Source organism: Dama dama, chromosome 20 (genome assembly GCF_033118175.1).
Source record: "Dama dama isolate Ldn47 chromosome 20, ASM3311817v1, whole genome shotgun sequence".
Taxonomy (NCBI): Eukaryota; Metazoa; Chordata; class Mammalia; order Artiodactyla; family Cervidae; genus Dama; species Dama dama.
The window spans coordinates 77,663,769-77,807,246 of NC_083700.1; the positions used below are offsets into that span (position 1 = coordinate 77,663,769).

Consider the following 143,478-nt stretch of genomic DNA (forward strand, 5'->3'; position numbering starts at 1 on the left):
ACTGTGAAATCTTATGTCAACAATCAAGTAAGTATCCAAACACTGATAGAGCCACATTAAAAAGAAACAAGAACAACTTGAAGAGGATCCTACTTGCCAAATTTGGGACAATTTGAACATGAGAAAATAATTGTTAGAGCTAAAAATGTGGCTAGCAAGACATGAGGTTACAGGATCAGTATACAAAAATCAATTTCATATCTGTACTAGCAATAAACAATATGAAAATGAAATTAAGAAAAAAATTCCACTTACAATAACATCAAAAGAATATAATACTTAGCAATAGTATTTTCTAAAAACCATAGCAAAACATATATACACCAAAAACTACAAAACTTGACTGAGATAAATTGGAGAAGAATTAAATAAATAGAAAGGCATCACATAATCATAGGCAGGAAGACTTAATATTGTTAAAATGGCAGAAGTGAAGAAGTGAAGTCATTCAGTCATGTCCGACTCTTTGCAACCCCATGGACTGTAGCCTGCCAGGCTCCTCCATCCATGGGATTTTCCAGGCAAGAATACTGGAGTGGGTTGCCATTTCCTTATCCAGGGGATCTTCCCAACCCAGGGTTTGAGCCCGGGTGTCCTGCGGGTAGGCAGATGCTTTTACCGTCTGAGCCACCAGGGAAGTCCGTTAAAATGGCAATACACCTGAAATTGACCAACAGATTAAATGTAATCTCTAGCAAAAGAAAACCCCAGCTGTCATTTCTTGCAAAAATTGACCAGTTGACCCTAAAATTCGTATTGAAATTAAAGTCACCCTGGAAAGGTCCTTTCTCGAAAGAGAAGATCAAAGTTGGAGACTTGTGTTTTCTATTTCAAAATGTACTACAAGACAGTGTAATCAAGATGATAGTGATGGCATAAGGAGAGATACACAGATCAATAGGAGAGAATTGAGAATCCAGGAATAAAACCATTAATCTATTTTTAGTTGATTTTAACAAAAGTACCAAGACAATTCAATTAAGTAAGAATAGCCATTCTAACAAAAGTTGCTGCACAATACATATCCACATGCAAAAGAATTGTTGGAGCCCCACCTTATGCCATACACAAAACTTAACTCAAAATAGACCAAAGACCTAAAAAGGATTACAAAATTCTTAGAAGAAAGCATAGGGGTAAATCTCTGTGACTGTCAGTCAGTCAATAGAGTCGCTCAGTCATGTCTGACTCTTTGTGACCCCATGAATCGCAGCACGCCATGCCTCCCTGTCCATCACAAACTCCCAGAGTCTACCCAAACCCATGTCCATCAAGTCAGTGATGCCATCCAGCCATCTCATCCTCTGTCATCCCCTTCTCCTCCTGCCCCCAATCCCTCCCAGCATCAGGGTCTTTTCAAATGAGTCAACTCTTCACATCAGGTGGCCAAAGTATTGGAGTTTCAGCTTCACCATCAGTCCTTCCAATGAACATCCAGGACTGATCTCCTTTAGGATGGACTGGTTGGATCTCCTTGCAGTCCAAGGGACTCTCAAGAGTCTTCTCCAACACCACAGTTCAAAAGCATCAATTTTTCAGCACTCAGCTTTCTTCACAGTCCAACTCTCACATCCATACACGACCAGTGGAAAAACCATAGCCTTGACTAGACAGACCTTTGTTGGCAAAGTAATGTCTCTGCTTTTTAATATGCTATCTAGGTTGGTCATAACTTTCCTCCCAAGGAGTAAGTGTCTTTTAATTTCATGGCTGCAATCACCATCCACAGTGATTTTGGAGCCCCCGAAAAATAAAATCTGACACTGTTTCTACTGTCTCCCCATCTATTTCCCATGAGGTGATGGGACCAGATGCCATGATCTTAGTTTTCTGAATGTTAAGCTTTAAGCCAACTATTTCACTCTCCTCTTTCACTTTCATCAAGAGGCTTTTCAGTTCCTCTTCACTCTCTGCCATAAGGGTGGTGTCATCTGCATATCTGAGGTTATTGATATTTCTCCCAGCAACCTTGATTCCAGTTTGTGCTTCTTCCAGCCCAGCGTTTCTCATGATGTACATTTATGATTAAAACCCTTCAAAGAATGGGCATAGAAGGAACCTACCTCAGCATAGTAAAAGGCATATATGATAAGCCTATGGCAAACACTATTCTCAATGGTGAAAAACTGAAAGTATTCCCCCTAAGATCAGAAACAAGACAAGGGTATCCACTTTCACCACTACTATTAAACATAGTTTTGGAAATCCTATCTACAGAAATCAGAGAAGAAAAAGAAATAAAATGAATACAGATTGGAAAAGAAGTAAAGCTCTCACTGTTTGCATATGACATGATACTGTACATAGAAAACCCTAAAGATAGTATCAGAAAATTACTAGAGCTAATCAGTGAATTTAGCAAAGTTGCAGGATACAGAATCAATACACAGAAATCACTTGCATTTCTGTATACTAACAATGAAAAATCAGAAAGAGAAATTAAGGAATCAATCCCATTCACCATTGCAAACAAAAAGAATTAAATATCTAGGAATAAACTTACCTAAAGAGACAAAAGAACTGTACACAAAAATTACAAGACACTAATGAAAGAAACCAAAGATGACATAAACAGATGGAGAGATATTCCATGTTCCTGGGTATGAGGAATCAATATTGTGAAAATGAAAATGCAATCCATAGATTCAATGCAATCCCTATCAAATTACCAATGGTAATTTTCACAGAACTGGAACAAAAAATTTCACAATTCATATGGAAACATAAAAGACCCCGAATAGCCAAAACAGTCTTGAGAAAGAAGAATGGAGCTGGAAGAATCAGGCTTCTTGACTTCAGATTATACTACAAAGCTACAGGCATCAAAACAGTATGGTTCTGGCACAAAAACAGAAATATAGACCAATGAAACAAGATAGAAAGACCAGGAATAAATCCATGCACCTGTAGCTACCTTAATTTTGACAAAAGAGGCAGGAATATACAATGAGGCAAAGACAGCCTCTTCAATAAATGGTGCTGGGAAAATAGGACTGCTACAAGTAAAAGAATGAAATTAGAACACTTCCTAACACCATACACAAAGATAAACTCAAAATGGATTAAAGACCTAAATGTAAGACCAGAAACTATAAAACTCTTATGAGGAAAACATAGGCAGAACACTCGATGACATAAATGAAAGCAAGATCTGCTATGACCCACCACCTAGAGTAATGGAAATAAAAACAAAAGTAAACAAGTGGGACCTGATTAAACTTAAAAGCTTTTGCACAGCAAAGGAAACTAAAAGCAAGGTGAAAAGACAACCCTCAGAATGGGAGAAAATAATAGCAAATGAAACAACTGACAGAGGATTAATTTCTAAAACATACAAGCAGATCATACAACTCAATGCCAGAAAAATAAACAACCCAATCAAAAAGTGGGAAAAAGATCTGAACAGACATTTCTCCAAAGAAGACATACAGATGGCTAACAAACCCATGAAAAGATGCTCAACATCAGTATTCAGTTCAGTTCAGTCGCTCAGTCGTGTCCAACTCTTTGCAACCCTATGAATCGCAGCACGCCAGACCTCCCTGTCCATCACCAACTCCCGGAGTTTACTCAAACTCATGTCTATCGAGTCGGTGATACCATCCAACCATCTCATCCTCTGCCGTCCCCTTCTCCTCCTGCCCCCAATCCCTCCCAGCATCAGGGTCTTTTCCAATGAGTCATCTGTTTGCATGAGGTGGCCAAAGTACTGGAGTTTCAGCTTCAGCATCATTCTTATTCACTTTCTGCCATAAGGGTGGTGTCATCTGCATATCTGAGGTTATTGATATTTCTCCCGGCAATCTTGATTCCAGCTTGTGCTTCTTCCAGCCCAGCGTTTCTCATGATGTACTCTGCATATAAGTTAATATTAGAGCAATGCAAATCAAAACCACAATGAGATATCACCTCACACCAGTCAGAATGGCCATCATCAAAAAGTCTACAAAAAAGATGGAGATGGTACAGAGAAACAAACATTCTTGCACTGTTGGTGGGAGTGTAAATTGATACAGCCACTATGAAAGATGGTATGGAGATTCCTTAAAAAACTAGGAATAAACCACCATATGACCCAACAATCCCATTCCTAGACATATACCCTGAGGAAACCAAAATTGAAAAAGACACATGTATCCCATTGTTCACTGCAGCATTATTTACAATACCTAGAACATGGAAGCAACCAAGAAGTCCATTGGCAGATGAGTGGATAAAGAAGTTGTGCTACATATACACAATGGAATATTACTCAGCCATAAAAGGAATGCATGTGAGTCAGTTCTGATGAGGTGGGTGAACCTACAACCTATTATACAGAGTGAAGTGAATCAGGAAGAGAAAGATAAATATCGTATTCTAATGCACATATACAGAATCTAGAAAAATGGTACTGAAGAATTTCTTTACAGGGTAGCAATGCAGAAACAGACACAGAGAATAGACTTATGGACATGGGGAAGTGGGAGGAGAGGGTGAGATGTATGGAAAGAGTAACATGGAAACTTACATTACCATATCTAAAATAGATAGCCAACGGGAATTTTCTGTATGGCTCAGGAAACTCAAACAGAGGCTCTGTATCAACCTAGAGGGGTGGGATGGGAGGGAGACAGGAGGGAGGTTCGTATACCTATGGCTGATTCATAGGTTTGACAGAAAACAACAAAATTCTGTAAAGCAATTATCGTTCAATAAAAATAAATTTTAAAAAATACACAATAGCAAGTGTTGGCAAGAGCATGAAGAAATTGGAACCCAATGGAACGCATTGCTGGTGAGAATGTAAAATTCTCACCTTGGAAAACAGTTTGGCCATTCCTTAAAAAGTTAAACATAGGGTTACCATATGCCCCAGGAACTTAATTCTTAAGTATTAATATATAACCAAGTGAATTGAAAACATCCATCCACACAAAAACTTACACACAAGTGTTCATTGCAGCATCATTCTTTATAACCAAAAGATGGAAACTACCCAAGTGATGAATGAACAAAATGTGGTACATCCTATATTAAAAGAATATTTTCCCCCACAAAAAAAGAATTAAGCACTGATCATGCTACAATATGGATGAACCTTAAAAAAACAAAGCTAAATGAAAAATCCAGGCATAAAAGGCCTCTTACACGGTTCCACTTACAATGAATGCCCAGAATAGTCAAATTCATAGACAGAAAAGAGATGAGTGGTTACCAGGGGCTGGGGAGAGGAAGGAATTAAGAAATCAATAAATACTCAAAAGAGTAAATATATTAAAAAAAATTTTTTTAATGTACCAACTCAGTAATTAATATTTTTTCCAACTATATAAAAGTTAAAAGAATACTACTCCTGATGCCTTTCACCCAGAGTCAACAACTATACCCTTTTTTTCTTTTTTGCCACATTTGCTTAATAACTGAAAATGAGCTTGGCTAAATGTACAATCCTTGGTTCACACTTTGTTTCCTTGAAAATATGACTCAATTGTTGGTTTGATTTGTATACTGAATCACTTGGTCTTTTTGACTTAAAGTTTAGAGGAGTTTTTCTGGACATATAAGAATATGTTTTAGGCTTTTCTGGTGCCTCAGTGCTAAAGAATCTGCCCATTAACGCAGGACACACAGGTTTGATCCCTGATCCTGGAAGATCCCACATGCTGAGGAGTAATTAAGCCCATGAGCCACAACTACTGAGACTGCTCTAGAGCCCGAGCTCCGCAATGAGAGAAGCCACTGCGGTGAGAAGCCTGAGGACCACAGCTAGAGAGCAGCCCCCAACTCACCGCAACTACAGAAAAGTCCCTGCAGCCATGAAGACCCAGCACAACCAAAAGCATAAAGAATATTACTTGGCGAGCCAAGATGGCGGAGGAGTAGGACGGGGAGACCACTTTCTCTCCTACAAATTCATCAAAAGAATAACTGAACGCAGAGCAAACTTCGCAAAACAACTTCTGATCGCTAGCTGAGGTCATCAGGCGCCCAGAAAAGCAGCCCATTGTCTTCGAAAGGAGGTAGGACAAAATATAAAAGACAAAAAGTGAGACAAAAGAGCTAAGGACGGAGATCCGTCCAAGGAAGGGAGTCTCAGGCGGCATTGCTTGGGGTAGGGTCCGGGCCTAAGTGCCCTGAGGACAATCGGAGGGAGCTTCTGTGAGTTGCCCACTTGAACTGTGGGAGACCTAAAGAGAGTGAGTAAATTAACCGGTCCGAACACACTGCCGGCCGTTCGCAGAACAAAGAGACCAAGAAAGTCCAGAGAAGAGCTCGCAGGCTGCGGACCGGCCCAGCCCCGCCGGAGGCAGGAGGCAGGGGGGAGGGGAAGGTCGCGGCAAGACACAAGGCGCAGGCACCCGACCGGCGCGGGCGGGGACTGGGGCTGGGGACGCGGAGGGCAGAAGGCGCGCGCACCCGACTGGCGCCAGCGGAAACTGGGACTGGGTCCGCGGAAGGGAGTGGGTGCGCCACACCTGGGGAGAGTGCGCCCATCAAGCCCCTGGCTGCCTGGACCGCTCTGACGGGGAAGGCACAGAGAGCAGGCGCAGCTTTTTGCTCCGTGCTTTTGTCGAACACCTAAGGGCTGGAACCTCTCGCAGTGCGGGGCGCGCTCCATATGGAACAGCCGGGAGCCTGAGCAGCGCAGACGGAGAAAGCAGCGCCAGCCCCTCCCGGCAGCGCAAGCCTGTCCCCGCAGAGCGACGGAACTAGCTACCTGAATAAGAGTCCACCTCCGCCCGCCTGTGTCAGGGCGGAAATGAGGCTCTGAAGAGACTGGCAAACAGAAGCCAAATAAACAAAGGGAACCGCTTCAGAAGGGACTGGTGCAACAGATTAAAATCCCTGAAGAAAACACTGACTACACCGGAAGGGGACTGTAGATATCGAGAAGTGTAAGCTGGAACGAGGAGCTATCTGAAACTGAGCCGAACCCACACTGACCGCAACAGCTCCAGAGAAATTCCTCGATATATTTTTACTTTTTTTCTTTTTTTAGTATGAAAAAAAAAATTCTTTTTTTTAATTTTTTCTCTTTTATTTTCCTTTAAAATTCCCTATTACTCCCCCATTACTCCTTAACTTTCATTTTCATAGATTTTTACGATTTCTTTAATTAGGGAAAAAAATTTTTTTTTCTCTTTCTTTTTTTTTTTTTTCCCTTCTTTTTTCTTCTTTCCTTTTTCTCTTCTATTTTCTATTTTTCTTTTTCTCTTGTTTCTTTTAAAGTCCTCTAGTACTCCTCTACTACTCCTTAATTTTCATTTTCAATACACTATAACCTTACAAAAAAAAAAGAAGAGAAGCCCTATTTTTAAACGAAATTCAGTTTCCATTTTTATTCAGGAGTATGTTGATTATTCTCTCCCAAACTTGACTCTCCGTTTTCTACCTCAGAACACCCCTATTTCCTCCTTTCCCCTTCTCTTCCCAATCCAATTCTGTGAATCTTTGTGGGTGTCTGGGCTACGGAGAACACTCTGGGAAAAGACAGCTGCGTAGATCTGTCTCTCTCCTCTTGAGTCCCCCTTTTTCTCCTCCTGCTCATCTCTATCTCCCTCCTCCCTCTCCTCTTCTTCATGTAACTCTGTGAACCTCTCTGGGTGTCCCTAACGGGGGAGAATCTTTTCACCATTAACCTAGAAGTTTTATTATCAGTGCTGTATAGTTGGAGAAGTCCTGAGACTACAGGAAGAATAAAACTGAAATCCAGAGGAAGGAGACTTAAGCCCAAAACCTGAGAACACCAGAAAACTCCTGACTACATGGAACTTTAAGTAATATGTGACCGTCCAAAAGCCTCCATACCTACACTGAAACCAACCACCACCCAAGAGCCAATAAGTTTTAGAGCAAGACATACCACGCAAATTCTCCAGCAACGCAGGAACATAGCCCTGAACGTCAACATACAGGATGCCCAAGGTCACACCTAACACATAGACCCATCTCAAAACTCATTACTGGGCACTCCATTGCTCTCCAAAGAGAAGAAATCAAGTTCCACGCACCAGAACACTGACGCAAGCTTCCCTAACCAGGAAACCTTGACAAGCCAATCGTCTAACCCCACCCACTGGGTGAATCCTCCACAATAAAAAGGAACCACAGACCTCCAGAATACAGAAAGCCCACTCCAGACACAGCAATCTAAACAAGATGAAAAGGCAAAGAAATACCCAACAGGTAAAGGAACATGAAAAATGCCCACCAAGTCAAACAAAAGAGGAGGAGATAGGGAATCTACCTGAAAAAGAATTTAGAATAATGATAATAAAAATGATCCAAAGTCTTGAAAACAAAATGGAGTTACAGATAAATAGCCTGGAGACAAAGATTGAAAAGATGCAAGAAATGTTTAATAAAGACCTAGAAGAAATAAAAAAGAGTCAATTAAAAATGAATAATGCAATGAATGAGATCAAAAACACTTTGGAGGGAACCAAGAGTAGAATAACGGAGGCAGAAGATAGGATAAGTGAGGTAGAAGATAAAATGGTGGAAATAAATGAAGCAGAGAGGAAAAAAGAAAAAAGGATCAAAAGAAATGAGGACAACCTCAGGGACCTCTGGGACAATGTGAAACGCCCCAACATTCGAATCATAGGAGTCCCAGAAGAAGAAGACAAAAAGAAAGGCCATGAGAAAATACTCGAGGAGATAATAGCTGAAAACTTCTCGAAAATTGGGAAGGAAATAGCCACCCAAGTCCAAGAAACCCAGAGAGTCCCAAACAGGATAAACCCAAGGCGAAACACCCCAAGACACTATTAATCAAATTAACAAAGATCAAACACAAAGAACAAATATTAAAAGCAGCAAGGGAGAAACAACAAATAACACACAAAGGGATTCCCATAAGGATAACAGCTGATCTATCAATAGAAACCCTCCAGGCCAGAAGGGAATGGCAGGACGTACTGAAAGTAATGAAAGAGAATAACCTACAACCTAGATTACTGTATCCAGCAAGGATCTCATTCAGATATGAAGGAGAATTCAAAAGCTTTACAGATAAGCAAAAGCTGAGAGAATTCAGCACCACCAAACCAGCTCTTCAACAAATGCTAAAGGATCTTCTCTAGACAGGAAATGCAGAAAGGTTGTATAAACGTGAACCCAAAACAACAAAGTAAATGGCAACAGGACCACACCTATCAATAATTACCTTAAATGTAAATGGGATGAATGCCCCAACCAAAAGACAAAGATTGGCTGAATGGATACAAAAACAAGACCCCTATATATGCTGTCTACAAGAGACCCACCTCAAAACAAGAGACACATACAGACTAAAAGTGAAGGGCTGGAAAAAAATATTTCACGCAAACGGAGACCAAAAGAAAGCAGGAGTCGCAATACTCATATCAGATAAAATAGACTTTCAAATAAAGGATGTGAAAAGAGACAAAGAAGGACACTACATAATGATCAAAGGATCAATCCAAGAAGAAGATATAACAATTATAAATATATATGCTCCCAACATAGGAGCACCACAATATGTATGGCAAACGCTAACGAGTATGAAAGAGGAAATTAATAGTAACACAATAATAGTGGGAGACTTTAATACCCCACTCACAACTATGGATAGATCAACTAAACAGAAAATTAACAAGGAAACACAAACCTTAAATGACACAATGGACCAGCTAGACCTAATTGATATCTATAGGACATTTCACCCCAAAACAATCAACTTCACCTTTTTCTCAAGTGCACACGGAACCTTCTCCAGAATAGATCACATCCCGGGCCATAAATCTGGTCTTGGAAAATTAAAAAAAATTGAAATCATTCCAGTCATCTTTTCTGACCATAGTGCAGTAAGATTAGATCTCAATTACAGGAAAAAAATTGTTAAAAATTCAAACATATAGAGGCTAAATAACACGCTTCTGAATAACCAACAAATCATAGAAGAAATCAAAAAAGAAATCAAAATATGTATAGAAATGAATGAAAATGAAAACACAACAACCCAAAACCTATGGGACACTGTAAAAGCAGTGCTGAGGGGAAGGTTCATAGCATTACAGGCTTACATCAAGAAACAGGAAAAAAACCAATTAAATAACCTAACTCTACACCTAAAGCAATTAGAGAAGGAAGAAATGAAGAACCCCAGGGTTAGCAGAAAGAAAGAAATCTTAAAAATCAGGGCAGAAATAAATGCAATAGAAACTAAAGAGACCATAGCAAAAATCAACAAAGCTAAAAGCTGGTTTTTTGAAAAAATAAATAAAATTGACAAACCATTAGCAAGACTCATTAAGAAACAAAGAGAGAACCAAATTAACAAAATTAGAAATGAAAATGGAGAGATCACAACAGACAACACTGAAATACAAAGGATCATAAGAGACTACTACCAGCAGCTCTATGCCAATAAAATGGACAACTTGGATGAAATGGACAAATTCTTAGAAAAGTATAACTTTCCAAAACTGAACCAGGAAGAAATGGAAGAGCTTAACAGACCCATCACAAGCAAGGAAATCGAAACTGTAATCAAAAATCTTCCAGCAAGCAAAAGCCCAGGACCAGATGGCTTCACAGCTGAATTCTACCAAAAATTTAGAAAAGAGCTAACACCTATCTTACTCAAACTCTTCCAGAAAATTGCAGATGAAGGTAAGCTTCCAAACTCATTCTATGAGGCCACCATCACCCTAATTCCAAAACCAGACAAAGATGCCACAAAAAAGGAAAACTACAGACCAATATCACTGATGAACATAGATGCAAAAATCCTTAACAAAATTCTAGCAAACAGAATCCAACAACATATTAAAAAAATCATACACCATGACCAAGTGGGCTTTATCCCAGGAATGCAAGGATTCTTTAATATCTGCAAATCAATCAGCGTAATACACCACATTAACAAATTGAAAGATAAAAACCATATGATTATCTCAATAGATGCAGAGAAAGCCTTTGACAAAATCACCCATTTATGATTAAAACTCTCCAGAAAGCAGGAATAGAAGGAACATACCTCAACATAATAAAAGCTATATATGACAAACCCACAGCAAGCATCACCCTCAATGGTGAAAAATTGAAAGCATTTCCCCTGAAATCAGGAACAAGAAAAGGGTGCCCACTCTCACCACTACTATTCAACATAGTGTTGGAAGTTTTGGCCACAGCAATCAGAGCAGAAAAAGAAGTAAAAGGAATACAGATAGGAAAAGAAGAAGTGAAACTCTCACTGTTTGCAGATGACATGATCCTCTACATAGAAAACCCTAAAGACTCTTCCAGAAAATTACTAGAGCTAATCAATGAGTATAGTAAAGTTGCAGGATATAAAATTAACACACAAAAGTCCCTTGCATTCCTATATACTAACAATGAAAAAACAGAAAGAGAAATTAAGGAAACAATACCATTCACCATTGCAACAAAAAGAATAAAATACTTAGGAGTATATCTACCTAAAGAAACAAAAGACCTATACATAGAAAACTATAAAACACTGATGAAAGAAATCAAAGAGGACACATACAGATGGAGAAACATACCGTGTTCATGGATTGGAAGAATCAATATTGTCAAAATGGCTATTCTACCCAAAGCAATCTATAGATTCAATGCAATCCCTATCAAGCTACCAACGATATTTTTCACAGAACTAGACCAAAGAATTTCACAATTTGTATGGAAATACAAAAAACCTCGAATAGCCAAAATAATCTTGAGAAAGAAGAATGGAACTGGAGGAATCAACCTGCCTGACTTCAGACTCTACTACAAAGCCACAATCATCAAGACAGTATGGTACTGGCACAAAGACAGAAATATAGATCAATGGAACAGAATAGAAAGCCCAGAGACAAATCCACGAACCTATGGACACCTTATCTTTGACAAAGGAGGCAAGGATATACAATGGAAAAAAGACAACCTCTTTAACAAGTGGTGCTGGGAAAACTGGTCAACCACTTGTAAAAGAATGAAACTAGAACACTTTCTAACACCATACACAAAAATAAACTCAAAATGGATTAAAGATCTAAATGTAAGACCAGAAACTATAAAACTCCTAGAGGAGAACATAGGCAAAACACTCTCCGACATAAATCACAGCAAGATCCTCTATGACCCACCTCCCAGAATATTGGAAATAAAAGCAAAACTAAACAAATGGGACCTAATGAAACTTAAAAGCTTTTGCACTACAAACAAAACTAAAAGTAAGGTGAAAAGACAGTCCTCAGATTGGGAGAAAATAATAGCAAATGAAGAAACAGACAAAGGATTAATCTCAAAAATATACAAGCAACTCCTGCAGCTCAATCCAAAAAAATAAATGACCCAATCAAAAAATGGGCCAAAGAACTAAACAGACATTTCTCCAAAGAAGACTTACAGATGGCTAACAAACACATGAAAAGATGCTCAACATCACTCATTATTAGAGAAATGCAAATCAAAACCACAATGAGGTACACGTCAGTCAGGATGGCTGCTATCCAAAAGTCTACAAGCAATAAATGCTGGAGAGGGTGTGGAGAAAAGGGAACCCTCTTACACTGTTGGTGGGAATGCAAACTAGTACAGCCACTATGGAAAACAGTGTGGAGATTTCTTAAAAAACTGAAAATAGACCTGCCATATGACCCAGCAATCCCACTTCTGGGCATACACACTGAGGAAACCAGATCTGAAAGAGACACGTGCACCCCAATGTTCATCGCAGCACTGTTTATAATAGCCAGGACATGGAAGCAACCTAGATGCCCATCAGCAGATGAATGGATAAGGAAGCTGTGGTACATATACACCATGGAATATTACTCAGCTGTTAAAAAGAATTCATTTGAACCAGTCCTAATGAGGTGGATGAAACTGGAGCCCATTATACAGAGTGAAGTAAGCCAGAAAGATAAAGAACATTACAGCATACTAACACATATATATGGAATTTAGAAAGATGGTAACGATAACCCTATATGCAAAACAGAAAAAGAGACACAGAAGTACAGAACAGACTTTTGAACTCTGTGGGAGAAGGTGAGGGTGGGATGTTTGAAAAGAACAGCATGTATACTATCTATGGTGAAACAGATCACCAGCCCAGGAGGGATGCATGAGACAAGTGCTCAGGCCTGGTGCACTGGGAAGACCCAGAGGAATCGGGTGGAGAGGGAGGTGGGAGGGGGGATCGGGATGGAGAATACGTGTAAATCTATGGCTGATTCATATCAACGTATGACAAAACCCACTGAAATGTTGTGAAGTAATTAGCCTCCAACTAATTAAAAAAAAAAAAGAATATATCTTAACACTGACTATTCTGAGTCAATGTTCAAAATTCCACAGTGTAACTTTCAATATACAGTATCCTTTTCAATATATAGATTCAGGGTTTATGTATTTACTGATAAGTTTTTATTGCATTACAGCTTTAAATGTTGGCTTTGATTTATGCTTTTTCTTCTTTACAGACTCAGTTATAGGTATACTAGATCTTCTTTGTCAGACTTCTATAACTATTTTTTTTTTCTGAGTTTCATACTTTTTGTTATTTTGTTTCATTGTCATGGAAATTTTCATCTCACTTTTCCACATCTCCTTTGTATACTTTGATGAATCTATTCCTTTTTGTGCATCTTGTAATTTAGTCCTAATTTTGGAGATGGGGGTCATTTCATTCACTTTCTGTGTTCAGTCAATTCTTATTTCACACCTTTTTGCTTTGTGCCCTCTTCTCGTCTGCATTTATGGATTACTGATTTGTGATGCTTTTTCATATCTTTTATGGCTTGTCTAACGATATTTGATTCAGGTTAGAGTGTTGTGCTACAGCTTTTTCTGCTTTTAGGTTGGGCCTTGAATGCTTTCATCAGCTGAAGAATTTTGATTCTCAATTGACTTCCTTTTGAAACTAACTTTCTGTGGATATTGGCTGCTTTCACCTGTTCATATTCAAGACATTTAGATTTTCAAGACTTTTGGGTTTTCCTGGACCAGATGGTTCCATGGATGGGGTTGAAGGATTTGCGTGACTTCCTAGTTTCTTAGTTCAAGACTGCCCTCTTCAGTTGGTACAGTGAAATACAGTTTCTTTAATGACTAGCCTTTTGGAGGATAGAGGAGGAGGATTAGGGAGAGTTTAGTATGGAGAAGGCAATGGCATCCCACTCCAGTACTCTTGCCTGGAAAACCCCATGGACGGAGGAGCCTGGTGGGCTGCAGTCCATGGGGTCGCTAAGAGTCAGACACGACTGAGCGACTTCACTTTCACTTTTCACTTTCATGCATTGGAGAAGGAAATGGCAACCCACTCCAGTGTTCTCGCCTGGAGAATCCCAGGGGTGGAGGAGCCTGGTGGGCTGCCGTCTATGGCGTCGCAGAGTCGGCCACGACTGAAGCGACCTAGCAGCAGCAGCAGCAGTATGATTAGATTTAATGAAACTCTCATTTCTCTAGAAATTGTCGTTTCTACCAACTTCTTTATTTTTCCTATTTGTTACTATATCTCCAAGAGATGTCTCCTCCTAAGTCCCTTGTTTTCTCCCAGAAGCTGCACCTCTACATACATGTTTATTAGACTCTTTCTTCCCCCATTAGTGAGAGCTCTAATCCAGAATGGCTCTTCTCAGTATTTTTCCACTTAGTGTTGGGACTCTCTAAATGTCACTGCACTCTCCTTTTTCCAATTAATCCCAGCCTCCATTTTCAAATGGGCTTCATATGCAGTGCTCTTAGAGATATTTCTCCAGTCAAATACAATAAGAGTTTGTTTTCTGGTTATGTGGTAGATAGAACTGTGTTATGTAGTGAGTTAATTGTGATTTATTTGCTTTCCTTGATCTGTATAGTTTGGGGAAGATACATAGAAAGGGTAAGACTTAGGCAACTGTTATCTTCAAAGAGTCCTCACCATCTAACTTCAATTGATAAATGCCAACATGCATAAACTTTTAGGTAATGTCTTCCTACATGCATGCATGCAAAGTCACTTTGGTCATGCCCAACTCTGCAACCCTGTGGACACTACCCTGCCAGGTTCCTCTGTCCATGGGATTCTCCAGGTAAGAATACTGGAGAGGATTGCCATGCCTCCTCCAGGCGATCTTCCCAAACCAAAGATTGAACCTGCGTCTCTTATGTCTCCTGCATTGAAGGCAGGTTCTTTACCATTAGCGCCACCTGGGAAGCCCAAGGTTTTCATATGAGCACTAAAGAATTGAGTCATTTTATTGGCTTAATATGAGCTTCCCTGGTGGCTCAGACAGTGAAGAATCCACCTGCAATGCAAGACACATGGGTTCGATCCCTGGGTTGGGAAGATCCCCTGGAGGAGGGCATGGCAACCCACTTCAGTATTCTTGCCTGGAGATTCCCGGTTGACAGAGGTACCTGGCAGGCTACATACAGTCCACGGGGTCGCAGAGTCAGACACAACTGAGCGACTAAGCACAGCACACTGGCTTAATACGGGGGGTACATAACAGTTTAATACAGATAAAATACAGATGATTCATTCAGGTCTTTAACCTGAATTTAAAGAATTTAAGGAATGCTAGCCTGCACCCACTTCTCCCCTACTGCTGGACCCAGGGTGGTTGATATAACACAGTCAGTGGATCGAGGATGGTCGGTGTATTTGGGCCATTACTGTGAAGAGAGTGACTGATCAGTCTTGACTAATCTGGACACAGAGTAGTATCCCTGATTCTTCCTTGACAGGAAATCACTTTCTCAGGGTTGCATACTTAGAATGGGGGGTGCAAGATGGCAACTCCTGATGGGATGGAAGATTTAATCCCTCCATGGGAGCTCTTTCTGCCTTGTAAAGGGACTGATGCGAGGATCCTGGCTGGGAGAAAAGCTGGCCACAGGAAAGACTCAACACTGCTCAGGTCCTAGTCACCTCCAAGTGGCAAGGCTCTCCACCCAGACTCTTGCAAGTCCTGCCCAAGGCCAAAGGAGCCCCGACTGCAGGGCCCTTAACTGGTTATGTGGTAGATATAATTGTGTTATGTAGTGAGTTAATTGTGATTTTATTTGCTTTCCTTATCTGTATAGTTTGGGGAAGATATAGAGAAAGGGTAAGACTTAGGCAACTGTCATCTTCAGAGTTCTCACCATCTAATTTCAATTGATAAATGCCAACATGTATAAATTTTTAGGTAATAAATTTTCAGGTCCCTCTGGATCTTTGACTAGTGAGAGTCAGAATGAGGAAGAACAGCTGAATAATCATACGTGAGCACTGGAGTTGAAGTCTTCCTTTCTCTAACCCTGAGGTTCATCATCTATAACTGGTGTACAATGTTTGGTCCACTGTGTGACTCCAGAGTATATCTACAATAACTGTAATCTTCTGTTACACGTGCATATATGTACACACACATAATATTTACATATACATGTACGTGTGTGTGTGTGTGCTTGCCTGGTGACTCAATAGGAAAGAATCCACCTGTCAATGCAGGGGTCAGGGATTCAGTCCTGGGTTGGGAAGATCCCCTGGAGTAGGAATGGCAACCCACTCCAGTATTCTTGCCTGGAAAATCCCATGGACAGAGGAGCCTGGCAGGCTACAGTACGTGGGGTCACAAATGAGTTGGACACAACTGAATGACTACATAATACATATATTTATATGCACATATAAAATATGCACATAAATAAAATACATATACAACATATCTAGTTTAGGTAGGTTCCCTCAAGTATGGGCATGTTTTTCATTTAATTATTAGTTGCTTACATATTCACTGGCTGAAATGAATATGGGGAAAATTCAACCAAATTGAACTCTGGGGGGAAAAAAACCTCAAGTTATTTAAACAGGTAGTGTTCTCTGATAAATCAGAATTCTATATAAATAAGCTTTTATTTGGTCATCAAAATTAGAAATCCTCTCCTTAAGCCCTTTGCCCTTGTATACCCTACCCCCTTACTTCATGGCCATCCAGCCACTAAGACCCTCTTTTCTACCTCCTGTGTTCTTCTCATCCAGAAGTCCCACATCAGCTTAAACAGATATGCTCTTCGGCCTGTGCAGTGTTTTTAAAAAGTTTAAATTGCCAACATTTAAAAATAAGATTTCACAGTGGCTCCCATTTCAGATAAATATAATACAACCACCCTTTTGTTGAACTCTACTATCACATCTTAGTTCAGACCTGTAGTACAATTACATCATGCAAATAGGATGAGTCTCTTCTCAGCATAAACTCAGCTGTGAATTTTGAGACCAGGTCAATACAACTTCCCAACTCAAGTTGGCCTTATCTTTATCGCTCCAGTCCTGCCTCACACAGTTCTGACATCCATCTGGCATATGTTCAGTTCAGTTCTGTCACTCAGTCATGTCCGACTCTTCGCGACCCCACGGACTGCAGTATGCCAGGCCTCCACGTCCATCGCCAACTCCCAGAGTTTACTCAAACTCATGTCCATTGAGTCAGTGATACCATCCAACCATCTCATCCTCTATCATCCCCTTCTCCTCCTGCCTTCAATCTTTCCCAGCATCAGGGTCTTTTCCAATGAGTCAGCTCTTCGCATCAGGTGGCCAAAGTATTGGAGTTTCAGCTTCAACATCAATCCTTCCAATGAATACACAGGACTGATCTCCTTTAGGATGGACTGGTTGGATCTCCTTGCAGTCCAAGGGACTCTCAAGAGTCTTCTCCAACACCGCAGTTCAAAAGCATCAATTCTTCAGTGCTCAGCTTTCTTTATAGTCCAGCTCTCACATCCATACATGACTACTGGAAAAACCATAGCCTTGACTAGATGGAACTTTGTTGGCAAAGGAATGTCTCTGCCTCTTTACTTTAGGATTCAGGTAAAAGAAAAGCCCCATAAAGCTTGCAAGTTTCAATGCAGATGGAGAGATAGGTACCCATCCTCTGGTCCTAAGGCTTCTACTCAGAAGCAACGCCTTCATTTCTGCTCACCTCCAGTGGTTAAAGCACATTATATACCCAAGCGTTAAGCCAATGGGGCCAAGATATAAAATCCTCCTAAAAAGTGAATGGTTTGAACTTTAAAACAATGTCACACATTGCCATTAGGTCCAGTTCACATTTCAGGGACACGGAAGCCTAGAGAATTAAGTTGCTGCGTCAGCTGGCATCTGACTTCAGCTAACTGGAAAGTCCCTGCAGGAGATAGGAGAGGTTGGGAGAAGCCAGGGCATGTGCCCCCGTCCCTGTCACAGGAAGATTCTCCTTCAAAGGCTCTGTTTCCTCTACACCTCAAGCTCCCACCAGAGAGGTCTGCTGGAGCTATTGCTTCTGGGTAAGCCTGGAAGGCATGACCTTAGAGTCAGGCACTCTGATCCAGTCTCCTTACCTGTAGGATGGGATCTACTTACATCATCCAGTTGCTTCAAAAATAAAGAATGTCCATGGAAATAGGTAAAGAATAAAGTGCTGGAAAATAAAGGAGTTTGAAGGTAAACAAAGTGAGGCAACAAATTATAGCAGAAAATGAGAGGGGGGGGGTCATAAATCTTGGATTTGTGGTCTCGCTCTGCCACCCAACTATCACGTTATCCAGGGAACACTGTATTCTCGGTTTTCCCCATCTTCAAAGTGGAGAAAACACTGTTGATAATGGGAAGGTTGCAGAGTGGCATAAATGAGAGTATTTGTGAAGGTGTGTACTGCCAAGTATAAAAGGCTATATAGAAATGTTAAATGAATTCACTAGTTGTAAGCAGAAAAAACTTTATTTCTATCAAATTAAAAAGTATGAGTCAATCTTCAAGCCAGATAAAATCATCAATAACACAATTAACAGAGCATGTACAGATTAGACTACAGGCTTAGATACTTTGAATTAAGCACATACACCAAAATCAGGAGGACTGATAACTTCCACACTGAGGAAAAGCAGACTCATTGTAAACACACGACTTCTGGGAAAATGGAGCTGACATTTCACAGAAGAGTAAACCAGAGGCGAGTTGTCATTAGGTTAGAGAACTGATTTGAGCTTGAGAAGAATCACAGTGAAATGCCATTGTAATGCAACAATTTCCCGAGATCTACTCATCTCAAGAATATATAAAAATCAGTAGTACAAATTCTCATAAAACTAGGAAAGCCCTCTGTGCCCTGACACCTTGGAGCTGACACAAAGATTGAGTTTTCATTTTTCTTCCCTTTATTCTCTAAATTAAACACAAAACTTTGTTTTTATTTAGCACATTTCTGTCTCAAGAGAAAGGTTTTATGAAATGAAATTAGACACACATCAACCCCAGTGAGAATCTTCAAGGTACAATGCTCTTTTGACATGTGTTTAAACAGGAAATCTTTTATTTCAAGAATGACACTGTGCTTTATAGAATAGCCTAATTATCGCCAAAGAAGGAATGAATATATCCACCACTCCCCCACCCTCCGCCGCCAAAACACACACCACCTCTCTTTCTCTCTCTCTCTCCCACACACACACACCAATTTAGGGAATTTCCTGAATCATACAGATAATGACATTTATTTTGGCAAGAATCGTGCAATTTGTTAAAAGAAAGATAAGGTATGGCATTTATCAGCAACTGTAATTATATCTCAACAGACGCAGGAAGCAAATTTTCCTCACAGTTGAAATACGGCTTCACGGTTCCCCCATCATCTGTGTCTTGCACACTTTGCATCTGGAAACCAGACTGGATCAGTTATATAAGGAAAGGAACCTTATGACCAGACCACATTCCCACATGAAAAGGTGTTTGTTACTGGGTTCCTCTTCTGAAACACCAAACAGACGAGGGAGTTACTGAAAATGGAGGGGAATAGAATGCAACTCATACTATAGACATGACTCTGTCTTACAAATTGCCTTTCTGGCAAAATTACTGCAGCAAGAAAAGATATTGTCTACTAAGTGAAAAGCAATACATGAAATCCATCAGGTAGATATGAATGCCTCCCGAGATCCCGTGACCCAGCAGAGGACAGATGAAACACCGTCCTCTGTATACACAGTGTGCGGCTACCACCAGGACCCACTGATGCCCATTTCCGGTCTCAGCACTAGGGCCAAAAGCAAAGATTCCACGTGGGAGCAAATACATTGTTTTACCTATTCATGAGAATAGGGAGCTCAAACTAGAAAAACACAAAAAAAGCCTTTTTGAATTTCCTGATTAATTCCTATACTTATAGGAAAAGGTTAAGTAAACAGGAGCATTTCAGTTTTAAAATAGAAGGAGGCAAGATAATTGAGATAATACTATTACATAGGCTAATTGTTGAGGATTTAATTAGATAATGGATGGAGTGCACATAGCACCAATAAACAGTGACTACCAAGCCCTTCTGATACCTGAACATACCTGGAAATTTGCTGTCTTTATGACTTAAGCAAAGACTTCTCCCTCCACCCCCTGTCCCACACACACACCACAAGCAGGTGGTTAAAACTTCTTTAAACAAATAACCAAAATCAGATATTTAACTCAGTTTCCAGTGATTTAAAAAGTATAAAAACTCTATTTATGGGTTTACATAGGCATCTTTCTATCAGAATTTATCAACAACCTATAGGGCTTCCCTGGCAGTCCAGTGGTTAAGACTCCACACTTCCACTTCAGAGGGCACAGGTTCGATTCCTGGTTGGGTAAGTTCTGCATGCTTCATGGTGTGGCCAGAAAAGAAAAAAACTCAACCTAGAAATGGCAGGAGAGGCCACAGCATCACCTGTCTCCCAGGAATCCTCCATTGCCTGTGCCTATTCTTACCTTTTCCCCTTCCCTACCAAAGAGAGGGGCACACCCTGGATGAAGCTGGAGCTCACGTGAGCTGAGCTATTGGAAGGTACTGAGAGTCACCCTGGAGAAGGCAGGTGAGATGGGAAGCCATTTCTGCCAGAATTGTAAGTGATGAGCAGCGCCACCACATCAGAGGGCAGGCAAAGATGTGGATTTGGCATTCAGGACCATGTTAATGTGCAACGTCACACAGGGAGGATGATATTAAAGTCGAGGATGACCCTGGATTAGGAGCCCAATCACCATTCGTTCACCGGCTAGCACTGCAGGAAAGATCAGTTACTATGGGGGCCACGTCTGGGGGTAGAGGCAAGGGAGTCATTTGTTCTGATGTCAGGGAAACAAAGTATTGAGTAGTGTCTGGAGGGCTCCCAGGAATCTAGGGGAGTGTGTGAGCACCATGGCTGGGGTGGCAGAAGCACCAAGGTCCCTTCAGGGCCACAAAACCATGGACACCGAGAGAACAAGTGAGGACCATGAGCTTGCCGCTGCCACAGAGTAGCCTGGACCCAAGCCAGGCCTACTTAGACAGCCTTTCATTTTACTTATGTACAAAAGTAAGAGCCACTCAGTCATGTCCCACTCTTTGCGACCCCCATGGACTATACAATCCATGGAATTTTCCAGGCCAGAATACTGGAGTGGGTAGCAGTTCCCTTCTCCAGGGGATCTTCCCAACCCAGAGATCAAACCCAAGTCTCCTACACCGCAGGTAGATTCTTTACCAGCTGAACCACCACTTATAAGTGAGCAGTTATGGATGATCAAGGGCTCAGACTCTCCTCTGGCAGCTTCCTTTGCTTAAGCAAAAGGGAAAAAGGAAAAGGAACACTCTCATACAGAGGTGGATGTCACCAGAGTGAATACCGCCATTCTGGATGTGAGGCCACTTGGAAATACAAGCAAGCTCAGAGCCCTGTGTTGCTTGGGACAGGACGCAGGGAGTTACCATCTAGGAGCACAGCCAGGAAAGCTGGGTTCAAGTCTGTCTACACTGCGCATTGGCAGCAGAAGCCAGGGCAAGATGCTTTACTCTGCCGACCCTCGTTTTGTTTATAAACATGGGATCATGCCTATCTCAAAAGATGCTGGCAAGATTAAATGAGATGTTTGCAAATGTCCTAAAACTGTACACACATGACACTCAGCAGGCCTTCAATAAATGGTACCTATTATATGCTTGCTTTAGTGTTAGAGTATATGAAACACAGCAGTGCTTTCAAGTTCTAAAGCTGAAGCTGGTGGGGATAAGAGAAAGCAAAATGAATGCAGAGCTGGCTAGAATCAGAGAAGGCGGGGATACATAGGAATTTTAGAAACCACCCAAATTACTCTTTGTGCCTTGCTTTGATGGAACCTCACATGTGGCAGTAGAAGGAAAACTAAGAGATCCCTTTAATTTTATCTTGGTCAAAATATTTTCAAGAAAATTTTATTTTATTTTAGTGCAAAATCATTCAAGGAAAAGCTAGACTTTGTTGAAAACCAGAAACATTTTTTTAGGCTATCAAACATCATCAAACAAGCATCATCTTTCAAAAGCCCGTGGAAACAGCATGTGGCTTTCATTATGGTCTCACCTAGCAAAGGTGACTGCCCTCTACTGCAAGGCAACCTCAGAAATAGCACACACTAGTGAGATGCATTGAGCGACTCTGATGCTGGCTTTAAGTGTCTATTTTGCTGGAAGGGAGAACGGAGGGGAGGATGAAGGAGCAGAGTATGGAGTCAGGGATCACCGAGGCCATTTCCCATACCTCTTCCCAAAACTCCAAAGCCCATGATTACATTGGAGCATCTGCTAAACATCAACAGAAGTGAGGAAAGTTTTGAAGATTTTTCTGCTTCCAAAAAAGCACACACTTTCCTCTCCTGAATGATCCCTATAATAACCTTAACTTTCTACTTTTCCTACTTTATGGAAATTGTCTCCATGGCAAAACCACTCTAAATTGTGTAATTTTCCTCATATAAGACTTGTTTTTCTCTATGCCTGGTTCCCCTGGAAACCTGAGCTGTATCTGCATGTCTGATTTTCACCCTATCCCCATCAAAACTGGCAATCAAACACAACTCTTCTCAAAAGTCACTATCATGCACTGATGTTTCACAAATCTGAACTGGGCATTTTAACTGCATAAACCTAGAAAGTAAATAATCTTACTTCACTTGGATTCAGAGGAGGAGGAGGAAACTGGTCTGTGTTTCCACTAAGGGAACCAAAGAACATTCACATGAAGGGACAAAGCGAGAGGGACTGGCCAGAGTGGGGGCAGTGTTTGTAGAGAAGATGCATGGCTACCAAATAGAATTCACGGGTCAGTGAATGGCTGGAAATTCACTGCGACATCTTCAGAAAATAAATAATGTGTTCCAACATCACCTATGCTGAAAGGCTTTTGTTTTCTCAGCAGTATCAAGAGTTACACAGAAGTTACTCCTGGAAATAGTAAAGGACCCTCGCTGGTACAATCAAGATACATGAAGAGGAATATTTTTAAGGCAACAGGAATAAATTTCATTGTCCTTCCCAGAGGAGGGCGAGCATTAGTGGCCACCAAGTCTGGAAACCAGGCAAATCCTTAATAAATGGTTTATTGATACTATATTCTAATGAATGACAAAATAGTATGATCTATATTTCTAGACTTAATGGCCACCCTATAGAAAGCATCTTTGGAATAGAATAAAAAATTACAATTTTATCAAATCCCATAATCATAAAGCTGTCATCACGAGTCTAGGCACAGCTAGTGCAACATTTTCCTTGACCCCATAGGCTCCATTCCCTTTACCAACTATTTATAATATGCTTGGGTCACTCACAAGAGAAAAACACTGTCAGCATCAATATTTAGCAGCATTTTCAAAATATATATTTTTTGTCTTCACTATAAGCTAAACTATTCTTTCAGTCCAGTAATTCCATATGGTCTTATTTACTTCTATACATAAGACACAATCTTTCAACATTTATCGAGGTGAATATTTCCCAGTTTTTGAGAGCTTCCCAAAGACTCTTAGGGTTTTATTTTGCCACAATAAAAGAAAGGAGAGGTGTCAACTCACGAGAGTCAGACCAACAGTTTAAGTAGACCCTCCACACAGTTCAGTTCCTGGTGCATAAAGAGACCGAACATCATCCCCCAGCTCTCAGCTCTCAGACAGGAATCTGAGAGGGATAAAAGCAGGAACAATATTAATAGTCTAGGGAGGGAGAAAACAGATGTCTAATAAAAGTAGTAGAAGCCAAGTCCTTTCATTCTAGGAAGTCTGAAAAAGATTCAATGGAGTACGGATGCAGAGAAGGCATCATTCCTAACAGAAAAAAAAATGAACTGTGGACAGTCACTCAAGGCCAGAGAAGCAATCACTGAGAGCTACTGTTTCAATCCCACTGTCACCAGGAGGGCAGATGCCAGAGAACCGGGACAAAGGCAGCTATAGCCCCTGGCATTCTCAGGCCTCCTGGTGCTATGTTTCAACAGCCTTTAGGGGCTAGGGAGAACCAGGGAGCACCACCACCATGTGTGAAAAAGCTACTATGGCAACAACCTGGCTATGGAAAATCAGCTAGAGCTTGGGCGATACACCGCTTGTAATCCAGCCTGTGTTGCTTCCTTTCTTATAAAGAACTTGAGACATGTGCAGGGACATCTTAAACACATGTAGGTGGCCCCTCTTTTAGAAAGGCAGAGAAGAGCCTCATCATTAACTCATTCTATTCATTAGTTTTCATGTCTGTTCACCATTTAAACTAGAAAAGACACTGCAAGCTATCTCGGCTAGCTGCTAACTGGGACATGGCACCAATACTACACACACAATTGAATGAATGACCATATCTTCTCAGTTCTTCCACTGCGCAGGCTCAGTAGGCTTCTTTGGACTGAACAGGTGTGATCTTGTTCGAGAAAAGTGTGTAAACATAGGGCCAGATTTTGTTAGTCTCGGTTCCCGAAAATTGGTGGAGCACTCCTCGGCTCCTGAAAAACAAAGTCCGACATACAGGGCATTTTAGGTTTCCTCTTGACATGGTATCAGCGCTGATGAAGATCCTGGGTATAATATAAACATGATCTCCTGGTCTACATCACACATCACTGAGTGCCAAAACCAATGTATCAACACCCCCTGTTCGGTATAACTAAATAAAGCCCTATTCTCTGCAATTCTCACAAGCTTGCTGTCATGCCAACTTTTCTTCTCCCCTTTAAAAACATGATAACATTATAGGGACAACCCCAAATCTGCCTCAATACACAGTGAAAAGCAAATCAGTGACAAACATTGCTACTCTAAAACCCTTGTTATAGATCGTGAAACACAAGATGTATCCTAATAAATGGTCAAGAACTTCATTTCTAAAGGCTGGCTAAATTATTTGGGGGCTACAAGATCAGACAATGATTAGAGCAGAGGCTGTACACTGCTGTCCTGAATGCAGTCCATACATGGACTTTGTTTGGCATCCAAGCTATTAACAATTTTTTAGGGAATTTCCTGGGGGTCCAGTGGTTAGGACTCGGTGCTTTTACTGCCAGGGACCCAGGTTCAATCCTTGGATGAGGAAATGAGATACCACAAACTGTGCAGCATAGCCATGAAAAAAATTTTTTTAATTTTTCGCCAATATATTATAAAATATGGGATTTTCTTCTGCAGAGAAAGCCTGACTTCTGCTTCTTCTGAAAAACAGGCTCACTGGCCACACTTAGCCTGAGTGCTTCCATGGTGATAACTGGCTCGAGCAACAGAGGAGCTGTCTAATTCAACTGTCAGTCAACTGCCCAGCTTGACATGTCCCCCACCAGGTTTGACACTCATTTCCATCACCTGCCTGGCCCCTGTAAGTTATCTGAATTTGCAACCTGTAGTTTATGGCTTTAGCTTTTCTTTATTAAACTCCCTCCAGACATATCTAAGCCAAAAAGTCCCTTCTAATCTTCTATCCAAGTCATATATTTACACGTGGGAGTATCAAAATGTAAACCATTATTTCAGTCCCTTAAAAAAATGATAATGTCTAGATGCAAATTTATAATCACACAGAGATGATCAGGCTGTGGTCCTTATCAGAGTTTAAGCATAAAAATACCAGGCATTCTTTCCCATGTACACACCAGCATTTCATCTGAGAGGTATTTGGCCTTTCAGGTTTATCAAGCTTAAAGAAACACCAGCCCACGGCAACCCACTGTCCCTCCCACGAGGAGCCACACCTTTTCAGTTGGCCAAGGGGCACGGGAACACTGAAGCACACTCACTTGTACAACTCGATGACTGGCTTTGCCACATCCTTGTACTGTCTTAGTCTGGCAGCAACTGCTTCAGGCTTGTCATCCTCCTGCTGGACCAATGGTTCACCAGTGACATCATCAATCCCCTACAAATACCAGAGAAATCCTCAACAATGTCACTCTGGTCCTCTAAATATTCCTAAAACTAGCTTCTTTCTAAAGCTTGAGTTCCTAAAATGGAAAACAAATGTCTCAAAGAACCAAATGGCTTCCTTAGGAAAAACACTAATCAAAGAGAAGGTATGTCAGTCCTGTTTTTGCTACTTTCAAATTCTATCACGTAGTTCTTCTAAGATTAAACTTACTCAGGTTATTTTAGCAAATCAAATAATGACATCTAAAGTTAGAACGAAATAGGCATGAATCATATATCCAGGATAACCACGAACAAACATTCTGGCAACTGAAAAGCTGTAATTTTAGAAAATCTGATTTTTTTGTGTATTTTAACTTCCCCAGGAGCTATATCTGCATACAAAAAGCAAAATGGACACCTCAGAATTTCACCTGCCAAGTCCATGGCTATTGGACTACCAAGGCAGAGAGTCACAGGAAATCAATCTGTCAAAAGGCAAAATAGAGCAGAACTCTATTCAACTGGATAATCCAAAATTGGCTCTAAGTTCAAAATGCACTAAAATTTCAATACAGCACAAAGCCTTAAGTATACAACTTACACTTAGAACTTACTGGTGAGCCACATAATTATCATGTGTGTACGACAGGGCTGTTACCCTGATGGAACGGGAGACATGAGGGGTGGGAGAAGGAGATCCGTCACTCATTCCTCTCCTTTATCTTACTTATTGCTGCAAAGCTCAGGAATCATTTCCAGGACTTTATAGCACCCAGTACAACACTGCTTCCAGAAAGAGCAGGAGGACGCTGGGACAACAGCGGCTCTCCCAGGGGGCTTGGTCACACCAGCTGGTTGACTCGGTCCAAACGGGCACTTCCACTGCTGTCCTTGGAAACAGCATTGAACTGCAGGTGCTCCTTTAGGGCTAGCCAGGCTTTGGAAAGCAACTCAAATTCTACAAGAATCTCCACATCAGCAAGTCTACGGAGGGCCAAAATATGATGCATTTGTGTTAGATTCCAATGCCAACTCAGAACCCTCTTTTCCTCCTTTTCCATTTTTCCCCCGTACTTGTTTTTTGGGATGGAATGATGGAAGAGCTCTACAAAGGAATTCCAGAATAACGTACATTTTTAAAAGAAGACTTCAAAAGGTTAGACTTCTGCTTAACCTAAACGAAAAGGACTTATAAGAACCTAATGATGACTTAAAGAACTAGATGGCATCCATACATAACCCCTTGAAGTAGTTTTCTGTAGTTGTTACTGACTATATTCAAGTCTATCCTAGTCCATAAACATTAAACCAATAAGACACAAGAGCCACACCTTTCACACTTATATAGGAACAAGTAATACTATCTATTGGCAAATAAGAATGATCAGATTGAACTAATTCATGCCTTTACCAGGAACAGTAACTCTTTAAATGAGTTTACCAAGTTTCTTTAACCATATACCTTTACATGTACTTAACTTCATGCAGACACATAGTTATTATATTGTGAACTTCTTTTAAAGGGCAATCTTCTATGCCTTTGGCTCTCTCTCATCTCTGTACATCCTCATGCTCACTACTCAGATGACCCCACCCACTCTAACCCTATGCCTTACTCTGTCCCAACCCCAAACACTGGCAGCCCAGGTTAGATCCTTTATATCTTTATCCCTACTTTTATGAAGCTAGAGAGCACTTATAATCATGTAAACAGATATGTATAAATAAGGGTGGTCATGGTTTTACAAAAATTGAATCATTCTGCTGTTTGCGTTTGTCATTTAACAACACTCAGGGAAAAATATTACTCTAGGCCAAAGAATATAATAAGTAAAGCACTAGTCACTCAGTTGTGTCCAACACCATGGACTGTAGCCCACCAGGCTCCTCTTGTCCATGGAATTCTCCAGGCAAGAATACTAGAGTGGGTTGCCATTTCCTTCTCTGGGAAATCTTCCCAGTGAATATAGTACTAACTCAATTTTCTTTTTACTGACTACAGAATATTCCAAAATGTGATTACTGCCAAATTTATTTAGCCATCCCTAGAAATTAACAATTGTATTGTTTTCAAGTTTTATTTTCCCCACTACAAACAGCACTGAAATAAGCCTCACTGTGTACATGACCTTACATGCTAGTGCTTACATTTTCATAGACTGTACTCCCAGAAATGGGTTGAATGAAATATGTATTTAAAAATTTTAATGTACGTTGCTAGGTTGCTTCTCTAAAAGATGATTAACATTTCATATACCTAATACAGATAACAGTAACGTGTTCCCAGATCCTAACTACAGAAATAAAAGTGTTAATTTACATGCCTTCATTACAAGTGAATGATTAATTTTAAAATATTTGTTGGCTATGTATATTCGCTCTTTTTGGAATAGCCTATTCATATTGTTCCCCCACTTTTCAACTGAAATGTTTTACCTCCTTGTCAATGTGTGAAAGTACATTATATATTCTTACATGTACATGAGGTGGGTTGAAGTCCAGGTTATATACCCTTCCACTGGGAGGGTGAATCCAACGTCGGCTGAGACGATCTTTGAGTGTTTCAAATGGAATATTCAAAGTGATCACTAGATCCAGGTCACATATTCTGTCCAAGGCTTCAGCCTGAACTAATGTTCGAGGAAAACCTAAATGCCAAAACAAAATATATCAAATGCAAGACACTTCCCAATTCTAATTAGCTGTTGAATTATTTTCAGAGACAAAATAATCAAATCTGCACAAATACTACCCAGAAAGGAACTTTAAAAATCAGGAATTAAAAAAAAAAAATCAGGAATTTATATTGACTTCCATGAATTGAATACTAGAAGAAAATATGCTACTTTATAACCTAGCTTCAGCATTTGGAATATAAAAGGCTAAGGAGTCACATGATAAAAACAATAAGTACTAAAAATTAGACTAGTCCCAGCTCTGGTGTAAGCTCTGCTCTTAACTACCTGTGTGACCTTGGGCAAGTTGTAACACCTCCATTTCCTGTTCTGTTAAAGAACCCAAGGAACAAATTTATTCTTGTGTCCTTTTAGTTGTAATAGCTTGTGTGTGTGTGTGTATGCACCAAGTAGCTTCAGTTGTGTCCAACTTTTTGCAACCCTATGGACCATAGTCCACCCGACTCCTCTGTCCATGGGATTCTCTAGGCAAGAACACTGGAGTGAGTTGCCACGCCCTCCTCCAGGGGATCATTCTGACCCAGGGAATGAACCCACATCCCTTACATCCTCTGCATTGGCTGGCAGGCCCTTTACCATTAGCGCCACCTGGGAAACCCTTGTAATAGCTTGTGAGTATATTATTCTTAGGTTACCACTAAATGCATGTGCACACACACACATTTTTAAAATCCAAATCAAATAAAGTACAACCCTTCACTCAGACCTTCATTTGAGCCTGCACCTTAACAGTAAGATGGGCAAAATTACAGTCTCAAAAAGAACTGATGCTTTTGAAACCATATGGATACTGCAAAACTTATAAATTCACTCTACTTTGCTAAATGTGGGGAAATAAACTGCAGTTGAAATTTGGACTCATGGGTATTACTTTCTTTTTTGCAGTTAGCTGATCCCAAATTATATATATTTTCCCCATCCACTTTTCCCCTCGTATTTGTCATTAAGTGATGGGACCAGATGCCATGATCTTAGTGTTTTCAATGTTGAAGTTTAAGTCAGCTTTTTTACTCTCCTCTTTTACCCTCAATGACAGATTTTATTTTCTTGGGCTCCAAAATCACTGCAAATGGTGAGTGCAGCCATGAAATTAAAAGATACTTTTTCCTTGGAATAAAAGGTATGATAAACCTAGACAGTGTATTAAAAACCATAGACATCACTTTGCCAACAAAGGTCCATCTAGTCAAAGCTATAAGGTTTTTCCAGCAGTAATGTACGGATATGAGAGTTGGACTCCTCTCAACGAAGGCTGAGTGCCAAAGAATAGATGCTCTTGAATTGTGATACTAGAGAAGACTCTTGAGAGTCCCTTGGACTGCAAGGAGAATAAACCAGTTAATCCTAAAGGAAATCAACCCTGAATATTCACTGGAAGGACTGATGCTGAAACTCCAACACTTTGGCCACCTGAAATGAAGAGCTGACTTATTGCAAAAGTCCCTGGTGCTGGTTCAGACTGAAGGCAAAAGGAGAAGGGGGTGGCAGAGGATGAGATGGTTAGATAACATCATTGATTTAATGAACATGAATTTGAGCAAACTCCAGGAGCTAGTGAAGGATAGAGAAGCCTGGTGCACTGCTGTCCATGGGGTTGCAAAGGGTTGGACATGACTTAGCCACTAAACAATTCCCCCTCCAGAGATTGACCTGCTTTAAATTTCACCCAGGTTTGGCTGGGATAGAATTACACAGTAGTATCTTGTTTCTAAACAGTTTGTCAGGTTGATCTGTTGTTAAAAACCTGACTGTATCCAATATCACTTTTTAAAAAAGTCCTTTAAGTCTTAGTTAGGTAAAAGAGCCAGATGGATGAAGAACAGGAAAGAAAGTATAATAGAAGATGCAACATTCAGAAGAGAAACTTTTAAATCCCATCAAAAAGGACACCAGCCCATCTCCACCCTTTCATCATTAGAAGTAACAAGAGAACTTTGTAAAGATGGGTCTTCATGGCCCTAAAACACTTAACAATCAAAGAACTCCTTTTCCTATTATAGGAAGTCAGTTATTCAAACATGAGCGTGCCACATTCTATGTTACAATTCCCAAGTTTTATGAATGCCAAGGTGATATCAGAGTGTTTGTTCAGTTGAATATGACGAAACCCACCCAAAGTTGTATCTATGCCCTCGCTCCAGGTAACAACCTCTGCAGAAAACTCTCTCCAATGCTCCCTTCAAAGCCTTCCTTATTGCCCATCTATAAGGCCAGGCCCTTTTCTCCAAAGCCCATTCTTCCCAGGCTCCTCATCCATCATCTTTTGCATATTCCATTACCAGGAGTCTGAGCTAAGTCATGGATGAGATTCCTGATTCCTTGTCCTTGCATGTTCCCCAGCTGCAATCCACCTCACCTGTGGGCACAGCTTCACCTCTGGGCTGCCCATGACACCATTTTCCTTATCTACACTTCCCTACAGTTGACTTTGGCCACATCAGGTTGCATTCAGTATTGCTCACCTCAGGCCTCACTACCTTTGTGTCAAAGATACCTCTGCCTCGGGGCCTTTGCACTGGCTGTCCTCTGCCTAGAATGTTCTTCCTACAGATCTCTGAACATGACTGTTTATCATTTGAGATATTTGCATAAATAAAACTTCCTCAGGGAGACTTCTTACACTAGTATACTTAAAATAGCCCCACCTCCCTCTCATTATCTATCTATTCTCTTCAATTATTCTCTTACTTAGTACTATGAATAATTGCCAAGTATTCATGTTTATTTTCTATCCCTTTCTCACTCCCTCTCTGAGAAACGGGACTTTTCTGTCTTGATCACTGCTGTACCCTTTTGCTCCTAAGAAATTAACACTGATGAACAACTTAGTACAGGGCCTTGAGTTATTTCCAAAGTTTATGCCCTGATGAACTTGCTTACAGTATTTTGCCAGTTCCATGAAAAATTATCCATTACCTACATCTTACTAAACTGAACATCTGGTCTGCAGTTCAGTGTAAGCCTTGGTCACAGTAAGTACAGAAATGAGAAAAGAACATTTAGGAATTTTATAGGACTTCCACAGAGTAATTTTAAGGCTGTTGAATCTAAAATTTGGGCTTGAATTTGGTGGTTTTTTCCTTTCAATTTTTCTAGTAATTTGTTTCTATTGTATTTGGCAAGAGAAGTGTTCTGCAGTGGATTGGAAAAACAAAACTGGAGTTTCGCTACAGAGAGTTTATTCTAGGCTTTCCCTGGGGCTTCTTTTCTAATTTCTCCAGTAAAGGAAATTATCCAATGGCCCAACTTTCTTTTGTTAAATTTGATGTTGTTTATTACAGAACCTCTTAAGAGATTAAGTGGTATCTCTTTGCAAAGGGACACAGGAACAGAGAGACCCAAACCCAGGGCACATTTCAACTCTATTCTTATGACAAGGAAAGCGTAAGTTCAAGCAGAGGTGAGGACAGACTTACATTGCAGAGCACATCTCAGTTAGCGCATCGGCTATCATGAGCCTAACCCAGTGTGAACACATGCTCCCACCAGGCACAAGAGCCTTTCCAACACTAGAGATAGCATCAACAGAGACTGCTTTCCAATCCTCATTTGCTGTCCTCTTGTCATCTAGTATTCAGGCTGGCTTCAGCAGAGAAATAGGTACTTCTAAGCTTGCAGTCTAGGCTCCTGTGCCAATAGCCACCCAGCTATATCCTCTCCATCCTCCCACACTAACTCTCTGGCTAAGCATCCCCTTCACATAAAGGCACCCACCTGTTGGGAAATTATGACTGGAAGTATGTTCATGGTGCTTCTGCAATGGGAACTGAGATAAAGTGTTTTCAAAATAGAAAAAATATATATTGCCTTTAAATAAACTGCTAACTAGATTTTTTTCGACTCTCATAATTTCTGTTAAATCAGATTATGACTACCTGATATTTGAGGAAGTAAAAGATCAAATCATATCTGCCTAAGACCAAGTACAATGTGGACACCTTGGCCTTAGCCCTGGAAGGTAGCACTGCCTGGCGCACAGTGGGCAAACACTTGGGTAGTTGTCTTCTAGTTTTCTATTCAGTGAAACATACTTCTTTGATTAGTCTTCCTTATTTGTAAATAATTCCATGAAATTATGACTCTCTTGAGCTCTGTAAACTAAATATGTAGCCCTCTTTCTATTATGGAATGATTTGATAACTTTAAAATCAATTAATTAAGCAATTTCCCTTTTGATTAAGTTCAAAAACAAACCGACTTTCTGAATTGGGGTTTCATAGCATGTGAGTGTGGACTTCGCTGGTGGCTCAGACAGTAAAGAATTTGTCTGCCAATTCAGGAGACACAGGAGACACATGTTCAGTCCCTGGGTTGGGAAGATCCCCTGGAGTAGGAATGGCAACCCACTCCAGTATTCTTGCTTGGAAAATCCCATGGTCAGAGGAGCCTGGGCTGGCTACTAGTCCATGGGGTTGCAAAGAGTCAGACACAACTGAGCGAGCACACACACACCCATATATTGAAGATGTAAGCAACATTTTAATTGATGAGTATGTACAGAATTTTAGAGATCACTTAAAGACCTGAATTCTCAGTCACAGTCCCTGGGGCCTCATTTTCCAGCATCACTTAGCTACTACCCTGACAAGAAAACATTGCTCTTTATCCTTTGGGTAGAGCTCAAAAAAGCCCTAGGAAAGAAGAGGCAGCTCTAAGAAAGAGCAGTTCCCCCAACAAATAAAAACTCACATCTTGTTGGTTAAACTTTCTTTGTCTACTGAGGGTAGAAGGCAGTCTGCTCAGCTCCCCTAGAACTGTTTCTGAGTTTTTTGAGGGCCTCTGGAGGAATTGGTGGGAAATGGAATCATGTACAAAATAAGTTCGATTCATCATGAACAGATTTCAAAAACATGTTGGATAGTGCCAACCTACTGGGCTCTCACATTCAGACCCATATTTAAATTATCTTCTGAGATTTTCTAACACTTTGGGGGGTCGCTGGTTGCTCTTTGCACTCTGCCATAATTACAGCTCAGCACACACACTCCACATTCTGGTCCCCACCCAGGCACCAGGGAGCTCAACTCAGCCACAGCTGACAGCCCAGGTCACAGGTCCTGTCTGTCACTCTAGTTAGCCAAAAGAACAAATGCTCCATGGAGTAGGGGAACAGTGTTCATCTATCTATGAGATAATTAAAATATGAATATCCTTCAATCTACAGATCCTAACTTTTAAGACTTCAGGACAAGGACTTCCCTGGTGGTCCAGTGGTTAAGGATCTGCCTCCCAATGCAGTGAATACATGGTTGTTTTTGTTGTTTTATAAATTTATAATTTATATATAAACCATGTTTAATGCATAGAAAATCTGTAGCTAGTATATACAGACCCCAAAAATGACTTGAGTATTAGATGATCAAAAAACCCAACAGAAAGCACACAAAATTTCATTAAGGAAAAATGGCATTTAAGAAGTAAAATGTTATACTTTACAAATTTCCATATCCTTTGAAATATTGAAAAAGGTGATTTTTTTTTATGAATCAATTTTAAATTTCCCTGTGATAAGTGAAAAATTTAAATATATGCACTTAATACTTTGGGGAGCATTGAAAGGAAGCCTTAATATTACATGGTCCTGAGCATCTATGTGTAACAATGGCTCCATCATTCAAGTTCCTGAGATTTAGTCCAATGGCAACAATGAGAACAGTCAACATGCCTGGTTACAATTCTCTCCACCTTTAGGTCACTTTCAAACTTGAGCCTTCTCAGCCTGTTTTTCTGGGCTATGAAGGTCTGATCCCTGATCGGGGAACTAGATCCCACACACCACAGGGCAACCACCGAGCAGACGCGCTCTGGAGCCCTCACACCACAACTAAAGGGAAGCCTGCATGCCGCAACAAAAGATCCCACATGACGCAACTTAGAAGGCCCCATGCAGCCAAATACATAAATCAATGGATTGGATAAATAAATAAAAGACTTCAGTCCACAAAATAGAAAACAGTATTCTAAAAGGCAGCATGGTAGCTCCAGAATCCCTTGAATTGATTTACATCAGTGTCTCCAAGGTGGGCTGAGCAAATCCTCAAAGTAATTCATTTGTAATTCTCAGAAGAGAATGTCAGAAGAGGTGCAACGTGACCAGAACATTTCAAGCCATTTTTAAAAGGACATCATTATCCATCCATACATATTTTTTAAAAAGAAGATGAAGTCAGAGGGGTAGAATGCAGACTATCTGAAACCTGTCAAGCAAGATGTCCCTGTATCAGAACACGAGATGGTCATGTTGACTTGGGAGGTGGGGTAAATGTGGGCACTTACTTTAGAATACATTTAGTTATCATTTGATATCCACTCATCCAAATTCTCTTCTAGAAAGCCACTCTTCATATGAGATTCAACTCAGTATTTTGAATTGCTAAAATATTGGGATTTGAAAGGAAACAAAGAACAAATGTAGGGAATGTTAAACCATGATCCCTTGGAAGTCTTGTAAGAGAAAAGCTGAATCTAAATAGGAATAGTTATTCTGAACGTGAAAGTATTTCAATGCATACATAAAGTCTTTAAACACATAATTAAGTGATTTAGACTAGGCAGGCCCAAGGAGAACTTGCCACTCTAGCTATGGATATTCACTATTCTTTAAATATGCTGGCTCATGGTACCTATTAAAATTACAAGATTCCTGAGGCTGTGTTTATTCCTGAAACGCCCAGGATACAGTCCCACATGGATATGGTATTCCAGGCAGGCAGGGATTACTGACCAAGTGGACTGATGCACACTCAAGTTCTGTCAACAGGTGGCAGCATTAATAATTTTTCCACTTAGAACAACAACTGTGGTATGCTTTTATTTTTTACTAAAAGTAATCCTCAAAGACATGCTTTTAAATGACTAGCAGTATCAGGCCATTCCAAGTGAATATATTCCACTGTTGAGGAAGCCAGAAAGTTCAACAGATCAAATAAAATAAGCATCATATTTAGGCACAGAAAGCTCGCTTTCCTCCCTCTAACTACACATGAGACTGTTCTGCTGCATGGTTTCTGATCAGGAGAACGAAACACCTACCTCATGGGATCCCTGGGTGAGTGCGTCCTTAGTTACTCAGTCACTTAACTCTTTTGTGAGCTCATGGACTGTAGCCCACCAGGCTCCTCTGTCCATGGGATTCTCCAGGCAAGAATACTAGAGTAGATTGCCATTTCCTTCTCCAGGAGATCTTTCCAACCCAGGGATCTAACCCCCATCTCTTGCGTCTGCTGCATTGGCAGGTGGATTCTTCACCACTGCACCATCCAGGAAACCCAATGGGATTTCCTCATCTCAAAACCCAATGGGATTATCTCATCTCAAAACCTGACCTGGAAAAGCTGCTCTGTCCTGTTCAAACAGCCCGCCCATGCTGAAAGCAGTAATATTATGAAGTTAAATGTCTCCCAGAAGCAATCGTGTTTCATCACTGCTTACAGTGCTTCACAGGTTGTTTTTTAGACCTCCCCAAAAGATGTACTAGGTGCAGGGAGATGTCACTAAATTCCGGACTGGTAATATGTTCCCAGCAGTGCTGGCCACTGGGCCTTGACCCCAGCCCCTCTCAACCACGCCAAGAGCCTGGGGGAGGGCAGCTGGAGCAGGAGGGGTCACAGCAACAAGCCGAGGCAGCGGAGGGCTAGAGAACTAGGACATTTCTGTTTTTCTAATTTGGAGTGCATTCACTCCAGAGGAAGGGCACAGAGCCAGAATCCACCACTACATTCCCAGGCAGAAAAGAAAGCCCTCCACTTGATGGAAATAAAAGGGCACTTCTGAAGGGCAACTTCCAACATCCGCCTGGGGTCAGCAGCTTGCAAAAAGGTCAAGCAACCTCAGGGTGCCTTCCTACCTCCAGTAAGATCCGGGGCCAACATGGAGGCTTCTGACCACCCATCTCTTCCCAGTTGTGGGAAAATAAGAACCAGGTTACAGACTGTTCATTACAATTAATCACTGAAGGATTAAAGCTGAAAGCAGTCAGTTATTCTTCCACAGTTTCCCCTAACCCAGTGGGGCATTCACACCACCCACTTAGTATTAACTTAAAACTAATCACCATCAAAATCTGTTTTGTGAAGCAGTTTTCTCTCTCGTATCTTATCTGTTTACACAATATTTATTTGTATGCATATCTGAGACCTCCATATTCTATTTCAGCCAATTTGTATTAACAGATGGTGAAAAGATTAAGAAGCAGCTGTGCTCCAGATGTTGGCAAAGGGGGCTTATGCTACCTCCTATCACTGTGTGAGCTCATAGTTCCCTCTGCGCCAGGAGTGCTCGAGGGCATGCTTCCTGCTCATTGAGATCTTCCAGGGACACTTGGACTCCTGTTATACATCCTCCAGTTTTAGAAATTTGTAAGAAGTGAGTACTGCTCTCAAAGAGCTTATAGGTTAGTAGTAAATGATTTAAAAACCTAGATAGGCTATAATCATTACTGAGTGATCTACGGATAAATACAGGATACAGAAAATTTGGTTTTGAATCACAAGTTTGGATCTTGGAAATGGCTCATTGAAATTAAAGAATTCCTAGTAGGCAGGCATTCGTGGGGAAATTCCCAGATGGCATGGACATCTTCTGGCATCAGTGGAAGGATCTGTCCTGTTTAAGGACGTAGCTGACAACAACTAACTTGAAATCCCTGTTCTTAAACAAGCTATTCTAAAAGCATGAAGCCCTCTTTCCAGTAAGGGAAGATGTATATTGCACTGAGGAAGGCGCTGCATCTGCAAAACTTTTGCTTAAAGGCTCTTCTGTTTAAGAATTCTGCTTTCTCATTCTCTCAACATTAGTCTCTAGAAGAAATTAGGGAAAAATTGGTCCCATTGTGTCTCAGTCCAAACAAAAGGAATTTGTAAATTATTTCACCACAGCTCACATTTTTTGCCCCAAGCATCCCCTACACAGGCTTAGCTATAGGCTGCAGGCCAGACTTTCTATAATTGGACAGATACTTATTAACCTTTTCTACGGGCACACACAGTGGGTGGCACTGGCAGTACAACCATGAATGACACAAATATGATCTCTGCTTTCTGAGCCGTACACCTAGGGTGGGGGCATGAGGAAGTACGAAGCACCAAAATACAGATATATATCTCACATCACATGATTACAAGGTAAGAAGGAAGAGTGACGTGGATAGAGAGGGTGGGACTCGAAGAATTCACCGAGGAGGGCATTTCTGAGTAGAGATGTGAAGGCAGCGATGCACATGGATGGGGAGGGTGGGGGGCAGGGTAGTGCAGCGGGAGTGCAGGGATAGCATGCATGGAACCAAAAGGCAGAGAGATTATAGGATAGTTATGGAAAACAAGCAGATTTTTTCTCCCCTGAACAGGTATGAAGGCAAAAGGAAACACGGCAGCAAGAAAAACTTAAACAAAATACAATAAAGACACATATAGCAAAGAATATAGCATCCAATATAATAGAAAAACTGAACAGATGGACCAACAAAAAGATCTAATACCAGAATTGTGTTGTTTAGTTGCTAAGTCGTATCCAACTCTTTGCGAACCCATGGACTGTCGCCCACCAGGTTCCTCTGTCCATGAGGTTTCTCAGGCCAGAATACTGGAGTGGGTTGCCATTGCCTTCTCCAGGGGATCTTCCGGATCCAGGGATCAAACCCATGTCTCCTGTGTGGCAGGTAGATTCTTTACCGCCGAGTCACCAGGGACGCCCATTATACAGGAGAGGTTTCCAGAAAGGAAAGAACTGAACTGGAGATCAAAGGGACACACTATATATAAGAGGAAAAACAAAATCAATATTGAGAGATTCTATTTACTTAAAATATGAAGAAATAATTATTCAGAAAGTCTATACAAGAAAAGGAACCATATTCACAAAAGGGAGAAAAGTCAAACTGGCCTTGGGCTTCTACAGAGCAATAATCCAGGCCAGAAGACAATGGAACACAACTGCAAAGGACTCAAGGACCACTTGAGAATAGCACAGTCAGCTGAACCACTGAACAATAAGGAGATGTTTTCAAACATGAAAATTCACGGAATATAGCACCTCAGGGGCTGTTCTGCCAGGAGGGCAGCAGAGAAGGGAAGAGAGGGAGAGAAGAGAGGCATTCAATAAAATCCAGTAAACCACATGATGAATGGGAAAGCTGTGTTAAAAACAATGCAAATGAACTTATTTACAAAACAGAAATAGAGTCACAGATGTAGAGAACAAACTGATGGTTACCAGGCGGAGGTGTAGCACGAAAGGAATAAATTGGGAGACTGGGATTGACATATAGACACTATTATATATAAAATGGATAACTAATAACGACCTACTATATAGCACAGGGAACTCTACTCAATACTCTGTAATGACCTATGTCGGAAAAGAATTTTCCAAAGAGTGAACATGTGTATATGTATAACTGATTCACTTTGCTGCATAGCAGAAACATCTTAAATCAACTATATACGCCAACAAAACTTTTTAAAAAGTAGTTCAGCTTTATTCATATAAAAATCATATATAAGTCACTTGTTTAAAGTGTATAATTCAATAGTTTCTAGTATCTTCAGTGATATAACTAAGATTAATCAAAATAAAATAAACAGAGGAGTGGTATGGGGGGAAAAATGAATGCACAGAATTCATTAAAATTTCTTAACTGTAAGACCAAAAAATGGGAAGTTAGAGAAGTTTATAATAAATTTTCACATTAAATGCTAACAAAATTGGGAGGAAGGGAAGAGGAGACGGGAGAAAATGTAAGTATATTGTTTAAATCTGAAATGTGAGATTAAAAAAGAAAACAAAATATGTCAATCTCATCTTTTCATAATCTTAAGAGGCTTCCATGGGAATTAATATCCCTGGTGATGAAGAAGGTTCTATCTGAAATTCAGTATTAATTCCTTAGGGTTCACTTTAGCTTCAGCTATAGTTCAATTTGAGTAAAATTAAATGCCTTTTTTTAAAAAGTATGTAAAGTATGGTGTTATTCTTACAGAGTTTTACCTGCATTATGTGTGTGGAGAGGTATCTAGAATGATGGTCTGCAATTGCTAACCCTTGCTATTTCTGGCTAATGGGATTTCAGGCAAAATTTGTTGCTTTTACTTTGCATTTTTTCACATGGCCTGAATGTTTTATAGTGGTCATAAATAATTTCTACAAGAACAATATGAAAAAGGTAAAATTAAATCATCTGTGGGAATTCCCTGTTGGTCCGGTAGTTGGGACTTGGTGCTTTCACTACCGAGGGCCTGTTTGGGGAACTAAGATCCTGTAAGATGCACGGTGCAGCCCCAAGAAGAAATAATAAAATAACTGTCTGCTTTTTTCAACACCACCTGCTATTTTTAACCCTAATCAACTTGTTCATCTTTCCAAAATCTGAGTTTTCTTGTTAGTAATAGGCAAATCAACAGCTTTTTAGATTTTGTTTTGTTTTAGATTACTAGATATGGTTTAATGGAAGATGAGTGATTTTATTTACTTAGGCTTTCCCCAGGTGTACTTAATGAGGGGTAAATATGCTAATCCTTAATAGAATGACAATATTTTTGTTAATTTTCTCAACATTTTAAGTTCTAACATCTATATCAGTGTTTGCCTATGTATATTTACATTAATAATAATCAATTAAATTATCTTTACACTGAAAATAAGAACACATATCTACCACCTGACCACCTACTATGTTCCAGAACTCTACCACAAGTTTTACATTTGTTAGTCAATCCTTGCAAACCTATGCCATACATACTCCTATTGTACAGATGAGAAAAACGAATCTAGGAAAGGTAACTTTCCTTACTGAAGACCACAAAGTACTTATTCAAACCTTACTCTCAGGTCCATGCTTCTTCCACGTTCAAAGTAAGTGTACGATAATTGTTTTATTATTAATTAAACTAGCAAACTATAACTCATATGCTTTGGATGGAGTTTTATAACAAATTGTCTTAGTTCACCGAATTCCCAAGATGCCTAGTTCATAAATGAGTGAAGCAAGCTCCCCTAACATCTAAAATTAGCCTTACTTTATAGACTTTTAAGTAAGTAGCATAAACAAATGAGATAAGTACATCTGAAAGTATATGAGAAGATAGGCACAAATATAGAGAAACCATGCCTTAATATTTAAAAAGTCTGAATTTTAAAAAATTTTTAATTGGAGAATAATTACTTTCAAATTGTGGTCCTGGAGAAGACTCCTGAGAGTCCCTTGGACAGCAAGAAGATCAGACCAGTCAATCCTAAAGGAAATCAACCCTTAATATTCATTGGAAGGATTGATGCTGAAGCTCCAATACTTTGGCCACCTGATGTGAAGAGTGGACTCACTAGTAAAGACCCCGATGCTGGGAAAGACTGAAGACAAAAGGAGAAGAGGGCAGCAGAGGATGAGATGGTTGGATAGCATCACCAACTCAATGGACATGAACTTGGGCAAACTCTGAGAGATGGTGAGGGACAGGGAGGCCTGGCCTGCAGAGGTCCATGGGAGCTGGACCAACAACAACTGCTTTACAATGTTATGTTGTTTTCTGCTGTACAACAATGCGAATCAGCTATAAATATATATATATATATATATATATATATATATATATAGAGAGAGAGAGAGAGAGAGAGACAAAGAGAGAGACAAAGAGACAGAGAGAAACTCCCTTTTGAAACCCGCTCCCGAAAATTGTTTAATTTAGCTAATTTTTAAATGTTAGTTGGAAGGAAAGTTAAAAATAAATTATTCACTCTTCCAAACTCAGGTTTAAATTTTTAACTTCCTTCCAACTCATTTTTAATATTAACTTCGACACTTATTCAAGTCCTTGTTTTACCTTTCAAGAAGTGTTTAACTTTTGCCCCCACCCACTTTTACAGCCTCATCTGCTTATAATTTTTGGCTCTCAAATTATCCAACTGCTTGTAGCTTTCAGAGCACACATGTTGTTTCACACCTCTTATACCTTTTGTGCCTGATCTTCTCTGTCTACATTGTACTTTAGTCGCAACTTCAAAATTTTGTGTCCCCTCCTCCTCGAGGCCTCCCTCGCCCTCAAGAGGGCCAGTCACTTTCTCCTCTGTGCTAGCTCTCCCCTTCTACCCAGTTCACTGGTATTCTCAAGATCCTACACTATGATTATTTAAGTAGCATTTGCTCCTCCTGGACTATAAGGTCAGGAAGTAATGCTATTCCTTCCTCAGATGGATTGATGGGATATACAAGTCATGCATACTCAATTTGTTTCTTGATCTCTGAACCAAGTTTTTCTAGGATATGTTCAAATGTTTGTTTTCCATATGGTCCCTAATGCTTCCATGTTAAAATCTAGTCATTCCCTGAAAACACAAATGGAATAAACAAAGTCAGGATTGTCTACTATATTAAGATAGTTCCTCATCCTGAGGCAACAGTCAGCTCAATTAGAAGAAACACACCAGAAACAGACACAGGGACAGAATCTCAGGAGAGAATCCAACGAAATGAAGAAGAGATCCAGAGTTTTACAGTGTTTTTCAGTCAGATACTCTGAGCTCATGCAGACACTAAAGGCTCCAAACAAGGGAGGGTTGTGGAGTAAAAATCAAGTTCTTTGATTTATGGTTACCAGCGGGGAAGGGATAGCTAGGGAGTTTACAGACACATACACATTGCTATATTTAAAATAGATAACTAACAAGGTCCTACTGTATAGAGAACTCTGCTCAGTATTTTATGTAACAACTTAAATGAGAAAACTTGAAAAAGATACATGTATATGTATAACTGAATCACTTTGCTGTATACCCAAAGCTAACACAACATTGCTAACCAACTATACTCCAATATAAAATAAAAAGTTAAGAAAAAAAAAAAGAACCCAAGTTCTTACACTGTGAATTAAACCAAAGACCCTCACAAAGACTTAACACTTCAGGTTTCTCTGCAGTTTATTACTGAAATGCTAATGTCTAACAACTATATTGATTTCTGTACATATACATGTATCTTTTTCATTTTCCTATTCATTCCTATACACATGAGTATGTCAAGAAGGATGAGCCTGGTGAGATGCCAGAGATTATGACTGTTCAATCCATGCTTGGCAGGCCTGAGAACTACCACCGTGCCCGGCAGAGTTCCTTCAAGTCTGTGACTCTCCACTCTTCAGCAGTCACTCCACTGCTTCACACCTTCTTCAAGGTTAGGAGAGTATACATACTGCCTTAACAGTGATTGAAGATACAAAGAGGTTCTTTGCGGCCCCATGGACTATACAGTCCATGGAATTCTCCAGGCCAGAATACTGGAGTGGGTAGCCTTTCCCTTCTCTAGAGTATCTTCCCAACCCAGGGATTGAACCCAGATCTCTCACATTGCAGGCGATTTTCCTTTACCAGCTGAGCCACAAGGGAAGCCCAAGAACACTGGAGTGGGTAGCCTATCCCTTCTGCAGGGGATCCTCCCAACCCAGGAATCGAACTGGGGTCTCCTGCATTGTAGGTGGATTCTTTACCAAGTGAGCTATCAGGGAAGCCCAAGGACGAAACATCTGAAGGTAAATGGGTATTACCCTCTTGAACACATGTGCTCATACACATACAAGGAGAAAGACTGATTCTTTTTTCTCCAAAGAGAATGTCTTCAGTGACCTTCCCAAAAACGTACTACATGTTTTATTTTTGACATACCCTACATTCCCAAGGGCAACAGAAAAAAAAATTGCCCTTGGCATTTTCTTAAAAGATGTGATTCAGAAGATATGTGATTGTTGGCTTTTTCTCTGTAGGCATATGTTGCCCAGTGGGATGTCACACCCTTCAAAGGTCTGATTCAGAAAGAAAAATACAAAGTTGGGATAAGGTCAGAGCAAACACATACAAACACTGCACACATTCAAGTGGCTCTGACTTCGGCAAAAAAAAAAAAAAAATCCCAGAATTACCTACAGAGAGCACCCGTTAGTGTTCAGAACAAAATCAAATGGAGTATACAAATGCAACATGACTGAACAATGACTCTCCTTGTAAAGGTATCTTTATCTCCAATAAAAAGATTTAAATTATATTCCACTTACAATTCCAAAATTTAAGATTGCTTTCCATGAAACCAAACTTTGACAGCAAATACAAAATATTTCGATACCTACACCTAAAGTCACCAGCAGATAATTCTGTTACAACTTGAGAAAAATTAGGACTGAGCCTGAGAACTTGCATGCTGCTGTTTAAATGCACAGGTTTTGGCGGCCATGTTTAGAAATAGGGGAAGAGAAATCTATTACCTAACACACCTCCCGACAGGCCCCATGTCACAGCCAGCTTTTTTTTTTAATGAAGAATTTGTATTTAAGCTGGTTATTTGTAAGAGTTGGTTACTGTGCTTTAGTTACTATTTCACCTCAATATCACCTAGTAAGCAGTAAACATCTTAAAGAAAAAGGCTCTGTGGGAGAAGGCGAGGGTGGGATGTTTCGAGAGAACAGCATTGAAGCATGTATATTATCTATAGTGAAACCGATCACCAGCCCAGGTTGGATGCATGAGACAAGTGCTCAGGGCTGGTGCACTGGGAAGACCCAGAGGGATGGGGTGGAGAGGGAGGTGGGAGGGGGGATCGGGATGGGGAATACATGTAAATCCATGGCTGATTCATGTCAATGTATGACAAAACCACTACAATATTGTAAAGTAATTAGCCTCCAACTAATAAAAATAAATGAAAAAAAGAAAAAGGGAAAAAATGAAACCAGAGTTTCATAGCAAAATTAGAAGACTTACACATGACATTCTACTGGCTGAATATCTTAGAAAATATGAAAATTGTTTTTATAAAACTGCTCTCACTCATGGAACGTCTAAGGAAATTAAAGAAAGAAAAAGAAAAGAGGGAAAAAGTCACATCTGTATACACATATTAATACAAAAAAGAGTGTTTCTTATCCAACTAAAAAGCACACTGTGAAGACAGGCGGTACTGGACTGTTTTTAGCAAGTACATGGCTGACCAAGCCGCCGAGCGCTCACCAGGCCCATTCACAGCCCTGGTGTCTCCTTGGCATGGAGCCACGCTACTCGGTTTCCACCCACCGTGTGCAGGATGCCTCTCCACAGCCATATGGACCAAGATGATGAGTCATCTGTCATCCAGAATTCTTCTCCTGACCTTTCCACATTCAATCACCTTTAGCACACTCAACCAGCACGTCCTCCGCAGAGCACATGCCCTGGAACATAAGGGGTTTCAAGCTGAACATAGAGCTTAGCATTCCTGACGGTCCCCACTTTGCCAAATCCACTTTGCTCTGGATTTCTTCCAGAGCTTTAAAGGAAAATCACAACCAAAACCGTGACCAGATGGGTTTTCAAGGAGAAAGATATAAACTAAATCAGTGAGGAGACTGACGTCCTTTACTAAAAACAGGCCTATGATGTAAAAGAATTTCAGTTATTCATTCACGGAGAAGAAAAGTTATGGCAAAAGCAAAGCAGTGAAAAGATACATAAAACATTTCACAACTGAAACTGCCTTTTTAACTTCGTGTAGCTGAAGATGTTTTAAACTATTTTTGAACTTAATGCTTCACGTAATCACCAAAAAAAAAAAAATTCACGACTTACACCTCATGTACAACAAATCACAAAATCTCATATAGTACTTCCTATAATGGCAAGAATTCTTCTAAGCCCTTTACGTATATTCACTTACTTCATCCCTTCTGTAATCCCTGTTTTCCATGAGGAATAAAATGCAGAGAGCTAATTAGGTACTTTGCCCAAGGTCACTGACATTGCCGGTAAATGGCAGAGCTGGGATTGAAAGCACTGGTACTACTGGGATTAGTGGTGATTACACTAACCACCTTCCCAAAGGAGTTTAAGACACATGATCCTTTTTTAACAGTTAAGTTTACTTAAAACTATATGAGTTCATTTTATAAGGTGAGAAAACTTACAATTAAAGAATTTAAACTAGAGAAATGTAAATTACTGTTAGGTGGTGGCAAAGCTCAAGTTATCAGCCATGGAAAATACCAACATAAGAAAGAAGTAGTGGGGGGTTAATTTTTGTGAGTTAAATATTTAGAGTCTGGAGAAATTAACAGAACTGGAGAAGTACAGGTAAGGTACTAATAGCCAAGAAACTCCAAAAGCTGGGAAGGCAATCATAGAGAACCCCAGGTTTACAGCACCTAACATCAGTCAACACTCCTGTCAATTTTTCCTCATCAAGGCAATTTTTCAGGCATGGTGCCTCCTGGCCATGTCACTGTTAATGCTTAAATTCAGGCCTTCAACATCTCTTGGTCCAGTTGTGCTAACAATCTCTTCCCCAGCTTCAGGTCACCATCTCCTCCCCTACCCCAACATCTAATTGTCCTGCTGCTAACAGAATAGTCTTTCTGAAACACCAACAGATTTGATCATGTTACCCCTTTGTAAGTCTTCAGTGAGCTTCCCAGGTGGCACTAGTGGTAAAGAACCCATCTGCCAATGCAGGAGATGCAAGAGAAGTGAGTTCAATCCCTGGATTGGGAAGATCCGCTGGAGGAGGGCATGGCAACCCACTCTGGTATTCATGCCTAGAGAATCCCACGGACAGAGGAGTCTGGTGGGCTACAGTCCATGGGGTCGCAAAGAGTCAGACACGACTGAAGCAACTGAGAATGCACACACAAGACTTCAGTGGTCCATATCACCAACAATTTCCAGTTCCGCCACCTCTGTATAGAATCCATCACCCCAGGATTTCCTCTGCCTCTGTCTGCAGGCCCAGGAAAACACTAGGCTAAGTCATTCCTCTCTTACCCCGTTCACATTACCCCTTTGATGAAAAAATCACCATTCCAACCCCATTCATCAACCTGCAGGACCTCACTCTATTCATCTCTTTTACCATAAAGTTGCCAATCCCACTTTCTACCGCGAGAAGAGATAATTTTCTCCTTTGGGTCCTCAGTGTACCCACATGGGTATTGATTTCATTACACTGTCATGATTTTTTACGCACCTGATTCCCCTACTGTGATATAAGTCCCTTAATAGAGAAAGTGTCTTGCCATTTTATCAATAGCACCTAATAGTTCCTGACTCACAGTAGGAGCTTTATTCATTACTAATAAATAAACATATACTTTCCACAGACCATTATAGCCTCTCTCGGCAGAAGTTTTCAGTTCAGTCTGTTGGTTCCCTGCAGCCCCATGAGAACACAGTTCCCAATATTTTTAATGGAAGGCATTCTAGAAGGAAACTATAAGTAAGGTGAAAAGACAGCCCTCAGATTGGGAGAAAATAATAGCAAATGAAGAAACAGACAAAGGATTAATCTCAAAAATATACAAGCAACTCCTGAAGCTCAATTCCAGAAAAATAAATGACCCAATCAAAAAATGGGCCAAAGAACTAAACAGACATTTCTCCAAAGAAGACATACAGATGGCTAACAAACACATGAAAAGATGCTCAACATCACTCATTATTAGAGAAATGCAAATCAAAACCACAATGAGGTACCATTACACACCAGTCAGGATGGCTGCTATCCAAAAGTCTACAAGCAATAAATGCTGGAGAGCGTGTGGAGAAAAGGGAACCCTCTTACACTGTTGGTGGGAATGCAAACTAGTACAGCCGCTATGGAAAACAGTGTGGAGATTTCTTAAAAAACTGGAAATAGAACTGCCATATGACCCAGCAATCCCACTGCTGGGCATACACACTGAGGAAACCAGATCTGAAAGAGACACGTGCAACCCAGTGTTCATCACAGCACTGTTTATAATAGCCAGGACATGGAAGCAACCTAGATGCCCATCAGCAGATGAATGGATAAGGAAGCTGTGGTATATATACACCATGGAATACTACTCAGCCGTTAAAAAGAATTCATTTGAATCAGTCCTAATGAGATGGATGAAACTGGAGCCCATTATACAGAGTGAAGTAAGCCAGAAAGATAAAGAACATTACAGCATACTAACACATATGTATGGAATTTAGAAAGATGGTAACGATAACCCTATATGCAAAACAGAAAAAGAGACACAGAAATACAGAACAGACTTTTGAACTCTGTGGGAGAATGTGAGGGTGGGATGTTTCAAAAGAACAGCATGTATACTATCTATGGTGAAACAGATCACCAGCCCAGGTGGGATGCATGAGACAAGTGCTCGGGCCTGGTGCACTGGGAAGACCCAGAGGAATCGGGTGGAGAGGGAGGTGGGAGGGGGGATCGGGATGGGGAATACGTGTAAATCTATGGCTGATTCATATCAATGTATGACAAAACCCACTGAAATGTTGTGAAGTAATTAGCCTCCAACTAATTAAAAAAAAAAAAAAAAGAAAGAAAGATATGATCTACTCTATAGTCAACATTTCAGAACACCTCCACACTGAAGAATAGATGTTGAATAGTAGAGTTCACAAAGAATGGTCCATAGAACCAAACACACAGGTTCTCAATAGGGTAGGAGATTCCAGGGTCAAATAAATTCAGAAAATGCCTCATGATATTGCCTTCTATGAAGAGTTAAATCACACTATCATAGTAAAGTTCCATTAAAGTTCTAAGAAGTTGGTTAACTTTGGATTTACTAACTTTGAATAGGTAAGTGAACCCTACCTTGTCTCCATTTTCTCATCTATTAAATGGAAATAACAATCTCTACCTTCATATGGTCACTGTAGGGACTGGATGAGATAATAAATATCTAAAGTTCAGATCACTACTTGGCACATAGTGAGTGCTCAATAAATTCAAGCAATCTTTAGTATTTAAACTAACATTTTCTAAACTATAGTCTGTTTTCTCATCAAGCCATTACTAACACTACACACTTGATACAGAAGAACTACTCTACAACGTATTAGTCATCTTGGAGATTCACAGCTCCAGACTTTAGGAGAAATAGGCAATCTGATAGTTAAAAAGTAGGACAATTCACCCTGGCTTCTCCGTGGCTGACAAACATTAAAGTTCACATCGTCACAACTTGCTGAGGCTTTGGTTCTCCAAAGTAAGACAGGAAAGAGTACACTGGGTGAACTAAAGGAAAACTACTCTGCAATGGAAAGAAGTTTCTTATATATAAATCTCACTATCCTTTCATTCCTAGAAAGCAGTATATTCATCAAGTCTCTATTTTCACTGCCAAGGAACCTTGCTATTTAAGAGTAAGACAAATAATCCACAGTCCTTTTTCCAATTAATAAATCAAAAGATTTATACTGGGCTTGAAGAATCATCTTATTTAAGTAGATGATTCTTAATTCCATCTTCCTTAAGTACAAAACTGCAGCAGCTCATGTGTGAGCATCTGTATGCATTTTCCTAGGTAACATATCATAGGAACCACTGAGCTGTTTTTTTCAAACCATTTTTATAAAATTGAAGTATAGTTAATTTACCACACTGTTTCAAGCATAAAGTGAATCAGTTATATATATACATAATTGAATATACATATATTATTTTTCACATTCTTTTCCATTATAGGTCTAAGATATTGAATATAGTTCCCAATGCTACACAGTACATCTATGTTGTTTACCTATTTTATATATATTAATATATATGCAAGTCACATCCAAGTCTTTGTGACCCCATGGATTATAGCTCACCAGGCTCCTCTGTCCATAGCATTTCCAGGCAAGAATATTAGAGTGGGTTGCCATTTCCTTCCTACTTCAGAGGAGCTTCCTGATCCAGGGATCAAATCCATGTCTCCTGCATTTCCTGCTTTGGCAGGTGGATTATTTACCACTGAGCCACCTGGGAAGCCCATTTTATATATAATAATGTGTATATGTTAATCCTAAACTCCTACTTTATCTCCTCCCAACCGTTAGCCCCTTTGGTAACCATAAGCTTGTTTTTCTATGTCTGTGAATCTATTTCTGTTTTATAAATAAGGTTGATTTTGTATCATTTTTTAAGAGTCCATATATAAGTGATATCATATATTTGTCTGAGTTTTTTGAAAAATTAGGCCTATGTATTATTTAGATATTAAAAATCAAACAGTAGCAAAGGGTATATACAATGAAAGGTAAATCTCTCTCCCAACCCTAATCCTTATCCAGAGTCAACCACTGTTAATCAGTTTTTTATATCCTTCCGAAGACAGCTTATATATGTGTGTATAAGTACATACAGTAATATTATACCATCTCTCCATTTTTACAGAGAGAATAGTATATGATATATACTATATTGCAACTAGTTTTTTTCACTTGGCAGTTTATCTTAAAGCTCTATCTATATAAATACATAGATATAGATATTTGGTTAATAGGCATACCAAAATTTAAAGCAACCCTATGATAAGATACTTGGCTTCCCAGGTGGCGCTAGTGGTAAAGAATCCACCTGCCAATACAGGAGATACAAGAGACTCAGGTTCAATCCCTGGGTCAGGAAGATCCCCTGGAGAAGGAAATGGCAACCTACTCCAGTATTCTTGTCTGAGAAACCCCATGAACAAAGGAGCCTGGTGGGTACGGTACATGGGGCTGCAAAGAGTTGGGCGTGACTGAGGGACTGAGCACAAGATGAATACTTAGGTTGTTACCAGTGTCTTGTAACAAAGGTCAAAGCTATTGTTTTTCCAATAGTCATGTATGGATGTGACAGTTGGACCATAAAAAAAGGCTGAGCACCATAGAATTGATGCTTTTGAACTGTGGTGCTGGAGAAGACTCTTAAGAGAGTCCCTTGGACAGCAAGATCAAACCACTTAATCTTAAAGGAAATCAACCCTTTATATTCACTGGAAGGACTGATGCTGAAGTTGAAGCTCCAATACTTTTGGCCACCTGTTCGAAGAGCTGACTCATTAGAAAAGACTCTGATGTTGGGAAAGACTGAAGGCAGGAGGAGAAGGGGACGATGGAGGACGAGATGGTTGGATGGCATCACCAACTCAAAGGACATGAGTTTGAGCAAACTCCGGGAGATGGTGAAGGGCCAGGAAGCCTGGCATGCTGCAGTCCATGGGATTACGAAGAGTTGAGGGACTGAACAACAACCAGTGTCTTGCCAAGATTGCTGAAAATAAACATCCTTGAATATATATTTTTAGGCAAGAAATGAAGCAGGGAATTGCTAAACACTACTAAATTGCCCTCCAAAGGTTACCCATTTTATTCTCAAGAATACGTATTTCTTACACCCTCAATAAAAAAAGATTTTCAGATTTTCTCTTTTTTAAATCTGACAGGTAAAAAAATGATGACAAATGCTTTTAATTCATGTGGCTTATTTTGAATGAAAGAACCCCTGATTTAAGATGAGTCATACTTATGATGACTTAGTCATGGAAACAAAAAACTGGAACAATAATGGGAATTCAATTAAGGTTTGCTTCAAGTTGATGGCTTTAGGGATGGTAGTCTGCAGACAAAAGAATTAAAAGGCTTCACCACATGGGTTTTTTTAATTATGCTGCCAAATTGGAATATGTCTAAAGAAATGACTGGGGGAAAAAGGCACTTTGCAATCTCTAAGAAATTATGGAAGTGTTCAAGGAGACCATGACCCACTACTAGCAGAAGCCGGGTGGACCCCTAGATTCAACTCACCATCAAGTAGCCAGTGCTCGCCGCGCCTGTTCTCCAGCTCCGACAGCATGAGGCGTGTGATCACATGATCAGGAACCAAAAGGCCTTTCTCTATGTATTGCTTTGCCATATCACCAACTTCTATTAAAAAGACAGGAAAAAGAGACATTCAAAAAAAGCTTCTGGGAGAAAAAAAAAAATGCTTATCAACTCTCTCCTGACAGTTTTGCTTTTCCTTCCACTCCTGCCTGATGTCCTGGGGGGAAAGGTTTTTAAAGAGTAATATTTTTTAAATTGGCTTCAATAATGGTGACACTGTGTCCCAGTTGTCTGCCAAAGAATTAGAAGAGCATCTCCTGAAGATATACACAGACAGAAATAAAAATGAAAGGAAATATAAATTAGGGCAAAGAGAAAATCAGAGCAGGAAATAAAGCTGGAGTCTGGAGGGAGAGAGGCACCCAATAAAGGCCAGGAGAGGAGTGAAGTCCGCTCTGCTTGGGAGCAGTGAGCCACACGCTGGACCCAAGCCTCCCACCAGTTTCCGGTAACAAGGAAATAGGATCGACTTCACAATTCACGGTACAGGAAGACTAAAGGAAGCTGAGAGAGTCAAGCATTCCTCAGAAACCAAAGGGGAAAATTTCCACAACTCTTCTAGAAAAAGTGTTGGATGATACAAACAACAATGGGTTTCTTTCTTTTCATGAGCCTCAGTTAAGCAGATGGCACCTTGCTGACGCAGTTGTAGAAGCAACTCAGTGTTTTTAGAGGAATGCCAAGTTCAAGAAAAGACATGAATTTCTATTTTTTTCCCAAGAAAAAAAATGCTTCTATCATAATTTAAAATAACAATTTGTTATACATGGCAATTGTCAGTTGGGTTCAGGAGAACATCTGTTAAATTTCTAGGAATTGAATTTTTTTTTAATCCAGATGAAGTCCTCAGCTCTCTAGCAATCTGATAATGAACCATCAGAAACGCATTCTTGACAGGCCAATTAAGTTCTTATAAAAACACAGAGCAGAATTATATTACTGGGGGAAAAAAGGTTAAAAATCATTTTGTCCCAACCTTCTGCTTGTATTTAATAAGGTAGAGACCTTCCTTTCCCAGACTGAATCTATACTGCCAACTTCACCTTCCACACTGAAACATGGGCTGTGAAGAGTTCCCTATCAACTCGATTACTACCACTGGGCAAAGAGCCCAACGTTAGGCCCAATGATATGGATTCAGAAATGCACTGCAAGGAAAAGAACATATGAGTGGTTAAATATGAATGCGAACAAAACACATTCATTCAATAAGGATTTATTGACTGCATACTACTTAACAGGTAATAGTCTACAAATGTAGCAGTGACTGAAAGTTGCAGCTTACCAATATTTAAGCAGTATGACTTTACCTGAGAGCAACAATAAGAATCTTTAACTGGGAGTACAAACTAGCAGGTGCTGCGCTTTAAACATTTTATTTGTGTTATTTCATTGATTCTTCATAAGATCCTCACCTTCAGACAGGAGGTAAAACCTGTATTTTTTTTAGGACAGCTTTATTGAGATACAAGTCACACACCATATCATTACAAGTCACACACCGTAACATTCACCATTTTAAAGTGTGCAATTGAGTGGCTTTTAATACCTTCCCCATGTTGTGCAAGCATCACCACTACCTAATTTCAGAACATTTATATTACCCCCAGGAAGAAACCCCATACCCACTAGCGGTCACTCTCCCATTCCCTTCCTCCCTCTAGGTACTGGCAACTACTAATCTACTTTTGGTCTTTATAGTTTGCCTATACTGCACATTTCACATAAATGGAAGTATACACAGTGTAGTTTTTTTGTGTCTGGTTCCTTTACTTAGCATGTTTTCAAGGTTCATCCATGTTGTACCATATCAGTACTTCATTTCCAAGGCTGAATATTATGATTCTATTGTGTGGACATATCACATGTTGTTTATATATACATCAGTTATCAGGCATTGGGGTTGTTTTCACTTTGGGGCTATTTTGAATAATGCTGCAACACACATTCATGTGCAAGTTTCTGTGTGAATATACGCTTTCAGTTTTCTTGAGTAATACCTGTAAGAAACACGTTTACATCTGAAAAATCACTGTCAGACAGAATGCTCAGAGCAACTGAGAAGCTTACTCTGTGATGGTCAGGCCAGTCCCAGAGTCCTGTTCTCAGTCTCATCCACCAAACATTAAGGTAGAAGCAAACAACAAATATACATCTTCCAAGGTGAGAGACCAAGATGTGAACTGGTTTGAAACGTCCCATGAGAAAACGGTTAATAAGGAGAAATTATCTTGTACAGAAAAGAGAAGACCCAGAGAAGGATGTGATAACAACTGACCCATAACCTGATTCTGGACAGATGGAAACGGCATTATCTTATTTAATCCCCAGGGCTTAGAATTAGTACTACTGGGAATTGCAAATGGACAGGAAAAGTTGCCTGAGGAAATATTTGAATGGAGATTCAGAGAAGGGATATTATACAGGGATTCTGAAAACTGGATTGGGCTTAATTCATGTTTCAGGTCCCTACAGATGGAAGAGTTATGGTACTGCAGTACATTTGAATTCAGTAATTTAATGAAGAACAGTGTCCAAAATGATACCTTTAAGACCTCTGGTTATCTCCTAAATGGCTCAAAATGTACCTCCGCTGACACCTCAAACTTATGCTGTCCAAAATCACATTACTCTCCCACTCTGTTCTTGTCTTGGATGCTTCCTGCCTCATCAGTAAGAGTCCTCCCCTATCAACAGATTCCCTGGATTCAATTATCCAAAGTCAATCATGGTCTGAAAAATATTGAATGGAAAATTCCAAAAATAAGCAACTGATAAGTTTTAAATTGGGCACCGTTCTGAGCAGAATGATGACATCTCTTGCCATTCTGCTCCATCCTGCCTGGGATGCAAATCATCCTTTCATCTACAGTACCCCACCTGTTAGTCACTTAGTAGCTATCTTGGTACATACTGTTGTGCAGTGACCTTATTTCACATAATAATAACCCAAAGTACAAGAACAGTGATGCTGGCCATTCAGATGTGCCAAAGAGAAACCATAAACAGAGCTTCTTTTAAGTAAAAAGGTAAAAGTTCAACTTAAGGAGGAAAGAAAAATATTGTATGCTGAGGCTGCTAAGATACATGGTAAGAGCAAATCTATCAATGAAGTTGTGAAGAAGAAAAAGGAAATTCATGCTCAGCTTTGCTGCTGCACCTCAAACTTCAGAAGTAATGAACACAGTGCATAAGGGCTTAGTTAAGATGAAAAAAGCACTAAATCTGAGAGGCCACATTCACCTAACTTTTACTAGAGTATGTTGTTATAACTGTTCTGTCTTATTCAGTTCAGTTCAGTTGCTCAGTCGTGTCCGACTCTTTACGACTCCATGGACTGCAGCACATCAGGCTTCCCTGTCCATCACCAATTCCAGGAGCTTGCTCAAACTCATGTCCATCGAGTCGGTGATGCCATCCAATCATCTAATTGTCGTCCCCTTCTCCTCTTACCTTCAATCTTTGCCAACATCAGGATCTTTTCTAACGAGTCAGTTCTTCACATTAGGTGGCCAAAGTATTGGAGTTTCAGTTTCAGCATCAGTCCTTCCAATGAATATTTAGGACTGATTTCCTTTAGGATTGACTGGTTTGATATCTTATTACTAGTTATTGCTGTTAATCTCCTACTGTGCCTAATTTATTAATTACCATTAAATTACTTTATCAAAATTACTTTACCCTAGGTATGTATGTATGTATAGGGAAAAAACATAGTATCTATAGTGTTCAGTACTTTGGTTTCAGGCATCAAATGGGGATCCTGAAATTCATTCCCCACAGACAGGGGGGCACTACTTTACTCTCCTCAGATATCATCTAAGATTAGGCACCACTTGTCTTGATTTTCTTGATTTCTCTTGTTGTTGTTGGTTTTTTAAAAATATTTATTTATTTGGCTGTGCCAGATAGTGGGATCTAGTTCCCTGACCAGGGCTCGAACCTGGGCTCCCTGCATTGGGAGTGTGGAGTCAGTCACTGGACTACCAAGGCAGTTCCTCTCCCATTCTCCACACCTAGCTGAACACGGAAATACTTCCACGTGTCTCTCATATCCAGGACAATCGATCAAAACATAACAGCACCACAGTAACTGCTGAACAAACCAGAACAAGTTGTGGTCCTGCAGAATAGTCTGTGCCACTGTGAAGCACACTGAAGGCCGTGGACTGCCCTGGGAGTTAACAAGAGCTCGCAGCTTATCAGAAAGTGGAGGAAAAGGAAGGAAGCAGTGCGACGAACTCCACAGCCTAAGTTAGAAACCTTTATATAGTGAAGAGGAGAGAACTGATAAAGGATCCCATAGCTAAGATCAAAGCGAATCCTTTACCCATACCAATCCTTGACTGGCTACAAAACAAGAGTGCTCTTGGGTTCTTGCACATATGAGTCAATCAAAAGAATAATTAGACTACCTAAGCAGCCAATTCTCAATTCTTTGCTTACTTGACTTCTCAGCAGCATGTGACTTGACTCCTGTGCATAAATACAGAGTGACCCCTTTAAAGCCCATTATGCCCCTCCTATGACTTCCCATCTCATTGAGAGTATAAGCCAAGTCCTCCCCTTGGTCTCCAAGTTCTCTGACCCCATCTCCCACTTCTCTCTTCACTACCCATCCTAGTCCAGATGGACACAACAGTCCACAACAGTCTCCTTGCAATTTCCTGAAGATCACAAGCATGTGTCCACTGCAGGACCTCTGCATTTGGTCTTCCCTCTGCCAGGAAGACTCCCCCAGAATTTCAAAAGGTCAAGTCCTCTCAGCATTCAGGTCTCTGATTGAGTATCACCTCTGATAGGCCTCCCACCCTATCCAAACAGCACAAGAACAGACACACAAGTCCCAATCCCCCTCTACTCTCTCATCCTACTGTGCATTCTTTTCCAAAACTACAGGCTTTACATATTATATACTGATATATCAGTGAATTCACTTTCTGCCCCCCCAGACTAGAATATAATTAGCTCATTGGGAAAAATAATAATACTTTGCTCACTGCCATGTCCTGAGTGCTTACAATATGGTCTGGCATGCATAGAAGCTCCATTAAAATTTGTTGCATGAATGAATGAATACATTGAAGATTATACAGAATTCTTTTCCCCAGGCAAGAATCAATCTGACCAGCCTTAAAGTTATTACAGAACCATTACCCCAATGTCAAATATAGCCCAACCTTGCCAGGTATCAACTTTTTCAAGGAAGATATGAGATAAAGTGGGATCATCAGTACTAACTAGGTGAGATGACCACATAGGGTTTCACAGCTCAGTCTCATTTCCTCAGCATTTCAAAATATGAATAGAGAAGAGCCACGTAGGGAAGGGAAAATGAGGAGAAGGAAATACTAGGAGTCAATGTTGCAGAAGCATGGAGCTGCTTGGCATACCTGGAGGAACTTCAATTAGTAACATCTGAAAATAAGCACATCATGAGACAGAGAGCACTAGATAGGCCAGAAAAGCAGCATGGGCTTTGAAGGATTAAAGGAAACAGGTAGCTTCAGAAATGGCATTCTCACAGGTAAAAGCGATTACCAAGGGCCCAGGACAAAATGAAAATACGGAGCCTCCTGGTTCAAAAATTAAAAATTTCAAGATGGTGACAGCAGAGCATTGCACTAAGTGCAGGGCCTTTTGTCACATGACACAAGTCACGTGCCCACGGCATGTGAAATTTGGATGGGTTGGCGTGATGAAAGCAAAGGAGTCTGTGACAATAATCCCAGCACAGACAGGCCTGCAGAAGCAACATTAGATGACATTCTGGCCCTTGAGAGAGTACCTTGAGCTGACCCATCATCAACTGTGCAACTCAAGTTCAAAATAACTCTGTGGAAGGCTTCCAGAACCATCTTAATCCAATTTACTAATGAAGAGAAAGCTCTAAGGGCAGCATCCCTTCCCAAGTATTTTTGGCATCCTTGGCTCTCCCCTGGAGCGGGACAGACAACATGCCCTCTAATCTGTTACAAAATCAAACTTCCTCTGAGTTTCTCAATTCCCCTCCCCTGCCCCGTGAAAAATCAGGAAAAGCCAACAGCAGCCAGAGCAAAATGAACTTAACAACGAATTTGCATTTGAATGAAGACCTCCCTACAACAGCAATCTGAAATAAAACACTGGTCAGAAGACAGGCCCATTCCAGAAAACAGGACCTTCATCTGCCCTTGTCAGTTCCCTTGGAAGAGAAAGCAGTATCATTAAACGCTAATGCAGCATGTTTGGCTAAGACATAGACCTGAGGCAATTTCTCAAGCAGTATTTCAAAGAAAAGCTGTAGGTACACATATGCTCTCTTACAGTTTTTGCATCCTTTGTGCGTACACATGCACACGCATGCTCACTAAAATAATAAACCATAAACCACCAGGAAGCTTTTAAAAATGAACTTTATAAATGAAGGCCAACAGCTTTGCATTTTTTAAGTGACACAACAACCAAAAAAAAAAAAGAACACCTAATTATGTGTTTATGAAATTGACCATAACACTGTTAAGGGACGCACACTGAAACCAGGCCCCACAGTAACCATTTGCATGAGTCTGTTTTACGACAGGAGGTCCTGGTAAGGAACACTGAACTAATAAGCCTCCACCAACTGGAAGAGTTAGGGAAAGGTCAAAAGGAGACACCACATGTCCAGCCATCTCCCAGAATCCTTCTCTCTGGCATCCATCTTGGTTGTACAAGGCATACACCACCAGGAAGGACTCTGAGTCAGAATGACTGGCTAAAGACAACCCGGAAACTAATTATTATTCATCACCATAAACCCGAGACTGCAAGCCACGTGGCAGAGCTGTTCTCCTGGGTTCCCTTACCCTACTGCTCTCCACCCGGGTGCTCTTTCCCAATAAAATCTCTTGCTCTGTCAGCACATGTGTCTCCTTGGACAATTTGTTTCCAAGTGTTAGACAAGAGCCCAGTTTTGGGCCCTGGAAGGGGTCCCCTTTCCTGCAACAAATGGCGACTCTGGTGGGACTCTTCTTCACTGCGACTGACATCCTGACTACTTGGGGTACTCAGGGGCCAGTCTGCCTGCCAATGGACCAGACCCAGTGGCCACAACTGGGACCCTTTTGTCCCTGGTCTCCTCCTGACATGGACAACTGGCCAGAGTACCCCAACCGGTAAGGAACAAGAGACTTTACTGACCTCCCTCCCCTACCCTCTCTCTTTCCTCTCCTTAACCTTTCCTATCCTTCCTCTTTTTTCTAGTCCCCCAGTCCTGGAATCTGGTCAAAGGGCCTCAGCCTGAGCTGAGGACTGGAGACTGATCACCTCCTCTTAGCAGAGAACTCGAACTCTGGTTTGGGTCTGTCTGATTTCTGGCAGGGCTGAGTTTCAGTCCTCCATTCCCTGGAGGCCCAGGGTAAAGTCCTGTAACACCTGGGTTATCTGCAGATGGCAGGAGACGTCTTTAAGGCCACCCCTTTGGCCCGCCTCTCCTGCCTCCTCCCCCTTCTTCTTTCAACCTGGCTCCCTTTCCTCCCTTTGAAATCTTTGAAGACCTGAGATATTTTCTATCAGTATTTGGATCTGAAGTTCTGCGTCTATAGGAGGTTTTCTGAGACTGTATTCTTGTATTTAAGGGAGTGTCTGACGAGGACTGCCAGGTTTATATGTGTGTTTTAACTCTGTGTTCTGTGAGGTGATTTCTGACGGCCATTTTGCTTTGTCTGGCCACCATTTGGTTTAGGCCTGCTGCCATTTTGTTAGAACCTGATTTTCTTTCCCTGTGCCTTGAGCCCAGGGCTCTCAGGCACTTATCCAGACCATCTCTAACTCCTCAGACTGAGAAAAAAATGGGAAAAAACCTTTTAAAGTTTTATTTACTCCAACTGTTTTTTACGAACTAGAAAATTTTATATTATAATATCTAATTCATGACCAAACTTAGAAAATGAAGCTAGATCTTGTGTTGTGTCTGTCTAAATATGTCTCAGTATGTCTTTGTCTCTGGATAATATTTTTGAGATTAACTTGTAAATGAGCTCTTTTTAATTGGCTTAAAGAAAGGTAAGCACTTACAAATCAAATAAATCTAAATTAAACAATAAATTCCAAGTTCATGCGAACTGGTAAATATTTAGTATTAAATACCTGATATTAATGTTTGTTTGTTGGCCTATCTAATATAGATATGTCTTAGAATAATTAACATTAAGTAGAATGTTTTCATTGTACCTAGGTTTATTATGTTAAATATTATTGTATCTGTTACAAGTTTGTCAACAAGGAAATTGCCTCAAGTGAAGAAACTTCTAAAAAAAAAATAAATGAGACATGAGCTTTTAGATAAACTCTATTAAGAATAATTATGCTATAGGAATATCTGTTTAAAATAGTCTCTCCAGATTGGGGTAACTTGAATTTCTAAGGGTTGCACTAAACTAAGTGTTGGAAGTCTATTGAATAGTTAGGTCACTTCAAATAAAATAAGATTTTGAAACACTTACTACTAAACACTGATTTCCTTTTACAGAAAAACTAAAGAGATTGGGACTATAAATGAATGTTTGGTGCCATCCAAAAATGTTTTAAGAACTCAAGGGTTTTAAAAATTATCACTGGTATTTATGCTCAGTTCAATTCAGTCGCTTAGTCATGTCTGACTCTTTGCAACCCCATGAACCGCAGCACGCCAGGCTTCTCTGTCCATCACCAACTCCCAGAGTCTACCCAAACCCATGTCCATCGAGTCAGTGATGCCATCCAACCATCTCATCCTCTATCATCCCCTTCTCCTCCTGCCCTCAATCTTTCCCAGCATCAGGGTCTTTTCAAATGAGTCAGCTCTTCACATCAGGTGGCCAAAGTACTGGAGCTTCAGCTTCAACATCAGTCCTACCAATGAACACCCAGGACTGATCTCCTTTAGGATGGACTGGTTGGATCTCCTTGCTGTCCAAGGGACTCTCAAGAGTCTTTTCGAACACCACAGTTCAAAACCATCAATTCTTCAGCACTCAGCTTTCTTTATAGTCCAACTCTCACATCCATACATGACCATTGGAAAAACCATAGCCTTGACTAGACGGACCTTTGTTGGCAAAGTAATGTCTCTACTTTTTAATATGCTGTCTAGGCTGGTCATAACTTTCCTTCCAAGGAGTAAACATCTATTAATTTCATGGCTGTAATCACCATCTGAAGCAATCTTGGAGCCCAGAGAAATAAAGTCAGCCACTGTTTCCACTGTCTCCCCATCTATTTGCCATGAAGATACACCCATCAACACTGACTAAATCTGACCAAATGTCCTAAATCCTTTTAATTGATTTTTTTGACAAAACTTCCCTAATCGAATTCTTTTGAAGTTCCTGTGACCTTTAGCTAACTTTGTGGTGCTTCAGAGGGCCCCTGAAACATCCCAAAGAGAGATATTAAACTGAGTTTATTTGGTTGGTTAAATTACATGAAAAATATTATCAAATGAGTAATAAATTCTCTCATGTTATAATGTATGGTAAATATTACTAATATAGATATCCTAGAAATTATATGGAGCTCTTAACATTCTTATATGTCCTGGTATTCTAATGAAATACCTGATGACTTCACAAAAGTTAACAAAGGACTGAATGAACCAGTGAATATGCTTACAACTTTTATGGTTTCTTTTATGACTTCTAAGATTCAAATGGGTTTGAATCTTATGTTTTCTGGGAGTAGGAAAAAGCTTCCTCTCAAACTAATTATGACAATACTTTGGTAAAATTATACATTATAAACAAAACAATTATATTTTCTCTCTATCTGACTCCTCCAGAAATTGGAAACTCTTAGGTTTCCAGTAAGTTTATTAAATGAGTTAGGAAGGTTATCTCACTAACAGGTACAAAAATCTCAAGGAATTTTGGAGACCTTAAAAAGGGAAGAATTTACCTAAATTTGTTAGGCAAAATCTGTGATCAGTCTTTGGAGCAAGTTTCCCAGCCCTGTTTTAATTTAAAAGTTCAGTCTGAGACTTTATATATGTTTCAGCAAAATAAAGTCTATGACCAATTATGATTATAGAAATCATCAGACCAAAATTAGTGAGAACAGACCTATTTTGCAAACAAACTAGCCTTAATTTGGTTATATTTGATTTTAAAAATTGAGGGTAATTTTAGGGAGAAAAAGATGTTTCAATAAATGTTAAATCCCAGTTTGTTAATGGAGGTCTGCATCTAGTAAGACTCATTTCTTGGATAGTTCTTTGCTGTTATGTGATATTAATGTAAAATTTAATTGAATTCTTAAAGAACACCCTAAGTTTGTTTCTGAAGCTCATCTCAGTGATCTATCTTTGGATGAATATCAGATGCCTCAAGACCTGCAACCAGGACTGGAAAAAGACATAATTTAAGGGACTGTCTCCAACCTGGATGGAAGGACTTTTTTATCAGGTACTCTTAACTAGCTCATGCACAATGAAACTGAAGGGAAATTAACTCTTAGATTAATTCCCACTTCCAAAGGCCCCTACACTGGATTGGTCTATAGAGAAGACAGCTGAACTGATCTCACCTTAAAATGATGTTCAAACAGAAAAGAAACTACACTACACCAGGATGAGAAGATGACGACATCAGAGGTAGACAGCTTGCCCAAGATGCTGGACCTGATTCCTATGATCATTTATAATGTTTTCTTGATTTCTTAGACCTCTGCACATAAATCAAATGCTTTTCTATCATAGGCCTATGATCCTATGTTAGTTTCAGAAATCAAACCAATTGTTGGGTTTGTGGCCAATTACCTGTGTCTAGTTCTGGGTTATCTTGGTAAATTTCTCTACTACAAGGCTCTAACTGGTTGGCCCTGAGAAAATTTACTTTAAAAAAAAAATTATAGTCATATTCAGGTCACTGTGATATTACTAGATGGGATCCCCTCACTGGGCCAATTAATAATGCCTGCTCTGACTCTGGCCATAAATTTGAGCTTTCTTCTACTACTCAAGTTCAATCAGAGCAACAAGCAAAGTTTCAGCAAAGGAGGAAAAAAATCTCCCACAATTATGGGATGGATTTATATTGATAACACCAGGCTATGGTAATTTAGGTTTAAAGTCTCCTCTGTGTTGGAAACAATTAAATCATACTAAGGATAATCAGTCTAGTAACACTAGAAAACTGGGCTATGTGCCTTATAGACAGTGCCAATATATAATTTCCCTGGAGATAAAGATTCTACAGAGTAGACTAAGTCAGATGACCTGGGATATACTGGGCTACATCTAATGGAAGCTCTTAAGTCTTACTTGTGACTTTACTAATACTGCTGGCTATGTTATTTGTATTTCACCTGTTTTACAAAATTGCTGTTTCTTACACTGCCAAATGTGTGACTGAGGCCTCTGATAGAATAATATGTAGTTCCATATGAGATCGATGATGCTAACAGTGTAACTCTAGATATGGGAAGAGGCAACAAGAGGGAATGTTTTCCTGGACCAAGAGGCTAGTAAGACAGGTGGTCCAGAGAATTTTGGATACTGTTTTATGGCCTAGTCCAGTAACAGCACATTGAGTGGCCTGTCAACAAAATCTTTGCCAAACCTGAGAATGGACATTCTCAGCACCATGGGATAAAATGGTCATGAAATGCCCCCCTCAAAATCATGGTCAAGTTTATGAGCAAAAAGGGGCTCTGCCAACTGAAAACTGACACTTGCCATCTACGTCTACAAAGATTAAATCATGGCCACTGCAACTGATGACCTTCAACTCCCCTGAAAGAAGTTTAGGGTGAAAATCAGGAATGAGGCACTCTGTGCTCTGGGAAAAACTGGCAGAACAGGCCTTCAGATAGTTTGGATCTTTTCAGGAGAAGATTTTATGAGTTTCAATTCTTACATCTTCTCATACCTAGAGAAACACTGACGTCATTAATGGTGACATCTGCCTTGGCTATTAAGGAAAATTTTACAATTAAAAGTCAAAATAGAGTAGCTATGGTTCAGACATCCTGGAAAATAACTAGGTGATGCTATGTGTGTACTTTCAGACTAGACCTTGTATTGCCAAACACTTTTTGAGTGTTTTCTGAGTCGTGTCAGGCTTGGATGCCACCATTCTCAAAACAATGTCTGCTGGAAGTTAGTAACTGCAACCTTACTTTTTGTAAAACTAGGCAACTGGCTAACTGGCTACAAGTCTCCCAGAAGTGCCAGGTCCAGACTGGGTTTCAGGCCTATCCTTCTAAAAAGAAATGAGATTTATTTTGTCTATTAAAATTCCTCCAACTACTTCTAATTGGGTCTGTTACACCAAAATGGCAGACCAAGGGATTGAGATTTTAATCATACAAGACTCAGATCTAGAACTTGGAACTCAGTAGTATTTCCAATTCAGCGTCTATCCTCCAAGCTGAGGCAGTCCTATGCCCCATTGTGACAGGAAGTTATCACAGTCATAGTTGCCTAGTTCACTAAATTAAAACTGAGCAGAACTCTGTGGGGCTCTGGAGTACAGATCTGTTCTCTGTTCTCCATTTCTTGTCTGTAGGATATAGGCTTCATTCAGCCTCCTTGACCTTCCCTGAGTTCCAAAGGGTGGATTCAAACAATTGCTAATCAAGGCAGGGAGGGGATACAGAAACAGAGGAGGAACAATCAAATGGTGATACAGCCTCCAAAAAAGGTCCTGGTTCCTACTCAAAGAAATATGCATAACAGTTCTTCCACAGAACTGGAGCCCCCACCCAGGTGGAGGATGGTGATTTCAGACTAAACACAAGGCTCCTGGAGCACAGCTCTGTTGCCTCACCACCAACCAATTAAAAAAAAAAAAAAAAGTCACAAAACCTGCAGCCCTCACCCCAAATGTTGCCTCCTGTTTCTGGGGACCAGTGATGACCATCTGTTAGGTCTCCTGTTTGACCCCTGTCTATTTCATCTCTGAGAGGAGCCAACAGTTTCAAACTAAAGTGCTGTTATTACAAGGGTGAATACTGGTTTCAGGCAAAAAAATACCTTGACTTAGATCAGGTAGAGAGAGACTTCTGCTCTGCTAGGCAGACCTACGCCCATGCACAGCAGGAAGAAGTTATAGAAGAAAGAGACCTCCGCCCCAATTCCCAAGAAGTATCTTGAGTATGAAGTCTCTCAGGGGGCATTTATTAAGGGAAGCACACTGACTGAAACCCCCCACCCTGGCCAGGCACCTTGGTAACCATTTGCATGAGTTGTTTTACGACAGGAGGTCCTGGTAAGGAACACTGAACTAATAAGCCTCCACCAACTGGAAGAGTTAGGGAAAGGTCAAAAGGAGACACCACATGTCCAGCCATCTCCCAGAATCCTTCTCTCTGGCATCCATCTTGGTTGTACAAGGCATACACCACCAGGAAGGACTCTGAGTCAGAATGATTGACTAAAGACAACCCGGAAACTAATCCCATCACCATTAAATCTGAGAATGCAAGCCATGTGACAGAGCTGTTCTCCTGGGTTCCCCTCCCCTACTGCTCTCCACCTGGGTGCCCTTTCCCAATAAAATTTCTTGCTCTGTCAGCACATGTGTCTCCTCGGACAATTCATTTCCGAGTGTTAGACAAGAACCCAGTTTTGGGCCCTGGAAGGGGTCCCCCTTCCTGCAACAACACTGATTAAGGCCACATTTGGAAAAACTGTCTTCAGAAAGAGAAAGATTAAGTGTCAGAACACAAAATGGCATGTATTATGAAATTATGCATGTATATGCACGGACATATATCACCATCCTCAATGTTAAATGTATTATAAGAAAACAACACTCCACTCTTAAAAATAAAAAATTTGTGGCAATGCAGCTAAAAAACCTATTTCATTTAATTACTATTAAATATAAATTAAAACATACATGGCCTTGGTGACCTTGAGAAATATATTTTTTCAATTTCTGATCAAATCAGACAACAAATACATTTTCAGAATTTAATGTTATCTATTAAGTTGTATGGGGCTTCCCAGGTGGTTCAGTGGTAAAGAATCTGCCTGCCAATGCAGGAGACACAGGAGACAGAGGTTCGATTCCTGGGTCAGGAAGATCCCTGGAGCAGGAAATAGCAAACCCACTCCAATATTCTTGCCTGGAAAATTCCATGGAAAGAGGAGTCTGGTGGATTACAGTCCAGGAGGGCACAACAAGTTGAACATGACTGAGTGACTGAGCACATATACATTAAAAATTCCATGGAAAGAGGAGTCTGGTGGATTACAGTCCAGGAGGGCACAACAAGTTGAACATGACTGAGTGACTGAGCACATATACATTAGGTTATATATTTAAGATAATATCAAGTTTAAAAATTTAGGATAACACAGAACTTAGCATACCTATTAAATTAGTCAGTTCTCCAAAATTCATGCTTCCAAGATATGGAAGATTTTTTATTGGCTTCAATTCTTTCACATTAAAGTTGTTCATATTCACATAGATCATTGTATTCAGGGCAGCAAATATGGCAAATATGGCAAAACCCCCCAAAAATATGGGGGTTTTTGTGAAATAGGTTTTTTAGCTGCATTGCCACAAAACCCCCCTGCTAAAAGGGGGATTTTGGACACACATTGTGAATTATCTTAATTAAAAAGAAAATATCTTAGTCTAAATAACTAGGAGAGCTACTAAGGAAATAAGATTTCTTTAGAAAAACCATAAGAACACACATACAGGTTTGTAGTCAGCACAAAATCCATTCTATAGACACCCTAAACATTCACGACTGCCAGCTCAAACATTCCAGAGACTAAACGACTTCCAAAAACAAACAAATGCATAAAGATCCAAAATGTGAAAGTAAGAGTAGTGAGACGGGGGAGGGGGTGGTAAACACTGTTCACTAAGGGGAAATTGTAGAATATGGAATGTGGCTGGTTTTGTGGGCTTAAATACTCTCTGAGTCCACTTAATATTCACTCAGTTCATATTTATTCAGAACCTACTATGTACCAGGCTCTGTACAAACTTCAGAGGAGGCCTGTACCACAGCTTAGAACCTCAACACTGGTATCAGGTCCTAGCCCCCCAAAAGTGTTCAATAGCAAAATTTCATGGAATTTTACACTGTCAGGCAAAAAAAAAAAAAAAAAAAATTTAAATAGTTAGCAATTATCACTCTGGGCTTCCTTGGTGGCTCAGTGGTAAAGAATCTGCCTGCCAATGCAGGAGATCCAGGTTCAATCACTGGGTCAGGAAGATCCCTTGGAGAAGGAAATGGCAACCCAAACCAGTATTCTTGCCTGGGAAATTCCATGGACAGAGGAGCCTAAAGGGCTACAGTCCATGGGGTCCCAAGAGTCAGACAAAACTTAGTGACTAAACAACTACTACTACATGCCAGGTACCACACAAGCACAAGAGTTACAAATATGAGGCTACCTCAAAGAATGAGAGGCGAGGGACAGACTCATGAACAAATATAATTATTGAAAACTGTATTCTCTGAATCCACTTGGAAGGAGCATGAAAGTTGCCACTATGTCCTAACAAGTGGAAAACTGCACAGACTGAAAAATCAATAATTCTTCTTGATTCCATAAGAGAGGGGAGGACACCTGGCAAACCACTGTCCCCAAGGATGGAGAGACGGCTGGGTAAATACATGGGGCCACAGCTCAACGGGTCATAACCCACAGCCAGTGCCAGGAAGGAAAACGTGAACTGTAACTGACAAGCTGCTGAAGGCTCTATGTGGACAGAAACTCAGGGAGGGCCCCATCAAAGGGGGAAGCCCATAACATTATGAGATTTTCCTCCAGACACTCTACCCGGTTGCCACAGTAAGTATAAGAGAAAAATCCCCTCAGGCTTCTGGCAGGGTGAGGGGAAAGGGAGCCATTTAAAAATAACCAGAGCACTTGGTTCTTCTTAGCAATTCCAAGCACGTGAAGATGAAAGGGGGTGGTTTCACCAAAGCAGGATGCTACATTTAACCTTAAATCTCACCTCAGAAAATAAACAGTTTTGAACACAAGGCTCATAATTATACTAATAAAATTGCAAATTATCATCTTGCCCCATTACAAATCTCAAACCGATTTTATTTCCCCTTTACAGCTAGGCTTCAAAAGATAGGATTTAATATTCAGTAGCTTCCTCATAACACTAAGCTCCTCCACATCCCACCATCTCATGCCACTGTTTTCTACCCTACAGCTGGAGTGGTACAAACTGCATATCTGAGCAAGTCACATCGCTGTTAAAAACACACCAGGGCTTCCCTGGTGGCATAGTGGATGAGACTCCATCTGCCAATGCAGGGGACACAAGGTTCCATCACTGGTCCGGGAAGATTCCACATGCTGTGGACAGCTAAGCCAGAGTGCCTGTGCCCTAGAGCCCAGGAGCCGCAACTACTGAGCCCCCTTACCCTAGAACTCACGCTCCACAACAAGAGAAGTCAACACCATGAGAAGCCTGAGCACCTCAACGAAGAGTAGCCCTCGCTCATCGCAGGCAGACAAAAGCCCTCGCAAAGGAATGAAGACCCAGAGCAATCAAAAATAAATAAATAAAATTTTTTAAATGTGTGAAAAAAAAGCCAAAACACTTCAAAGGGATTCTACTGCAGTAGCTTTCAAGTCCCTCCAAGATCTGGCCCCTGCCTACTTCAGTGGCCTCAAAGATTTTCTCCCATCACCCACATGTGGCCATCCCACGCCATCTCTACTCTCCAGTCCCAGGTCCTTTCTCCAAAACAAGCGAGGCCCCCAGTATATGGTCCCATGGCATCCTTCCTCCCTCCTTACAGCACTCACCACATCTGCATTTTATTTCTCATGTCAGTCCTCCCCAGTATACAACAGAGGATCGTGTCTGTCTGGTACACCACTGTCTCGAGTGCCCCATGAACAGCACCTGATCCAAAGCAGATGTTTGATACACACTTGAAGACCAAGTAGCCCCTCCAACTCTTTTCAGTCCCTAGAGGATCAGGGCTAACTGCAGCTTTCATAACAGGTGTAGCTACTTCTGACAGAATCAGACAGGTGTGTAAACACTTCAACCACTAATCTGTATGCTAGATTATGAATTTACATTGGGATATACTTTCCCAGCTAGGACGCCCACATTCAGTTCAGTTGCAAAGAAATGTCAAAAAGAAACCACATGGAAGTTGTAACATGTGAAGTTCACTGACCTTGCTATTACAACTCAGTCTGTGCCAGGCATGGCTCATTTCATTACATGTCAGGGAAACAATGAAAGGACCACTGTTTGTTACAGGAGCCACAAGGACCACACTGTTTGTTATAGACCACTGATGGTTTGGTCAGGGATAAAGTTGACAACTCGGCCTACTTCAAAACAAAGTCAAGTTATAAGAATAGTCTCCTATATTTCACTGGCACGACCAAGAGATAAAAAAATTTTTTGTTGTCCTAAAATCTGCCCATTTATATAGAAGTCTAAAATAGATTAAATTACACTGTATTATTCAAAGTACTATTGAAGGACCCATGTGTGTGTGTGTTAGTCACCAAATTATGTCTGACTCTTTGCAACTCCATGGATTGTAGCCCACCAGGCTCCTCTGTCCATGAGATTTCCCAGGCAAGAATACTGGACTGGGTTGCCATTTTCTTCTCCAAGGGATCTTCCTACCCAGGGATCAAACCCTAGTCTCCCACATTTCAGGCAGATTCTTTACTGCCTAAGCCACCAGGGAAGCCCCATTGAGGGACCCTGCATCTTGTAATTGTCCTCTTGTTTTGTCATATACTTTTGCCATAGATGTATTGAGGGACCCACACAACTATGGCAAAAGTGTATTGGAAAGGAAGAGGATAATTACAAGGGGCAGGGTAGCAGCTGGGATCATAGAGAAAGAACATACAGGGGCTTCCAAGGTACTTGTGACATTTTATGCCTTAGGTTGAGTGCTAGATACATAACTGTTATCCTTTACATTATACACACCGTGCTTATCTTCTTTTTGTCTGACTGCCTATAAAGTGATGGCAAACTGGATACAGAAGACAGAGCTGGGCAAATGTCCAAAAACCAGCAAATTGCCAAGATGCTTGGCTAAATCACCAGAAACACATAACAACTCCGTGTTCTCTTCATTGTTCAAGTTAGAAAACAGTGAAAGAGACCACTGTAAAAGAGCCTGATACCTGCTTAGGGATGCCTAAAGTAGGATAAACCATTGCCCGCTCTCAGTATCATCCCTTCACAGTGATCCCTCAGGACACCATCGAGAAGGCCAACTTTATCTGTCTCTCGCTCTCCCCCACAAACACACATTACAGTTCAGTTCAGTCGCTCAGTCGTGTCCGACTCTTCACGACCCAATGAACCGCAGCACTCCAGGCCTCCCTGTCTATCACCAACTCCCGGAGTTTACCCACACTCATGTCCATTGAGTCGGCAATGCCATCCAATCATCTTATCCTCTGTTGTCCCCTTCTCCTCCTGCCCTCAATCTTTCCCAGCATCAGGGTCTTTTCCAATGAGTCAGCTCTTCACATCATGTGGCCAAAGTATTGGAGTTTCAACTTCATCCTTCCAATGAACATCCAGGACTGATCTCCTTTAGGATGGACTGGCTGGATCTCCTTGCAGTCCAAGGGATCCTCAAGAGTCTTCTCCAACACCACAGTTCAAAAGCATCAATTCTTCTGCACTCAGCCTTCTTTATAGTCCAACTCTCACATCCATACATGACCACTGAAAAAACCATAGCCTTGACTAGACGGACCTTTGTTGGCAAAGTAATGTCTCTGCTTTTAAATATGCTATCTAGGTTGGTCATAACTTTCCTTCCAAGGAGTAAATGTCTTTTAATTTCATGGCTGCAATCACCGTCTGCAGTGATTTTGGAGCCCTCAAAAATAAAGTCAGCCACTGTTTCCACTGTTTTCCCATTTATCTGCCTTGAAGTGATGGGACCGGATGCCATGATCTTAGTTTTCTGAATGTTGAGCTTTAAGCCAACTTTTTCACTCTCCTCTTTCACTTTCATCAAGAGGCTCTTTAGTTCTTCTTCACTTTCTGCCACAAGGGTGGTGTCATCTGTGTATCTGAGGTTATTGATATTTCTCCCGGCAATCTTGATTCCAGCTTGTGCTTCATTCAGCCCAGCATTTCTCATGATGTGCTCTGCATATAAGTTAAATAAGTAGGGTGACAATATACAGCCTTGATGTACTCCTTTTCCTATTTGGAACCAGTCTGTTCCATATCCAGCTTAACTGTTGCTTCCTGATCTGCATACAGATTTTTCAAGAGGCAGGTCGGGTGGTCTGGTATTCCCATCTCTTGAAGAATTTTCCAGAGTTTATTGTGATCCACACAGTCAAAGGCTTTGGCACAGTCAATAAAGCAGAAATAGATGTTTTTCTGGAACTCTTGCTTTTTCAATGATCCAGCGGATGTTGGCAATTTGATCTCTGGTTCCTCTGCCTTTTCTAATATGTTCCTATATGCCAGGTGTTGTCCTAAGCAGTTTATACATACGAACCCATTCAATCCTCATAAATATCTATGAGGTCAATGCTAGTATTTTCCCCATTTCCCAAACAAGTACACTGAAATACAGAAAGAGTAAGTAATTCTCCGAAAGTAACTCAGCTAATAATAAGTAACAGAGCCAGGAATCACACTCAAGTAGTCTCCATTTCCTTAACCACTTTACTACACTGTCTCTCAGTGTTTGAGAGCATTTCCGTGAATAATGGCACTTTGGATGTTAGAGTCCATTCTCCTGGAAGGGTGAAGGAAATCCCTAACAAAAGGGACAGGAACATACACTTCTGTCATATATGTATGCATGCTAAGTCACTTCAGTCTTGTCTGACTCTTTGAGACCCTATGGACCGTAGCCTGCCAGTTCCTCTGTCCATGGGATTCTCCAGGCAAGAGTACCAGAGTTGATTGCCATGCCCTCCTCCAGGGGATCTTCCTGACCCAGGGATTGAATCCATGCCTCTTATGTCTCCTGCTTTAGGCAGGCAGGTTCTTTACCACTAGCGGCACCTGGAAGAATGTTTGTGTGCAGTATATATATGCATTAATGGTGATAGTATGCCCTGTGGGAAATACATGTCTTCAACTAAATAAAAACTTACAGCAACTATTTCTGTGCAGCTGCTTCCTACCAAGCTCTTAAGCACCCTGCAACCCTACACCTCCAAACTCTCCACATGGCCCCTTCTCTCCTCTGATCCATGTCTATACAACTCTGAGAGGCTTTCCAAAAAAAAGAAAATATAGTTGGCACAAGTCGCTTCCTCCTCCAACACCAAGAATGCATTCCCTGGCCTACAGGATGATGTGGAAACTCCTCAGGATGGCAATCAAAATCTTTCTGATCCACCTGGAACTATTCCTCAAATCTGACCTCCCACACAGATCTTTCCCTCAAGATCTCTTCCCTCGAGCAGTCCACAGACTCAGGGAAGAAAGGGCAAGACAGGAGAGAAAGAGTGCTGACGGACATGTGCCTGAGACACACAGGGACACACAGGTGGTCACCGCCATCTGACCTTAGGTCCAAGAATACTTGCCTCCCTAGAACTGGGCTTTGAAGGGCTGACAGAGGTTGCCTGGAAGAATCACCTTTCAAGGACTTCATGTACCAGCCACCTCACAGCCATATATTTCCTACTCCCTTCAGAGGAGTAATCCTCTCTCCTGTATTCCACCAGCACCTGGGCTGAAGTTAATACATGATGTGTCTTCAGACATTAGAAAAAAGATATTGCCTTTGGAAGATGCCCATTTCTCAAAGCTGACTCAGCTGTAAGCCAGGGAACACAGCTCGCTGGACAGAACCCAAGCTGGACTGTAAGCCCACCCCCAACACTCCCCAGCCAAGTACCCGCCCACTCCCTATGCAGGGTCACAGCCTGTGCAACTACATGTGATTGCACATCTACCTACACGTCGTTCATCGTGTTCAATGGAGGCTGTTCAGAAATCCTCCACACCAGATTATAATCTCCTTGAGGCCACATATTATGGGGTTCCCAGGTGGCTCAGTAGTAAACAATCTGCCTGGCAATGCAGGAGACACAGGTTCAATCCTTGGGTTGGGAAGATACCCTAGAGAAGGAAATGGTAACCCACTCCAGTATTCTCACCAGGAAAAATGTCATGGGCAGAGGAGCCTGGAAGGTTACAGTCCATGGGATCGCAGAGTCAGACACAACTTAGTGACTTAACAACAGCAAGAGCCTAAGAGCTACCCTATCTTTAAAATCTCCATCCTTCCATTGCTAAGGTCCTACAGATTAGATGAACTTTATTATCACTACACCCACAATATCTTATATCTATTGTATTTTTCAGCAGTCCTGATAAAGTCAACGCTTTAAGGCAATTAAGGCTTAGAAAGATCTTCTTAATCACAGTAAGAATTATGTACAGAAATATTTCCTTTAAATATTATTTTTTCTAATTCTTTGGTAAGCCTTGAATAATTGAGTAAAATAAATTACTGGATTAATAAGCAAACCACTATAAACAGACACAGTGTAGTCTGTTAATGGGTCTCACGACGATTGCTTCAGTCTATTCAGGCTGGTGCAGAAAGATCATCACCACAGGTTGTCTTTGGATCCCAAACTGGAGCTCTTTACAAGAAAGGATCTGTTCCTGCAAGTGGATGCCTGCCCCTCCTGAAGCCACCTGACATTCTCCAACACCCACAAGAGGTGCATGAGTCACCTCTTAAAGATTCTGAGAGTGCAACTCCAAAATATTATCTAACAGAATAAGCGAAGAGTTTAGTGTGAAGGAAACAACTTATCATGTCCAAACTAACATGCAGGTGCTTGCTTGGAAGTCACCCCAAGTCAGAGCTTGTACTAGGCTCAGCTGTCAAAAACCTGCTGCCTCTCTGAGCTATCTCCTCTTCTGGGTGTCTATGTGTCACAAGTTAGGTTCTACCCAATGGTTTCCTGATAAATCACAAGATGTTAGGAACTGTAAACCAAGACCAAAGAAGACCAGAGGAAATTCCCTGGTGGTTCAGTGGTTAGAACTCCACACTTTCACTGCTGAGGCCTCAGGTTCAATCCCTGGTCAGGGAACCAAGATCACACAAACGACACAGCAAGGCAAAAAAAAAAAAAAAAAGAAAGGAACAGTACCAGAGATAAATGTATAACCTACTTAATGTAAAACAAGGCAACATTTTGAAACTATAAAAAGACTTTATTCTATCCACTCTTTGTTCCTTTGGACATCATCAGACTAAGCTCCCCCTAGGATCAAATTATTGACCACATCTCTCCTAACTTCACACAAAGCACTCCTGTCTTCAAAACCTTTCCTCTGCCATTTAGTCTCCAGATAAAATGTTTACCTCATCATGGGGTCATTACTGGGGCTTCCCCGGTGACTCAGCAGTAAGAATCTGCCTACAAAGTGGAAGCTGCAGGAGACATGGGTTCAATCCCTAGGTTGGGAAGATCTCCTGGAGAGGGCATGGCAACCCACTCCAGTATTCTTGCCTGAAGAATTTCACGGACAGAGAAGCCTGGCAGGCTGCAACTTAGCACGGGACAAGGTCATTATTATTACCGGTGTCTTAACCAAAGGAAATTGTGGTGAAAATTATTTGAATAAACATTTGAAAACTACTTGTGATCTATATGATCAATCACTACTCCCAAGGTTAAAAGGAGGTTAATAGCAAAAAAAATTATTTTTTCTTTTTAGATTTGAACCCAAACGTAAAGTACAAATGTTTCTCTTTACCACTAATTCTGAGGTTAAAATGAAAGAATTTATACTGTGATTTCTTTTTTTCTATTGAGTTCTAATTCACATAACATTAGTTTCTGATCTACAACATAATGACTTGATATTCGTATATATTGAAAAATGATCACCACAATAAAGCCAGTTAACATCCGTCAACATTCATAACCACAAACTTTTTTCTTATGAAGAGAACATTTAAGGTCTATTCTCATTAGTGTGTACACACATAAATATTTCTATATTCAAAATAGAAAACCAGGGACCTCCCTGGTGGTCCAGTGCTTAAGACTCTGTGCTCTCAATGCAGGGGGAATGGGTTCAATCCCTGGTTGGGTAACTAAATCCCACATGCTGGAAAACATGACCATAAAAAAAGAAGATAAAACAGAAATCCAATAAACAAATGAATTACTTTTGAGAGGGAAAAAAAAAAGATATATTTTCTTGGCAAATTTCAAATACGTAATAAAATATTATTAACTATAACCACCACACTATATGTGCATCCCAAGGGCTCTTATACTTTAGTTTGGACTTTTTGACAGGCTAAACCCCCACCTCTGGCAATCACCAATCTGTTCTCTGTATCTATGAGCTCAAGGTTTTTTTGTTTTGTTTGTTTCTGAGACTCCACATTTAAATGAGATCATTCAGTTGATTTATTACTAATATCTATATTTTTAATCAAGGAACAATATCCTTTTAAAAACATAGAACTGCCTTCATAATGAAGCAAAGAGCCAACATGATACAATGAATTACCACAAAAGTGGGAATCTGGAGTCTTGACTCTTTTAAGTTTGCCTCCAAGTCACTGCCCATGGCCTGAACACATCAATGTCCTTCACTGATTGCAGCCTCAAGTTTCCTCATTTGAGTGAGGGAGGTGAACTCTTCTTCCTCTGTAATCTCAGAGGCAGAATTTCAATTTCCTATACCTCTGTTCAGTTCATTTGCTCAGTCGTGTCCAACTCTTTGCAGCCCCAAGGACTACAGCACGCCAGGCTTCCCTGTCCATCACCAACTCCTGGAGCTTGCTCAAACTCATGTCCATCGAGGCAGTGATGCCATCCAACCATCTCATCCTCTATCGTCCCCTTCTCCTCCTGCCTTCAATCTTTCCCAGCATCAGGGTCTTTTCCAATGAGTCAATTCTTCACATCAGGTGGCCAAAGTACTGGAGCTTCAATCAGTCCTTCCAGTAAATGTTGAGAGTTGATTCCTTTAGGATTGACTGGATTGATCTCCTTGCAGTCCAAGGGACTCTCACGAGTCTTCTCCAACACCACATTTCAAAAGCATCAATTCTTTGGCACTCAGCTTTCTTTCTCTATGGTCCAAATCTCACATCCACATACATGACTACTGCAAAAACCATAGCTTTAACTAGATGGACCTCTGTCAGCAAAGTAATGTTTCTGCTTTTTAATATGTTGCCTAGGTTGGTCATAGCTTTTGTTCCAAGGAGCAAGTGTCTTTTAATTTCATGGCTGCGGTCACCATCTGCAGTGATTTTGGAGCCCAAAAAAATAAAGTCTGCCACTGTTTCCATTATTTCCCCATCTATTTGCCATGAAGTGATGGGACTGGATGCCATGATCTTCGTTTTTTGAATGCTGAGTTTTAAGCCTGCTTTTTCACCCTCCTCTTTCACTTTCATCAAGAGGCTCTTTAGTTCCTCTTCACTTTCTGCCATAAAGGTGGTGTCATCTGCATATCTGAGGTTGTTGATATTTCTCCCAGCAATCCTGATTTCAACTTGTGCTTCACGAAGCCCAGCATACCCTGGCATTTCACATGATACTCTGCATATAAGTTAAACAAACAAGGTGACAATATATAGCCTTTACATACTCCTTTCCCAATTTGGAAGCAGTCCATTGTTCCATGTCAGGTTGTAACTACTGCTTCTTGACCTGCATACAGGTTTCTCAGGAGACAGGTAAGGTCGTCTGGTATTCCCATCTCTTTAAGAATTTTCCAGTTTGCTGCGATCCACACAGTCAAAGGCTTTAGCGTAGTCAATGAAGCAGAATTAAATGTTTTTCTGGAACTCTCTTGCTTTTCTATGATCCAGCGGAAGTTGTCAATTTGATCTCTGGTTCCTCTGCCTTTTCTAAATCCAGTTTGAATATCTGGTAGTTCTGGGTTCACGTACTGTTGAAGCCTGGCTTAGAGAATTTTGAGCATTACTTGGCTAGCATGTGAGATGAGCGCAGGTATAGGTACTAATATACCTGGCTTTGGACTTGAGCTTTCAGGCTGCTTAGCACGTCTGAAACCACAGCAGGATCCTTTCACTCACCTAGACTCTACCTCTGAAGTGAGCACAGGTGAGACCAAGGAGCATCTCCCTGCCTTCACGCACCACTAAGGTGCTGACCACTATATCCATTCTAGACATGACAAGCGGGGTCTGGACCAGAACTCAGGCCTGACCCATGTGCCTGGGAATAAGGGCAAATGCTTTGTTTGGCCTGTTTGCTTTTTACCTCTCTAGCCAGACTGGATATTTACATTCACTTAGTCTAATTTTGTACCCTAGGTCCAGAAATGTGTTGGCAGTGGGTGTGTTTTCTATAATAGCCAAGATAAAAATATGCATGGACAAAAGCCACGACTTTGGGTAGGGGAGGGGCTCGTATTACTGAGAAAGAAGGTGATCGAATGTCTAAGCACAAAGAATATCCTTAAGCTTTCTCATCCCATCAGCAGATCAATTATGTGACCCCCCCCCACATACTGATTCAAAGAATACAATTACACAGTGACTTCATTTTAAGACTTTTAAATAAATCATGAAAGGAAAAAGATACTATAAATTTCATTAAGCCAAAAAAATTTTGGAATATTTTCTTGGCCCAGAATAGGAACACATGCATTTATAGACGCACCATGAACATCTGGTGAAGGACCACATGCTGCCTTACATAAGCAGCAGGAGAAAAAGCAGACTGGGATGAAGGCAACAGAATCTGGGCAAGGGAACAAATGGGAAAAGGCAAGTAATCCGTAAGGTTTGCCAAAATCAAGGCTGAGTTTTAGACCCAGAGTGTTCAGCCATCTCCTCAAGCTCAAGTGCCGCAAGTCTGCCTTGGCACCCACGATACAGGCACTTCCAGCCCCAAGGAGCAGGATCATACTTTATGATCACAAGCTCTCTAGATTTTCTCTGCCTCCCTTGTGACCTGACCAAACCCAACTACTAGCCCCATGCAGAGGACAGAGGGGATTTTCACTTTTAAAGCAAGATAAAAGGAATTCCTTCCATTGCAGAAGGCCTGGGTATGGTTCTGGCTGTGCCAGGCATCTTGTCAGCTGCCTCTCTGTGCAGGATTTTGGCTGCAGATCTGCACAAGGGAAGCTGCTGTTTCTTCCAGAGCCATCTGCTCAAACAGGATGGGTTGCTACCGCTGCCCACGGTGGGGGAGGGGGGAGGGGGGTCCTCTCTCTCTCCCTCTGCCATAGCTTTCTGGCAATACTCGGATGGAGAACTACTCCAAGAACACTGAAGATGTGCACATTCACCAGCCTCCCAGAGCTGGTAGCAGGCAGTCCTGCAAACAAAGGAAAAGAAGAGGAGGGAAACACTTTTCCTCTAGGGCTCCCAGTGGGATATATGGTCCACTGAGAAGGCCCACATGCCATCATCCTTTAACACCAGCAAGGACAACAATAATAATAATACCAGAGGGCAACCATATAAAAAACAGTACAGAGGTTCTGCAAAAAATCAAAAATAGAATCACCTGGGACTTCCCTGGGTGGTCCAGTGGTAGAGAATCCATCTGCTAATGCAGGGAACACAGGTTCGAAACCTGGTCTGAGAAGATTCTACATGCCACAGAGCAGCTAATTCCATGCTCCACAACATGAGAAGCCAACACAAGGAGAAGCCCCCACACGGCAACTATAAAGTAGCCCCTGCTTTCCCAACTAAAGAAAGCCAGTGCTCAGCAATGAAAACTCAGTGCAGCCAAAAATAAATAAATTTAAAAAAAAAAAAAGAATTACCATATGATCCAGCAATTCTACTCAGGGTATTTATCCAAAGAAAATGAAAACACCAACTTGAAAAGATTTATGTAGCCTTGCGTACACTGTGGGACTTCCCAGTTGGCTTGGTGGTAAAGAATCTGCCTGCCAATGCAGGAGACACAAGATACGCGGGTTTGATCCCTGGGTTGAGAAGATCCCCTGGAGAAGGAAATAGCAACCCACTCCCAGTATTCTTGCTTGAAAATTGCCATGGACAGAGAAGCCTGTCAGGCTACAGTCCATGGGGTTGCAAAAAAAGTAGGAGATGACTCAGCAACTAGACAACAACAACAATGTTCACTGCAGTTCAATAGCCACGGTATGGAAACAACCTAAACGTTCATCAGTAGATGAATGGATAAAGAAAATGAGTGATACACACACAGACACACACACACACGTATACAGAGAGAGAATATTACCAAGCCATTAAAAAGAATGAAATATTGGGACTTTGCTGGAGGTCCAGTGGCTAAGACATCATGCTACCAATTCAGGGGACCTGGGTTCAATCCCTGGTCAGGGAACTAGATCCCATATGCTCCAAATAAGGGTTCACATGCTGCAACTAAAGATCCTGCATGCTACAAAGAAGACAGAAGGTCCCTGCTGCAACTAACACTTGCTGCAGCCAGATAAATTTAAAAAAAACAAAAACAAAAACTAAGTTTAATCTTAAAGAAAGAGCGATTAGAGAGTGGTCAGAACTGTAGATGGTGGAGTGAAGTGCTGTGTACCCACTGAGCAGGTGATGGGAATCTAAAAGTGAAAGTCGCTCAGTCGTATCTGACTTTTTGTGACCCCATGAACTATACAGCCCATGGAATTCTCTAGGCCAGAATACTGGAGTGGGTAGCCTTTCCCTTCTCCAGCAGATTCTCCCAACCCAGGGATCAAACCAGGGTCTCCTGCATTGCAGGTGGATTCTTTACCAACTGAGCTATCAAGCACACAGGATGGGAACCTGAGTCTTCCAAATTCAACAGATAATGCTGGAGTACTGGTCAAGTGCCACAGACTGTTCCCCAGTGTCACCCATCACCCTGACTGTGACAGCGTGTCTATTCCTGAGAATAGTCACTCTCCCAGGTCACATATCACAATGACTCAGTGCTACCCACCAGGATTTGCAATTTGAAAATCTGTTTAGAACTCAGTCCGAACTTGCCCAGAAGCAGAAGTAATCAGGAGAAGAAAGCATTGGATTTCATCCTCTGACTCTAGAAGTCTTAACCTCACTAACTAATTTGAAGACGAGCTGATAAATTACCCAACAGGAAACATTAAACTTTGCCCATTAAACCAAGGGATGGCTTTCAGGCTAAGATAATTATTCCCAGAGTTGCCTCTATTTCAAGAAGAGTTCCTGGATATCTGAGGATATATATCCCCTTATAAATCAAAGTGCCATTAGTATACTAGTGATTTCAACCTCTACACTTATTCTACACTCAAGTCTCTACATCTTTTTCTGCTAGATATGCATATACATGAAATTTGAATGCTCCACCAGATACACAATTTTACACTCAATTTTAAACTTTCACACTTTTTCCACCTGCCAAATGAAAGAAGGAAAACAAAGCAGACATGTATAGTTAAGCAGCTGCCACAGCTGTTCTTTGAAAACTGGTACAAAGAAGGTGACATATACTCAAGACAAGAATTTCCCATTCCTTTTTTCTTTTTTTAACACTAAGCCAAAAAACACCTGGAGTCTCTATAAATGATCAAATTCATGCAGTAGATCCACCTTGCCATGGCAAGGCAGCATGGTCTGGTAGCAGTCAACAAAATGAAGTTATGTTTTTAATTCATTCTACTACAAGTAAACAATTGGATTCCACCTCTTGGGAATCTAAAAACAAAATGATAAAACCTGCAGGTAAATGTAAACCTCATGGAAGTCAATGACAACTGTGATGGTGATTACTAGTTTATTTAGCTTTACATATTTTATGCAACGCATCAACAACATTCAGTCTCTGCGACTTTTTTTAAGGGGGAGGTACACAGGGTCTTCATTGCTGTGCACGGGCTTTCTCTAGTTGCAGCGGGTGGCACTACTACCCGGGCTTCTCACTTCGTTGGCTTCTCTTGCAGAGCACGGGCTCAAGGGCACTCGGGCACAGCAGTTGAGGCATGTGGAATCTTCCCAGACCAGGGGTCAAACCCATGACCCCTACATAGGCAGGCAGATTCTTAACCACTGGACCACCTTTTAGGAAGGACTATGTCTCTTACTTTGTTCAGAAAGCAACACTGGATGAATCTGTAGTAGAAAGGAATGAAGGAAAGAGGGAAAGATCACTGCAACAGAGTGGTGCCCTAACAGTTGGCCTTGCCTGTGTGACAACTGGACTTTCAAGAAGAAAGCTTTAAAACATCAGATTCTGTAGCTTTTTGTTTGTGTTTTTTGCCTTTCACTGGTCACTAACTACGAAAAACATTTCCAAGACATGCTTATAATCAGGTCTGTATAACTAAAGGCAAACTGGAGAAGAACCAGAACTAAAGAAAGATTCTATGATCATAATTTAACTTCTAGAAACACCACTTCCTAATCCCCAGTGGGGTCTGGTTTCTATCACTTAGAATATCTCTCGCCAACTAACAGTAGTTCCAGCTCTGGCTCAGCCACCATCTGTGTCCATCTTTCACAATCCCCACCATCGAGGAGAAGCAATGTTGCAGTGCTATTTGGTTTGGCTAGATTCCTCTAGACATAAGCTCAGTACATGCATTTTTAATTCTCTGGCTGTGAACTTTAGCAGTATTTGAAACACGACATTTCAAAACCTAAAGTTGACCTTGATGAGATTTGGACTGGCACTCTGAGATAACCTAACAGAAACATCTATGCTGGGGAAAGAAATCCTTACATGAGGCTTTTAGAACACATTTCCTCCACAAGACTAACATCCCCGTGATAACTACAAACAACACATCTGTCTGCAACCGGGGTGAGATTAGTGAGGCACTCACTTTGGGCCAAAAATTGGAGAGGATATAAAAGAAAACAAGCTCTAGTAACCAAGATAAATAATATTTTAAAATATTATTCAATGTTTTAAAATACCAAAATTAAGGCTATGGATTTAAAAGATATTCACAACTTAAAAGTTAAGAGAATTTTTAGTATTTCAAGCCTAGGAGACAGCATCTCAAGTAACCCTGGAGAACCACTAAGGAGGTGAGGAGAGGAGCCAGGTAGAGTTTTACAACAAAGGGCAGGTAGTTTGAATATCAAAAGATTATTATTGATTAAAGAAAACCAGATATCCCAAGTTAAGGAATTTTGCATTTTTCTATATATAGAAAAATACAAAAGTCCTAGCTCACTGAAATCACTCCTTTGATATGAAGGAATCTCTCTGGGGTCTGTATCCTGTGTCATCACATCCTGAGTTTCTTCAGGGCTCAACATAGGGAGCAGCTACAGTCTGATGGCTGCTAGATGGCAGGTATTTTTTTCTTCCTGAGTTCCCCAGGGCTCACCAGCTCACCATCCGTGGTGTCTGCAATTGCTGATGACTATGACATCCTTTGTTTACTGATACGGCAGGAAATATTTCATTTCTCAAGGCAAAAAAACCCATGATGAAAAATTACAAAATTTTTAAATAAAGACAGGATCCAATCCTGCACTTGTACAACTGACTGTCACTCACTTCACCCCAATCTCAGTCCTTTCAGATTTGGTCTCTATTTAAAATGTTGGTATTTTGGCACTTCCCTGGTAGCTCAATGGTGAAGAATTTGCCTGCCAATAACGGGGGTCACAGGTTCAATCCCTGATCCAGGAGGATCCCACATGACAAGGAGCAATTGGGCCCATGCAACACAACTACTGAGTCTGTGTTCCAGAGCCCGGGAGCCATGACGACTGAGCCCACGTGCCAAAACTACCGAAGGCCATGAGCCCTAGAGCCCATGCTCCACAACGAGAGACGCCACCGCATTGAGAAGCCTGAGCACCACAACTGGAGAGTAGCCCCCTGCTCGTTGCAACTAAAGAAAGCCCACATGCAGCAATGAAGACCCAGCACCAGCCATTAATAAATAAAAATAAATCTTTAAAACAATAACTTTTCAAATGTTGACATGTGCCTTATTTTACTTCATTAAACTATTTATCTTGATGACTGATTTTTTTGGCAGCCCTTTAAATTTTTTACTTAAGGAGAGTGCCTTGCTCGCTCTTTTAAACCTAGCCTCAGCCCTGCCAAAACATATTAACTTATTTCACACAGGGAAACTTGATGAGGCAGCTCTATCATGACTCTCATTTATAAATGAATAAACACAAAAAGGTTAGCCATTGATGCTTTGCCCAAATTCCTACAGCTAGGGTGGCCAAGTCAGACTCCAAACCCAGCTATGTGGGTCATAGCACAAACTCTTATTAAAGGCAACTCTCAGAGCTTTGCGTCACTAATGTATCTGGCATGGGTGAAACTGATCAGGATACTGTGGGGCCCCAATGGACACAAAGTCTTTCTGGGTCCCCTATTTCTTTTATTTATTTGGTTAGTTGCGGCACACAGGATCTTTGATCTTCATTGCATCCTGTGGGATCTTTAGTTGCAGCATGTGGGATCTAGTTCCCTGACCAGGGATCAAACCTGGGCACCCTGCATTGGGAGCTCAGAGTCTTAGCCACTAAACCACCAATGAAAGTGAAAAGTGAAAGTGAAAGTCGCTGAGTCATGTCCAACTCTTTCCAACCCCTTGAACTATACAGTCCATGGAATTCTCCAGGCCAGCATATTGGAGTGGGTAGCCTTTCCCTTCTCCAGGGGATCTTACCAACCCAGGGATCGAACCCAGGTCTCCTGCATTGCAGGCAGATTCTTTACCTGCTGAGCCACAGGGAAGCCCAGTGAAGTCACCTCCATTTCTTATTTAAAGGATAAAGGCTTCAGCCTCTTTCCTAAACCCTCCCAGAGATCCAAAGGGCAGATTCAAACAGCTACCAATCAGGGAAGTAAGGGATGCAGAAACAAAGGAGGAACAAACAAGAAACTATAGTACAGTGATTAAAGCAGCATCCTGATTCCTCCTCAAGGGACTACAGAATCTTTGAGTTCTTCTGCAGGAACTAAGACTCCACCCAGGTGGGGGTTGGTAATTTGGGAGCACCACTCTGTCACCTCACCACCAATAAATCAGAAGAAAAGTCACACATCCTGAAGCCCTCACCCCAAATTTTGTTTACAGAAACTCTTCCACAAAAGCCATCAGGGAATTCATGGGGTTTGGAGCACAAGCCACTGGTCTCCTTGCTTGACCCTGCAATAAAACTTTGCTCCAAGCTCAGATTTTTCAATTCACTTGGCCTCATCTCTTCTTTGGTAACCTAAGTTGCTACAATCCTGGGTTTCATAAAATAATATGTGGGAAACAGTCCAAATAAGCTATAATTAATGACAATCTGGGTAAATTCGGTCATGAGTTGTTCACTGCTGATCTGTGTCCTGCAATATTTAGGCTGATTAATTCCATCCGGAATTTCTCCTGGAATCTTTCTAATTTGTCCCTAATTCTCAGAGGGAACCAAGAAAGTAAGATCTCTGAACCCTCACTCAAGGACAGCAGTACAGAGCTGAATAGTCTGGAGTAGCTGGTGTCTGAACTTAGGTCTTCGCACTAATCTTCAAATACTGTTAGCTTTATGAAGCTACATGAGCTACACTGAATTGCAGGACATGTTCAGAAATACTCCCAAATAATGTATTCATTTAGGAAGTAGAATATAGAAGTAAATCCACTATAACTGTAAGCAGATAGGGTAGGCGGTCCCTGGAGAAAGAGAACCAGGAATGGCTTTCTTGACATGAGAGAACTCATTTTGGCCTAAAACATTTTGTGATCTAACCCGGATCAGGATGCTTGCCCTTGAACAGGTCTCAATAATAATGATCTTAAGGGAACAAAGGAATGCTGGAATAGAGAAAAGGCAGTCAAACATCAGTTCAGTGATAAAGCAAGAGTCCTAGTTACTCCTCAAAGGATATACATAATAGTATATCTTTGAGTTCTGTAGAAACTAGGACCCCAACCCAGACGGAAGATAGGATAAGGATACTGCCCCTCCAGACTTCAATCAACCAAGACTTAGATTGTTGGCCTTTGCCCCAATTCTAGGCTGAACCCTCCTGGCTCAAGCCCCTTCATGAATATGCATGTAGCCTTAGCTTAAACTTCCCTGATTTTGCTGATTGGGTATGCTGCTTTGAGAAAGATCACAAAGTACTTGCTGCAAGTAATAAGTCCTTCACTCTCCCGTACTTTGGCTTGGTTGTGTCTACTGGCTCAACATCCACTAAGAGGTGAACCCAGCTTTCCGGTAACTTAGCTGCAATGATCCTGCCACATTTAGCTAGCTGTCAGGAGGGATGGCCACTGCAGATTAAAAGGGCCATAGTGAAATCAGGCTGCAAAAGAACCTAGAAAAAATATCATGGGAAGAATGGCTGGGGGAACAAGGGCTATTTTTCTTGGGGGGAAAAAAAAGACAACTTAAGTCAGAGAAGTGGTGCCTAGCAACTATTTTCAATTATCTGAAGAGCTAGTGGATTTAATTTATGTGACAACAAAAGACTGAAGTTGGATAAGTGGATGACAGTTTATGGATGACAGTTTCAAGGAGTTGGCTTTCATCTCAGTAGGAGGGGGGAAAAAAAATCTTCCAACAATTAGACCTGTCCAGCAATGAAAGAGCCTGCCTCCAGAGGAGGCAAGTTGGCTGTCAGCTGCTGTAGAAGGGATCTAACACAGAATGGCCACTTGGACAGAAGGACTTAAAATCCCTTCCAATTCTAAGATGTTAAGAAATGGAACAAATAATTAAACCTAACACAGTTATTGTTATGCATAGTGTTTAGCTCCTAAGAACCCTAGAAAACTGAAACAAAACTGAGTTCAATGAAAAGGTTTTGCACTTTCATCTTATTCCAAGCTGCATTCTTGATTTTTTTTTTAAAAGCTAAGCCAATGAAGTAATGCAAGTTGAAAGTCAATCTCTCTCTTTGAAAAACTAAATTATGTCCTGAGATGGTATTTATAGTTACTATTTAAAAAAACTAGGAAACTACTCATACATACAATCAATATTTTATAGCTCTCCTACAAACTACATTGGCTATTTTTCCCAAGACCTACAGGGGTCATGTAGAAGAAAACTACAGAAGCAGCAGTGTTAAAATTTAGGAAAACCAAGCAAAGCAAAAGTTGAATTTCAGTTATGTCAGCTACTCTGTTTATGAAAAGACCTTGAGAAAATCTAACCTATCAGATAAAGAGGTAAAGGTAAGAAAACTGTCCTTTTCCTTTCACTGCTGTGGCCACAGCCATGAGTATGCTCAGGCTTCAGAAAAGGCTTGCCTCCAGGGTCCCCCTGCTGTGGCAAATCGGTCTGGTTGGACCTGAAGGAGACTAATGAAATCGCCAAGGCCAATTCCCGTCAGCAGATCCGGAAGCCAATCAAAGATGGGCTGATCACCTGGAAGCCTATGACTTCTTGGACTCAATGGTGGAAAAACACCTTGGCTCGCTGGAAGGGCAGGCATATGGGCATAGATAAGTGAAAGGGTACTGCCAATGCTCGAATGTTTGAAAAGGTAACCTGAAAGCAGAGGATGAGAACTGTGCTGGCTGCTCAGAAGATACCATGCTCAGAAGACTGATCACCACGTGTATCACAGCCTGTACCTGAAGGTGAAGGGTAACATGTTCAAAAACAAGTGGATTATATCCACAAGCTGGTTATACCCATGGAATATATATATATATATATATATCCACAAGCTGAAGGCAGACAAAGCTCACAAGAAGCTTCTGGCAGACCAGGCTAAGGCCTGCAGGTCTAAGACCAAGGAAGCCCTCAAGTACCATGAAGAGCAGCTTCAGGCCAAGAGGGAGGAAATCATCAAGATTCTGTCCAAGGAGGAAGAGACCAAGAAATAAAGTTCTCCCCCTCTTCTCTGTACGTAGTAGTCTCAGCAATTGCATAAATCACACATTCAATAAAAACAAACCTTATTCTACCTTAAAAAAAAAAGAAAGAAAACTGTCCTTTTAATGATGACACAATTTTTAAAAACCAATTTTCCCTGCCTTCCAAATGAGGCACACATGCAAGGAACTTTGTTTTGGATAAGAGTGGAAACAAGGGGTTTCCCTGATGGTCCAGTGGTTAAGAATCTGCCCTTGCAATGCAAGGGACATGGGTTTGATCCCTGGTCCAGGAACTAAGATCCAGCACATCTCAGAGCCACTAAGCCCGCGGGCCGTAACTACTTTAGTCCAAGAGCTCGGGAGCCCCTGTCACACAATTAGACGCCACAACAAAGCTCCTGAGTACCGCAACAAAGACCCAACTCAGCCAAGTAAATAAATTTTTTTAAAAAACGGAAATAAGACAAATTTAAAGGAAAATAGGAGAACACAATTAAAACAATGAGCAAATGCTTATAACCTCTGCAGAACAGAGAATGGTTGAGTGGTGAACACACACACACACACACACACACCTCCTAAACACCACTGGATTATATCACTGACTCTATTCAAAGCACCACATTCACTGAGGAAGTTTTTAAATGAAATGAAAATATGTAACTCCAGAGAGGAGAACAAACCGGAGAATCCTCTTACTTGCCAGGTGTTTGACATAAATGACCTCCTCTGACCCTCCCCAAAGCCCTATGATATAGGGATTCTTACAAAGGAGGAAATCAAGTTCATTAACTTCCCCCAAATTTACAAAGTCAGTAAGACGTTGAGCCCAGGGTATGCATGACTCCAAAGCTCAACAGTATTTCCACTATGCCATGGGGCCAGCTTCAGTGCCAGCCACTTGCTATGCCAAACCCACAAGGGTTCTTGTCAACTGGAACTTCCCACAGGTATGGACTGCACCCCTCTGTTAAATGGGACCACTTTCCCTGACAATCACTGAAGTTTCACACTTCAAAGGGCTACAGTTGGACCTACCTTTGCCCACCATTCCCATACAGTCACATCTGATGTCACCACCTCAGCTTCTCCCAAACACTTCTTCCCACTACTTCTAAACTACTTCTAAACTTCCCACTATGATCTAAACAATCGTGACACGACCCTAGCTGTGCTCCACTTCCTTCCCACCAGTAACAGTCACACAGCTAAAGGAATCTGAGGAAGGCACTCCCCATAGTTTTCCTATTTACAAACTCCATCTGGGATTACACAGACAGCCCCCCTCCTGCCCCCACCAAGAACATTTCCAGCCTATTGCCTATAATCCCCAACTCTAGAACCTAATCAAAATACCCTTAATTTTAATCACCTACTCCCAGACATGATCCTTCAAAAACACCCTTCTCAGGACTTCCCTGGAGGTCTAGTGGCTAAGACTCTGCACTTAAAATGGAGGGGATATGGGTTCAATTCCCTGTCAGGGAACTGAGATCCCACATGCTGCATGGTGTGACCAAAAAACTCAAAAGTTGAAAGAAACAAAACACCCTGCTCCCATTTTTCCACCTGCCAGTACCTAACCTATCTGTAAAGGCCCAGCTCTAACACCATCTCTCCCATAGATTTCAGTTACTCTGTCATATCAAAGTATAACAAACAACTATTACACACTGCCTGTGTTAGATATTGATGATACAAAATGAACTCCCTCCACTGTTCTTATAATAAAATTTTCATGCCTTTTTATAGTATTCAGTACAATCTCCCTGATAAAACAATTAATTGGCTGTATGTTTTACCTTGTGAATTTCTTAAAGGTTGAGACCATTTTTTTATTCCTAATAACAAGATGCCACTGGAATATCTTGATTTAACATGTGCTTCCTGAAATTTAAAGTCTAACCATTTGTCTGTGGATACTATAACAACCTCTTCACTGATCTTGGAAGTTTCACTCTAGAACCATCCAATCCAGTTTACAAACAGCCTGAATGACCTATTAAAAATGTGAATCAAACTGTCAATTTCATACTTAAAAACAATGGCTTCACCTTAGATTAGGTGATGGTGTCTTAGCCACATCACTAAACTCACAAACAGCAAAAGAAGAAAAAAAAAACCCACAAAAACTGGACTTCATCAAAATTAAAAACTTTCCATGGACACCGTTAGAAAAGTAAAAAGACAATTCACAGGGAATTCCCTAGTGGCCCACTGGTTAGAACTTGGCACTTTCACTGCCAAGGGCCCAGGTTCAATCCCTGGTTGAGGAACTAAAGTCCACAAGCCGTGCAACATGGTCAAAAAAATATAAACAAATAAAAAGACAATTCACAGAATGGGAGACAATATATGCAAATCATATATCTAATAAGGGACTTACATCCAAAATATATAAAGAATTCAACAATAAAGGACAAATGAGCCAATCTTAAAAACAGGCAAAGGATTTAAATAGATACTTCTCTCCAAAGAAAACATACAAATGGTCAAAAGGACATGGAAAAAAATGTTCAACATCATTAGTCCTTAGGGAAATGCAATTCAAAACCACAATGAGATACCACTGCACACCCACTGGGGAGGCTAAAAGAAAAAGACCGTAACAAAACTTGACAAGGAAACGAAGACATTGGAAAACTCATTCATTGGTGACAGGAATGTGTAGATGATGAAGCTGCTTTAGAAAATAGTTTGGCAGTTCCTCTAAATGTTAAACCTAGTGTTACCACATGACTTAGCAATTCCACTTCTAGGTACACACCCAAGGGAGATAAAAACATGTCCACACAAAAATGTGTATACTGATGTTCACAGCAGGAAATGACCCAAGTGTCCATCAAAGAATGAAAGAATAAAGAGTATTATTAGGCAATAAGAAGGAATGAAGTACTGACACATATTACCACATAGTTGAATCTCAAAAACATGCAAAGTTAAGGAAGTCAGCTGCAAAAGAAATTTATGTATTATTATGAGTCAACTTACGTGAACAATCAAAAAACAGCAAATCCATATAAACAAAAAGTAGGTTAGTGATTACTAGGAGCTAGAGGGAGAAGGGGAATGGGGAATGACTGCTAAAAGGTCCAGGGTTTCTTTCTGGGGTAACGAAAATGTTCTGTAATTATACAGTGGTTGCACAGGGCCTCCTAGGTGGCTCAGTGGTATAGAATCCACCTGCCAAAGCAGGAAGATGCAGGACACTGGGTTCGATCCCTGGGTCAGAAAGATCCCCTGGATGGGGAAATGGCAACCCACTCCAGTATTCTTGTCTGGATAATCCCAGGGACAGAGGATCCTGGCAGGCTACAGTCCATGGGGTCGCAAAGAGTCAGACACGACTGAGCACACACGCATGATAGTTGCACAACTCTATAAAAAAAAGCACTGACTTGTGCACTCTAGAAGGATAAACTTTATTATATGAAAGCCATATCTCAGTAAAGCTAGTAAAAAAAAAAATGAAAAACTCCACTGCCTTGCAGTCCTAATTTCTGGACACCCTACACCTTTTCAGCCACTTCTGCCATCTCCTCTGCACTCAGGATGCTCCCGAGACACCTGTCTCCTCTCTTCTCCACTGATGGAAAGCTCACTCCTATATTACAATCTTGTCACATGTTCATCCCTCTGCCCAAGTCTTCACATACCTGGCTGCCACACTCATGTTCAGAGCTCAGCTTACACATCATCTGTTCAGACAGGCCTCCTCCGACTTCACATTCTGAAGTCGTCTTCCCAGTCACTCTGTCACTGCACTATTATATTTTCTTCACAGTACTTATATAACGAATAAGGTGTACAAAGTTATCTCAGTTGTTTTTCCCTCCTGCCCTAGTAGGCTATCAAAACTTCTGTTGAGCTAAACTAAAGCTAATGAATTTACTCTTCAGATGGTCAAAGACTGTAACTTAAGTTATGAAATGGATCATCTTACATGGAGGTGATAATGAATGCCATGTTAGAGGTACAGATGGGTATGGGAGAAATTCCAGATTAGAAAATGACATGTAGCTACAACAGCCGTGGAAAAGCTTCATAGAAATGATGGGACTGCAAACAGGCTATGAGAGATTAACCGAAGCGTGAAAGGCATTACAGAAGAAAGGGAGAAAATTATATCTGAATAACACCCTCCCTCGACGATGTTCATGACCTCAACACTTCACCCACATACACCCCACCATGACTCATGAGAATGTAACATGGAACCTCGAACTTGAATCCTCAACCGTAAATGCCTCAAGGACACATGTGCATACCTCCCCCTACCTAATGCAGGCAGAGAAACATTTGTTAAGTGACTAATAAGTAAAAAAAAAAAAGTACAGGTATTATTCCAGAAGTCTTACCATTATGATGGGAAACAATTTCTGCCTACTCACAAATACATATGGTTTCTATTTTAGACCTCTTTTGGTCCATTTTTATGGGAGCAAAGAGGAAGTCGGTGTTTCCTATTTTAGAATTTTTTTTTTTAAATGTTTTAGGGACAGGGTGGTAACAACAAACCATGTATTCCAGCTCACCGTTAAAGGGTCTGCTCAATCTCAGTGGACTTGTGGAGAGCTAAGCTGCAGATTCCCTGCCACTCCTTCCCAATGTGACATTTCTAAGATATAAAGTAGATATTCACTAGCTACTGGAGCACCTGCAAGGCAGCAGGACACAATGGGAAGTTTAATCCCAGCCATGCAGTCTCAAGTTTGCATGCTAGCTTCTCTATTTGACTTCTGAGCTAAGGCAAGTAGCTCAACCTATCTGATGCCATTTCTCTATTTATAAAATGAGATATTACTTACAATTGCTCCAGATTTGTGTGGGGACTAGACAACATGCGTGGGCTGCCCTGGTGGCTCAGACAGTAAAGAAACTGCCTGCAATTCAGGACCTGGGTTCGATCCCTGGATTGGGAAGATCCCCTGGAGGAGGGCAGAGCAACCCACTCCAGCATTCTTGCCTGGAGAATCCCATGGATGGAGAAGCCTGGCGGGCTACAGTCCATGGGGTCGCAAAGAGTCGTACATGACTGAGCAATTAAGCGCAGCACAGAGAATGTGCCTACACTGGCTAGTCTAGCACGTGCTTGACCCACTGCAAATGTCAGTTACAATGATCAAGTCACAAGAATTACAAAGTACCAGGGCCACAGGTTGCTGGCCAATTAAAAAATGCTTTAGAAAACAGCTGACTTCTAGCTTCTTGGGAATTTGATGAGCAGGAGTGACTTTGCATTATTTCAATACTATCAGTCTCTCCTGGCCAAGGAAGAGATGCTTGCTGCCAGACCTGTCGTTTAACCAGTACAAGAACCCTTGGAACTTGGAAGTGAGACTGTTAAAATATAACATGAGCCATCTGATTGGGACTGCATGAAGCTCTACAAATGAGACCTTTTGTACTATGTCTTAAAGGCCAATCAGAACCAAGCATCAAGTGATGGAGGGGAAAAGGCAGAGTAATCTAAAGCCTCTATTACCTGATTTAAAATATATTTAAAATATATATATTTGTACATGTATCTAGTTCACTAAAAAGACAATACACAGTTGATATACCTCATTCACTGTGAAAGCATACTGTCTAAAACTTAAAAAAAAAAAAAAAAAAATTTCCAAGTCTTAAGTCTTCTCACAACATGGACCACACAGAATGCAAAAGACTAGCATAATATAAAACAATTTAACAATTTACTTAATAGACTGTTAAATATGCAATTCTTCATGCCCTTCATAATGACTGTATTTATAGCTAATCGTCTAGAGCCAATTAACTCTAGTTTCAAGATCAGTTGCCATCACTGACCCAGGAATTGAGTTCCAGGAAGTTAGAAACAGAGGATTAAAAGTTTCCTGGTACCACATGTGTATGGATCTTAAAGGTAAGCACAGCAATAGAAACTGGAAAAGGTGATATGAAGCAAGAATAACAACCCTTTCCTTTGACAATATGTGTAATTAGAAGACTATGTATAATAGAATGATAATATGCATAATAAAAAGGGTAAAACAGGAGATTGAAAAGGCTGGCTTGAAACTCAACATTCAAAAAAACAAAGATCATGGCATCTAGTCCCATCACTTCCTGGCAAACAGAAGTGGAAAAAGTGGGAGAAATGACAGATTTTCTTTTCTTGGGCTCCAAAATCACTGTGAACAGTGACTACAGGCTTGAAATGAAAAGATGCTTGCTCCTTGGAAGGAAAGTTAGGACAAACTTAGTGTATTAAAAAGCAAAGATATCACTTTGCCGACAAAGGTCCGTATAGTCAAAGCTATAGTTTTTCCAGTAGTCATGAACGGATGTGAGAGTTCGACTTTAAAGAAGGCTGAGCACTGAAGAATTGGTGCTTTCAAATTGTGGTGTTGGAGAAGACTCTTGAGAGTCCCTTGCACTGCAAGGAGATCAAACTAGTTAATCTTACAGGAAATCAATCCTGAATATTCATTATAAGAACTGATGCTGAAGCTTCAATACTTTGACCACCTGATGTAAAGAGTAGACTCGCTGGAAAAGAACCTGAACTGGGAAAGATTGAAAGCAAGAAGAAAGGATTGAAAGCAAGATTGAAAGGAGAAGGGGGTAGCAGAGGATGAGATGGTTAGATGGCATCACCAACTCAATGAACATGAATTTGAGCAAACTGCAGGAGATAGTGAAGGACAAGGAAGCCTGGTGTGCTGCAGTCCATGGGGTCACAAAGAGTTGGACACGACTTAGAGGCTGAACAACAATAATATTTAAAGGGTGAATGAGGTCTAAAATGCTAATATACAAGGTGTGATCAAGTCACAAAAGCAATGATCCTATGGACCTCAAATAAGCCCTGGAGGAATTCTAGGTATGCCATGTAAACATCCACCTCTCCTCACCCCTTAGTTGAGCTGACTTGTCAAAATTCAGCTCAGAAATATCCTCTGAAAAGCTTTCCTTAACTCCATGCAAGCATGCTAAATTGATTCAGTCATGTCTGACTCTGTGCAATCCCATGGACTGTAGCTTGCCAGGCTCCTCTGTCCATGGAATTCTCCAGGCAAGAACAGTGGAGTGGGTTGCCATTTCTTCCTCCAGAGGATCTTCCTGACCCTGAGACTGAACCCAGGTCTTCAGCACGGCAGGCAGATTCTTTACCATCTGAGCCACCAAGGAAGCCCCCTTTAACACCATATGTGTGTGTGTTAGTCGCTCAGTTGTGTCCGACTCTTTGCGACCCCATGGGGTATTGCCCACCAGGCTCCTCCATCCATGTGATTTTCCAGGCAAGAGTGCCGGAGTGGGTTGCCATTTTCTTCTTCACTTTAACACCACACACAAAAATAAACTCAAAATGGATTAAAGAACTAAATGTCAGACCAGATACTATAAAGCTCTTATGGCTGAACGCGAGTCTCGTGTCTCCTGCATTGGCAGGCGGGTTCTTTACCACTAGTGCCACCTAGGAAGCCTCTTCCTTAACCTTATTTCCTCCTAAATGCTGGGTAGGCTGCCTCTTTCCTATGTGCCCAGGACCTACAAATGCACACCTTGCAGCCTTTCATCAACTGCATACTTGTTTGCCTGACTGCCTCTCCCAATAAATTTACAGCTCCTTCAGGGAACAGACCTTGACTCACCTCTTTGTATCCCATAAGCCAATACTGCCTGGCACTCAAGCCTTTGTTGAAAGATATAACCAAGGGACAGTCAGCAAAGTGTATTTTTGTATACTGAAAGACTGCAAATAATCCATAGGCAACTGGTTAAATCACCATTCTCAAAGTGTGGTCCAAGGATCCCTGAGGGTCCATGAGACCTTTCCCAGGGTCTGTGAATCCCCCCTTTCTCTAACCACATTATTTGTGTAAAGCCAGATTCTCTTCCAATACTTTACCTGACAACATGGCAAACTGAGTAAGAAACCAGATGTGAGAATCTAGCTTTCTTCTATTAAACCAGACATTAAAGAGGTTTGCAAATATGCTACTCCTCTTTGGAGTTTGTACTAGAAAACAGTTCTTTTTTAATAGAAATAAGCTAACATGGGTTTATTACTCTTGTGTATGTTAGTCACTCAATCATGTCTGACTCTTCAAGACCCCATGGACTGTAGCTCACCAGGCTCCTCTGTCCAAGGGATTCTCCAGGCAAGAATACTGTATTGGGTTGCCATTTCCTTCTCCAGGAGATCTTTCCGACCCAGGGATCAAACCCAGGTGTCCTGCATTGCAGGCAGCTTCTTTACCATCTGAGACCAGAGAAACCCAGTTACTCTTACTTTTAACAAATTAATAAATATTTTTTAACTTTCTTAGTTTTGATTTCTAGTACAGTTAATAACTATAGGTAGAACCTGTATAAACAAAGGTTCTTTGGGATTCTCAATGTTTTTTAAATGTACTAAAAGGTCCTGAGACCCAAACAGTTGAGAATGGGTCGGTTAAAGAAACAATGGTATAGCTGTATAAGAGTATGCAGCCAATTTTTTTAAAGAATATGGTAGGTTGATAAACACTAGTAGAAACCAATGTCCAAGCTATAATGCTAAGTTTTAAAAAAAAAAAAAGACGGACAGGGACTTCCCTAGTGGTCCAGTGGCTATACCTGCGCTCCTAATGCAGGGGGCCTGGGTTCTATCTCAGGTCAGGGAACTAGATCCCACCTGTCACAACTAAGAGTTCCCATACTGCAAGTAAAGATCTTGTGTGCCGTAATTAAGACATGTGCTGTGTGTGTGAGTTGCTCTGTCTTGTTCGACTCTTTGCAACCTCAAGTACTACAGCTCGCCAGGTTCCTCTGTCCCTGGGATTCTCCAGGCAAGAATACGAGAGTGGATTCCCATGCCTTGCTCCAGGGGATCTTCCCAACCCAGGGATCAAACCTGGGTCTTCTGCATTGCAAGAGGATTCTTTACTGACTGAGCTATCACAGAAGCGTGGGCTGACATGGCACATCAAATAAATAAATATTTTAAAAAGAAAGAAAGAAGGGCAAAACAAAGTATTGATATATGTGTACATTTTTTAAAGAGGTACCACTATACATACATATATGATATATGTATACACATATTTTTAGGATGAACATCCAAGCAAAGTAAACAGTAGGTATCCCTGTGGAAAGTAACTGGGAACCAGAGGTCAGGGATGGGAGGGATTTCCCACACCATTCCTAGCGTATCTGAAAATTTTACCACCTGCATGTATTACGTGTGTGCTCAGTCAGTCATGTCCACCTCTTTGCAACCCCATGGACTGCAGCCCTCCAGGCTCCTCTGTCCAAGGGATTTTCCAGGCAAGAGTACTGGAATGGGTTGCCATTTCCTACTTCAGAAGATCTTCCCAACCCAGGGATCGAACCCAAGTCTCTTGCGTCTCCTGTATTGGCAACAGATTCTTTACCACTGCACCACCTAGGAAGCCCTCTGCATGTATCACCTTTTTCAAAAAATCAAGAGCGTAATAAAAATTATATTGAAATAGTACAAAGCATTAAACTCACATTGAAGAACAGACTGTAATGACACTGGAAAATATTAAATGATACATTGTGAAATAAAACAGGCAATTTTCAAAACAGTAATACATAATGTATTCTTGAAAAACTATCAGGAAGATATTCTGCACATAAAAAGTATTAACAGTTATTATTCCCTCCTAGTTGGTGTTAGTGCAAATACAAATTTTTAATTCCTCATCTTTCTTGCATTTCTAAACCTTTGGTAACTTAACATGAACTATTTCTGCAATTAGAAAATCAATGAAAGGCCTCTGTCCTGGATGGAACTATGGAGGGTGCAGAAAAGAAGAAAAAGAAGGTTCCTGCTGTGCCAGAAATCCTTAAGAAAAAAGCAAAAGAATTTGGCAAAGCTTAAGATAAAATGCCTGAGAAAGAACTTTGCCCAAAAGATGCTTTAAAAGGTAAGGAGGAAGTTAAACTATGAAAAAGCTAAGCAGTATCACAGGCAGATGTACAGAACTGAAATTTGAATGGCTAGGATGGCAAGAAAAGCTGGCAACTTCTCTGTGCTGAGGAACCCAAATTGGCATTTGTCATCAGGATCAGAGGTATCAATGGTGTGAGCCCAAGGTTCAAAAGGTTTTGCAGCTTCTTCATCTCCATCAGATCTTCCAAGGCAACTTTGTAAAGCTCAGCAAGGCTTCAACTAACATGCTGAGAATTGTGGAACCATACATTGCATGATGTGTTACCCAAACCTGAAGTCAATAAATGAACTGATCTACAAGTATGGTTATGGCAAAATCAGCAAAAAGAGAATTGCCCTGACAGGTAACATGATGCTCAATCTCTTGGCAAATATGGCATCATCTACATGCAGAATCTGATTCATAAGATCTATACTGCTGGAAAATGTTTCAAAAAAGTAAACAACTTCCTATGGCCCTTCAAATTGTCTTCTCCATGAGGTGGAATGAAGAAAAGGACCACCCATTTTGTAGAAGGTAGAGACGCTGGCAACAAGGAAGATCAGATCAACAGGCTTATTAGAAGGAATCTGTTCACTTAACAGAGACTGCTTTCAAGCTGAAAAGAAAAAAAGAAGGAAAGAAAAGAAAAAAGAAAAAACAAAGAAAGCGTTTAAATACACAAGAATAGGGAATTCCCTGGCCGTCCAGTGGTTAGCACTTCACACTTTCACTGTTGAGAGCCTGGATTCAATCCCTAGCCAGGAAACTAAGATCCTCCAAGTGTAGCAGTGCAAATGAGGCAGGGGTGGGGATGGGGATGTTGAAAAATAAAAATATACACAAAAGTATGTGTATGTATGTCTATATTAAATAAAATATTTAGTAAGCAAAAAATTACATGAATAAAGCAGCACCAGGGTGGCGCAACAGTAGAGTCCCCCTGCCAATGCAGGAGATGCAGATTCAAATCATGGGTTGGGAAGATCCCCTGGAGAATGGAATGGCAACCCACTCCAGCAATCTTGCCTGGAGAATCCCATGGACAGAGGAGCCTGGCAGGCTGCAGTACACAGGGTCACAAAGAGTCGGACATGACTGAGCAACTAACACTTTCACTTTTATCTGCTGAATGGACTATAATATAGAAACTTTAAATGGTTTTGAAAAAGTGGTAAGAACACAGGAAAATGCTCACAACATCCAAGTGGGATGCCAAGTTAGTTTGTTGGAGACAGCGGGGCAAATATACAGGAAAAAAATAACTTGTTAGAATATCCTAATGTCAGTGTGGAATAGTGGGTAATTTTCACTTGCCTTTTCAGTTTCTTTCATAGCTTCACATTTTTCAAATTTTCTACAAGTCATGACTTTGGTCAGAAAAAACTACTTTTAAAAAATGACCAGGACTTCCCTGATGGTCCAGTGGCTAACGCTCCATGCTCCCAATGCAGGGTGCCCAGGTTCAATCCCTGGTCAGGGAACTAGACCCTACGTGCTGCAAATAAGACTTGGCACAGCCTAATAAATAATTTTTTTAAAGTAGATTTCCATTAAGAAATGACCACACTGAAAAGAAGCTCAGATTCATCTACACATGTGTCAGTCTTATTGTCATGGGACCTTATTCAAGTCAAACAGTCCTCTTGAAGTATGAGTGAAAACCCTCAAAGAAACGAGAAAAGACAGAGGGATGTACAAGTGGACCTGCAGACAGGAGAGATGCCTCCAAACTTGTCGGGTCCTTGACCTAGGCTACATCCTGAGTCTTACCAAATGAGGGAAAAATACGGAATATACCATACTCTAGAAATAGCAGACTAAGCCAAGACTTTGTATGATCTCCAAAAACCTGAACTATTAATATTTAATGTTGTTCTAAATACATAGGTGAACATTAGTCTCTTTAATAGAACTCCAATTGTCAGACGTTTTCATTCTTACATAAGAAAAGACACACATTTATACTTAATGAGCATTAAAAAAAAAAACAAAAAACCTGAACCTTCTGAACTAGATCATCTTTTCAGGAGAGGCTCAGCCCATAGACTAATTTGAAATGCCAATCCCATCTGCAAACCTCAGCAAGAGCTGCAGTTAATATTAATTAAGAGCAGAAACAGGTTTGTTCTTGAACATCTTTTCTCTCAAGTCCAGGATGCTTCCAAATGGAAACTTTCCAATTTCCCTATACTTGCGATGGTAGATCCAGTACAAACCTTAAAACAGGATTCTCACACCTTTCAGAGGGAGGTTTCAGTCACTGATCACTCAACAAATGAAGGTACCACTAAATATAAATGGGGGGGGTGTTTGTTTTGGGCCACACCATGCAGCATGAGGGATTTTCATTGCCGACCAGGGATTGAACCTGCACCCCCTGCAGTGGAAGTGCAAGCATGGAGTTTCAAGAACTGAACTGCCAGGGAAGTCCCAAGGTTTGGGGATAGTGGGTTTTGGTATTTATTTTCTTTACTTATTTGGCAGTGCCAGGTCTTCATTGAGGCTTTTTAGTTGAGGCATTTGGGATTTTTTCTTTTTTTTTTTTTTTTTAGTTTCAGCATTCAGACTCTTGTCTAAAGAGTCTGCCCGCAGTGCAGGAGACTCGGGTTCGATCCTGAGTTGGGAAGATGCCCTGTGGAAGGGAATGGCAATCCTCTTCAGTATTTTTGCCTAGAGAATTACATGGACAGAAGAGCCTGGTGGGCTATAGCCCACGGGGTCACAAAGAGTCGGACACAACCGAGTTACTAACACACATTCATGCTCTAATTCCCTGATCAGGGTTCAAACCCAGTCTCTCTGTGATGGGATCACAGTCTTGGTGTAACCACAGGCCTTCTCCTACATCCTCTGCTTTAGCTCCTCTCTGAAGTACCTAGATAATAGTATTTGATGCAAATTTCCTGAGTTACTTTGCAGATATGAAACCCCACTCCACCAAATGGAAGAACTACTTGGGGACCATGAGCACATAGCCCCAGGCCTCCTGGAGCCTAAGGACAAATAAGCTTAACCCCTGTGACACCACTCTGCTGCCTCACCATCAGCCAATCAGAGAATTGTGCACTGGCTGATCCTGTATCCTGAGACTCTCAGCTGCCCTTAAAAAATGCTTTGCAAAAACCCTTTAGGAAGCCCCAGGATTTTCAAGGCATAAGCCACCTCCTAGCAAGGACTCGCAATACACCTTTTTTCGCTCCAAACTCTGATGTTTCAGTTTGGCCTCATTGCACAATTTGGCACATGAACTTGCATTAACATTAGCCACTGGACTACCAGGGAAGTCCCAAATTTTAATAGAACTCTCTATTGAGTGCCAGCTCTGTGTGTGTGTGTGTGTGTGTGTGCGCACACACCCACATGCACACACACACACATTCATGCATATGTATACAAACACACACACAAAAGCTAATATTTTTTATGACAGTATCCCAGCTTCTGGCAACTTAAGAGAACTCTCCCATCTATTTACTCAGTCAGTATGCTAAAAAAAAAAAAAAAAGCCAAAAATTTGGGGGTGGGTCTTCATATAAGATATTTGATAAGTCTCAGCATGCAGAGCTTCGGGCAGAGCCAACAGGTGACACACATCACAAAGCTCATCTGAGATCCATAGTAAACACAAACTTTTATCACAAATCAGAGTTAATTAAGCAGAATGGACTTAATCGCTAAAGGCTGTTTGACTCTTCTGGGAAAGATGTAGATAGAATTTATGACTGTGTCTTCATCAGACTTGTTGAACTCCTTTTATTCATTAGGCAATTTGTCAGATCTATCCTTTAAGTCTCTCAGTGGCAACTGGAATATGGTGAAGGTAGAAAAAAACTACTGCTATATCCCCCAGCACCTAGAACACTGACATATAGCAGGTATTCAGTAAGTATCTACTGGATAAATCAGAATACATTTGCTGCACTGCATCAGAAGTGTATGTGACAGCAGCAATAGAATTCACAAACTATGTGCAGAGGAAAGAGATGCATTTTGCCAGGGTAGGTGAGGGAAAATTGCCCAAATGCAATGAGTAGCCAGTCCTTTCCTGGAAGAGCAGCTTCTCACCAGGCAGTAACTGCAGGAACACCATGTGGACAAGAGTAGGCCCCAATCCTGCAGGCTGCAGCAGATGGCCTGAGCTACTTTCCAATTCAAATTCTTACCAAGGTTTTACTTCCTGGGATTTTGCTGCACTTCAGCATCTCCTTCAAACCTTCAACTATAAAGGGGTGCCTACAGAGTGGTCATTGTGCTTCTCTGCCAGGAAATTAGTGAAAAGCAAACAGCAAGTAACAGAAAAATAAATGCTGCGGAATGTTTTCTTATTTACCAGGCAACGAGCCTGTTAAGACTCTTATACCTTCTGAGAAAAATAACCCAAGAACACCCTCCAAGTCCACTAGAAAGAGGCCACTTTCAAAACAATCATTGTCCTTTATTTGTCCTCTTCTTCTTTCTCTGATAGTGCTTTTGTTTTTTTGGGTTTTTTGGCCCCACAGCACAGTGGATCCCAGTTCCCTGACCAGGGATCGAACTTGCATCCCCTACACTGGAGGCACAGAGTCTTAACCATTGGACCACCAGGGAAGTCCATTCTTGATTAAGTTTTTTTAATTGATTCATGCATAAACTACTTGATTCCCAACAGAAAAAGATAATATAAACATTGCAGAGTCACTTTTTACTCCAGGGAGAAAACACTGGCAGGGAAATGAAGGCACTTGATAGAGAACTGAGACTAAAATTCTGAACAAAGGAAAGATAAAATGAACAGAATAAGGGAAAACAGCAAGTGGAAAAGTTTTCAAACCCCCTAAAAAAGTGCAGAAACAAGCGACTTCCCATCACATTCTCTTCAAAAAAGCAGAGTGGGCTTCTCTGGTGGCTCAGTGATGGAGAATTCTCCTGCCTGTGCAGGAGACATGGGTTCAATTCCTGATCCGGGAGAATTCTAAAAGGCAAGGAGCAAGCAAACCCATATACCACAACTATTGAGCCAGCGCTCTAGAGCCCGGGAATGGCACCTACCTGAAGCCCGGGTGCCCTAGAGCCAGGGCTCTGCAACTTGAGAAGCCACCCAGATGAGAAGGCTGAGTGCCGCAACTAGAGAGTAGACCCCACCCTCTGTAACTAGAGAAAAGCCCAAGCAGCAAGGAAGAACCAGCAGAGCCAAAAAAATAAAGTAAATCATCTTTTTTAAAAGGTAAGAGCCATTAATCCAGTTCCAGGATGGATGGTGCAAAGCCTTCATGCCAGAAGGAGGCAAGTTAGCGAGTCAGGCACAGAGAAGGCAGAAAAATGGGCTCAATGCCACCCAGCAGTTTCCTCACCTCATTACACCCACTGAGAAGCCCCACCTGACCACAAAAACCCACCTGGCCACAAAAACCTTGCCTTGAGCCAGCCTACCCTCTCACAGTTCTCCCCCCACCCAAACTGCATTCCAAACGTGGAAGGAGTAAAATGCATTTGAATGTGGTATTCAAATTAAAATAGACCAGTTGTGGTAACAATACCTGTAAGAGAAAATTCAGGTGCAATCAAGTACACAGGACGCAGCCTTCTGTACGTTGAAGGGTGGGGAACAGGATTATTGAAAATCAAAAGAAAAGTTTGCTCTTAAAACCTGCTTTAAGAAATAAGGAGTAAAACTCTGCCTTTGAGATACTTCTTAATTCCCCGCCGCTTTCAGGCTTTCTGTTTTCCAAGCACAGTCCTCCACCCACCTCTGTCAAACTAATCTGTGCTTCTGTAATGAAGATACCGTAACAGGCTATAACCACCTAGGACCAGATGAGAACAGAGAGACAGTGAAGCACCCCGTTCGCAATAACAAGTTTTCATAAATGAGTTGTTAATTGTGAGTATCTGCATCCCAGAAGGGCCAACTACCTCCTCTCGCCTTTTAACGCCAATTCATGATGAACTCGTGTGAACGCGGGGTGAGAGGAAAGGGGAGAAGGGCCGCACCGACAGGCTAAGGAGAGCAGGCGACCTGTAGCCCCAAATTCACCACGCAAGCCAAGCGAGGCATTCTCAAGAAGCCATTTCCAGGGAGGCTGGATTCAAACCGTAATTTGTCAAATCGAGTCTCCTCGTCTCCTAATGCTCAGGCCCCGGCTTGAGGAAGAGGGGGAGTTAGTGGTGAGAGTTTACCTTAGAAGGCGGCCGGGAACAGACCGGCCTTTCAAAGCCACCCAGGGCTCTGCCCAGAGGCCCCAGGAGGCGTGGAGGGGCTGGAGCGGCGCGCGGCTGCGAGCCCCGCGGCGCCACAGGTTCCCCAGCGCGCGGCCGGGCCCGACTCCCACAGGTGGGCGGCGCTCGGCCCGGGGGGCTCGGGCGAGAGGAGGGGATGCTACGGGTCACCAGGGACGCGGTGAACCGGTGGGAGACGGTCAAGCGGTGGCATGGCTTGGCCTTAAGGAAGCCGGGCGAGAGGGAAGCTCGGGGTTTTCAGCTGCCGCGATCTGCTGGGTGGTGACCCGCTTTTCGCCAAGGCAAGAGCAGCCCCCCGGGGAGGGGGAGGGGGTCTCGCACCCCTCCCACCCTCCGCCAGCAAGCCTCGGTCTCCTCCCGGGCGCGGTTAAGCCGCACGGCCGCTGGCCACCAGCTGCATGCGCCCCGGCACGTAGGAGCCTGCACGACCACATGGGGGCGGGGGAAGGGCGCCCGGGGACCGAAGAGACTCAGCCCCTGGCTGGCCCTTCGCCTCCCAGCCTCACCCGATCCCGCGTCCGCTCACTCGCCCCCGCTCCCTCTCACCCGTGTCGGCCTTGATGTTCTCCCGCAAGAAGTGGCCGCTAGAGAGATGCTGGAGGCCAAAGTTCTGGGCTATCCTCTGGCACACGGTGCCCTTGCCTGAGCCCGGCGGCCCAAGGATGACCGCACGCAGGAGTTTGGAAGCCATTGCCTCGGCGAGGAGGGGGAGGCCGAACTGACGACCGGGACAGCGGCCTCGGAGAAGCCCCGGGAACTTTGTTTCTTCTGCCCCTGCCTCTGACACCCTGGGCTCGCGCGGGGATTCGCCGCCGCCCCTGCAGGGGAAGGAGAGACTTTTTGAGACAACCCCTCCCCTCCGCCCCGCGCCTGGGCGGCTCGAGGGCGGAGTAAGCGCCACGCTACACCTCCCCGCCCTCTACGCCCCCACTCTGCGATCCCGGAGAACTCCCGAGCGCCCGCGCCTGGCGGGGGTAGCCCTCGGGAGCTAGGAGCGGGGTCAGCCTGGCCAGGCCCACCTCAATCCTTTCCTAGATCTCGCGCCCCACGCCCAGTCCGAGGAAGGGGTCGGGCATTCCCACGCCAGTCTCCACGGAGTGAGACAGCCGAAACAGGCGGTGACTCCAAGCGCGCCTCCAGTAGCCCCACGCCGCGGCGGACTGGGGGCTGAGCCCCAACCCGAGTCCCCGCACGTGGGCAGCGTTTGGTCCGCGCTTCCGCCTCTCCCCGGCGGCTGTCACATCCCCGGGAGTCGCAGCGGCCGCCTCCGCAGAGGTCTGAGGGATGCTCTCCTCGCCGTGAGGAGCCAGAGTCCGGCGCCTCTCCACCCGGAGAAGTCAAGTAAACACACACCTTGGCCGGGACGCGGCCCTCCGCGAGGCTTCTAGCCCGGATCCCGCTGGGCGGCGCCGCCTCCGCCCGCCCCCACTCGGAGCCCCGGCCGGCCGCGCGGGGCTCGCGCCTTACGTAAGCCGGGAGACCGGCTCCGCGCTAGCCGCCCGCCTGCGCTCCCCACCCAGCCCCAGCCCTGCCGCTCGGCTCCCACCCGTCTCCTCCGCGCTCTTGCTCCCCGAGACCCCGTGGGGCCCGCGGGGCAGAAGGAACGTGGAGAAGACGCACGCGCCAGAAACCCCTCTTTTGCGGTAGGTTAGGAAGCCGGTCTCCTGTGGAAAGGAAGGAAAAATACAACTTGTTGAGTGCCTACTGTGCGTCAGTAGACTATTTCCTTGAAGCAGCAACCGTTCCAGGTAGGGCATGCACAACGGAGGAAAAAGGAGGCTTGGAGTACGGCCCTTCATTCATTGAGTCATTCAGTCAACAAAGGTTTATTGAGCGCCTACTATGTGCCAGACACTCTTAGTCCCTCAGCATATAGCTGCGAACCAGAGATGGACTCCTACCCTGTGGAAGTTAAATTTCAGCGGGACTTTTGAACTCTCATTTGCACGACGCCAAAGCGCAGGCTTCTTGAGTTAGAAGGAAAAGGGCGGGGGGAGGGGGGAGGAGTTAGGAATGATCCAGCGCTCAGGATCTCAGACTGGTTCCAGAACTTAAGAAGCCAGGGCGTTGGCACTAAATTAACAACTCAGTCCCAATGGATGCTATCTTCTCCCTCGCCTCCCCTCTCCTCGCATCCCAATATCCCAATCCATATTCTCTTTAAATCTGTTCCCGCCCCCCACACAGCCTTCATATCCCACTCGGACTTAGAGTGATAATCGCCTGCCCACAAGTCTCCAGCTTCCGGTCGTCCATCTGTGATGCAGCTACCAGAGATACTGCTAAAGTGCGAATCAATTTCCATTATTTCCTCACCTCAGATATTATCGACCCTTCAGCATAAAGGAAAAAAAAAAATCGTCAGCAGGGGCACACAGGTGCCTTCCGCACACCTCTGCCATCCTTCCACAGGCCTTCTGTCTCCTGCCATTGCGGAATCCCCTGCAGGATTCTGAGCACCCCCACACACGTGGCTCCCCGATTCCGGAGAGACAGTGTGGAGAAGAGCCTTCTCTAGCTTCCTGGCTGCTCTGCCTGTGTTGGGGGGCTGGGGAGGGGGTGAGAGAGACTGGCGTGGGATCCCAGGTCCCATCCCTTCTCCTCCACACACTGATAGCCAGACAGAGCCTAGTTTCTCGCTACCCAGGAGCACCCCCAGGTTGCCAATCCCCCGCCACCAACCCCAGGCCAGTATTTGTTCCAAAGTCCCCTTCCCTTGTCAAAACTATCTCAGTAATTTCCCTGGTGGTCCAGTGTTTAAGAATCCGCCTAATGCAGGGAGTCACAGGTTCGATCCCGGATGGGGGAAGACGCCACATGCCCTGGAGAAACTAAGCCCCCATGTACCACAAGTACTGAGCCCAGCACTGCACCTGAGTAACTCCTGCTCCCTGCAGCTAAAGAAAGCCCCAGCAAGGCAATGGAGACCCAATGCAGCCAAAAATAAATTAAAAATTAAAAACTAGCTCAGTGTTCTGTGGACCTCAGAGAGTTGTTACATAGAGCCCATTTAGCCCTTCTCCTGAAAGCAAAGAGAGGAAAGAGCCTCTTTGGCTTTGGAAGGGATGACAAATCTCCCCTCTTCTTCCTGCCATGTGCCCTATAATATGTAGCAGACACTCTGCAGTCCTTCTCCAACCTGAGCATGCATCAGAATGATGTAGAAGGCTTGTCAAAACCGACTGCTGATCCTTACCCTCAAAGTCTCTGATTCTGGACATTTCTAACAAGTTCCCAAGTAGAGCTGGAGCTGCCTATCTCGAGAGCTCATTTTGAAAACCACTGCTCTTGGGAAATCAGTATTCAGACACACGTGGTCTGGATTCCCCCACCTGCTGTGGGATCTTTGGCCCTTAACCTCTTTCTAAAATGAGATTGGATTTAGCTGGAGCCAGAGGTCCCTTTGTATTTACCAAGAATTGATTCTATAAGTTGCCACAGGAAAGGCAGCTTCTAACCCCCACAAACTAGATGTAGATAGCTTACCTTGCCATCTCACCCAGTTCTTTTGCCTAGTTTTGAAATGTCTTCACCAACATCACCTTATGGTGTCAGGCAGCTCTGTTAGCCACCCCCATAGCCCTAGGACTTGATGTTTTAAGAGTTTAGGAACATATATTATGAAGCAAAAAAGGAGTTGTGACATAGGTAAGCTTAGGAGAAGCCTGGCTGAGATCCTAACATTTCACAAGAGCCCTAATGGACCTTTCATGTATACAGCCATCCTCAGGGTCCCACAACTCAGCTGCTGATTGAAAGCAGTAGAACTGGAAGAAATGGGCTTGGGAGTCAAATACCCTAGGATTCAATTGCAGCAGCACCATTCACCAACACTTCAAGCTCTTGATGTCTGTGAGCCTTAGTTTGCTCATCTGTAAAAGGGAAATAGTACTTATCTCACAGGCAGTAATAAGGCTTAAATGAGATAACGTATGTGAGAATTTAGCACAGGACTGGGCATATGAGTACGTCAAGGCTGTATATTGTCACCCTGCTTATTTAACTTCTATGCAGAGTACATCATGAGAAATGCTGGGCTGAATGAAGCACAAGCTGGAATCAAGATTGCCGGGAGAAATATCAATAGCCTCAGATATGCAGATGACACCACCCTTATGGCAGAAAGTGAAGAGGAACTAAAAAGCCTCTTAATGAAAGTGAAAGAGGAAAGTGAAAAAGTTGGCTTAAAGCTCAACATTCAGAAAACTAAGATATGGCATCTGGTCCCATCACCTCATGGGAAATAGATGGGGAGACAGTGGAAACAGTGGCAGACTTTATTTTTTTGGGCTCCAAAATCACTGCAGATGGTGACTGCAGCCATGAAATTAAAAGACGCTTACTCCGTGGAAGGAAAGTTATGACCAACCTAGATAGCATATTAAAAAGCAGAGACATTACTTTGCCAGCAAAGGTCCATCTGGTGAAGGCTATGGTTTTTCCAGTGGTCATGTATGGATGTGAGAGTTGGACTGTTAAGAAAGCTGAGCACCAAAGAATTGATGCTTTTGAACTGTGGTGTTGGAGAAGACTCTTGAGAGTCCCTTGGACTGCAAGGAGATCCAACCAGTCCATCCTGAAGGAGATCAGTCCTGGGTGTTCACTGGAAGGACTGATGCTGAAGCTGAAACTCCAATACTTTGGCCACCTCATGCGAAGAGTTGACTCATTGGAAAAGACCCTGATGCTGGGAGGGATTGGGGGCAGGAGGAGAAGGGGACAATGGAGGATGAGATGGCTGGATGGCATCACCGACTCAATGGGCATGAGTTTGAGTAAACTCCAGGAGTTGGTGATGGACAGGGAGGCCTGGTGTGCTGCAATTCATGGGGTCGCAAAGAGTCGGACACGACTGAGCAACTAAACTGAACTGAACTGAGCATATAATAAGTATTTATTCTTGAACATCATCATGATTAACCATGGAAGAATTGTACAGCCTATCTGATCTCAGTTCCCGGATTATGAGCTACTATAAAGGCTGACTTAAAATTCAACATTCAAAAAATGAAGATCATGGCACCCAGTCCCATCACTTCATAGCAGATAGATGGGGAAACAATGGAAACAGTGACAGATTTTATTTCTTGGGCTCCAAAATCACTGCAGATGGTAACTGCACCCATGAAATTAAAAGACACTTCTCTTTGGAAGAAAAGCTATGACCAACCTAGACAACATATTAAAAAGCAGAGACATTATGTTGCCAACAAAGGTCCATATAGTCAAAGCTATGGTTTTTCCCGTAGTCATGTATGGAGTGAGAGTTGGACCATAAAGAAAGCTGAGTGCCAAAGAATTGATGCTTTTGAATTGTGGTGTTGGAGAAGACTCTTGAGAGTCCCTTGGACAGCAAAGAAATCAAACCAGTCAATCCTAAAGGAAATCAGTCTGAATATTCACTGGAAGGACTGATGCTGAAGCTGAAGCTCCAATACTTTGGCCACCTGATGGAAAGAACTGACTCACTGGAAAATCGGAGAAGGCAATGGCACCCTACTCCAGTATTCTTGCCTGGAAAATCCCATGTATGGAGGAGCCTGGTGGGCTGCAGTCCATGGGGTCGCAAAGAGTTGAGCGACTTCACTTTCACTTTTCACTTTCATGCTTTGGAGAAGGAAATGGCAACCCACTCCAGTGTTCTTGCCTGGAGAATCCCAGGGATGGGGGAGCCTAGTGGGCTGCCATCTCTGGGGTCACACAGAGTCGGACACGACTGAAGCGACTTAGCAGCAGCAGCAGCATTGGAAAATATCCTGATGCTGAGAAAGATTGAATATAGGAGAAGGGGACTACAGAGGATGAGATGATTGGATGGCATCACTGACTCTATATATATGAGTTTGAGCAAGCTCTGGGACTTGGTGATGGCCAGGGAAGCCTGGAGTGCAGCAGTCCATGGGGTCACAGAGAGTTGGACAAAACTGAGCAACTGAACAGAACTGAACTGCTGACAAAGTACCTAGCAGGCTTCCTGGCCCTGGCAAGCTGTTCTGTAATGGTAGCTGTTCTTAACACAAACACTCATGTAATTGGCTTCTTCTTTAAGTCCATTTGTAATATGTATGACAGTCTATAAATAATTCACATCTATGTGTTAGTCTGTAGACTCTAAACTCTGAGGACTGAAGCCAAATTGAATTCATTTTTCTACTTTCAAAAATGTACAGCACTGGACTTCCCTGGTGGACTTCCCTGGACTTCCATGCTTCCACTGCAGGAGGCACAAGTTCGATCCCTCGTGGGGGAGGATCCTGCATGCCACATGGCACAGCCAAAAAAAATGATACAGATAGATAGATAGTCCTTTGCCCAGAGTAAGTAATCTGTAAAAGTTGGCAAATCTCACCACCACCACCCCCCCCCCATCCTAACACACTCACCGTCAAGCTGCATGGCCTCTCTGCAACTTTCCATAATATAAAGACTACGTTTGTTCAAACTTTACACTTCCTTCATCAGATTCTCACAAGCTTGCAAAAAAGATTGAGCAGAGATTCTCGTTCCTATTTTACAAATGAGAAAACCAAGGTTCTGAGAGGTGAGGTGAACTGCCCAAGATCACAGAACTAGCTGGTGACATGGTGGGGTCCAAACCCAGATTTTCCCATTCCAGGCATAGTGCTCTTATTTACTAAACTTCAGTCATTTCCACACTACTTTCACAATTTTGCCATAATCTTCTAACATCTTGGCTCTAATCTGCTTATCATGTTTCTTTATATCAACTCAATTTGTTTAAATAATTTATCTGAAAAAGAAACTATATATAACTCAGTAACCATAAATACAAAGGATACACTTAAATAAATGCAAGAAAAATAAAAGTAAGTTACCAAATTTCTCAAATCTACTTGTTGAGTTCTGAGCTTAATATTTGCTTAAAAAAAAAAAAAAAAAATCTGTTTAAAGAAAAAAAAGATGTTGTTTACCAAGTGTTAGCCAAAAGATAAAAAGGCATGGCGTATCTAAATGAGACTGTTTGTCTACAAACATACAGCTCAAAATAGAATTAGAAAGGGAACATGTTCTTAACCTTTAGTTTATTATTATCCAAAGCCAGGTCCATGTACCACCTAGAATCAGCTCCATCTCCACATCCAGTTATCTCTAACTTCATCAGGAATGCTTTCACATAGTTCAAAGTGTACCCTTGAAATGTAATTTAGCATAACTCACCAGGATTTTTTTAATGATGTGACCTCAACCATAATTCACAGATATGATGCCAATCCCACTTAAAACATTAACCCCTATGTCCCCACCCCACCCCTGTTCTTCACACTGTCACTCTCCTTCACTGTCTTCCTATCATCATTCAGCATTCCTTCTGTTGTATTTGATGAAGACTGTAGGCTCCTTGAACATAGTTGTTACCTGAAAACTGAGTTTGCCTCTTGGTGGGTATCAAAACAATAGGTATAACCAAGTCAGAGATCAGGAAAAGGAAGAATTTGTAGCTTGCAGCAAGTAAGGAGAACACTAGGGATCTTCCCCAAAGGAGTATCTCTCCACACAACAAAATGGAGACGTTTTAAGCTAAGGCTACATGCATATTCAAGAAGAGGCTTGAGTAGAGGAGAAATGAGGCAAAGGTCCACGGAGTGCAAGTCTTAGTTGATTGAAGTCAGGAGGGTCAGCATCATTCTGTCCTGAACCTGGCTGGGGGGGCCTTAGTTCCTCCAGAACTCAGCCGTTATTATGTATAGCCCTTAAGGAGGAATTAGGACTCTACTTTATCCCTGCACTATTGTTTGACTGCTTTTTCTCTGTTCCTGCATTCCTTTGTCTCCTTAAGATTATCTGTTTCACCACGACTTGTTCAGGGATGAGCTTTGTGTCTAGGCTTAGATCAAAAACTGGCTCAGACCAAAATGGCTTCTCTTATGTCAAGAGAAGTTCTCTTTCTCCAGGGCCCAGTATATCTGTTTACATAGTGACTTCATCTTGTATGTCAGGGCCTCCACACAGTTAGGTATAGAGTCCAGACTTGGAGGGCAAATATTATCAAATGACTGACTCATGGCTGAATGCAGAGTGGGTAAAGTCCAGAGGGACAGAAAGAAGGAATGCTAGCGACTTGGATACAGCAAGTTTCAGAAAAGAAAGATGTAAAATAATGGAAGAAGGAACAAGATATTAGCCCCAGATTGCCTGGCTCCTTCCTCCCTGCCGGCACTCATGAAAAACTTAGGACACCAAAAGGTTGTATTGAGAGAAAAATAAATAGGGAGGACTAACATGGCATTATGCATAATAGCAGCACATTGTTACAAGCGAGTCATTTCCAAATTTTACTAGTTCACATGGTTATTAAACTCTAACATCTTAACAGTTATTGAAAAGAGGCAGCATTATCTGTTTTACAAGGTTGCTCTCAGATAAAAAAAAAAAGTGTTCCCAAACTGGCCTGGGATAACCCCACATGCCTCAGAGCAACTAAGCCTGTGTGTCCCAGCTACTGAGCCTGGGCTCTAGGGCCTGGGAGCTGCAGCAAGAGAAGCCAGCACAATGAGAAGCCCGAGCACCACAATGAAGAGTAGCCCCTGCTCTCCACAACTAGAGAAATGCCAGTACAGCCAAGCCAATTAATTTAAAAAAATAACGGGAAGGAAATAAATCAACATTCTTCATATTTACCTGGTATAAGCCATCATTCTCCACCAACACCAAACCACTTACAAATTGATCCTGAGGTAAGAGTCTGTGATAGAGGTGCTTCCTCAGGAGATGAAGGTGTTGAACTCCCACTCCTGGTCTTTTCACTGTGAAACACTAAAAAGCAAAGTAACAATCTGTTAAGCCCTACCCTCCAAATACAATGATACAAGGATGATGTCTTGCTCAGAACTCTGCTCTGATGTGCACATCTGGTAGTGGAGATGGACAAGACTGTGTCATTCCCCTCTTCACACCACCTTTCCAACCACAATGAAAAGCAGAACTCTGTCTCTGAGTTGCCTCTGAGTTGTCTCTGAGTAGGCAAGTCTCTATACTCTAGATGCCTTTGACCCTGTCTTTTCTCTGTGCAAAGTTAACTGCCAGGGGGAGTACAGCTTTTTTCCTGCTCCAGCTGGATGAAGGGACTGGAACTGAACACTGAGTTTATTCTGCCCAAGTCTTACTCATCAAGGCTGGATAGGGAAAGGGGATCCCACTTGTGGGAGCCTTCTAAGTTTGGTCTTCTGATATGGGCAGTACAGACCATAATAAACATTTATTGAGTATTTGCTACGTACCATTGTTTCTTTCTCTCTCTTCATGTGTGTGTATATAAATATATTTTATTGCTGTTGTTCAGTCGGTAAGTCATGTCTGACTCTTTGCAACCTCATGGACTGCAGCACGCCAGGTTCTTCTGTCCTCTGCTGTCTCCCAGAGTTTGCTCAAATTCATGTCCATTGAGTCAGTGATGCTGTTTAACCACTTCATCCTCGCCTCCCCCTTCTCCTTTTGCCTTCAATCTTATATATTTATATAATATATATATGTGTGTGTGTGTGTTATATATATAATATATATAAAATTGTTAATATATTATTATGTTATATACAATATAAATTTTTGCCACAGCCCTATGCCATAGGTAGTCTATTATTTTGTATCCACTTTATAGATCTTAAACCTGAAGCAAGACATCTGGCAAGTTGTCTGACATCCTATAGACATAAGTAGAAGATTTAAGGACACAAATCAAGCATCCTGACTCTAGAACCAGTGTTCTTTAATGATCGTGCTATGCGGATTCAAAGACGTCTGGAGTAATAGTGTTATCTTTTTATTTTATAGATGAAGAAACTGAGACTCTAAGAGGTTAGGTAGTTTATCCCCCAGTGTCATTGAGCCAGAGCCAGGATTTGAACCCAGGTATCATGGGTCAAAGCATATAACCACTACACCCTACCCAGTCTCTCTAGCACTTGAGTAAAGAGGGTCCTACGACTGTGTCAGGAGCAATCTTTACCAGATTGCTGCTCTAGATGCTAGAGTAGAGAGATGCTAACAGCAAGGAGAAAGTCACTTATGTTCAACCTGGCTTCACTCCCTCAACAGCCAGGTAAGATCAACAGGGTCCTATGAAAGGTTCTTCCCACTAGGCCCTCTGTCTCAGGAATTGCCGCAGGTTTTAACTTACATCTTCCCTCCTGAACCTGCCAGTTGATTTGTCAGCCTCCCACTGCTAACCTGTTGCCTGATTATTGCTGTGTCTCACATCTTGTTGCCAGATTCCTTTGATGGGAGCTTGACTCACTGTGGATCTGGCTCTCAGGTGGCATTTCCACTTTGTTCTCCATCTCATGACCACAGGCCTGCCTACCAGCTTGGGAATCAAGTTCCAGCTGCCCTCCCACCACCACAGCCCCTCCACCACCCCAGTCCCAAATTTGGCTTCCAGATCTCCAGCCAGGGCCATGGGCCCCCATCTATTTGACAGGTCACTATGGACACAACTGAGAGACAAACCAAAAGGGTAGGAAAAGGGTATAATTTAAAAGGGGTGTCTTACCTACAGACTGGGAGAAAATAGTTGCAAACGATGCTACTGACAAGGGACTAATCTCCAAAATATACAAATAGCTCATGTAACTCAATATTAAAAAAATAAGCAGCCCAATCAAAAAACGGTCAGCAGACGTAAATAGACATTTCTCCAAAGAAGACATACAAATGGCCAACAGGTCCATGTAAAGATGCTCAGCATCGCTAATCATTAGAGAAATGCAAATCAAAGCTACAATGAGGTATCACCTCATAATGGTCAGAGTGGCTATTATCAAAAAGTCTACAAATAATAAAAACTGGAGAGGGTGTGGAGAAAAGGAAACCCTCCTACACTGTTGGTGAAATGTAAATTGGTACAGTAACTATGGAAAACAGTATGGACTTACCTTTAAAACCTAAAAAATAGGACTTCTCTGGTGTTCCTGTGGTTAAGAATCCTCCTGCCAGATGGGAGGGAGGTTCAAAAAGGAGGGGATATATGTGTACCTATGGTTGATTCATGTTGAGGTTTGATGGAAAACAGCAAAATTCTGCAAAGCAGTTATCCTTCAATAAAAAAATTAATTAACTAAAAAAAAAAAGAACCCCCCTGACAATGCAGGGGACATGGATTAGATCCCTGGTCCAGGGAGATTCCATATGCCTCAAAGTGACTAAGCCCAGGAGCCACAACTATCAAAGACCATGTGCCCTAGAGCCCAAGCTCTGCAATAAGAGAAGCTACCATAATGAGCACACACGCACACACACAAGCTAATCTATCTTGACTGCTACATCTTCAACCTTGGATGCTGGATGCTGTATAGAAAGTGTTATTGATTATACTTACATAATGTGATTCAGAATCCCTGCACTCTTGGCATCTTCTGTGGATGGATATATTCTAAAATGAGATACACAGCAATATATAAGACATTCTGCATGTAGTCTGATGAACACTCTCTTGTTCTGTACACTGTGTTTCTTCAATAGCAGGATAACATTTTACCATGATCCCTTTCCTTCTTCATGCAACAGCTGAGGAATGTTATGCCCATCACCTTAAGAAAGGTAATGCAGGACTTCTATGGTTGCCCAATGGTTAAGATCCACCTGCCAATGCAGGGGACATGGGTTCGATCTCTGGTATGGGAAGATCCCATACGCAGTGGGGCAATTATGCCTGTGCGCCACAACTACTGAGTCCGCGCTCTAGAGCCTGTGCTTCACAGCTACTGAGCCTGCCCGCCCTGGAGCCTGTGCTCTGCAACAAGAGAAGCCACTGCAATGAGAAGCTCAAACACTGCAACAAGAGAGTAGCCCCTGCCCACCGCAACTAGAGAAAGCCTGCACACAGCAATGAAGACCCAGTGCAGCCAAAAATGAATAAAATTTAAGGCAAAAAAGAAAGAAACGTGATGTAGCAGAAAGAGAGAAATCAAGAGTCTTTTCTTGGCTTTGAGTTTGGGGCAGGGATCTCAGAAGAAGTGGGAAAAAATGCAGTTGATTTGGGAGTCTGCCAATGGTTGAAAGCTTTCTACTGTATTCTATATTCTAAACTAGGAAAAATCCCCTGGGTTAGGAAGATGAGAGTCAGAGGAGAATTTAGGCGAAAATGATTTCCTGGAAAGAAGGGAAACTGCCTATCTCTTTACTTCCTAAGACTGAGCCCAGCAGGGAGGATGTAAGAAAAAAGAGAGATGGAGAAGACCCAAATGCAAGGAAGTGTGTCGCCCCTTCTCCAAGTAGGACCTGCGTTCATGCATACGTGCTCAGTCGCTCAGTTGTGTCCAACCCTTTGCAACCCCATGGACTGTAGCCTGCCCGGCTCCTCTGTCCAAGGGATTCTCCAGGCAAGAATACTGGAGAGGGTTGCCATTTCCTCCTCCAGGGGATCTTCCCGACCCAGGGATCGAAACTGCATGTCCTGAATTTGCAGGAAGATTCTTTGCAACTGAGCCACCTGAGAAGCCCCAGGTAGGACCTACAGAAGTGACAAAACTTCACAGTGAAGTGCATCACAGAATAAATCTGGTCCACAAGCATGTTCTGTTTGGTTACTGCTGGGTTTGTATTTTATTAATTAATTTATTTTATTTTTATAAATTTATTCATTTTAATTGGAAGCTAACTACTTTACAATACTGTAGTGGTTTTGCCATACATTGACATGAATCAGCCACGGGTGTACATGTGTTCCCCATCCTGAACCCCCCTCCCACCTCCCTCTGCATCCCATCCCTCTGGGTCATCCCAGTGCCCCAGCCCTGAGCTATTTGGCAGTGCTGGGTCTTAACTGTGGCATACCTGGGATCTTTAGTTGCAGTATATGGGATCTAGTTCCTGATCAGGGATGAGACCCAGGCCCCCTGCTTTGGAAGCGTGGATTCAGCCACTGGACCACTAAGGAAGTCCCAAGGACAAGGTTTTTAAACAATTTGATTCTGAATGACTTTGAATAGAGCATGCCCTTTCTGGGTTCTCCAGTCCTCACTATCTATGATCTTATATTTGGTCTACTGTACTGACTTTCCCCTAAAGACACTGAATGTAAAATCCCTAACTAGACAGACAGACAAGAAAATATTACTGCTTCACACAGTGCCCAATATGCCTCAGCAAAGTAGCTCCATTTACTCACAAGAGGGTTGTGCAAGAGGAATAGAGAATGGGCAGGTCAGCTGTGATTGAAAACCAGATGTAAACAACGGTGTCTCGGTGAATGCTAATGTGGAGGGGTGACAACCAGACCAGGATGCTTCCTCAAAGTCATGGCACTTCCAAAGTCCCACTCTCCAAAAAAAATGAAGGCCAAGCATAGTGACAGATGTTTTGTGGTTGGACATTATGTTTGACTCCCTTGTAGCTATGCCCTGTCTAATTGAGGACTAGCAGTGAAGCTAGGGAAACTGAGCCTGACTCAAGTGACATAACTGATTGATCCAAGGACATTTCAGTTGCCCCCACCATTAATTGATTCAAGAATAGGGACTTCCCTGGTGGTCCAGTGGTTAAGAATCTGCCTTGCAATGCAGCGGATGCAGGTTCTGTCCCTGGTTGGGTAACTAAGATCCCACATGCCAGGGAGAAACTAAGACTTCACACTGAAGTACTGAGCCCATGCACTTCTGGAGCCCCTTCACCACAACTAGGGAGTCCATGTGGGAACCGAAGATCCCACATACCACAACTAAGACCCGGTACACACAAATAAAGAAATAGAATAATAAGCAGCTGATTCTGAGCAACTATGAGTGAGTGTTTTATGGAAGTTCCTGGTTCAGAGTCAGCAATGGGAGCCAGTCTATCTTTCTTCAAAACAAGATTTCTTTGTAAGCAAACTATTGTGGAGAGCCACCCTACAGTCATGTGATGGACCAGCATTAGTTTAAAGCTGACAGCATGAATGGCAGAGCAGAAGGATGAAAAGAACTTGGTGCTTGATGATATAATTTAGCCTCTAGAGAAACCCTAAATTCTTCCCTACTTTGGATGTCCTCTTACATTAGCCAATAAATTCTTTATTGTTTAGGTCAACTTGAGTTGTATTTTCTATTGTCTGCAGTTAAAGCACCCTGACAGACACATAATCAATATCAATTTTAGTCATAGAAAAATTTTAGAAGTTACAATTTTCACATTGTAATTGAAGAATTATGATTCATTTTGCTAAAATTTCATATTATCTAAAACTGAAGTTGCTTTTTTCACAAACCCGGTGTTTACATAAAGCCTTGAAGATATGTTTTTTTCAATTGTTCATGAATGATTACTGGAAACAAGATGATTTCCACTCTCTACTTCTGCCTCATTCATTCATGTAACAAGCATTTATTGAATGCCAACTGCATGCCAGTCACTCAATACAATGATAGTCAAGAGTCCCCTTCTCACTGATTATAGTTTATCAGATACAAGGAATTCAGATTCAGAAATGGTTTAAATACCTCTGCCAGGAAACTTATAAATGAAAGAAAGAGATATGAGGTAAATTCTTAGATGAAGGGAAATTCACCAAGGAAGATATCTTAAAATACTAGCCAAAATAGAGTCCAAGTTGAATTGGTGGTAGAGTCAATAATCTCAGGGCAGGAGTTTCCCAGTGATCCAATGGTTAAGACTCCTTGCTTCCACTGCAGGGGGCAGGTTCCATCCCTTGTTGAAGAAGTTCCCCATGCTGTGGGGTATGACTTCCCCTCAAAAAAAAATGTGAGGGGTGTTTTAAATGGCAGCATCCTAAAAAATGCCTTGTCTTAAAATAGACCATATCTCAGGTTATACTCAAGGTTTTTCTCCAGTTGGATCCAGAAAACATCCTTTTCCTTTCTTCCTCTCAATAGATATGTATAAATAAGCCACAACTTACTTTATTCATTCAACAAACATAACTGAGTTCCTACTTATTCCATCTTCTAGGCTAGGTGATGGGGCTACAGAGTTGAATATGGTTGCTACCTTTAATACAATTTACCACTAATGAAGAAGCCAGACATATAACAGCAACAACAACAAAATAAAACAAAGCCAAAACAAAAAATTGGAAGAAAGAGGTTCAGGATCAAAGGGACCTTAACAAGACACCAAGATCCACAGTTTACAATCGGGGTGATATGGATCCATTAGTCTAACCTTGATTCCTTTATTTTCTCTTCAAGAAACCAAAGGATCTTTTCATGCAAAGATGGGCACAATTAAGAACAGAAATTGTATGGACCTAACAGAAGTCGAAGAGATTAAGAAGAGATGGCAAGAATAGAAGAACTATAACACAGAAGAATTATACAAAAAAGATCTTCATGACCCAGATAACCACGATGGTGTGATCACTCACCTAGAGCCAGACATCCTGGAGTACAAAGTGAAGTGGGCCTTGGGAAGCATCACTACGAACAAAGCTAGTGGAGGAGATGGAATTCCAGCTGAACCATTTCAAATCTGAAAAGATGCTATGAAAGTGCTGCACTCAATATGTCAGCAAATTTGGAAAACTCAGCAGTGGCCATAGGACTGGAAAACGTCAGTTTTCATTCCAATACCAAAGAAAGGTAATGTCAAAGAATGTTCAAACTACCGCACAATTGCATTCATCTCACATGCTAGCAAAGTAATGCTCAAAATTCTCCAAGCTAGGCTTCAACAGTATGTGAAATGTGAATTTCCAGAAGTTCTAGCTGAATTTCGAAAAGATAGAGGAACTAGAGACAAATTGCCAACATCCATTGGATCATCAAAAAAGCAAGAGAATTCCAGAAAAACACCTACTTCTGCTTCATTAACTAGGCTGAAGCCTTTGACTGTGTGGATCACAGCAAACTATGAAAAATTCTTAAAGAGTTGGGAATACCAGACTACCTTACCTGCCTCCTGAGAAATCTGTGTGCAGGTCAAGAAGCAACAGTTAGAACCAGACATGGAAAAACAGAGTGGTTCGAAATTGGGAAAGGAGTACGTCAAGGCTGTATATTGTCATCCTGTTTATTTAACTTATATGCAGAGTACATCATGAGAAATGCTGGGCTGGATGAAGCACAAGCTGGAATCAAGATTGCTGGGAGAAATATCAATAACCTCAGATATGCAGATGACACCACCCTTATGGCAGGAAGTAAAGAGGAACTGAAGAGCCTCTTGATGAAAGTAAAAGAGGAGAGTGAAAAAGCTGGCTTAAAACTCAACATTCAAAAAACGAAGATCATGGCGTCCGGTCCCATCACTTCATGGCAAATAGATGGGGAAACAATGGAAATAGTGGCAGACTTTATTTTTGGGGCTCCAAAATCACTGCAGATGGTGACTGCAGCCATGAAATTGGAAGATGCTTGCTCCTTGGAAGAAAAGCTATGACCAACTGAGACAGCACATTAAAAAGCAGAGACGTTACTTTGCCAACAAAGGTCTGTATAGTTAAGCTATGGTTTTTCCGGTGGTCATGTATGGATGTGAGAGTTGGACAATAAAGAAAGCTGAGCGCTGAAGAATTGATGCTTTTGAACTGTGGTGTTGGAGAAGACTCTTGAGAGTCCCTTGGACTGCAAGGAGATCCAAGCAGTCCATCCTAAAGGAGATCAGCCCTGGGTTCATTGGAAGGACTGATGCTGAAGCTGAAACTCCAGTACTTTGGCCACCTGATGCGAAGAGTTGACTCATTGGAAAAGACCGTGATGCTGGGAGGGATTGGGGGCAGGAGGAGAAGGGGACGACAGAGGATGAGATGGCTGGATGGCATCATCGACTTGATGGACATGAGTTTGAGCAGGCTCCGGGAGTTGGTGATGGACAGGGAAGCCTGGCATGCTGCAGTCCATGGTGTCACAAAGAGTTGGACTTGACTGAGCGACTGGACTGAACTGAACTGAACTGAATTCCTTTAAATCAAAAGAGAAATAATAATAATACCTATATCATAAGATTTTTTTGGTGATTAAATGCTTTCTGAAAAAAATTATGTATCACCTTAAGTACATAGCAAGCAGTCAGTAAATATTAGCTACTACTATTACTATTCATTTAACACTATGATTCAAGCACTGTTCTAAATGTTTGTGATACATCATTGAATAAAATTGACAAAATCTCTGTCCTTCTATAGCTTACATTACTATTTTCATACAATTTAATACATACAATGAACTGCATATAATGAAAGCTCGCTGTTACGTTCTTAGAATCTGACTTATTAACTTGGGATTCTTCCAGATCTCCTGAGTAAAGGAATTGGGTATAAGTCTTTCTTTTGAAAGATGGCCCTATAAAGTATGGTGAGGGAAAAAAGTGAAAAAGAAAGAAGTCGACAGAGTGTATATGAATTAGTGGGTCGCCTCGAGGGGCAACTGGAGCTCATTCTCGCAGGGAGTTTTTGAGTGACTATGTAGACACATCTCAGAATTGTTCTGGGGTATTAGTTCACCAACTTGTTTTCATAGGTAGAAGGTCACTCCTGAGGTGTCTCTCCAGCAGAAAAACACAGCCACCTGCATGCAAAGGAATTGTCTGCAAGTCATCTCATGGGAGGGTTAGGGGGCTATGAGTGAGGAACAACAACTCTGCTATACTAATAAAATTAATATTTTATTACAAAGCCTCTCTTACTAAGATAAATTATACTTTTAAAAATTAGCTCATATAAATATTATTGCTAGACTGAGATAATGCTCAGCATTAATTCCACTCTATTTTCCATTTTATAGATACAAGCGTTAAGAAAACTTTCCACACGTATCAGCGGATGGAAATAAAAGTTTTGTTGCAGCAATATCATTTAATTCTTTGAACTCCTTCCAAGTTATATTTCAAAAACCACAGAACTATCATTGAAATGCATTTTTTAGCTGTCTGTTAGCTGAAATTCAATTATTCTCTCAATTCTGTTGCAAGAAAAAATTAGAAAATATCTGACTTGCAAAAGTGTTTGCTATCCAGTTAGGCAAGCCATTCACTTTCTAGATTTCTGGGAAGTTTGTCAAAAAGGCTTTCTCAAGAATTATCAAGCAATTATTAAATCAGGCCTGTTACTTCTCCACCTAGAAGTATTCTGATTAACCTGGTATGTTCAGAAAGGTTTAGAAAATGAAAGTACTATTAATTTCAAAATATCTTAGGTAATTAAATTTTTGAATTTTATTAGGAATAAAATTTACAAGGAACTTTTCTCTCTTAAATAAAGTAATTGCTGTATTTTTAGCTCATTTGATTTATGGAAATATCTGCCTAACAGCTACCTGGCAAAGTCAGCCCTCTCAGTCAAACCAACCAGCCAAATAAGACTTTTTTTTTTCCAGTCAGTAAAGATCTGACTACATTTTTCTATCCAAATAAACATATTGAAATGCATCCTCATGACAACCATCTCTCTTCTGAACTCAAAATGAGAGAGAGGCGATCTTGCTGAGAATTTGTTCTTGAATGAAATAATCCACCTGGAGGGGTGAGATGGGGTAGTGGGAGGGAGGCTCAAGAAGGAGGGGATATATGTACACAAATAGCTGATTCATGTTGTTGTAACAGAAACAAACACAATATTGTAAAGCAATTATACTCCAGTTAAAAAATAAATATAAAAAAATATCCTATGACAAACCATAATGGAAAAGAATATTAAAAAAGAATATATATATATGTATAACTGAATTACTTTGCTGTACAGTAGTAATTAATACATTGCAAATCAACTAGACTTCAATTAAAAGTAACTTGTTTTAAAAAAGAAAAAAATCCTGTTTAATGTTGATTTTTTTTTTTTAATCAATGCTCCTCTACCCTCCTCCCCCATTTGTTCGTTGTCACAAGACTCTGTCAGAAGTGATAAATTCTTTAACAATAGTCAGGGGATAGGAAGGCTGAGGTTATTAAATAATAATTGCCATCATGTTCCTACTCTACAGTGTAATTGGATTCAAACTTCCAACAGGGACCAAAATAGCCCATTCCAGAAGCCACCTTTCCTTCTCCACAGAGTGTGCATCAATTAAGGAAAAATGCGGCCCCTACTTTGTGTGTAGGCAACCTAGATTAGAAGAAGCCTAAGGAAATGGCAACCCACTCCAGTATTCTTGCCTGGAAAATCCCATGGACGGAGGAACCTGGGGTCACAGAGTTGGACACGACTGAGTGACTTCACTTTCACTTTAACCTGTCCTTAAGCCACCGCTCCCTGGTGGCTGAAATAGTAAAGGATCTGCCTGTAATGTAGGAGACCCAGGTTCAATCCCTGGGTCAGGAAGTACTCCTTGGAAAAGTGAATGGCTGCCCACTCCAGTATTCTTGCCTGGACAAGAAATCCCATGGACAGAGGAGCCTAGAACGCTACAGTCCATGGGGCCACAAAGAGTTGAACATGACTGAACAATTAACACTTTCACTTTCAGGCTACCCTAGTCATTTAAATAGTCTCTTTGGAGCCCTGGAGGTTTTTAACACCCAGTGCAAGGTACCGTAATAAGCTGGGGACAGCAGTATCTTTTTATTTTATAAATGGGATAACTGTGATTATGAAAGGATAGTTGGGAACAGAAAACTAACATAACACTTGTCATTTCCTCAGAGAAATCCTTTCTGGTGGATTACAGATGGAAATCAAGATCTGGAAACTGATTCCCTTAACATTCCCTATGCCCATCAGATTCCTTGGAAAGTCTTTGTATCTGTCTTTGAAAACCACAAGATTTACACCATTATACATCATTTGTTCCTCATAACAGCCCTGTGAGTTTGGTACATACAAGAGCTATTAAAATGACTCTCATTTAGCAGATGAGGTACAGAGACATCACATCAATTACCTAAAGTCACTTGAAACCAGTCAAATCAACATCCCTGAGTTCATTTAGCAAAGCTCCCTGCTTCTGCTCCAGCCAAGTGGACCAACACTCCAACCCAGCACCACTGTTTTCCTCCGTGGGAGGCTTCTCTGCCTCCTCATAAAATGCTGGACTGAGTGACACTCACTCAATTAGCATGCTTTTTTACTCTGGTTCAGGCTAATTTTTCCAAAATTTTATTAAGAAAAAAATTGAAAACATTTAATTGAAAAATCATATAAACCCAGCTACATATCTAGATTCCATCAATGTTTTACCATATCAGCTAGACTTTTTTTGTTTTTAATAATTTTATTTCATTTATTTATTTTTGGCTGTGATGGGTCTTTTCTCTAGTTGCAGCGAGCAGGTGCTACTCTAGTTGTGGTGCATGGACTTTCCATTGTGGTGGCTTCTCTTGCTATAGAGCACGGACTCTAGGGCATGCAGGCTTCAGTAGTTGTGGTTCATGTAGTTTCATTTCCCAGGCTCTAGAGCACAGGCTTAATAGTCAGTCAGGCTTATTTTTTTAAACAAACCTTTGGAAGCTTACATTTCCCCCTTCTATAAGATAGAAAAATATCACTGTACCTTCACCCAGGGTGTTTTCAAGGAGTAAGACTTCTGACCCACAGAAAACTACAAACACAAATTTTCTCATCTCCACTGGTTCAGGTCATTCATTCAGTTTGTTACTAAACTGGGAAGTACATCAGAATCACCAGGGGAATTTTTAAAACATACTATTGTCCTGGTTCTCCCCTGATCACAACTGAGTCAGAATCTCCTGAAGTAGGTACAGCGTTTTAGCATTCAGTTAACTAACAGGTAATTAATGAGCACTAGGTGCCTGGAGAATCCCAGGGATGGGGGAGCCTGGTGGGCTGCCGTCTATGGGGTCGCACAGAGTCGGACACGACTGAAGCGACTTAGCAGCAGCAGCAGCCGTGTAATACCACTCCAAGACGGTGGATTAGAAACATGTGCGCTCATCTTCTCCAGTGAAAACTCCAAAATTACAACTCGCTGCTGAACAACCATCGACAGCAGAATGTTGGATCCCACCAAAAAAAGATACCCCACATCCAAGGGCAAAGGCGAAGCCCCAGCAAGACAGTAGGAGGGGCAAAATAGCATATAGAATCAAACCCCAAATACCAGAGAGGCTCAGAAGGCTCAAAAAAAAAACCTTGTGTGCACCAGGAGACCCCACGGAGATGGAGTACTGGACATGCCTTTGACTGTTTGAGTGTTTCCTGCGAAGGTACGGGTCAGCAGTGGCCTGCCACAGGGGTAGGGGCTCTGGGTGCAATAGACCTGGGTGTGGCATAAGCCCTCTTGGAGGAGGTCGCCATTAACCCAACCATAGCATTGCCAGAACTTACACAGGATTGGAAAAACAGACTCTTAGTGGGCACAAACAAAACCTTGTGTGCACCAGGACCCAGGTTAAAGGAGCAGTGGCCCCACAAGAGACTGACCCAGACTTGCCTGTGAGTGTCCAGGAGTTTCTGGTGGAGGCGTGGGTCGGCAGTGGCCTGCTGCAGGGTCGCGGGCACTGAGCAGCAATGCGTGCATGGGACCTTTTGAAGGAGGTCACCATTTTCTTCATTATTGCTACCATAGTTTGGTCTCAGGTCAAACAACAGGGAGGGAACATAGCCCTGCCCATCAACAGAAAATTGGTTTGAAGATTTACTGAGCATGGCCCCATCCAACAGAACAAGACACCGATAGTCAGTCTCTGCCATCAGGAAGCTTCCATAAGCCTCTTATCCTCATCCCTCAGAGAGCAGACAGAATGAAGACCACAATCACAGAAAACTAATTAAACTTATCACATGGACCACAGCCTTGTCTAGCTCAACGAAACTATGAGTTATGCCATGTAGGGCCACCGAAGATAAGACAGGTCATAGTGGAGAGTTCTGACAAAATGTGGTCCACTAGAGAAGGGAATGGCAAACCAACTCAGTATTCTTGCCTTGAGAACCCCATAAACAGTAAAAAAAAAAAAAAAAAAAAAAAAAGGCAGAAAGATAGGATACTGAAAGATTAACTCCCTAGGTCTGTAGGTACCCAATACACTACTAGGGAAGAGTAGAGAAATAGCTCCAGAAAGAATGAAGAGACAAAACCAAAGCAAAAACAACACCCAGTTGTGGATGTGACTGATGATAGAAATAAAGTCCAATACTGTAAAGAACGATATTGCATAGGAACCTGGAATGTTAGGTCCATGAATCAAGGCAAATTGGAAGTGGTCAAACAGGAGATGGCAAGAGTAAACATCAACATTTTCGGAATCAATGAGCTAAAATGGACTGGGATGGGCAAATTTAACTCATATGACCATTATATCTACTACTGTGGGCAAGATCCCTTAGAAGAAATGGAATAGCCATCATAGTCAATGAGAGTCTGAAATGCAGTACTTGGATGCAATCTCAAAATCAACAGAATGATCTCTGTTCCTTTCCAAGGCAAACCATTGAGTATCACAGTAATCCAAGTCCATGCCCCGACCAGTAATGCTGAAGAAGCTGACGTTGAATGGTTCTATGAAGACCTACAAGACCTTCTATAACTAACACCCCAAAAAGTGTCTTTCATTATAGGGGACTGGAATGCAAAAGTAGGAAGTCAAGAGATACCTGGAATAACAGGCAAATTTGGCCTTGGAGTTCAAAATGAAGTAGGGCAAAGCCTAACAGAGTTTTGCCAAGAGAACGTACTGGTCATAGTAAACACCCTCTTCCAACAACACAAGAGAAGACTCTACACATGGACATATCAGATAGTCAATACCAAAATCAGATTGATTATATTCTTTGCAGCCAAAGAAGGAGAAGCTCTATACAGTCAGCAAAAACAAGACCAGGAGGTGACTGTGGCTCAGATCATGAACTCCTTATTGCCAAATTCAGACTTAAATTGAAGAAAGTAAGGAAAACCACTAGACCATTCAGGTATGACCTAAATTAAATCCCTTATGATTGTACAGTGGAAGTGACAAATAGATTCAAGAGATTAAATCTAATAAACAGAGTGTCTGAAGAACTATGGACAGAGGTTCATGACACTGTACAGGAGTGATCAAGACCATCCCTAAGAAAAAGAAATGCAAGAAGGCAAAATGGCTGTCTGAGGAGGCCTTACAAATAGCTGAGAAAAGAAGAGAAGCTAAAGGCAAAGGAGAAAAGGAAACATTTACCCATTTGAATGCAGAGTTTCAAAGAATAGCAAGGAAAGATAAGAAAGCCTTCCTCAGTGATAAATGCAAAGAAATAGAGGAAAATAACAGAATGGGAAATAATAGAAATCTCTTTAAGAAAATTAGAGATACCAAGGGAATTTTTCACGCAAAGATAGGCTCAATAAAGGACAGAAATGCTATGGACCTAACAGAAATAGAAGATATTAAGAAGAGGTGGCAAGAATACACAGAAGAACTGTACAAAAAATATCTTCATGACCCAGATAACCACAATGGTGTGATCACTCACCTAAGCGAGACATCCTGGAATATGAAGTCAAGCGGGCCTTAGGAAACATCACTATGAACAAAGCTAGTGGAGGTGATGGAATTCCAGTTGAGCTATTTCAAATCCTAAAAGATGATGCTGTGAAAGTGCTACACTCAATATGCCAGCAAATTTGGAAAACTCAGCAGTGGCCACAGGACTGAAAAAGGTCAATTTTCTTTCCATTCCAATTGCAATCATCTTACATGCTAGCAAAATAATGCTCAAAATTCTCCAAGCCAGGCTTCAACAGTACATGAACTGTGAACTTCCAGATATTCAAGGTGAATTTAGAAAAAGAAGAGTAACTAGAGATCAAATTGCCAACATCCATTGGATCATCAAAAAAGCAAGAGAATTCCATAAAAACATCTATTTCTGCTTTATTGACTATGCCAAAGCCTTTGACTGTGTAGATCACAACAAACTGTGGAAAATTCTTCAAGAGAAGGGAATACCAGACCACCTGACCTGCTTCTTGAGAAATCTGTATGCAGGTCAAGAAGCAACAGTTAGAACTGGACATGGAACAATAGGCTGGTTCAAAATAGGGAAAGGAGTATGTCAAGGCTGTGTATTGTCACCCTGCTTATTTAACTTATATACAGAGTACATCATGGGAAATGCCAGGCTGTATGAAACACAAGCTGGAATCAAGATTGCTGGGAGAAATACCAATAAACTCAGATACGCAGATGACACTATAGTTATGGCAGAAAGTGAAGAAAAATTAAAGAGCCTCCTGACCAAAGTGAAAGAGGAGAGTGAAAAAGTTGGCTTAAAACTCAACATTCAGAAAACTAAAATCATGGCATCCAGTCCCATCACTCCATGGCAAATAGATGGGGAAAAAAAGTAAACGGTGCGAGACTTTATTTTTCAGGGCTCCAAAATCACTGCAGATGGTGACTGCAGCCATGAAATTAAAAGACTCTGCTCCTTGGAAGAAAAGCTATGACCAACCTAGACAGCATATTAAAACGCAGAGATGTTATTTGGCCAACAAAGGTCCATCTAGTCAAAGCTATGGTTTTTCCAGTGGTCATATATGAATGTGAGAGCTGGACCAAAAAGAAAGCTGAGCACTGAAGAATTGATGCTTTTGAACTGTGGTATTGGATAAAACTCTTGAGAGTCCCTTGGACTGCAAGGAGATCTAATCAGTCCATCTTAAAGAAAATCAATCCTGAATGTTCATTGGAAGGACTGATGTTGAAGCTCAAACTCCAATACTTTGGCCACCTGATGCAAAGAGCTGACTCCTTGGAAAAGACCCTGATGCTGGGAAAGACTGAAGGCAGGAGGAGAAGGGGATGACAGAGAATGAGATGGTTGGATAGCATCACCAATTTGATGGACATGAGTTTGAGCAAGTTTTGGGAGCTGGTGATGGACAGGGACGCCTGGTATGCTGCAGCCCATGGGGTCGCAAAGAGTCGGACACGACTGAGCAACTGAACTGAACTGAGCTATGTATCAAGCACCATTTGAGACATCAGAGCAGTCCCTGCCATCATGGTGCTGCATCCTCTTACCTTGCAACCAAATTCCTTCCTGCACCGTGTGTCTCATCCCCTTTCATCTAACTCTCCTTCCTTCTCTTCAGATCTTTGTTCAGATCCCAGAATATTCTATAATACTTCCCATTCTTCAACCTAATCATGCCTCGAGATCCAGTTTACATGCTGCCTCCTCTGGAGTCTCACCTGGCCCTGACTCCTTCTCAGGAGTACTGCTGCTGGCTTTTCCCATCATCATTATCATAGGAGACAGCACTTTGTGCAAGGATTTCTGGTTTCCCCTGCAGTACTCCAAGTACTGTGAAGAGGCAGAGGCTGTTGTATGTGACTTGATATCCTCATTATGTTGGAAAGTGCCTGGAGCATGGCACCATTTTAAATTTAAAACAGACAAGCAGAAGACCAGTTGAGACCAGTATCACATCTCAGGCAATCACCACCCCCATGAATGGCATGTTTCCTAACACTTACTCTGAGTTTCTTCCTTAGGACTTGTTTGATGCTCTTTTATCCAAAGGGACAGAAGCTAGACTTTGCAGTGGACAGACCTGATAATGAAGAGCTCTGGAGGCTTACAAGTTGTGTTCTTGGATTTTTCTAAGTCCTCCATCGACAATGCTTTAAAACTCCTGCCCCCACCAATGGAATTTGCAAAGGGGAATGTCCCAGAGGAGACAGGCCATGAAAGAGTCCACTCAGTCAGATAGAAATAGCTGAGCACGTAGGCTTTGAAGCCTGGTGGAACAGAGGATGAAGTCTCACCTCCACCCTGCTATCTATTTGACTTGGGCAGTTTATTTAACCTCTCTGACCCTCAGGTTCTTTATCTATAAAATGCAGACCAGTATTCTCTCCCCCCTTCTCTCCACATGAGGCTGCAAACTTCGTGGGGAATCACATTAACAGCTAACATTTGCTGTGGGGTTCACTGTGTGACAGGCATATTGTCAGCTCTTTATGATTCCAAACAATGACCCTTTGAGGTACGATTATGATCAATGTTTTGCAGGTCATGAAACCAAGACAAATTAAGTTGTCAATGATTATACAGCTGGTAAAGAGTAGATTCAGATCCAGACAATCTGGCTCCAAGAGCCCACTCTTATCCGTGTCCAAGGGACTTTGTTTATCTTAGTGTCTGCAGGTCCTAGAATACCTAGAATAGTGACTGACACGTGGGTGCTGAAAATAACTGTTGAGTGAATCAATCAATACCTTCCTGCAGCTCTGTTGTGAGGAGGAAGGAGGTACTATTTATTATCTACCACATTTGATGCTTTTTTATGTATCTTATCTCACTTAATCTTCCTATGAAGTGTGCTGTTATCAAATCCCTGTTATGCTTGCCTACATAGAGGAGGAATCTGAACAGAGGTAAAGTAACTTGCCCAAGGACACACACCAGACACTCTATGCCTCCTCCCAGAAAAGCCTGTGTACTCTTATCTCTGTACCTGTGGTCTTTAAATATTTTTGTTCCCCTTGTACCTTTCCATGTTGACATCTAGAATGGTTTGCCATTAGTTGAAATAACTACAAAGGCTATAATTTCCTCAGTATTATAAATATTGACATTTTAAAAACATTGCATCACCTTTCTTTGGTAGGGATGTAGTTAAAATTTCCTTAAATTAAAAAAAAAACTTTCTGGTACTGCTACCACAATTTGGAAATCAGGGCCATGTGCCTGATGCAATAAAAAGAAAAGGGAAAAGCTATGACTGTTAAAAGAGCTCAAGAATGTACATCTAATTGACACTACATTACATTCATCATTAAGCGCCCTTTTTGCCAACTGACTATGACAACCCTAAACAAGCAATGTCTCCTATTTAAGCTGGAGTGACTTTTGTGACTATGGAAGGCCATCATCCATCATTCCTTTTATGGCAGATTTTTGTAGTTCCTCTAGTACATTGTCTCAGAGTACTCTGCAACTTTCTTGACAACTCCTTGTTCTCTCTCCTGCTAAAATGCAGCCCTTTTATGCCAAATTTTTTGAACCTTTACTACCATATCACTACTTCTACCCCCAGATCCATATCCACTGCCATCGAGGCTGCCCTCCTTCATTGGTCTATAATTTCATTGCCATTGTCCATTATAATTTCCCAAATCATAGTTCCCACCACCACAATAGCTAACATTGCCAAAATTTTCTCTTTCTTTGCCACATTCCATCCTCCACCTTGGTTTCCACATCCTGGTCCACAGTCCCCTCTACTACCATCTGCCATAGTTGCCACCATCAGCTGCAAATCTGTGTATCTACCATTATGCCCTTCACGGCTACCTTGCTGCCACTGCCTCTATTAGTTGACTCCAGTGAAGTTACCACTATGGCTCAAGTTCCCTCCAGGACCCATGAAGTCGCCACATCCTCTCCTTCACTCTGCTTGTCTTCCATAACTTCTGTGGTTTCAATCTTACCATTCTTTGCAAAATAGTTTCTCAAAATTTATTCTTCTTTAGTACTACCAACACAACTTTTTCTTTACTGTTAGCTGGGTGCCAGGTTTTCCAGCATCTAACAGGTCCTGTCCCCCTAGCAGCAGATGGAGTCTAGGTGGGGCCCCTGGGCAGAAGGTTTACTTCCATTTTGAGACCTCACTAGCCTCTTCTAACCCAAGTTAGAGGAAGAGAGACTGAGAGGAAGGGCTGAATCACTTTTGAAGATATAGCCCATAGAATTTAAAACCAAAAGTGAGTTTGTATCTAGATTATCTGTTTTAAAAAAAATACATGAACAGGTCTATAATGGCTAGAAATTTTGCTTTATTCCCTTCTGTCCTTGGGCTCATTTCTCTTTTTCATTTCTCCCTCAAAACTGTATTCTACTGTGATTTATTTTAGGTGTCAAAGTCATTTGTTGAGCACCCTTCCACACAGGTCTTTTAAAAATTTTCATGTCTGATGTTCTGTCTTAATAAAATAACCAGTTCAAGAAAAGCCATAAATATCTTGTTAAGCAAAAACAAGCCAATTTCACTGACAAAAAAAAGCGTGTTGAAATTTTGATAAACAAACATTACATATTGAAAGCAAATTGTATTAGAAATCCATCTTTCAATGAGCTAGTTCAATTTTAGTGTTTTCAATTAGTTCATAAATCCAGGGATTAATACAAACTATTGGTAGAATAAAGACTGCATTCCAATTTCATTCCTTATAGAGATGGGGGGACTTTTCTGGTGGTTCAGTAGCTAAGACTTCAGGCTCCCAATGCAGGAGACCTGAGTTCAATCTCTGATCAGGAAACTAGATCCCACATGTTACAACAAAGACAGAAGATCCCACGTGCTACAACTAAGACCTGGCACAGCCAAATAAATATTAAAATAGAGATAGATAAATAGGTAGATAGGAGTGGATGTCACTGAGCATGTCACTCAGTTCTTTGAATTCCTGAGTTGTGTATGTTACCAAACTCAGGTTTCGTTCTCCAAAGCTAGTGCTCAAGAAACAAGTGTTGGTTGGAAAGGAAGGGCTGCTTTATTCAGGAGGATGGCAACTTGGGGATAAAGCAGATTTGTGTTCTAAAACCAAATTCAAAGATTCTACTCAACCATGAAAGTTTTGTGTATATATATATAATTTTATTTAATTACTTATTTGTTTTTGACTGAGTTTCATTGCTTTGCTCGGGATTTTCTCTAGTTGCAGCAAGCAGGTGTTACTCTGAGTTGCAAAGCAAGGACTTCTCACAGCGACACCGGCTCTAGAGTAAGTGGGCTTCAACAGTTGTGGTTCCCAGACTCTAGAGCACAGGCTCAATGATTCTGGTGCACAGGCTCAGTTGCTCCTCGGCATGTGGGGTCTTCCTGCGCTAGAGATGGAACCCATCTAATTCTTTACCACTGAGCCACCAAGGAAGCCCAACCATGAAAGTTTTTAAAGGGAGAATCATCTAGGGGGCTTCCCTGGTGGCTCAAATGGTAAAGAAGCTGCCTGCAATGCAGGAGACCTGGGTTTGATCCCTGGGTCAGGAAGATCCCCTGGAGGAGGTAATGGGAAGCCACTCTGGTATTCTTGCCTGGAGAATCCCATGGACAGAGGAGCCTGGTGGGCAACAGTTTATGGGGTCACAAAGAATCAACACGATTGAGTGACTAACATTTTCACTTTCATCTGGGGAAGGGTGTTATCTTCCACTGTATGCAGACTTTCTTCTTCCAATCTGCTGGTGGTGAGGTAACAGGGCAGTGTTCTAGGAATCTTGTACTCAGCCTGAAGTTATGGTCCTCAACCTGGGTGAGGGCCTTAGTTACTGCAGAAGAGCTCTGAATGTTGTTATATATCTTTGAAGCTATAGCAAAGATATAGAGAAGAAGAACCAGAGTTCTGTGCCAGGGATATGCTATTATTTCTTGGTTGCTCCTCCCTTGTTTCTGTAGTCACTTCCTTTCCTGATTAGCAACTGTTTGAATCTGCCCTTTGGAACTCAGGGAAGGTCAAGGAGTCTGAATGAAGCCTATTTCCTACAAACAGGAAATGGGGGACATGAAAAATATTTGTACCCAGGAGAACCCCACAGTGTCCTGCTTGGTTTCATATCAAGAATCACGTAGTTATATTTCATCAAAAAATGTTAATGACCTATTGACTATCAACTTGATTAGGTTCTCCTTCAGTTTTGCTGAAAACAAATATTAGAAATCATCTGATTTGAAAAGGAAGTGATATCCAGTCAGTAGAGTCACCTTCACCGATATTTTAAACTGACTCTTTGCTTGGATATTTTCACACCCCATTGTAATGCACCAAAGTAAACTGAGATGGGTGAGATGCACATCTTTCTTTTCTTGAAGTGGAAATATTACCTGGAAACTGGGTTGGCCTCTTGGTGAGTGTCAAGCCAATAGAAACAACCAGGCCAAATATCTAGAAGGAAGGAATTTTTACCTTAAAGATTTATCTGTTTATATTTTTAAATTTATTTTTGGCTGCCCTGTGTCTTTGTTGCTGCACTCGGGCTTTCTCTAGTTTTGGGGAGCAGGGACTACTCTCTAATTCTGGTGTGAGGGCTTCTCATTGCTGTGACTTCTCTTTTTGCGGAGCATAGGCTTTAGAGTGCAAGCTCAGTAGTTGTGGCACACAGGTTTTGGTTGCTCCACAGCATGTGGAATCTCCCCAGACCAGGAATCAAACCTATTTCCCCTGCATTGGCAGGCAGATTCTTAACCACTGGACCACCAGGGGAGGCTCAAAGAAGAATTTATTATTACTTGCAGCAAGTAAGGTGAAAATACCAGGTATCTTTCCCAAAGGAGTGCCTCCCCACATAGCAGAACTGGGGAAGTTTTAAGCTAAAGGTACATGCATATTAAGGGACTTGAGGAGAGGAAAGATCAGCATAGAACTGGGGCAAAGGTCCACAAAGACCAAGTCTTTAGTTGATTGAAGTTAAGAGGGTCAACATCATCATTTCCTCCTCCATCTTCCAGCCATATTGCTTTTTGAGTTACAGCGGAATTTTGATGAAAACGTGAGCTGCACTAATTTTGTGTTGCAGGATGGGGGAGTCGAGGGGTACTAAGGAAATGGACACATTTTCAATAGGTTTCTCATATTTTTCTACATTTGCTTCTTTTTGTCCCCCTTCTTTACAAGGATGATGTTTTTAAAAATTAATATACATTTAATTTTCTTAAAAGTTCCTTTTAAGAAAAGGAACAGGGGCCTCAGTTCCTGCAGAACTCAAAGATATATTATTTTTATAGCCCTTCTTTAAGGAGAAACTTTTAGGGGAAGAACACTGATTGAAACCACCCACCTGGGCCAGGCACCATAGTAAGCATTTGCATGAGTTGTTTTACGACAGGAGGTCCTGGTAAGGAACAGGGAACTAATAAGCCTCCACCAACAAGCAGAGTTTGGGCAAGGTCAAAAGGAGACACCACCTGTCTGACCAACTCCCAGAATCCTTCTCTCTGGCATCCATCTTGGCTGAACAAGGCATGCACCACCAGGAAGGACTCTGAGTCAGAATGATTGGCTAAGGACAACCCGGAAACAAATACCATCACCATAAAACCCTAGACTGCAAGCCAAGTGACAGAGCTGTTCTCCTGGGTTCCCCTACCCTACTGCTCTCCACCCGGGTGCCCTTTCCCAATAAAATCTCTTGCTCTGTCAGCAGATGTGCCTCCTCAGACAATGCATTTCCGAGTGTTAGACAAGAGCCCAGTTTCGGGCCCCGGAAGTGGTCCCCTTTCCTGCAACAAAACTAGGACTCTGCTTTTTTTTTTTTTTTTTTTGGCTATGCCACATGTGGGATCTTAATTCCCTCACCAGGGATTGAACACACAACCCCTGCATTGAAAGCACAGAGTTTTAACCCCTACACTGCCAGGCAATTTCCAGGACTCTGCTTTATCATTGCATTGTTTGATGGCCTTTTCTCTGTTCCTCCATGCTTTTGTTCCCTTAAGATCTTTGATTACTGAGACCTGTTCAAGAGCAAGCATTAAGGTTAGACTTAGATCACCAAATGTCTTAGGTCAAAATTGATTCTCTTATGCCAAGAATGTCATTCCTATCTGCTTACACTGGCAAACTTCTATTCCATAAACTTAATCTTACCAACCTCTTGCCACTGCCCGTCTTCCGAGCTATTACAGCTATGCTAAGTACTTCTCTGCGTTCTGTGTTGCCTTAACTTGCACCCATCTCTGTACATCTATGTGAGGTGCTTCTCCTCTGTACTCTGCGTTGCCCTATTTGCACCTATCTCTGTCATTCCTTTACAACTTTAAGCCTACTGATTTTTCTTCTCCTTATTTGTGAGCTCTTTGAAGCCAGGGTCACTGTCTTTCATCTTTGTCCCCAGAGCCTAGCTTGGGGTCTAGCCCACAGGAAGCTTTCAATAAGTATACTGTTGAAGGGCTGAGGGAGGAAGAAAGAACACAATCGTGTTAAGGAGAAATGCAGAAACTAGGAAAAGATGAGTCCAGGTACAATGGGAAGAACAGAGCAGATGACCTAAAGCCCCTTCCAACCTTGAGCTCTAATGTGTCTGAGATGAGAAAACTCAAAAATAATAGTGAAAGAGGACTTTGATTGTGATTCATCTCATTCATCTCACTCCCTCTCTCCTCTGGTCTGCAAAGAGAAGAAAGACATATTCAGACCCTGAACGAGGAATATAAGCCAATGGTTTTGCAGGTGCCATCATTTAACTATTTGCCTATTAAAGCCCAGAAATGCACAATCTTTCCCTGCCTCCTCTTTCATATGATCTGCTTTTTCATGAAGGAGAAAAAAGGAACAAAAGACTTACTAGAGGAATATGCGGTTGTTTAATTTGGGCTTCTCTTGTATCCTCTAATAGCCCTGCAAACGGGTAATTCTTATTCCTTGCTGAATTACAAAGGACTTATTATCCCTGCCCATTCTACTGCAGGAGAATAATGGTGTGGGGAAGGAAGAGAAAGGGACATTATTTTTCCAGGCTTCTTTCCCAACAAAGAGGAAAAAGCTGTCGCCAAAGGGCTATGTGTTTTGCTAGGCACTGAATTCTTCTGTCTGGTAATATCTAAAATCCTCAGGTGAACCCAGAAACTCAAAGTCTCTTCTACTTATAGTATGAATAAGTAAGAAGATAGATACACGAATATTTTACACAAAATGTTATTTGAAGTGGCACAAGACAAAAACACTAGAAACCACTTGGGCATTTATTATAGGAGAACATATAAATAAAATATGGTTTATCCAAACTATGGATATTATGTATAAAAATAATGTTAAGTCTATATGTGTTTCCTGGAGGGGTTTGAATGAAATAGAGGTGAGAAAAAAACAAGTGAGTCTTATGAGTTTATAAGTCCAATTTTGAAAGAGTATGACAAAAATCTCTAAATATGTGAATATATATTTATATATAGACATACATACATACATAGGTTTTCCTGGTAGCTCAGACAGTAAAGAATCTGCCTGCAATGCAGGAGACCCAAGTTTGATCCCTGGGCTGGGACTAACTACCCACCCCAGTATTCTTGCCTGGAGAATTCCATGGACTACAGTCAATGGGGTCGAAAAGACTCAGACACAGCTGAGTGACTAACACTTTTTCACTACTTATATACATATAAGTGTATGTGTATAATATGCATAGACAAGGATGTGAAGAGATACATACCAAAATGTTCATATTTGTTATGATGGGAGGTGGGGGAAAGGCAGATTAAGCAGAAGGGGATATTGTTGACTCTTTTACACAGTGGTACTATTTGATTTGTTGCCTCAAGTTGGCATTACTTTTGTACTTCAAAGTGAAAACCCCAAATTTCCCAGCACACACACATACACACACATTAAAGTACTCAACTGGTGCTTTAAATCTAAAAACACAGTTTAACAAGCAGGATCCCTTTGACTTCTCCTGAAGTCTCTCTGGTTAGCTTGTTAAAGCAGTACACCTGGAGAAGAAAGAAAAAAGACACTGAAACCCTCTGGCTAGGCTGCATAAATCTTTTTTTTAAATTGACCAGCCTGCTGAGTGACAGGACTGAGGACTGTGGAAGCCCAAGCTCTGGAATCATCCATCAGAACTCTGTGTTGTTGGGAAGGAGAAAAGTAGAAAAAGGCAGACTGATTGCCTCTTGGCTCTTAGCCAAAGGAGCTGCTAGCGGTGGGAGTGGAATTTTTTCATGGCAAAGGAAGAGGAAAAATCAGATCACATTTCCTACAGGGAGAGCCCTATTTATTCAGGAAGATCTTGGGGGCCCTTGCTGTTCATAACAGGAGCGTGTTCATTGGGTCATACTTTGATTGTCACTAGAAATCTTTTTTTTTTTTTTTCTTTCCTTTTTCTTTCTTTTTCTCTTTCTCTCTTTCTTTCTCTTCTCTTTTTGCTTCCAACTTTGAAGGCGTTTCTCCCTAAAACGCAAATGTCATAGAGAATTGCCACAGGTGACCATTGATAGATAAAGTGCGAAAGGACTATTGGTTCAGCAAGGGAACATACATCCTCCCAAAGAACCAGACATTTTTCTCTGTTACCTCACTGAAGGAACTGTGTCAGCAGCTTTGCGGGGACTTGAGAGCCCACAACAGGAGGTTCTGGCCCCTTACCTCTTCTGCTCTCTCCCAGCCACAGGGCTTGGATGGGATCATGGACCTTCAGAAATCATTTTTGTAAAATTTCACTTGGAATAAACATGGAACTACAGAATCAATACATTTGGAAGGTGCTTAATGGCCATCTACTACCACCGCTACCGATACACTTACCACTAATACCACTTTACACCATTTTCTGAGGGTTTATGATCAGCTATGTGCTCTGTCATTGGATATAATCCTCACAATATCCCTAGGAAGAAGAGGCTTCATTGTTCCAGCTGACAGAAGTAGAAATAGGCTAATGAACTTTCCAAATCACACTGCCAATAAATTACTATGACCAGGCTATCAACCTCCCGATTCCATGCTCTTTGCCCCAGATACACTGCTTACTGGGGACTTCCCTGGTGGTCCAATGGCTAAGACTCCATGCTCCCAATTCAGGGGGCCTGGATTCAATCCCTGGTCAAAGAACTAGATCCCACATGCCACAACTTAAAGGTCCCATATGCCACAACTAAGATCGAAATTCCCACATGTCCCAATAAGACCTGGCGTAGCCAAATAAAATAAATAACTAGATAAATATTCCTGGAGGTGTCCAAGTAGAGATTGTAATCTTTTTAAAAAGATGTCACTGAAACACGATTATGATCTCTACTTGGACACCTCCAGTAATGGGAGGCTTGCTATTTTTAGAGATAGTCCATTGCTAATTATGAGGATGTTCTTTTTTTTTTTTTTTTAAATTCTGGCTGTCTTCATTTATGCTGGCCATACTCAGAATATATCTAATCTTTAGGTCTTCTCTGTTATCTCTTCTTAGTGCTTTTAACTATTCAACAGGAAAGTTTCTTACTATTTTGGTCTTACTTCTCTATATATTCTCTTGCTTGTTAGTTTCCTAATTTAATTGTCACAGCCAGAGCTGAAAAACAAATGAGCAAATAAACAAAGAAAACTACCCAATTGAGAACTCCAGATGGCAGAGAATGTATCTGTCTTGTTCACCAAATAGAGCAAGACTCTCATGCTGTATGGGCTTCCCTGATGGCTCAGACGGTAAAGAATCCACCTGTAATTCGAGGGACCTGGGTTCGATCCCTGGGTTGGGAAGATCCCATGGAGGAGCGCGTGGCAAACCATTGCAGTATTCTTGCCTGGAAAATCCCATGAACTGGACAGAGGATCCTGGCAGGCTACTGTCCAATGGGTTGCAAGGAGTCAGACATGACTGAGCAACTACGCACACTCACGCTGTATGCTGTCAAAGTTGGCTAATGCGGTCCAGCTCACTGCTAGCTTTACTAGCAGTCCCCCTACCCCAAACCTGACAACTCAGCCAGAGTTCACTGCCCCGCACATCACTGAGGCTTTCTGAAAGAAATACTGGTACAGACTTCCCTGGCAGTTCAGTGGTTAAGACTCTGGGCTTCCACAGCAGAGGGCGCGGGTTCAGGGAAGATCCCATATGCCGCAGGGTGCAGCCAGAAACAGAGGTTAAAAAATACAGGCACATAGCCAGGCAGGTCTTCCCCAAACAGTTTTTGTGAAATAGGCTTTAACTTTTTGCCTCTTGAGGCAATATGCTATAGCTGAAAGAACATAGTTTTTGACCACATATATATATCTGGGCTTTACCATTTCTGTGCTCAGTCACTAAATCGTGTCTGACTGTTTACAACCCCATGGACTGTAGCCCACCAGTCTCCTCTGTCCATGACATTTTCCAGGCAATAATTCTGGAGTGAGTGGCCATGCCCTCCTCTGGAGGATCTTCCCGACCCAGGAATCAAACCCATGTCCTGTATCTCTTATGTCTCCTGCATTGGCAGGTGAATTCTTTACCAGTGAGACAATATGCCACCTGAGACAATATAGAAAAAAGAACATAATTTTTGGCCATATATATATCTGGGCTTCACGATTTACTGAATGTATAATCTTGGATCCTTCACTTTGGAACCTCCTTTTTTTTTTTTCTATTTTTTTGTTCCCCTGTGAGGTGTGCAGGATCTTAATTTCCTGACCAGGGATCAAACCCACACCCCCTTCAGGGAAATGCTTCCTCTTAACCAATGGACTTCCAGGGAAGTCCCTGGAACCTCCATTTTCAACACCTGCAAAATGAGGATGACAACACTTTATCCATAGAAATTTTCTGAGGATTAAATGAAAAATGGATGCAAAGTACCTAAGACATAAAACAAAGCCTGATAGATTGTTAATTTACTTAAAATAAATATAATTTAATTTTAATTTTTAAATTTAATTTATTTTCTATCTTAATTTTTACATTTACATATGTAACTTCATCACTCAAGGACATGGCAAAGTCTGAAAAGCTGAGACCAAGACAAATATGAGACACTCCTGGTGCTTCTGTGAAGGAAACAAGACTCAAGAACCAAAGCATCTGGAAAATAGACGATCAAGACTGCTCTGCAAAAGACCAGGGAGCTACCTCCCTGGCATAGTGCCAGGCCTAGAAGAACACACCACACACAATCTGCAGTTATGAAACATCGATGGGATAGAGAGCCATCGGGTAAGGCAGGTGACAGCCTAACGCTTCCAGGTTCCCGCAGAGTCAGACAGATAAATCCAGTGCAAGACAGCAGGAAATAATTAGATGAGTTTTCTGGGATTTTAACCCTTTCACTTATGCAATAAATATTACAGAGCATCTCACACTAGCTGGTTGCTACTCTCAGTGCTGCCCATTCAGAAAGGAGAAGGACATAGTTGCTGCCCACCAGCAGCTCAAAGTCTGGTAGGAAAAGACAAGAAAATGAATATCCACAGTACAATGGGGTACGTGCACAAATGGTATTTGAAAGGCTGGTGGAGCCACAAAGGACTGTAGAGGCTGTCAAAGAAATGACACAACTGTTCCTAAAATCTTACATGTGAACAGTGGACAAGATGCTGTACTTAAAAACCAGTAAGCTGATGCTCAGAAGAGAGGAGTTCTAATCCTTTCCTGTAACTCTTTGGCTTTGCACAAATATTTTCACTTCTTTGGGCTTCGTTGAATGGTTTATGTGTTTCTTAAGGTTCAAGTAGTGACCCAAGAGCTCTGTATGTCTAAGTTTTCTCGTCTGTAAAATAGTATATAATACCTGTCTCAGAGGACTGGTTTAATAATTGTAAACCTTCTCAGAACAATGCCTGATTCACAATGAGCACTGTAGGGACTTTTCTAGTGGTCCACAGGCTAAGATTCTGTGCTCCCAATGCAGGAGACCCAAGTTCGATCCCTGGTCAGGGAACTAGATTCTACATGCAGCAACTAAGAGTTCAAATGTCAAAACTAAAGATCCCATGTGCCACAACTAAGACCTGCCATAAACAAATACATATACATTTTGTAAAAGCTGTTAACTTTCTAAATAATAATAATAAGCATTATACACCTGTTAAATAAAATAAGGTTAAAGTTAAGTGAAGTCGCTCGTTCGTGTCCGATTCTTTGCCACTCTTAGCCTACCAGGATCCTCCATCCAGGGGATTTTCCAGGCAAGTGTACTAGAGTGGGTTGCCATTTGCTTCTCCAGGGGATCTTCCCAACCCAGAGATCAAACCCAGGTCTCCTGAACTGTTGGCAGACTCTTTACAGTCTGAGCCACCAATTGTTTGTCATCAGGGTCCTATTTTCAGCCTCTGACTGAAAGAACCCTATAATCCCCAGCAGTGAATCTCATACCATCAGACTACGATGCCTAATACCCTTCTGATCGCAGTCCTCTACCAACACTGGGTCCCTGCCTTAACTCCTGATTCTCTGTGACCCTCCCCAACACTGTTCCTTTCATTATTCTTGTGATTTATACACATATATGATTCCTCCAGCATCCTGGTCTCTTCATCCATGACTTCTCACGTTCTATATCCTACTTGGGAGGGCTCATGTGCATGGGTCACACTCTAAACACTGTCATTTTGATGTTTGACGGGATGTAGTTTATTTTTATGTTCACTCCGGAAGTTCCTACTTGTTCCTAATGTATACAGAACTATGTAAAAAAATTTGATTTCTGAATATGTCTTCTGTTTTTCTGATAAAGGTTCTAAATGGGTCATAACAGTGGGTTGGGATAACAGAGTTCACATTACAAATAAAGTGAATCCATTTCATTCCTAAATAAACATATTTTAGATGTTTCTTAAAGTTGCCAGAGACTAAGTGGGTAACGTCTGTGTGTGTGTATGCGCACTTGGCCATGTTTGACCATTTGCAACCCCCATGAACTGTAGCCCGTCAGGTTCCTCTGTCCATAGAATTTTCAGGCAAGAATACTGGAGTGGGTTGCCACTTCCTATTCCAATGGGTAGTGTCTATTTAACATTAAATGAATGAATGGGTGGAGAGAGCCTTGCACTGTGCAGCTTGAAAAGAATCTATACACATCTTAAGAAGGTTGTGATTTTACTATTGTTGAGGCAGTCCAAGCATAGGCTAGAAAAGAATTTCCAGATATAGAGCATTTCAGAAGGGAGTGAGTTTATTAAGAACAAAGAGCAGAGATAATGTGGGCACTGTGAGCACAGGGGCCTGACCTCCTGACAGACCAGGGAAGAGCCAATGCTTTTTGTGGGTCAGTGGCCAACTTTTATAGCCTCATGACAAAGAAAATTCCTGCTAGAAGGTTGGTGTTAGGTGACTGGTGAGGGCACTGTAGGGTGAGTACTGGAGTGGGCATCTTTGCCTAATTTGGAGTCAGGAAGCTTGTTAGTGATGAGCAGAGGGCTTTCGGCAACAGTGACAAAGGGGCTCAGTCTGCTTCAGAGGTGACCTTGGTTCTGGACTCCGCTTTTGTGGTCTTGATACAAGGTCTCGCACCTGGAGCCTTGGGGCAGGAATCAACAATTTTGACAAAAGAAAGGAACACTGTTAGAAGTTAAGTTGGGGGAGCTTCCCTAGCAATTTAGTGGTTAAGACTCCACTATTCCACTGAAGGGGGCACAGGTTCGATCCCTAGTCAGAGAACTAAGATCCAGATGCCAAGCAATACAGCCAAAAAAAAAAAAAAAGTTAAGTAAGGCTCTTTCTTCCCTTCTAGATTCTCCCATCCTTGTGTTAACCATGTTAATAAAATAGTTCTCATTCCGTCTCCCTTGTCTTCACCAGGCCTCCCCATTCTCCGCCGTGGCTTCTTCTCTCGTAGGTTTCACTGTGGAATCCTCTAGCCATCTGTACAGCAGAGGCTCCTCTAACTTCAGCTCTTGCTTTGCTGGAGTCAGGCAATCTGGAATTGCACGACTCCCTGAATCCACTAAGAGCTCTGGGCTCCTGCCCTCACCATCCTCAGATCCCAGACTTTTGGTCTTCTGATTTACTAATGTAGCCTCTGCCACTGTGAGAGGACTGTAGATTTCTGATTTATATGTGAATTCCCCTCTGGGCTGAGAGCTCATCTCTTAACTTCCATCTACCTGTTTGGGTCTTCACATCTTACTTAGCCCTTGCTGGAATCCCAACTCTGTCACTAGTTGTGAAATCTGAAGAAGTAACCTAAGCTTTCTGAATCTCCATTTTCTTTTCTTTTGTTTAACTCAATATTTTTTCAAATATTATAATATTTATTTTCAATGCTTAAGATTCATGCTTCTCTTCCCCTGTGATCAATAGAATAAACTGAGATAATAAAAAGATAGATTTTCTGTGTGACTTACAATGGGAATTGAATCTGTAACCTATGCTTCATTAAGAGAAAGATGCTATAGTGAATTGGAGAAGGAAATGGCAACCCACTCCAGTATTCTTGCCTGGGGAATCCTGTGGACAGAGGGGCCTGGTAGGCTGCTGTCCGTGGGGTCACGTGGAGTCAGACATGACTGAAGCGACTTAGCATGCATGCATGCATTGGAGAAGGAAATGGCAACCCACTCCAGTATTCTTGCCTGGAGGATCCCAGGGATGGAGCAGCCTGGTGGGCTGCCGTCTCTGGGGTCGCACAGAGTTGGACACGACTGAAGCGACTTAGCAGCAGCAGCAGCTATAGTGAATAACCAGCTTAAACACAAAGAACAATAAAGAAGAGAGAGCAAAGGGAAGAAAGAAAGAGGAGTCAGAGAGAGAGGAATGAAGAAAGGAAGAGAGAGGGATGGTGGGCAAGAGGGAGGAAGAAAGAAAGAGAAAGGAAGGAAGGAAGAAAAAGAGTCACCATTTTCTGCATCTTCTCAAGATGGACGTGAGGACAAAATGAGTATGACTGATAGATGCCGGTATGGCTGTAGATCAGGATACAGATAAAGATGCAGAGGTATTTATGAAACGTTAGTTCCCTTCTCTGCCTGCCTTTCCCTCATCTCAGCTTTGGGTGCCATGTTCATTGCTTCCAGCCTCCTTGTGTCTCCATGAAGGCATGACTTTCCCATACTGTAAGCAGGTAGGTTAGGGGATCCCAGAAGAAAGAGAACCAGACATCACTTTCTTGACATAAGAGAACCCATCTTGGGACTTCCCTGGTGAAGCAGCAGATAGAAATCGGCCTGCTAGTGCAGGGCACATGGATTTAATCCCTGGTCCAGGAAGAGTCCACATGCCCCAGAGCAACTAAACCCATGTGTCACAACTTCCAATCCTGTGCTCTAGAGCCCATGAGCCACAATCACTGAGCCTGTGTGCTGCAACGACTCAAGCCTGCAGGCCTAGAGCCCAGGCCCTGGAACAGGAGCATCCACCACAATGAGAAGCTGCACACCGCAATGAAGATTAGCCCCTGCTCACCACAACTAAAGAAAGCCAGTGTGCAGCAACAAAGACCCAGTGCAACCAAAAAGTAACTAATTAATTAAAAGATGCTTGCTCGTTGGAAGAAAAGCTATTACAAACCTAGACAGCATGTTAAAAAACAGAGGCATCACTTTGCTGACCAAGATCTGTCTAGTCAAATCTATGGTTTTTCCAGTGGTCATGTATGGATGTGAGAGTTGGACTATAAAGAAAGCTGAGCACCAAAGAATTGATGCTTTTTAACTGTGGTGTTGGAGAAAACTCTTGAGAGTCCCCTGGACTGCAAGGAGATCAAACCAGTCAATCCTAAAGGAAATCAGTCCTGAGTATTCATTGGAAGGACTTATGCTGAAGCTGAAACTCCAATACTTTGGCCACCTGATGCGAAGAACTGACTCATTGGAAAAGATCCTGATGATGGAAAAGATTGAAGGCAGGAGAAGAAGGGGATGAAAGAGGATGAGATGGTGGGATGGCATTACCAACTCTATGGACATGAGTTTGAGCAAGCTCCAGGAGCTGGTGATGGACAGGGAAGCTTGGTATGCTGCAGTCCATGGGGTCTCAAAGAGTCGGACACCACTGAGCAACTGAACTG

At 41.7% G+C, this 143,478-nt stretch overlaps 1 protein-coding gene, 1 non-coding gene and 1 pseudogene across 2 annotated transcripts; 2 read left to right on the forward strand and 1 right to left on the reverse strand.

The window, feature by feature from the left end:
* Positions 1 to 18,517: 18,517 nt before the first annotated feature.
* AK4 (adenylate kinase 4) lies at positions 18,518 to 103,066 on the reverse strand. The gene is made up of 5 exons (XM_061121688.1): positions 102,797 to 103,066; positions 51,355 to 51,474; positions 28,592 to 28,764; positions 26,008 to 26,126; positions 18,518 to 24,726 (listed from the first exon to the last, which is right to left on the reverse strand). The coding sequence occupies exons 1-5, from the start codon at positions 102,939 to 102,941 to the stop codon at positions 24,612 to 24,614; spliced, it is 672 nt and encodes a 223-aa protein (XP_060977671.1). The 5' UTR covers positions 102,942 to 103,066; the 3' UTR covers positions 18,518 to 24,611.
* Positions 73,378 to 73,450, forward strand: TRNAE-UUC (transfer RNA glutamic acid (anticodon UUC)). Its single transcript has one exon. It is a non-coding gene; the product is annotated as a tRNA-Glu (tRNA).
* Positions 85,519 to 86,980, forward strand: LOC133040279 (large ribosomal subunit protein eL19-like; annotated as a pseudogene).
* Positions 103,067 to 143,478: the final 40,412 nt, after the last annotated feature.

Bases quoted from the DNA above. Each gene is read 5' to 3' on its own strand.
- AK4 (XM_061121688.1), bottom strand. From the start codon at position 102,941: ATGGCTTCCAAACTCCTGCGTGCGGTCATCCTTGGGCCGCCGGGCTCA. The intron at 51,475-102,796 runs GTGAGAGGGAGC...TCTTTTTAATAG, and splicing joins GAACATCAAGGCCGACACGG to AAGTTGGTGATATGGCAAAG. The intron at 26,127-28,591 runs GTAAGAATATAT...TGGTATTTGTAG, and splicing joins TCAACCCACCTCATGTACAT to GGGATTGATGATGTCACTGG.